General features: G+C 32.6%; 8 protein-coding genes, 1 non-coding gene and 3 pseudogenes across 10 annotated transcripts; 2 read left to right on the top strand and 10 right to left on the bottom strand.

The window, feature by feature from the left end:
• Positions 1-5070: 5070 nt before the first annotated feature.
• On the top strand, positions 5071-6286 carry LOC137824794 (cytosolic sulfotransferase 15). The gene has a single exon (XM_068630475.2). The coding sequence runs from the start codon at positions 5096-5098 to the stop codon at positions 6074-6076; it is 981 nt and encodes a 326-aa protein (XP_068486576.2). The 5' UTR covers positions 5071-5095; the 3' UTR covers positions 6077-6286.
• A 382-nt stretch (positions 6287-6668) lies between these two features.
• On the top strand, positions 6669-6740 carry TRNAQ-CUG (transfer RNA glutamine (anticodon CUG)). Its single transcript has one exon. It is a non-coding gene; the product is annotated as a tRNA-Gln (tRNA).
• A 7875-nt stretch (positions 6741-14615) lies between these two features.
• On the bottom strand, positions 14616-15790 carry LOC137823133 (cytosolic sulfotransferase 15). Its single transcript, XM_068628278.2, has one exon. The coding sequence runs from the start codon at positions 15707-15709 to the stop codon at positions 14729-14731; it is 981 nt and encodes a 326-aa protein (XP_068484379.1). The 5' UTR covers positions 15710-15790; the 3' UTR covers positions 14616-14728.
• A 9049-nt stretch (positions 15791-24839) lies between these two features.
• LOC137809788 (cytosolic sulfotransferase 15 pseudogene) lies at positions 24840-25797 on the bottom strand (annotated as a pseudogene).
• Positions 25798-33954: 8157 nt separating this feature from the next.
• Positions 33955-35082, bottom strand: LOC137822166 (cytosolic sulfotransferase 15). Its single transcript, XM_068627069.2, has one exon. It carries the CDS (start codon positions 35041-35043, stop codon positions 34060-34062), a length of 984 nt encoding a protein of 327 aa, XP_068483170.2. The 5' UTR covers positions 35044-35082; the 3' UTR covers positions 33955-34059.
• A 9691-nt stretch (positions 35083-44773) lies between these two features.
• LOC137809775 (cytosolic sulfotransferase 15) lies at positions 44774-50746 on the bottom strand. The gene is made up of 3 exons (XM_068610860.2): positions 50083-50746; position 49923; positions 44774-45228 (listed from the first exon to the last, which is right to left on the bottom strand). Exons 1-3 carry the CDS (start codon positions 50719-50721, stop codon positions 44897-44899), a joined length of 972 nt encoding a protein of 323 aa, XP_068466961.2. The 5' UTR covers positions 50722-50746; the 3' UTR covers positions 44774-44896.
• An 8753-nt stretch (positions 50747-59499) lies between these two features.
• On the bottom strand, positions 59500-66541 carry LOC137825144 (cytosolic sulfotransferase 15). The gene is given in 3 exon segments (XM_068630818.2): positions 59500-60148; positions 60151-60402; positions 66283-66541. Coding segments are annotated over 3 exon segments (1008 nt in total). The 5' UTR covers positions 66539-66541; the 3' UTR covers positions 59500-59648.
• A 2891-nt stretch (positions 66542-69432) lies between these two features.
• Positions 69433-70572, bottom strand: LOC137821447 (cytosolic sulfotransferase 15). The gene has a single exon (XM_068626044.2). The coding sequence runs from the start codon at positions 70542-70544 to the stop codon at positions 69525-69527; it is 1020 nt and encodes a 339-aa protein (XP_068482145.2). The 5' UTR covers positions 70545-70572; the 3' UTR covers positions 69433-69524.
• Positions 70573-79072: 8500 nt separating this feature from the next.
• On the bottom strand, positions 79073-80215 carry LOC137831274 (cytosolic sulfotransferase 15 pseudogene; annotated as a pseudogene). Its single transcript, XR_016517781.1, has one exon. The product of XR_016517781.1 is annotated as a cytosolic sulfotransferase 15 pseudogene (transcript).
• Positions 80216-80909: 694 nt separating this feature from the next.
• Positions 80910-88388, bottom strand: LOC137809743 (cytosolic sulfotransferase 15-like; annotated as a pseudogene).
• A 4119-nt stretch (positions 88389-92507) lies between these two features.
• LOC137823403 (cytosolic sulfotransferase 15) lies at positions 92508-93702 on the bottom strand. The gene is given in 2 exon segments (XM_068628521.2): positions 92508-92863; positions 92865-93702. Coding segments are annotated over 2 exon segments (978 nt in total). The 5' UTR covers positions 93599-93702; the 3' UTR covers positions 92508-92619.
• Positions 93703-105303: 11601 nt separating this feature from the next.
• LOC137831301 (cytosolic sulfotransferase 15) lies at positions 105304-106514 on the bottom strand. The gene has a single exon (XM_068638924.2). The coding sequence runs from the start codon at positions 106451-106453 to the stop codon at positions 105473-105475; it is 981 nt and encodes a 326-aa protein (XP_068495025.2). The 5' UTR covers positions 106454-106514; the 3' UTR covers positions 105304-105472.
• Positions 106515-126951: the final 20437 nt, after the last annotated feature.

The following is a 126951-nucleotide window of genomic DNA, read 5'->3' as shown; positions in this document are numbered from 1 at the left end:
AATCTCTAGTTGATATGGGATCTCCAACACGCTACCCTCACGTCGAGAGTGACAACTCGTGTGTGGGATAACATATTATGGGTGGTCCGATAGCGAGTGACCTAGGTTCGAAAATGGCTCCAATACCATATTACAAAATGGATTTTAAGTTTAACTTAACCCCATAAAACTAGCTCATGGGGTGAGGTTTGCACCCACTTATATACAAGTATGAAATGTTCTAATCTCTAGTCGATATGGGATCTCCAGCACACTGCCCTCACGCCGAGAGTGAGAGCTCGTGTGTGGGATAACATATTCTGGGTGGTCCGATAGCAGGTGACCTAGGTTCGAAAATGGCTCTAATACCATATTACAAAATAAACTTTAAGCCTAACTTAATCCCATAAAACCGGCTCATGAAGTGAGGTTTGCAATTACTTATATACAATGAAATATTCTAATATCTCTGGTCGACATGAGATCTCCAGAAAAATATTAAAGTTTGATTCAATTTTATTGTTTTTTCTTATATATTTATGGTTGAAAAATGGTATATAATATTAGTCGTATATTTTTAGTGGGTAGCCCGTCGACAAGTGGATTAGGGCAAAACGGGGTGTAGTGGCCCACCACTACTCTTTTATTATCTTTTTCCTTTTGTGATATGCATTATTGGATGTTTTAGTGTGTTTCTTCCTCGTGATTTTCTGACATGTAGGTTTTTCCAGATTCTTGTTTGTTCTGTTTAGTTTTGGCAGGAATGGAATATTTTTTGTGGTTTCTCTTTTTTTTATTAGTGTTGTCCGTGTCATGAATTAAAGTCTTCCTTTTCGTTATGATTGTCTAAAGTTGAAGGTTCTATACTTTATATTATTCTTTTCATTCCATGCATTTCATGCATTGAAAAAACTTTGTTCCTTCTATTGCTTTTGTTAAAAAGTTATTTACTTGTTGGATATTATTTACAGTGATACACAAAGAAATGCCATTTTATTTCATTTTAAAATAATATATAGCAACGCTTGTTAAATAGAATGTAAAAAAATTACATCAAGAAAAACATACTTTAGAGTCAACCAAGTAATGCAGTAGTGCTATCCTCACTAATTTAACAAAGATTTTGTCAACTATATACATATATTTATAAAAAATATAATAAGATAAACTAAGTTTTATTAAAGTTTTGAATATTGATTATAAAGTATTGTAATACTTATAAGAGTTATTATAATAACGTTTACTCTTCATCTAGATTTTCAAATTACAAAATTAAAGCAAACCTCAAAAAAAATATTTATAATGTGATAATTTTAAATTGTGAAGGTTAGAATACTAAAATATATCATATTTCACTATCAAATATCAAATATATCATATATCATATCGTTTTTTATTAACTTTTTTCTTCATTTTAGCAAGCTCCACTTCCAACATTTCAGCTTCAACCCACTCTTCCTTTTTAATTGTTGCCCAAAGGTTAATTTTTAAAATGGCAAAGTGTTATTTTGAGATGTTTCATTTTTAGTGGTTGGATTCAATTTTGTTTGTTTATGAATATTATTCTTTATTTTTTTTGTCGGCAAAAAGTTAAATAAATTAAAGAAGATAATTCAAGAGTATCCTATCTCTTATACAAAATCTCAAAAAAAATTAGCCTAATGAGCATGTAACAATAAAGTGAATATTCCTCTTTCTGATTGTTTGTGTATGGTTTGGTTTGGATTTAAAAAATTTACTATTTACAATTATTTCATTTTATTGTTTGGGAAATTTTGTCTGAATTTATGTGAGTTTTATGGGAGTGAAGTTTGGTTTGGGGAATTAAGTTTATGAATTAGCTTATGAATACAAATTTTGTAGTGTATCTTGGGTTGATAGAAAAAGGCAATTGCTTCCTGCACCCGATCAATTATGATTGGTACCCGACGAATTTTTAAAATTTCTATTGTGCCCTTCTCTTCTTTACTTTGAAAAATAGTGTATGGTGAGGTAGAGGAAGTTCATTGTTATGGTGAAACTTTGCTTTAAGCTGCAGAAGAGGAGGTTACATTCATTGCACGAACGTTCAGTGTAAGCTTCGTTTGCCAAGGTAATGAGTTAACAACAACATTTCAGAAAAAAAAAATATTCGCAAGTCAAATGCCTATTATGGATAAAAATATCCGGAACCACTAATACTGTGGATAAAAATATCCAAAAGTCATTCCTCAAATGCAGATAAAAATATCTAGAAGCTATTCCTGAACTGCAGATAAAAATATCCCGAATGCAATAGTGAACTACGGATAAAAATATGTGGAAATCAATAATGAACTACGGATAAAAATGTGCAGAAGTCAATAATGAATTACGGATAAAAATATCCGGTAGGCATGACAGAGTACCTTGACTTCTTCGATGATGGTTCCTTCTCCGACTTCAGAAGCTGACCGTGGCGGCTGCTGCTCTGCCTGCGATGATGAAGGTCACTAACTGTGAAGCAAACGAACGAAGACGACGGTGGTTGACAGTGGCTGCGGCTTGACCTTGGGTGCATGACATTGGGTGCAGATCACACTTTAAGGTATTTTCAAATTCATTAAAGGTAGTTTCGTCTTTTCCTATATGTAATTGGGTGTCAATTCAAATGATCGGGTGCAGGGAGAATCAGCTTAAAAAAATCATGGCCACTTGAATGTTTAGCTTGACAAAACATGGTGCTGAATGGGGCCAAGCTGGTGGGTGTATAAAATAAATAGGGGCTGCATAGAGAAAAACTCATGGACAACAGAATGGGTCAAAGCTGGTGGGGTGTATAAAATAAATAGGGACTGCATAGAGTAAAACTCATAGACAGCAAAATGAGTTCAAGCTGGTGGGGTGTATAAAATAAATAGGGACTGCATAGAGCAAAACTCATGGGCAGCAAAATGGACCCAAACTGGCTTTTATTTTATTTTTTATTTTTAGCCGATATAATTCTAACATAATTTTTCTTGCGTTGACTTGGTCAACACATTATACAGTTTTTGATACATCGGTCTAGCCAACGATATTTCGTCCCTTTTTACATCAATCAGACTGATGATATTTGTATCTGTCTCACAGCGACTTGATCGACACAATTTGAATTGTTCTGCTGTTCGACCCAATTAACTTTGCTTCTACATTTTTTCTTGTCAACTTCTTGACCGACATAGTCAACATGTTTTTGTTGGTTTTCTTTCATTTGCATCCCATTTTGGTTGACGAAAAATCATATTTATATTTATGTTGAAGTGTATTATTCGTTGGCCAATTAGTAAGTATATATTTAAACATGAAAACCTATAAACTATACAAAAGGTTTATAAGAATATACAGTATTGTGGTGAGTACAGATATGCTATTAAACATTCTGTACAATATTGTTCTGGGATGATTATATATTTCTGTAGAATATAAGGAGTGAATAATCTTCCCTTTTATGCTGGAATGAACAATATTATGAGTAAAAGAATAAAAAAAATAACAACTTAATTTATGCTTGAGGCCTCGATTTTGCAGTTCTGATTCATATTTTATTTATAAATTTTCATCTATGACACTTCTATATCATTCATATCACACAACAAAAAAAATTATTAAATAATAATTAAATTTATAAATCAGAAAAAATTAATTATTTATTTGATTAAAATTATATACTATTTTAGAAACTAAAAAATTATTAGTATTTAAAGTGATTTTTATTAATAATAAAAATTTATAAAACAGTTTCTAAATTGATATGTAAATTAGTTGTCAAAATTTTAGCTACTAATATTTAAATTCTAAATTATTTTATAAAAAATAATAGAAACTGACACTACAAGAAAAACTTGATTTAGCTTCCAAATTTTTGTGTGGGCCATTTGCGGATGCTATTCTCGTCGGTCAAAATGAGTAAAAGCCCACGCAAGATTTATTGGACGCAAAACGGACGCATATATTGATTTAATTTTTTTTTTTTTTTAAAAATTTTGCGTCGGCCGCGGCCCACGCATAGGCGTCGGTTTTGCGTCGACCGCGGCCCACGCATATGCGTCCGTTTTGCGTTGCCCACAGAACCCACACATATGCGTCCGCTATAGCCCACGCATGTTTAGAATTTTAAAATTTAAATATTTTTAATGCATAATAAATATTTTAATTTTGAATTCTTTATTATATTTATTTTAGAATTATTTCATAATAAATTATTTAATTTATCAATTTTGAATATAAATTAATTAAATTAGATTTATTAAATTAAATAAGCGTTTGATTTAAAATTAATTGAGTAAAATAAAATATATATTTAAATTATTTAAATGTTATATAAAATATTTTTTTATTTTAAATATTATTTATTTTAAATTTATTTTATTTATATATTGTCATAACTATTTTATTTTTGAAATTATGATATAAATTAGTTAAATTAAATTTATTAAATATTAATACTAATAATATGTATAATAATATTTATAATAATGTTAATTATAATGTTAATTATAATATTAATTATAATGTTAATTATAATATTAATTATAATGTTAATTATAATATTAATAATAATGTTAATAATAATATTAATAATAATGTTAATAATAATTTAATAAGTATAATTTATTTTATTATTATTAATAATAATTATATTAATATGTATAAATTATATTAATAATAAATATAATAAAAATGATTATATGACCAAAGAATTTCTCTGGTCTAGTGGTTAATGCTACCCTGAGTCACTTGAAGGATTAAAGTTTCAAATCCTGGCGGTTGCAGTTTCCTTTACTAATAAGAATTAATAATTCTTTTAATATCTAAAATAACCTTTAATTTAATCAAAGTAGTAACGTAAAATTAATTGTTTTTAATAATTTTAATTAAATACTCTTAATCCATTTTTGAATTTCAAAGGTATTTCTAACCTAAATAATGAAGTTGGTGCAATAGGCAACACATGTCTGCCACTTTTGCCATTTGCCAAAAAAAATTAATAATACTGTGAACATGCACTAAAATATTCAATGATTTTCTTCATCTCAAACCACACTGGTTGATGCTATAAAAAACTAGACCAAGGTGAGCAAAATTATCATACATACTACTGTGAAAAACTTCTTAAATGGCTTCAACAGATAGAAAAGTAGCAAATGGAGAAGACAATGCAGTTTTCTCCCTTCGCAGAGAGAGGGGTTTGGCATCCTCTTATCTCTATCTATTTCAAGAATTCTGGTGCCCAGGCATTGCTATAGAAGGTGTAAAAAGTTTTCAAAAATGCTTCCAAGCAAAACATGGTGATGTTGTTGTTGCCAGCTTTCCAAAAACAGGCACTACATGGTTGATAGCCCTAACTTTTGCCACTGTCAATCGCCAACACTTCTCTGCAGAGAACCATCCATTGCTCACTTCCAACCCTCACACACTTGTGTCTTGTCTTGAGTTCAAGATCTTCTGTGATGATATCCATGACCCAGTTCTTCACCTGTCCAACATGATTGAGCCAAGGCTTTTTAGTACTCACACTCCTTTCACTTCATTACCCAAATCCCTCACTGAGTCTAATGCTAAGATAATATACATTTGTAGGAACCCTTTTGACACTTTTGTTTCAGCATGGACTTACTTCAATAAAATTAGGTCAACAATGTCTCTACCTGCCTTAGAATTAGAGGAGGCTTTTGATATGTATTGCAATGGAGTAGTTTCCTTTGGTCCTTGGTGGAGTCATATGCTAGGGTTTTGGAAGGAGAGCTTAGTTAGACCAAAAAAGGTTATGTTCTTAAAGTATGAGGATCTTATGGAGAATGTCAACTTTCATGTGAAAAAAATTGCTGAGTTTTTGGGATGTCCTTTTACTGCTGAGGAAGAAAGTGATGGAGTGATTGAGAGTATAATCAAGCTGTGTAGCTTTGAGAAAATGAAAGATTTGGAAGTGAACATTTCAGGAAAGTTAGACAAAATTATTGACAATAAGTTGTTTTTTCGGAAGGGGAAAATAGGTGATTGGATAAATTACTTTTCTCCTTCTATGATACAAAAATTATCCAAAATTATTGAAGAAAAATTGGATGGATCAAGTCTTTCATTTAAAATGTATTCTTAAAACTTCCAAAGTGATATATGGCTATGTGTTTCTTTGGAATTTTTAGGTGACTAAAGTTAAGAATTGGAACAAGTCTTAAATGCTCCATATTTATGTAGATTGTATCTTTGGCACAAATGTTAAGTGGTAACTTTTTCTTTTGCTGAATAAAGATGTGTCATAATGTAATCTCAGTTGAATGGAAAATGTGTCTTAATGATTCATGTCAAAGTTTATCTCCATTGATTTAAATGATTTACTTTTTCTTTGTTAGGAAATCTTTTACCAATATCAATATACTTGAATCTATAAATAATCAATTCACACACTGGCTTTAGTTTGAAACTTGTTAGAAGATCCACTTCAGGGAAATTTTTTACCAATATCAGTAATATTTTTTGAGAATTTAATATAATAGATAAATTTAACAAAAATAAATTACTTGTGTTTAACTATAACTTAAAAATGAGAAAAAAAATACTTCTAAAGACGAGTTTATTTTTATTTTATGGAAGCCGTGATTCTCATTTACAACTTCCCCTTTTGCAGAATTTTTATTTGTTCTTTTACACTAATACTTTATTTAATTAAGTTTTTATTTATTTTTAAATGTGGTCCTATGGTCTAGTGGTTAGGACATTGGACTCTGAATCCAGTAACCCGAGTTCAAATCTCGGTAGGACCTTTTCTATTATTTTTAATGTTATTTTAGTTTTATTAGGTAAGTTTTACTTAATTGATATGGAAAATTTTCTATTCTTAATTCGATACTTTTACATAAGTTGGATATGTTACTTGTTCTAAGTGATTTTAACGTCTGAGGTGGAGTGAGAAGGTTGCAAAAGGAAGTTGAGTTGGATTTTTTTGAATAATGGTTACTGAGTTGAAAAATAATGAATGATTCATTTATAAAGAGTCTTCGATTTTCATGTTAGGAAGAGCTAGAGAAATTTTAAAAGTATTAATGTGAGTAAAGAAAGAAATAATTGTATTTCTTAGAGAGTCACTGACTATTGAATATGCTATATAGAAATCAATTTTTATGCTTAGAAGTTGGACGTACATTACTTTCAAATAATTAGCTAAATCAATTAAACAAATCATATTAATTGGAGTAATTTATAATTACAAAAAAATTTATAAAAAATTAAAGTTAAAGAATATTCTTGATTAAGTAAAATAATTATAATAGAGGAGAAACAAATATTATAAAATATGACTTTTTTTTATTATTTGTAAGGAAAATTTCCGGTTTATGATTTTCAATATAATAATAACAACACTTTAGTTTATTGTGAATTGATTATCCATTTTATTATGAATAATATTAGTACTTGATCATCCTGATTTGGGTTGAGAATGAAATTTGATCTTGTATAAGTAAACCAATAATCTTTATTTTAAATAAGATAAAGAGACAGTAAGTCATCTCTTATGTGGAGTGGAAGGAGAGACAGTAAGTCATTTCTTTTTTGAGTGTAGGTTTTCTTAGAGAATTTGGGAATTGTGTCTCGAGTGGTTGGGGATTTCTTCGGTATTACATTGTGATGCACAAATGCACTTTAAGATGTTTAAACCTATAGGTTTGAAACATGTTATTGTTAGGTGCTAGAGGGGGATTTGGGTATGTATTATAGGTGAAATTTGGAATCATAGGAATATGGTTGTTTTTAAGAATGGGCAAGTTGATCTATTTGAAGTTTTTACTGTGGTACAAAGGAAGACTTGGTCTTGGGTTACGGTAAAGGAAAGATTCGCTTATTTCTCTTACTTGGATTGGTGTTTGGAACCTTTATGTTTTATGAGATATTTGAGAGATTGATGTTTGATGATTCATGTTTAATGTTTTGCCTAGGTTTGGAAGTTGTGACGTGTTTTGTGCAGGTTTCTTGACTTCTGTTTCTTCCTCACAGGGCCAGTTTGATGGTTTTGGTCTTGGATTACGGTAAAGGAAAAATTGGCTGACTTCTCTTACTCGAATCGGTGTTTGGAACCTTTATGCTATATGAAATATTTGAGAGATTGGTGTTTGGTGATTCATGTTTAACGTTTGTTCTAGGTTTTGTCTAGGTTTGGAAGTTGTGGTGTGTTTTGTGCAGCTTTTTTGGCTTCTGTATCCTCCTCGCAGGGACGGTCTGATTTTTTGGCTCTTGGGTGTTTGACTTGCTTCTGTTTGCTGACAAAGATCCTGTTTAGTTTTTTGGACTTTTGTGTCTTGTTTTGAGAATGTGATTCCTTTGGAGGGTTGATGTAACTGTATTTTGTTGTGTTCTTGTATCTTGATCTGGTATGTTAATATGACTAATGTGTGGTAATGTCTGTTGGATCCCCAACTGCTTGGGTGTTAAGAAGCCTGTTTTAGGATTTTCTATATAAGGGTTGAGACACTCCTGAAGTGTTTCATTTCATTTTATTTATTCTTTGTTGATAAAAAACTAAGTAGGGTGGTAGTAAATTTATAAGAAACAAATTTAAATGTTTATATCAACAAATTATGACACAACTCACTATTATATAACAAAATTAAACAAATTAACTTAACAAATTTTAAGAATTGATAATAACAACACAAATTTAAATGTCACTTTACATTTGCAAACCAAAAGAGGAAGGTGGACTTGGTATTAGGCGCATTGGCAAAGTGGTTATGGAGAATAAGGTCCCTTGAGGTTGGCTTGTGGGAGGACGTCGTAGAGTTGAAGTGCGATTCTTGGAGAATGTTGAATACACCAGATTGAAATAAATACAAGTCTAGATGGTGGAAAGATTTATCCGAAATAAGTCTCTCAGATCAGGGTAGCAGCTGGTTCGATTCAAATGTGGTTTCACAGGTGGGTGATGGCTCAAAGTTTAAATTATTGGAAGATGTGTGGTTAGACAACACCCAGCTTAAAGAGAGATATCCTAGAATACACAAAAATTCAATGGAGGAAGATAAACCAATTATGAGTTTTGGAAGATGGACTACAGAGGTTTGGGAATGGGTATTTAACTGGAGAAGGGCTTGGTTTGAGTGGGAAAAACCTATGGTAGAAGACTACATGGAAAATATATCGTAGGTACCCCTTCATTCAGATAAGGTGGATTCATGGCTATGGAGTGAACCCCCTTCTTATAGTTTTTCGGTAAAATCCGCATACTCAAAGCTAGTATGTCATGGTTATGGGAGTATATCTGGCCCGTTTGTCTATCTCTGGAATCTAAAGGTAATGCCCTCAATCCAGTTTTATACGTGGAGGGTCTTGTTGGATAAGATATCAACCAAGCTGAACCTTCACAAAAGGGAAATTACTTTGAGTGATACACTATGCCCTCTATGTGGGAGGAAGGAAGAGTCAACCCCAAACATCCTCATTACGTGTGTCATTTCAAGTTCGGTATGGAATATGTGCAATAGCTGACTTGGGGTTAGTATGGTGAACCACAATGTCTTGGTGAATCATTTTGACCAGCTTTCATGTTTGTGTTTTAACAAAGAGGACAACAAATTATGGAAAAGTTTGTGGGTGTCTGTGATTTGGTGTATTTGGAAGCATAAGAACATGGTTATTTTTAATCAAGCGAAGAGAAAATCTTTACCTTGGCACAAGTACAATCTTGGACATGGATGAAACATAAAGTAAGGAAAGCCAACTTATCCTTCTCTGATTGAATTCTATCCCCCATTAACTTGTATTAATATGGTAACTAAATAATCTATTCGATTTAAAAGCTTAATTTATTTTGTCCTTTTCTGAATTAGTGGGTGGTATTGGTGGTTTTGGATTTTAGAGATTTGGTTTATGGGTTCCTTATAGCATAAAGGTGCATTGCATTGATGTTTCCTTGTGTGATGGCCACCGGGGAGGGAGGTATTGTTATAACTGTATAACAATATCAAATTTGAGGGACACTACCAATGGCCAAATGACACCATTAAGTGATCTTTAAAAATGTGTCAATTATTTATGTGTATTGTATTTTATATAACATTAAAGTTATAATTATTTATTTCAATTTTGTAATTATCACAACGTATTTATTTCATTTTAATGATATTACAAAATTTGTTAAATTTTCTTTCCTCATTCATTTTTATTTATTTTAAACTCCTTTTACCTACTATTTTCTTTACTCAATTATTATTCTTCTACCTTTTTTTCATTTCTTTCTTAACCTTTTCAAATATTTTTTTAAATAATTAATTTTAATAGTAACACTTCTTATTTAAATATATCAAATAACAACCGTACGTCAATTTACTTTTTTAACACCTTAATGTACTTAACAATTAAATTATTTTAATTAACATAATCATTTAAAAAATTAAATATTATCTCCTAAAACAATTATTCATAAATAAATTTTACATTTTATTTTACAATTTCAAAAATTAAATATTATCTCCTAAAACAATTGTTTACTTATGCCAATTTTCTTTTACATTATAATAAGAATGTGTCAGTCAAATCCACGAATTTGTAAAAATTAATAAACAAAATTGGATCCGACGTCGGCCATTTTCGATGTTATATTATCCAAAAATATAAAAAGTTATTATTTCTTACGTCGTACAAGCCATGTTATTTTTTAAAAAATCTATTTTACTCAATTTTTTACATATTGATATATATATTTTTAAAAATTGAAATATATATTTTATATACCAATAATTTTTTAATTTTTAAAATAATATCTATTTTATTTGATATAATGACTAATTATTAAAAAATTTAAAATTAGTTTTTATTTTATGATTTTTTTTAATTTTATATATATATATATATATATATATATATATATATATATATTCCTTCCAATTCGGAAAGCAAGCTATCCCAATTATTAAAAAAATATATGATTTACCAACTACGATCCATAGGAAATAAAGAAAAAAGCTGCATGCCTCTTAAGTCAATACAAACATTTTACTTGTGTTCAAATTTCCATGAATTTGTGGTGGTTGTTAACATGTGGTTTAAAAACTCATTTTCTAACTAATCCGAAATCAATTATATAAATTATGTTTTAAACATGTGGTAATGTGTGCTTACCTAATAATAGTGTGAGAAGTTTATTACATTTAAATGTGTTACATGCGTATGCATTTAGTCAGTTATATAAAATTTAAATCAATTATTGGATCCATTGTCGAACATCTCTTGTATGATTACTATTAAATATAATTAATTAATTAATTAATTTTAAATTTAAAAACATAAATACATATTAGGGGTAAAGATTATATGGATTAGGTAGTGATCCAAGAACACTTGATAATATTTTTCATTGGGAGATTCTCCTCAACCTACAACCTACATTTTCCAAGCTATTCATCAAATAATCTTGTGGAAATTCAAAGAAGCATATATATATGGGGAGAAATATAACTTTCTTATAAAGAACTATTTTCATTTTTTTTTATAAAAAAAAAATGAATGAATATGTATTTTAGAAATGCTACAATTCTATTACACAAAAAAAATTATGATTTTTATATAACTTTCAAAAAAACAAAACCAAAATCATACATCTTTTTAAACAAGCACATAACAATCAATAAGATGAATCGACAAACACCTAGATACTATGTATCACGATTCTATTTCACATTTTTTGCATTTCAAAATTTTCAATGTTGTTGCTCACATCAGCGTTGGTGAGATTTGGACACATAAGAATAAACTCATTTTTAAAGATGGAGTGAAGATCATTTTGAAATTTTTACCTTGGTTCAACTAGAGATATGATCTTGGGTTATCTCTAAATTTGTTTCTACTTGCTGTTCTTATTCATATTAGTGTCTTGTTCCTTTGACTTGTATGTATTTGATAAATATATTTTGATTTTATAGATTTTTTTAGAAGGCTAGATATTTGTTTGTTTCTGAGCTTGTTTGAGAGTGTCGATCTTTGGTGGCCTATATTTTTTGTTCTAGTTTTTGTACCAGGATTTATTAATTACTTAAGTAATTGCTATTTATAAGAGATTTCTATTTATTTATTTTTTATTATTGATAAAAAAATATAATTATATATAGAATTTTAAACCAAAGACATATAATTGTTCTGTGTTACAAAACAACTCAACACTCCTAGCAATAATTCCATATCAGATTCAAGAGCTAGGCTGAGGTTGTAGAATCAGCAAATTAATTTTCTCTCATAAATAATTAACTTCTAAAAGCTTGAAATATGTTATCCAAATGTAAACTGGAATCCGCTGAATAAATTAAATAATTGATAATCCACTGAATAAATTAAATAATTGATAATCCGCTGAATAAATTAAATAATTTTTTTACTTAATGATTTAAAAATAATTTGATATGACAAATTGCATAGTAATTTAATGAGCACAATAAAAGAAAGAAGAGTTTATTAATACAGGATTTAAGTAACGAATCAGAGAAAGAGAAAATAATTTTTTAATTTCTTATATTCTTATTTTCCACTCTCTCATAATTTTTTTTCTTTAAAATTTATTATTATTCCATATTTTTTAAATATTTTCCCGTTAAATTCTATAGAAAACATAAAAAAAATTATCATTTTATTTATTTTATAAATTTAGTCTCAACATCTTAAGAAAAATTTGTTCCATTTTGAATTTTATATATTTTAATTCAATTAAGCCTTACACCTAAAGTATTCATTTAAGGTTAAGAAATAATTTAATAATCAAAATATAGAAAAATAGACATATACAAAATTGACAATGGGAGTAAATTCTCTTAAATCTAAAAACTAAGAGATAAGATTTTTTTAAAATACCAAAAATACAATTTAATGTAAATAAAACAACATAATGGGGAACATAAATAATTAAAAATATGTAGATGGTAAGATACGATCGAAAGAAAATGTATTGAAATCTCCATTATTGAGTACTCAAATTAAAAAGGATGAAGCTACACACAAATAAGACAAATATAGATAAAAGCAAAAATGGATTCCAACATTTTGCCATGTATGATTGTCGAATAATCCAATATAAAAAGTGGTTTATATTTTTTTTAATCAGCACCTAAAAGTGGTTTATCATGAAGGCTCCACCAAATTTTGTTGTAAAAGTGTATAAATTGTTGTTGAATAAAATACAAAATTTAGTCTATCATACGAACGTTCAAAATTTAATGTATTAGAGAATGAAAAAGTTGTTATTATGGTAAGGTGATGTCCTAATTGTAACAATGTTAGGTAAAATGTGAGAGAGAATTAAACTATGTCATTTGGTTTTAATGGAAAGGGAAGAAATGGAGACAAGAAAAAACAGAGAAAGAAAAAAAAAAGCATGTGTATTAGAAATCACACAAGAAAGAAGAAAGAGTAATAAAAGAGTGTAGCTCTAAGTTTCACCTTTCACAAAGAAAAAAAAATATATTTTTTTCAACAATGAATAAAGAAGAAAATAGATATAACTAATATGAAGGAAGACAACTATATATGTTTGTGTATTTAAGTATTTAGAAACTTGTTCTCTTGTTCTTGTTTGTTGATTCTCATGATCTAATTTGTTAATTTTTATCCTAAATCTAGTTAGTTTTGTATATGGATTGGGATATTCTAAATACTCTTTTTATTTAATGATTCTTTGTTGAAAGAAGAGACTCATCATCAAGTTCATATAAGTTGGAAGTCAAGAAAAAAACATGAGAAAAAAATTATAAAAATTATCAATTTTTTCATTTATTGGATGTGTGAACTGCTACAAAAGTTAATATATTTTTTTTTAAACTACAAACGGTTATGTTATTAACATAAGTACATATATTTTTGTTATTCTTCTCTTAGTTATTTCTAATATGTTTTTCAATCATTCATTTCTTTATATATATATATATTTTTTTTTAATTAAATCACCTATATTTTTTACTTTTTTTTCTCCTTCTATTTGTTCCCTTTCTCCACAAAATGAAGCAGCACAAGAAAGAAAAGTTATAAATGAAAGAAACGGGTACAAATTTGAAGCTTAAATGACGACATCTATTTTATTGGTTCAAATAACAATAAAAGCAATATATACTATTATATTTTACATCAATTTAAATTAATTGTTGATATATACATTTTGTTACTATTATCTTATATGAAATTAGTTATTAATGAATTGATATAAAATATCTATAATTATTGCAATTACATGGTTTTTAACTCATCTAGGTTCTGTGAGGATGGACGGAGTTATGTGTTGATCAAAGCTATGTTGTAATTGTCATGTTTTTTTATAAGGTTATACTTAATTCTGGTTGAGGTTAATAACAGGTACGAGGATTGAGATACTCCTAAAGTTTTTCATTTTTATATTTATTATTATAAGAAAATTATTAAATAGAAATTAATTTTATAGATTAAAAATGATTAGTTACTATAGTGAATAAATTAGAGATCATTTTAAAGAATAAAAAAGTTATTAATTTCTAAATTGGTTTCTATTATTGATAATTAGTTTCTAAATTGGTATCTAATTATCTATTAAGGTTTTAACTACCAATTATTTAGATTTATTCTTAATGAAGCATTCGAGAGTCATGGTTAAAAGAATTGTAAGAGACAAGAAGCTATTAAAACATAGTTGTTCATTTTTCAAAAGTGTAAAAACACATCTTTATTTAGCAAAAGCAAAGATCAAATATCATTTGATCTGCAAGATACAACATGTTAGCTCTTATTTAGTTGCATATTGCATTGGAATTTAGGAATGTATTTTAAATGATAAGCCTGATCCACCTAATTTTTCTTCAACAATTTTGGATAACTTTTCTATCATAGAAGGAGAAAAGTAATTTATCCAATCTCCTATTTCACCCTTACGAAAGAGAGTTTTCTTCTCAAAAAAAGTGAATATACATCCTGATTTGTTCACTTCCAAATCTTTCATCTTCTCAAATCTACATAGATTGACTATGTTTTCAATCAGTGTGCTACTCTCTCCTCCTTGAATGATAGGAGAGTCCAAAAACTCTGCAATTCTTTTCACATGAAATTTTGTATCCTCTTTAAGATCTTCATACTTTAAGAACAAAACCTTGTTTGGTCTAGTTATGCTCTCCTTCCAGTAACCTAACATATGACTCCACCAAGGACCAAACCCAATTATCCCATTGCAATACTTTTCAAATGCTTCCTCGAAAGTGAATTTAGGTGAAGACACTGACTTCGCTTTAGTAATGAATTCCCATACTGAAACAAAAGTATCAAATGGATTTCTACATATATAAATGATCTTCCAACTGGATTTTGTGATGGATTCAGCTAAAGAAGAAAATGGTAAGTGAGTACCAAGAACTCTTGGCTCACTCATGTTGGAGAGGGAAAGAATTTGGTCATGCAAATCATGAGACAACATAAATTCAAGGATGGACACAAGTTCATGAGGATTGGAAGAGAGTAATGGATGATGGTTGAAAGAGGGAAAACTTTGATGGTTTACAATGGCAAAAGTAAGGGCTTTCAACCAGGTAGTTCCTGATTTTGGAAAGCTGGCAACAAGAACATCATTGTCTTTTGCATGAAAATGTTTTTGAAAGTTGTTCACTCCTTCAATACAATATGGTGGGCACCAGAAATCTTGAAAGAAATGGAGATAGGGAGCTGCACTCAAACCGATCTCCTTGGGAAGGGAAAGGATTAGCTCATTTTCTTCATTTGCTTGTTTGTGACTTGCCAAAGCCATTGGAGTAGCTTCAATATGAATGGAGAGGGAATAGTAGAATTGGATGATAACATAGCTTATCAAGAGATAGCTTTTATAGAACTTTTTCAACTAATCTCTAGATTTCCAGCTTTTTACTTGTGAACATTGTATTAATTTACAAATGCGAATGATATTATAAAATATTATGTATAAATATTTTAATTTAAAAGACGTAAAATAAAATAATAATTTAAATATCTTTAGAGAAAATACTTTTTTAAAAATCTTTTAAAATTAACTAACTTTAACTTGGACCCTGACCTAAAATAAGGCTATCCCTGGTTCGGGTTTTGTGCAGTGTGATATTAATAAAATTTTGTGTTCATACAACTGAGTCAGCACTGCAACAAAAACAAAATGCTAACCCTACTACACAAAAACTGACCATAAATGCAATGTTTATCTTAAAAACTAACATGTTTTGAAAATGCAAATTAAATCTGGTCCAAAAATTATAGTTAAAGAAAGGGGTGGCAGACATATTGATAGGTGGGTAAATGAGAAATAATGAACAACGTTGTGAGGCAAAAAGCTAATGCTCACACACTTTTTCTTTATCAATAAATAATAAATAAATTAAATTAAATATTTATAAGATACTCCAATAGCACTAGAGTATGTCTCTCAATAAGAAAAAACACCTCCAACTAACATGTATCCTTATAACAAATGAAAAAAACATGTAACAATTGTATATGATAAAAAGAGAAAACTGTTATGAAAAATATGTATAACAAAACAACTCACAGACTAACATTGAAATCATTTATCACAGTAATAGGAAATCCTCACTACTAATGATATAATCAAGTGAAATATTACTTTAAAATACTATTTATATGATTTTTTTTGGAATATTAGTTAAATTTTGGAGATAGATTATTATAATAAATATTATTATTAAAATAAGAGTTACAACACCTTCATTTATAAAAGTCATAATTATCTCGTTAGCATGTAAATCAAAGTTCTACCTGTTCTCGTACGAGGATTGAGACCTAGAGAACTATAGAGATAATTCTTCTATCTTTTTCTATAGATCGGACGTCTATCCTTTAACTCCCTTGCTTGCAAACTTCTCGTTCTTCCTTCCTAACCTTGGCTCTCAGTCTTCTCGTAATCTAGACTCGGAGGGTACCTACAGAAGGCACTCCGACGTTCAAGTCAGCAAAGTCGTTCGATAGTCGAATCTCAGAGCACTGTATTGATGGGAAAAAACGCACGCGAAAGCAACACCCATAATCACGAATCAACTGCAGAAAATAAACAACACAGGATTTAACGTGGTTTGGTCGCCAACTACAACCTACATCCACACGGGCAACTATTAGGTTTTCATTTTTGTCCTGTTTCACACCAATTACAAGTATAATGATCTCTTTAAATAGAAATTATAAAGGGGACACAATGGTTAAGCCCACTCACTAAACATGGTGTCTAGTCAGTCCAACCCAATTGGTCCTGGCTTCATACCCAACATGTATATGATGACGTACCTGGTTCTTGGAATATGTGGTATTTATATTACTGTAGTGGGCTTTCCTTATTGGATCAGGTTAAGGAGTTGGACCGCGTGCAGATTAGCTTCACTAACCGCGTAATTGGACTTGTGTTGTCCGCCGACCCCATGGACGTGGGCCTTTACCTCGTTCGACCCGGTGGTGGGGATCGAGACTTGATATCAGACGTACGACCCTCACTGGTACACTTGCCCCAGGCTCGAGGATGAGTAATCTGAAGAGTCTTTTGAGAGTGATGTGTCGATCGGGCTTTTGAGTTTGGTTTGACAATTGGGGTTCTCGATGGTTGATGTGACATCAGGTGGCGCTTGACTCATGACGTGACCCGCATTGATAAGGGGTTTTTTGGGTGCCAAACGACGAGGATCGTTGGATCGAATAGATCTAAAAGTTAAGATGGTTGCGACGCTTCATCTTCTGAGACCTTCGAGGGCTATAAATAGTGGTCCCAACAGTGTCGAGACACTGCGCTACTACTCTGATATTTGCTCTGAGACTCGAACACTCCTCGTCCTCCTAAGTCGCTGTATTTTGATTTTCACAAGGTTAGTCATGTCTTCTTTATCTCGTCCTACCTCTTCTTCTTCGGCCCCCCATTCTCCTTATCCCATGCGTCCTTCTTCCTCTTCGTCTTCATCTTCGTCTTTTGTTTCTGACTCCTCCACGACTGAACCTCTATCGGTCGGTGCGATCCAAGTGTTGCACCCTGTGGAGGAGGTGGCTAGAGGGGACGACCTGGGCGGTGTTGTCGACTAGTCGGACTTCCTTGAGCAGGTCATCTCCTCCCGGAGATTGACTGGATGGATCCTAAGGTAACTAGGACCACCTCTCTCTTTACGACTGGGTGGATACTATATAGAATATAGTATTTATACCTATATATAAAGGGTATTATTACAGTAAATGAAGATAAATATTCCTTGTCTGATGTGATGTTTTAATGTAGCGTACGTAATCGCACGTAATCGTAATGAAGAAAGATAGGTTTTGATGAGCCCTAATTGTAGAGAAAAATAAATATAAAAGAAATTTTTATTCACTTGTATATAAGAGAGTAAAATACATGGTGTATATATAAGAAAAAGATTAAGACCTAGCTGAAACAGAAAAGGAAAGTTGGGTCAAACAAACAAAGCCCAATAATTTAAAATAGAAAATTAAATATATTAACACCCCCTTCAAGCTTGGGAGTAGATATTTGTCAGGCCCAGCTTGGATTTGAGAGTAGAGAATTGTGCGGAAGCAAGGGGCTTGGTGAATATGTCAACAACTTGCATTGCAGAAGTAGTGGGTAGTAGTTTGAGGAGACCAGAGTTAAGTTTTTCACGAACTAGGTGGCAATCAATTTCGATATGCTTGGTTCGTTCATGAAAAACTTGATTGGAAGCTATTTGAAGGGCATATTTGTTGTCATAGTACAGAGTTGCAGGCTGGGAGAGAGGAAGATGTAAATCCTGAAGGAGGTAAGACAACCATTGTAACTCACATGTGGTGGTGGCAAGGGCTCTATACTCGGCTTCAAAGGAGCTGCGGGAGATAGTTGACTGCTTATTTGATTTCCATGATATTAGGGAGTCTCCTAAGTAGATGGAATATCCAGTGACAGATTTTCGTGTGGTAGGACATGTTGCCCAGTCAGAGTCACTAAAACCACAAAGGTGAAGTGAACTACTGTGAGAAAAATATAGTCCTTCACCAGGGGTGTCCTTGAGGTAACGCAAAAGACGTGAGACAGCTTGTTGATGATGAGTTGTGGGTGCAAATATGAATTGGCTTAAATTGTGGACAGCGAAGGCGATGTCTGGTCGCGTGTTGGTTAAGTAAATTAGACGTCCAAGGAGTCTTCTGTATTGAGAAGTGGCATCAGCATCGAGAGGTGAGCCTTGGTCGGGAGAGAGACGAGAGGTGTGAGTCATAGGAGTGGCCACAGGTGCAGAGTCAAGCATGCCAGTTTCTTGAAGGAGATCAAGAGTATACTTGCGTTGACTTAAATGAAGACCAGTACTGTTGCGAGCAATTTCCAGTCCCAAAAAGTAAGTGAGATTACCTAAATTTTTTATCTTGAAGTGATGGTGAAGGGATGCAGTAATTGTATTGATTTCCTCCGTGTCATCACCAGTTAAGAGCAAGTCATCAACATAAACAAGAATAATAGTGAGTTTATCATTATTATATTTAAGAAAAAGAGAGTGATCAGCAACAGAAATAAAGTAATTATTTGATAAAAGAAAAGTAGAAAGTTTGGCGTACCATTGGCGACCAGCTTGACAAAGGCCATACAAAGACCGTTAAAGTTTGCAAACATGCTGGGGAGAAGGAAGAGAAAGGCCAGGTGGGGGGGTCATGTATATCTCTTCATGGAGATCACCATGAAGAAATGCATTATTGACATCAAGTTGTTTTAAAATCCAATTTTTGGTAGTGGCAATAGCAAGTAGAAGGCGGAGGGTAGTGAGTTTAGCAACAGGTGCAAAAGTGTCTAAGAAATCAAGTCCTTCAAGTTGGGTAAACCTTTTGGCAACAACTCTAGCTTTGTGGCGCTCAACAGTGCCATCAGAATGGTATTTGATTTTATATACCCATTTACAATCAATAGTTTTCTTTCCTGGAGGGAGAGGGGTAAGTTGCCAAGTATTGTTAGCAGCAAAAGCTTGAAGCTCATCTTGCATGGCAGATTGCCAAGAAGCATGTTTGGAGGCTTCGTTATATGTCCGAGGTTCAGGATGAGAATTGATAGAGGAAATAACATTTCTAAAATTGGAAGATAAGGAATTGTAAGACAAGTAATTATGAATAGGATATCTACTACTTACAGTGTTGGTTGCAGTGTGGAAATCTGCAAGATAGGCAGGTTGTCGGTGAGGACGAGCTGATCTTCTTGGAAATTGGGGTGAGATGCTTCCTGGAGATGCAGGCGGTGATAATTCTGATGGAGGTGCAATGTTGGATGCAGGAGCAGATACACTATTTGTTGGAAGATCATAGGATAATGACGCTGGTGGAGGAACAGTATTGGGTGCAGGAGTAGAGGCACATGGCTCGACAGGAGGTGTAGTATCAGAAAAAAAAATCAAAAGCAGAATTATATGCATTAGAAATAGGGAGAGATAAAGTGTTAGTGTCCTTAGGCAAGCCATTGTCCAATTTATATGGAAAGTGGTTTTCATGAAAGATTACATGTCTTGATATCTCTATGCTATGAAACTTTAAATTTAAGATAATATAACCTTTTGTTTTTTGTGGGAAGCTAAGAAAAATACCTTTGATAGATTTATCATCTAATTTTTTCCTATGTGCAGTAACGGTACTACCATAACAGAGACAACCAAACACTTTTAGAAAGGAAATGTCATATGGTTTTCCAAACAACTTTTCATGAGGAGTGATGTTATCAAGTAATGGAGTAGGAATAGCATTTATTAAGAAAACAACATGATTTACAGCAAATTCCCAAAAAATAGGAGGAAGATTTGCTTGAAAAAGTAAAGTCCGGGTTACATTTAGTATGTATTGATGTTTACGTTCTACAATGCCATTTTGTTGTGGTGTTTCAACACAAGATTTTTGATGTATAATTCCCTTTGAAGCATAAAAATTTGACATAGCAAACTCAACACCATTGTCAGTACGAATCGTTTTGATATTAGTTTTGAAATGATTTTGAACGAAAATAGTGAAGTTAATGATGAGTTGACGCACTTCAGATTTGTTATGCAGCAGAATAACCCAGGTATAACGCGAGTAATCATCAACAATAGTCAAGAAATAACGAAAACCTTCCATAGAAATTATGGAACATGGTCCCCAAATATCAAAGTGTACAAGATCAAAAATAGCAGAGGTAACAGTATTACTTAAAGTGAAAGGAAGTTTTCTCTGTTTTGCACGACTACAAGTGTCACATACATGATGAGTATCAACAGTAATAAAAGAGTATTGTTTGCTTAAGACATGTAATCTTTCATGTGAAGGGTGTCCTAGTCTATAATGCCATAGTGTTTTGTCTGTGATATTACAATTAATAAAAGGAGCAAAACAATGCGGTCTAGAATGACTAGAAGCAGGCAAGGTAGTGACAAGGTACAAGCCAGCGGTGGCTTTAACTGTACCAATCCTCTCTTGAGTGAGATTGTCTTGTATAATGCAGTGGGTTGAAGTGAAAGTTAAAGTGCATTTAAGTTGGTGTGTGAGTTTAGAAACAGATATTAAGTTTAATTGAAAATGAGGCACGTATAACACATCAGACAAATAAAACTGATCAGAAAAACGTACTAAACCAGAATATGTGGCATAAACAGTTTGGCCATTTGGAAGACTAATTAAGACATGTTTAATTTTAGTATAAGTAGTAAAAACGTTCAAATTGTGACAAACATGATCAGTGGCACCAGAATCAATAATCCAAGATTCTTTTATAGAAGATAGTGAAGAGAGAAACTTACCTGTTGAAGAATGCTCAGTATTGAGGATTTCATCCGTAGAGATGGTGCCGACTTGATTAATTTGAGTGTGAGGGGCAGGATCCTCAAGGTTTTGCTGACGCAAAATGTTGGTAAGGAATTGACACTGTTGTGATGTAAGTTGAATCCCCTTTACATCATGTTCTTTAGGAAAAAGCTCAGAAAAAGTGTCAGTAGTAATCATATTATTGGCTTGGGATATCCAATTGGTGAATTTGTAGCCAGGAGGGAACCCATGTTTTTTATAACAGGTGTCAACAGTGGCCAAGACGATTACAAAAAGTGCAGACTTTTCTAGTAAAAGAAAACTTTGAGGTTTTAACATTACCAGAAGGAAAACCCACTTTGCGAAAACAAACAGGCTCAGTATGACCATATTTACCACAAAAATTGCATGTAATAGTGTGACTACTATTAAGACTATGAAGACTAGGGTTTTCATTAAACATTGTCGAAAAGATTTTTAAAACCAATCAAGATTTTGAAAGAGAGAGAAGCGCAACAGAACTCTTCATTTGAAGAGCTCTGATACCATATTATAGTAAATGAAGATGAATATTCTTTGTCTGATGTGATGCTTTAATGTAGCGTACTTAATCGCACATAATCGTAATGAAGAAAGATAGGTTTTGATGAACCCTAATTGTAGAGAAAAATAAATATAAAAGAAACTTTTATTCACTTGTATATAAGAGAGTAAAATACATGGTGTATATATAAGAAAAAGATTAAGACCTAGTTGAAACAGAAAAGGAAAGTTGGGTCAAACAAACAAAGCCCAATAATTTAAAATAGAAAATTAAATATATTAATAAGTATTTCCCATTATAACGGTCTTTGGTATACATAATTTTTGTTCTTATTTTATCCTTGTTAATATTTTATTTTATTGTTTTATTTTGGATATTTCAATCATTTTCTATTTTTTTAAGTATTTACTAAATAACTAATTATTCTTATAATTAATTGAGAACTGCTTTTATTTTTTATTAACACTAATAGTAGTAGTTATCAATTTTAAATTTTAAATATGAAGTAGGTTGTCTGGCTTTTCTTTTTACATAAATTATTTCTCCATTTTACCCTCATTTTAATAATTATTTTATTATTTTATTTTGGTATTTCAATTATTTTGTCATTTTTCTGAGCAGTTAATAAAAATATTTTATAATTTTTATGAGATTTGATTTTAAAAACTGTTTTTTTTTTCTTTTTAAAAGTAATATTTTTTTTATTTTTTAAAATTAATATCTGCTGCGTTTTGTTACATCACGGTTGGTTCTCTTTTATTATTTTATTTAGTTATTTTTTAACTACGTGAACCGTTACAACCATCTTAAAATGGTAAAATTAAAAAATATTACTTAAATTGAAAATTGAAAAAAAAAAATAAGTCTTAATATTAAATTTGGAAAAAACTGATTGAGAAACCAATGTTTGTTTGAAGAGAGTGGATTGAAAACATGTTCTTTTCTCTCTCTATACGTTTTTTTCTTATTTTCTCTACGTTCATGTTCCTCTTTTTTTTCTCTTTTGATTTTTCAAAATCTCATTTATTTGTTGTTTTATCATGACTCTATATCCCTGTTTTCGTTTAAACATGGCATAGAAATAAAAACATACCTTACACCTTTTTTCCAGTACCTCCACATCCCTTACACCTTGGAATCTCTCGAGGCATAAGCGTTTGTTTCTAGCGTCTAACCTTTTAGAGATAAAAACATCAAACACTCTATCTCACCTTTGAAAAACTTTCCAAAAATCCTTCTCCACATACTCATATGGAAAATTAGTGAAGAAAAACGAAGAATCCGTCATCATCTTTACTCGCTCTTCCTCGCCAGGAAACACTCTCTCCCTCTCCGGAAAACTGTCTCTCTCCTTACATGTGTTTGCTCTTCCCTACATACCCGACACGAAGTTGATCAACTTCTCACTTGTCTGATCTATTTGGTTCCAGTGAAACCAGTACACAACTTACATTCCAAAACCAAAAGACTAATACATGCTCTTTAATAATACCCTATATTAATCGATGTTAAATTTGGAAAACTATCTTCTTGTTTTCTCATGGTGTTAGTATAAAGTTTCTATTTATAACTAACTATTATTTTCATAATTATTATTAATTCTAAAGTAAGGATTCATAATCTCTTTCTATCTTTCTTGAATTGAGTTGATTTATAATATTGATTTTGTTATTTTAAAAGCACTAACGTGAAGGCTTGTCAATAAAAATAAAGAAAGATATCATGTTTACAATCCTAAATGCTATCCAATTATTCATGTCTTATTTTCCAATGTATTACCATACATACATAGCAGTTGGTGACCTAAATTAGTAGTTTAATATGTAAGCAAATATACTAATCAAATAATTAAATGGTGGAGTATTTGAAAGTATAAAAATAAGTCTATTTTTAATCGAACAAAGGTAGATGTAGAGAAAAAAAATTTCATGATTCAAATCCAATTTTAAACTTGGATGAAACATAAAGTAAAAAAGATTAATCTCTCTTTTTCTCACTAATTATTGTCCCCTCAATATACATTAACATGACAACTAAATAAATCTATTTATATAAAGTTTACTCGTTTATCTTTAGAGTCTTAATAATAATAATATATATTTATTGTGCTTATGATTTAACTCAGACATTAAATATGATACTCAAGCATAATTGTGCGTGTTTATAAACTTATTTTAGTTTAACTTTTTTTATATATAAGTGTTGATTCATTCTTCATATTTCATATGTTTTTTTTAATTTATTTAATTCTTTGTGAAAAAAACTAATTAAAAGGTTGACGAAACGACACAAATACTTTAAAAATGAGGATTGTTATTATCCGAACCACTACTATTCTTAAATTTTGTTCTGTCAAATCATATTTAATTATTTAAAAGAAAGTCTAATATAGAACAGTGAGCAATTGTTAATACAGAACTGGAAAAGTTCTTTATTTACCAAAAGCATAAAGACACATATCCTTATTTAGCAAAAAGCAAACATCACAATATCACTTACAATGTCATTTGTTCTGCACAATACAACATGAACATTTTGGCTTTTATGTAGTCACATATTGCATTGAAATCTAGGAATACGCTTTAAATGATTGATCCACTTAACTTTTCTTCAATGATTTTGATAACTTTTCAATTATAGAAGGAGAAAAGTAATTTATCCAATCTTCTATTTTACTTTTTCGAAAGAAATTTTTCTTCTCTACACCAAATATATATCCTGATTTGTTCACTTTCAAATCCTTTATCTTCTCAAATCCACATAATTTGATTATGTTTTCAATCAATGTGTTACTCTCTCGTCCTTGAGTGATGGGAGAGTCCAAAAAATCTGTAATTCTTTTCACATGAAATACCGTATCTTTTTTAAGATCTTCATACTTTAAAAACAAAACCTTGTTTGGTCTAGCTATACTCTCCTTCCAGTAACCTAACATATGACTCCACCATGGACCAAACCCCATTATCCCATTGCAATACTTTTCAAATGCTTCTTCGAAAGTTAATGCAAGTGAAGACACTTTGGTAAAGAATTCCCATGCCGAAACAAAAGTATCAAATGGATTTCTACATATATAAATGATCTTACAATTGGATTTTATGATGGATTGAGGCAACGATGGGAATGGTACATGAGTACCAAGAACTCTTGGCTCACTCATGTTGGAGAGGGAAAGAATTTGGTCATGCAAATCATGAGACAAGATAAATTCAGGAAAGGGCACGAGTTCATGAGGATTGGAAGAGAGTAATGGATGGTGGTCGAAAGAGGAAAAACGTTGATGGTTTACAATGGCAAAACCAAGGGCTTTCAACCAGGTAGTACCTGACTTTGGAAAGCTGGCAACAAAAACATCATTGTCTTTTGCATCAAAATGTTTTTGAAAGTTGTTCACTCCTTCAACATAAAATGATGGGCACCAAAAATCTTGAAATAGATGGAGATAGGGAGCTGCACTCAAACCCGTCTCCTTGGGAAGAGAGAGGGTTAGGTCATTTTCTTCATTTGCTTGTTTGTGACTTGCCAAAGCCATTGAAGTAGCTTGTATATGAATGGTGAGTGAAGAGTAGAATTGGATGATAACATAGCATAGCAAGAGATAGCTTTTATAGAACTTTTTAAACTAATTTCTAGATTTCCAGCTTTTTACTTGTATTAATTTTAGTATTTTAGTTTGTTCGGAGTTACTTTTTCTTCTTCTATCCAAGGTATATTCATAATCACAGCCAACTATTTATTAAATAATTCTTTCTATAAAAATAAAAAAATCAAATTAAAAGAAATAAAAAATTGTGAATAAATATTAATTTAAAAAATTGTGAATATAATATTATGTATAAATATTATAATTTAAAAAGACGTAAAATAAAATAATAATTTAAATATTTATAGAGAAAATATTTTAAAAATTAAATAACTTTAACTTTTTACTGCAAGTACTGACATTTTATCGTGATTACTGACCCTCACCTACACTAAGGCTGTCCCAGGTTGGGGTTTTGTGCAGTGTGATACTAATAAAATTTTGTGTTCATACAACATAGAGAGCACTGCAACAAAATGCTAACCCTACTACTCAAAAACTGACCATAAATGCAATGTTTATATTAATGTTTTGTTTTATTATTTTAAAAATATATAATAAGAAATTTTTTATTATTATTTTTTTATCTTGGACGTTTCTGTTATTTTCTTTTTTTATATTTACTCTTATTTTTCAGTTAATATGCGTTTTTAGGAAAAACGTTTTTATGATGTATTTTTCACAATTTATGTTATAAAATGATTTTCTAATGTTCTTTTCCATCCACCTTTGAGAGAAAGATATTGCTTGAAAATTGAAACTTAATTTGAGTATCATGAAACTAATATATAGCCAAGTCTTATAAAAAATTGAATCTGAACCAAGTAGAAAGAAAAATATAAAACATGCTGATAAATTCTATATAGAAGTACAGGCACAGTTAAAGCTACACCAATCAATATCTGTACCTGTCAGTAGTCTATATACAAGTACATGTATAGTCAAATAAAAAGCAAACACCAATATCTATTCCTGAATAAAATAAAAAGAAAAATAATACTTTAACGATACTGAGAGTTGTATATAATTTATTAGAGTTGTATATAATTTTTAATGTAACTAATTTAGATATTAATATATTTAATAAAAAATAAATTTGTAATTAAATAATATAAAAAAATTAAAATATTAATATTAAGAAGTATAATGTAACGTATAAAAAAGGTAAGGTTATGAAGTATGAAGTTCTGACACTTTTTCTAAATGGTTTGTCGTGTGGGATAGTGTATTGAACACCGACACTTGTATGACACTAGTAGAATACGTATCCGTGAAGTGTTCAATTCAAAAAATATTTATTGGATTTCTAACAATTATAGTATAATTCTAACACAATTTAAAAAAATATATTAATTGTATAAATTTTTATTATAATTATAAAAATAAAAAACTAATATATTTAAACTAATCATGAAAAACATCTTTATACATCTTTATGTTAAAAAAACAAATCTGGACACATAAATTTTTATTTTCAATTTATCCTGTATCTTATATTTTAAAAATTATACTATTATTGGAGGCAATAAGCTCTCACACACCTTTTTTTTGTTTTTATCTATAAAAATAATAAATTAAGATATTTGTGAGATGTTTCAACTTACGAAACATATTTTTCTTAAATAACAAAAAAATATCTTCAACTAATATATATCTCTATAACGGTAATAATTAAATAGAAAAAATGTCATAAAATCATTAAAAAAATATGTATAGAAAACAGCTCAGACTAACACTGTCATGATGAAATCATGTATCACAGTAAACAGGAAATCCTTACTATTAATGATATAATATAGTGAAATATTACTTTAAAATACTATTTATATGAGAAAATAATTGGAAAATTAGTTAAATTTTGGAGATAAATTATTACAATAAATATAATTATTAAAATAAAAGTTATAGCCTTCTTCACAGAAATGAAAGAGAAAATAAAACCAATAACTCTCTCCTTTGTTAAACAAATTTTATATTTTAAAGATATTTTTAAGAAAATAAAAGTTATAGTCCTCTTGTTAACACATCTAACCAATGAAGAAGATAGATTTTGTGCTTTCTCTTAGTCAAACCAATTCGTAGCTCCCAGAAAATAAACGTGTATTATTATAATTGTGTACAAATATTAAAAAATTACTAACAAAGAAAAAATTATCAAAATTATACACGTAACACCTGGTAAAAAAATATATTCACCAACAAATATTATAATTTTATATAGAATCATAGTAATAATAGAATAAATCAATATTTTTTTTCCAAAACTTGTGCTTAAAATAAAGGTTTTGCCAACTAAAATAAAGAAATATATCATATTTATAATCTTAAAATTCAAATCCGATGCTAGACTATGAGATACCTAATCTTATTTTTTTATCAGAAATAAATAAAAATAAAGAAATATAAATTATTTAAAGGATGAACCAACTTTGTTTTTTCAACAAAAACTACCAACAATTCTTAAAACTAACCAAAAAAAAAAAGTCCTACATTAACAACAAAGTATAATCTTACATAATACAGACATAACCAACTCTTTTTTATATTAAAATCTTTTTATTCTAATATAAAGATTGATATTCCTATTATATAATATCCCTTACTCCATTTAGATAAATAAACAGAAGATACAACTACTTCTTTCTTAAAACAAGATTTATCAATACGTAAATAAAACAAACCTATCTAATTTTTGTATTCATATTATTAGGGGTGGCGAGGGCCAGCCCGTCTCGCATTGGCCCGTCCCACGCTTGGTCTGCAAAAATGCAGGGTGGTTGGTCCGTCCCGCAAAGTTACATTTTGTTTTTAAAAAATTGTCAAATTAAACCTATATATTTGTTATTATCAAACCTAAATTTTTTTTTTCTTCATTTTCAAACATAGTCAAACATCAAAACATTAAACATTAAGATAAATATCAAATATCACTATTCCTCCACTTCCAAAACATTAAAAATACCTAATTCCAAAACATTAAACATAAACATAAACATTAATTCAAAAACATTAAACATAAACATTATTGACATTCTTCCATTTCAATAACATTGAATGCCGCCTTAGAAAAACTTTAATCCATTTTTTTTGCGAGTTAGCGGGGCAGCCCGCCCCACCCCACTGCTGGCTCGCACGGGTTGCGGGCTAATGCAGATTAGCGGGTTGAAAAGATTAACCCGTCCTATGTTTTTTACCAGCGGACCACGAATCGATCCGCTCGCCCCGCTTTACCATCCCTGCATATTAAAAATTTCAAATACCAGAATAAGTGAACTCTAAATTATGAAAAGGAAGTAAATTTGTCAATTTTCTAAAACCTTCATAAATGTCATGTTTATGAGTACACACGTGGTTACCTACTATATCATTTATTAATTGATAAAAAAATTAAATTAGCTGTACAAAGTGGATGTAAATCAGAGAAAATATTCACGAATTTCTGTATACATCACACTGGGTGTATATTAATTTAAACTTGTGAATAATATTATAGAATATTATGTACAATATTATAGTTTAAAAAAAACCGTAAAATAAAACAATAATATCTCTTTAGTAAAAATACTTTTTTTAAAAACTTTTAAAATTAAGTAACTATAACTTTTTAACCCATCACCCTCTTCTTTAGAGAAGAATATTGTCTACAAACTTTTAAAATATTACATAAAATAGAATTACAAATTAAAATTATCTTGTATATGATAACTAAAGTAGTTGTAAATCAGAGAAAAATATTTTTAATATTTTAATTTAAACGTAAAATAAAATAATAATTTAAATCTCTTTAGTATAAACATTTAAAAAAAAAAACTTATAATACTTTTATCACGTACAGGACCCTCACTTCCGTGTCCAGTGTGATATTAATGAACATGTCTGCAGAGGTCGGTCAAATCTAAAATTGAATTTCTATTTCTTTTTCAATCTTAGAATTAGATAAATAGTATACATTCAATGCGATTTAATTTTATAGAAATTGTCAATGTTATATGACTTTTCTAAATTTTACACAAATTGTATATTTCACATAAGGGTTTAGTATGAACTCTGAAACGTAAGAATATTATGAACAAATTCTATGCATAAAATATGAATTTAATTAAAAAATCGTAAATTCAGATTTTATAAAAGCAAATTATATAGCATCGTAATTTTTAAATACGATTTTAAATTGAAAATTGTACCTGCAATGTACGTTTTCTGAAATTTAATTAAAGAATATTATATACACAATTTTAAATTCAAATTCGTACATGCAATGTAAAATTTTTAAAATTAATTTCTTATAACTAAATTCTTTTTTCAAATTTGACTGTACTATCTCCGTCGTCTCATATTTTTCATCATTGGAAGGCTAAATCTCTTGGAGATGTTAAAACATTATTGTTGGTCCTGCAAACTCAGTTTTCCTCTTTTGATGGTTTTGAAACTACAAATGTTGTTTCAAAATTTTGGGCTGATCCTAAAAAGATGGAGGAGGATGTCAGTGATACTGGGGAGGTAATAGTTTGCACTAAAGAAAATCGGGAAGACCATCTAAGGGAACTGATATATCCAAAAAAATTGCTTAGGCAGTTCTCTTTACAAAGTCGCAATGAAGGTCTCTTCATTTTTCTGGAATGTTAGAGGACTGGGAAATCACAAAACTGTGGAGATGTTGATTAGTTTACTTAAACTACATAAAACCCTCCTGATTTTTCTTGCTGAACTTATGATGTTGTACACTGATGCTTCCGACGTCCTTTTCAAATCTATTAATATGCATTTGGTGGCTACGTCTCCTATTGTTAATAGTATTCTAGATGAGTCTGGTTGTTTCAATCTTAAATCGGCTAGGACTTTTTTCTTGGAACCAAGAGTTCAATGTGGTTGTGGTAAATTCATTTGGTGTTCATCTATTCTGCCTTCCAAAACTCTAGTAATCTCGAAAGTTTTTCATGGGCGGCTTCCTAGATCAACATATTAAGAATAAAGGTTTGCATATATGTTCTATGTGCACGCTTTGTGAAAAGCATGAAGAATTTATTCAACATTTATTTTTTGAATGTTCTAATGCTTTGCATATTTGGAGTTGGGTTCGACAGATATTCTTTCTTTTACTAAGAGTGATGATAGTCCTTTGGTTAAATTGATTAAGTTTATTGTGATAAATTTTTCTATTTGGATGATATGACGTAAGAGAAAATGCTAGATTTAAGGATAAAATTAAGGTTTCTAGGGCTATTTCGGTAATTAAAGACTTAACTTGTCTAGCGGGAAATTCTTCTAAAGCTTTAATGAAGAATGATATGTTGGATTTCAATGGGATTAAGTTTTTTGATATTAATACTTACAGTGGTAAAGTTCTTCATCCTCTTCCTGTTAGATGAGAGTTTCCTTCACCAGGCTATGTTAAAATTAACACTGACGGGGCTGCTAGTGGTATCCTAATCTTGCTACTTGTGGAGGTATTTTTCGTGGGACCATGAGAGAGTTTATTAGTGCTTTCTCTGTGTTTCTTGAAGTTCAGACTGTTATGATTGCTGAGTTTTATGGAGTTATACATGCTATGGAGGAAACTCAAAAGATGGGGCTTACTAATGCCTGACTTGAATGTGATTTTGCCGTGGTTTGTGTTGCATTTACTACTAGGACTAATGTTCCGTGGATGCTTCGTAATCGATGAAATACTTGTCTTAATTACTGTGGGAAAATCAGGTTTATGATTACTCATATTTTTCGTGCAGGAAATGTATGTGCTGATAAGTTGGCTAATTTAGGATTTATTCATTGAGAATTATTTCATTGGTATAATAGCCTTCTATCTAGTCTGTTCTTAGAATTCTTTATGAATAGGTATAGTCTACCTATGTATCGTTTTAAATATTTGCTAACTCTTTTCATGAATGATACAGGGGTCATTGACAGTTATTTGTCTTACTAACGGTTGATAAGACTGTTGTGTGGTTCTATTCCCTACACAAGAAGTCATCCACAAGTTTTAACTCCGTATGTTACTAATTAAGCATCTACTAACGCGGTTTTTGGTATTAATAAGTTCATGGCGTAGATATAACATCCTAAAAGGTCGATCCAGCTTAAATTTTCAAAATCTGAATTGGATAAAACTAAAAGATTGTAATTTTTTTCTTTCTCTTTTCATTGTTTATGAATATTAACTTTTACTTTTTATTGAATTATACTGTAATAAACAACCAGGAAGCTATGAGTGTGGCTATTACATTATGAAATGGATGGTTACCATTGTAAGACTAGACCTTAAAAGTGATTGGCATGAGGTAACATGATGGTAAATTATTTTTATAATTCTTTACCATATATGTATCTTAAAACTAATTTATGTCAACCATATTTTAAAATGCAGTTATTTACGGATGAGCAACCAATGTCTTCGGAAGCCATATCATATGTGAGACATTTTTGGTCCACATTTTTCCTAAATTTTTATAACTCTAGGTTAGTTGATGAATAGTATAGGAATTAGATAGATAAAGATATATTATTAGTGTTTGTAATACATTTTTATCAATAGATAAAAATTGATTCTCTGAATTTATGTATTTTTCTGGCTGGATTATAAATTAAAAGTAGCCGTCATCGTTAAACCTTTCTGCACCGGTGATTGTTTGCTTTTTTAGGTTTTGTGTTGGATTTTTTGGATTTTACTGCTTGTATTTGGATGTCTGCCAATTTTGTAGCAAATCTCTTAAGGATCTTCTTTGGTATTTATTATTTTGGTAGTTTTATACAGATTTTGTTGAGGGTTGTTTGGTTGACTCTCAGTGTATATTGGCTGGTGTGTACCAATTATTCATCTTTGGTGTTTGTGGGTTTTTCCCAACCAAATTTTAAATTTTGTCATCCGGAGATAATGATAGACTTTTTTTGGTTTAATTTTTTTTATATAAGTGTTGTGGATCATCCTATGAAGCTCGGATACGGCCAAAAAGACGTCGTCAGTGTTTTCGATACACCGCGGACACGGACACGTGGCAGAAGCGTGCACGACGCGATGTCAGACGCTTTTTATTGATCCGAAAACGACCCTCTTTCTGGACATGCCGGAGGAGACACGTTCCCCTCCTTGGACCCTCTTCCACACTAAATCTCAGATAAAATCTCAAATAAAATCTCAAACAAAATCTCAGACAAAATATTAAAATTTCTGAAGTAAAAGTTAAACATTATGTTTTTGTTGATTTTTTTTATATAACAAAATATATTACTACATTTTAATTTATATATACTCGTGTCCCGTGTCCTATAATTTTCAATTAGGTTGTATCTTCATGTCCGAGTCCATATCATCTTCGTGAGGTATCCGTGTCCTATAATTTTCAATTATGTTCTTTTTAATTTATTTTAATTATTTGTGAAAAAAAACTAATTAAAAAGTTGATAAAACGACACAAGTACTCTAAAATGAGGATTATTATTATCCGAAAAACCACTATTCTTAAATTTTGTATTGTCAAATCATATTTAAAGAGATGTATAAGATTTCTTTTCGATATGTCTTGTTGTGTTGTTTATATATTCTACATATTATAACCAATGATTAATACCAATCGGGATGAAACTGTTTTTCATTACTTATGTTACTAGGAAAGTGGGAAAGGTGTTTTCTTTTGGTGCAGGTAAACGGGAGGACAACAGCTAACATTTTTATATATTAGAGGATTATGGGAAGCAGAAGAGTGAAGAATGTTGATGGAAGTTGGGGGCATAGGGAGAAATTCTAGAACAATGATACTTTCAAGCTGTTATAAATTCTGAATTGATGAATCCTTTGAGTGGTGTCCTGCTAAAGGAGCTACCTTAGAAGATAAACCAAAACTGGATTGTGCAGTAAAGCGATGGTGTGAGGCACTGTAATGATAGGATGTAAAAGGGGCTTGAGGGTTAGCTTTTATACAGCTGTCTTGTTTTAAGGTTGTGTGGATGCATAGGTTTTGTTAGTTTTGCTGTCAGGATTTTATAAGTTGCTGTAAGAAGGTAAGTTTTCTTTTTCTTTCTTTTTCTTTGTTTGTTTTTTTTTTTCCTTTTTGCTAGCCCATTTTTAGTGGGTTTGTATAATGGTTGGGACACCCATAAAATATCCCATTAATTTATTTAATTCTTTGCTAAAAAAAAGTACTTTTTTAATTAAATAATGCTTTATTACATGGTTTATCCTTATTTAGCAAAAGCAAAAATCACAATATCATTTGTTCTACAAAATACAACATGTTGATTCTTATGTAGTCACATATTTAAATGATAGACCTGATCCACCTAATTTTTCTTCAATGATTTTGGATAACTTTTCTATCATAGAAGGAGAAAAGTAATTCATCCAATCTCCTATTTCACCCTTTCGGAAGAAAGTTTTATTCTCAACAACATCGAATATACGTCCTGATTTGTTCACTTCCAAATCCTTCATCTTCTCAAATCCACATAGTTTGATTATGTTTTCAATCACTGTGGTACTCTCTCCTCCTTGAGTGATAAGAGAGTCCAAGAAATCTGCAATTCTTTTCACATGAAATATTGTATCCTCTTTAAGATCTTCATACTTTAAAAATAAAACTTTGTCTGGTCTGGTTAGGCTCTCCTTCCAGTAACCTAACACATGACTCCACCATGGACCAAACCCCATTATCCCATTGCAATACTTTTCAAAGGCTTCCTCCAATGTTAAATCAGGTAAAGACTCTGACTTCATTTTGGTAAAGAATTCCCATGCTGAAACAAACGTATCAAATGGATTTCTACATATATAAATGATCTTGCAATTTGATTTTGTGATGGATTCAGGTAATGAAGGGAGTGGTATATGAGTACCAAGAACTCTTGGCTGACTCATGTTGGAGAGGGAAAGAATTTGGTCATGCAAATCATAAGAATACATAAATTCAGGGAAGGGCACAAGTTGATGAGGATTGGAAGAGAGTAATGGATGGTGGTCGAAAGAGGAAAACTGTTGATGGTTTACAATGACAAAAGTAAGGGCTTTCAACCAGGTAGTACCTGATTTTGGAAAGCTGGCAACAAAAACATCATTTTCTTTTGCATGAAAATGTTTTTGAAACTTGTTCACTCCTTCAACATAAACTGTTGGGCACCAAAAGTCTTGAAATAGATATATATAGGGAGCTGAACCCAAACCCGTCTCCTTGGGAAGCGAGAGAATAAACTCATTTTCTTCATTTGCTTGTTTGTGACTTGCCAAAGCCATTGGAGTAGCTTCAATATGAATGGTGAGTGAAGACTAGAATTGGATGATAACATAGCTTAGCAAGAGATACCTTTTATAGAACTTTTTAAATCAATTTCTAGATTTCCAGCTTTTTTACTTGTATTAATTGTAGTATTTAAATTTTAGTTTTTTCGGAGTTACTTTTTCTTCTTCTATCCTCGGTGTATTCATAATCACATCCAAAAAAACTAAACTGTTTCGAAAATGAAAATTAAATCTAACATTAATAATATAATAAAGTGAAATATTATTTTAAAATATCAGAAAAGAATTGGAAAAGTAGTTAAATTTTAGAGATAGATTATTTTAAGAAATATTATAATTAAAATAAGAGTTTAGTTGGGCAATTGCTTCCTGCACCATATCACTGCACCCAATCACAGAGGAAAAATCGAAAATACCCTTAAAAGATGGAATACATATAAAATTATATTCTGGACTCCTTTTCTGAAATACAATAATCTCTTCCAAATAAAATTTTTTGGAATGTATTATTTTCAGTTCCGGATTTTTTTTATCTGGAATAGGATTTTGATTTTTTTTTCTGGATTTTTATATCCGAAATACAAAAATCTCTTACGGTTTTATTTTTCCAAAATGTATTATTTTCAATTCCAGATTTTTATTTCCGGAATAAAGGATATTTTTGAAATTTTTTGAAATTATACTGAGTGCAGGTTAAGTGTTGAGTGCAGGTTAAGTGTTGGGTCCATTTGCCGTTTAGTTAGGTAAGTATTGATTATAGACATACGTACGGTTTTTGAAAAAATATTTATATGTCTTATTATAATTTTGTACAAATATAAATAAAATTACTAACAAAGAAAAGTTTTAAACTTACCAAAATTATACAGGTAACTCCTGGTAAAAAATATATTCAGCAACAACTATTATAATTTTATATAAAACATATAGTAATAATAAGAATAAATCAATATGTGTTTTTGCCAAAATTTGTGTTTAAAATAAAGGTTTTTCCAACTAAAATAAAGAAATATATCATATTTATAATCTTAAAATTCAAACCCCTGATGCTAGACCATGAGATACCTAATTTTCTAACATGCTAGAGAGAAAGTAAAATTGCCTATTTTCTAAAACCTTTATAAAGATGCCATGTGCATGACATCTCCATTAATTGGGTTAGGTACAAAGTGGTATTGATTAATAAAAAAAATTAAATTAGTTGTACAAACTGATTGACAATAACACGGGATCTGAATACATCACACAAGGTGTATATATTAATTTAAACTTGTAAATAATATTATAAAATATTATGTACAATATTCTAATTTAAAAAGAACGTAAAATAAAATAATAATTTAAATCTCTTTAGAAAAAATATTTTTTTTTTAAATGTATCGGTCGGAACTGGAAGAGCCATATCACTCGGTCTCGGTGATTGACCGATCGAAGACACATTAAAATAGTTACAATAAATAGTAGTTAAGGCAGTTGCAAAGACTTCTTGAGAATCAGGGACACGTCCCACCAAATTTGGCTAACTTCTCGAGAAATCAGAGAATCTCCCTAAAAATAAGCTAGCACTAATATATGATAGATCGACTCATATAAAAGAAGGCCCATAACCAAACACTATAAATAAACCCTCTACAGAGGTGTAAAGTACGCTTTGATTCAGTTCTATATACTCCTAATACTGAGTACTTACTTGATTGTTGGAGTATTTTGCAGGTCAACCCTGACCAAGCACCAACGAATTGAGGAAGGAGACAGTGTTAAAGAGTAAGGGAGTGACCGAAGGGCCAACACCTCAACAATTGTACAACCAATTATAGGTATTATCTAGGTGCACTTTTTCTATACAAGTACAATTGGCACCTACCGTGGGGCTGAGATAGAGACAAAACAAACAACAATTGTTTCAACAAGACACACAACAAACAATGATCGAATTCCTGAAGACGAGATTGCTATGTTTCAAGCTCTTCAAAAGCAGATGGAAGAGATACGTCAAAAAAGCATAAAAGATCGACAAAAGAATGAAGAAGAGGTGCGTATTCTCATAGAGCAAAATGAGGAGTTGAGATGACGACTAACCAGATTTGAGCGTAGAGAACAATCTTGTTCAAATGAGCATACCCAAAATCATGAAAAAACAAATATCGTTCAGGCTCACACTCAGCAAGCATCCAAACAACATACCGAACGAACTCAAATTATTGAGGAGGAGGATGATCCAAAGGGACATCCTTTCACTGACGAAATTATGGAGGTGCAACTCCCTCCTAAATGGAAGAGACTCAACATCAAGCTCTATGATGGTTTCATAGATCCAGACGAACACATAAACATCTACAAAACACAGATGAACCTTTACATTACAAAACAAGGCGGTGTGGTGCAAGGTTTTAAATACCTCTCTCAAAGAAGGGGCACTTAGTTGGTTCACTCAACTTCCATCCTATTCAGTGGATAGTTTCAAAACTCTATCAGCCAAATTTAGTACTCAATTTGCAACAATTCAACCGCACCACATATCATCTCTAGCTCTTATCAATGTTAGACAAGAGAAAGGAAAACCCCTATGGACACATGGAAATATTTAGAAAATTGTCTTTAAGCATCCGAAATCTTATGCCAAAGATAGTAATGTACCATTTGATCTTGGCTCTCCGACCCGAATATTTCATGGATAGTCTAATAAAAATACCGACAAAAAACTTAGATGAATTGAGAAACCGAACCACTAAATTCATGCAAATCGAGGAACTGCATGATTATCAAAAGAATGCTCGAACAAAAAATGGAGGAGACAAGGAAAAGGAAAAAGACCGAGGTAGCCAACATATACCCAATCGGTGTATGATAAATTCATAGATAACCGAGACCCTTGGTTTTATACTTATACCCCATTAAATGTTGATCGAGGAAAAGTCATGGATGAAGCCTTGCATGCCGACCTGATCTCGACATTCAAAAAGCTGTAGAGTCTAAGAGATGTTGGCATGTCTAAACAATGTCGGTATCACCGCAACTTTGGCCATACGATCGAAGAGTGTCAAGCATTGAAGGATAAGATTAAAGAACTCGTCGAAGTTGGCCACTTGCGTAAATTTTTTCAAACGACAAACTTAAGCTCATACTGATCTCCACAAAGAGAAAAGTATTCATTGAGAAATGAGCAAAGAGAACCATACCCTCGACGTGGTCGAGAAGAATGATCACGATGCTATGAGGATGACCAACGTCCTACAAAACAACAAAGAATGAGCGAGAGCCCCAAGCTGTGTGATCGTTCAAGAAGAAGCGAGAGCCTCAAGTGGGGTGATAGTTCAAGAAGAAGCGAGAGCCCCAAGCGGGGTGATCGTTCAAGAAGGAGCAAAAGTGGTAGAGAATCCCTCCAATTCTCTTTACAGATGTTGATTTTACTATGATTGATCCAACTCAATACGATCCCATGGTCATTATAGTGGAAATTGACAAATTCGCTATTACCAAGGTTTTGGTAGATCAAGGCAGTTCTCGACATCTTATAATGGAAAACTTTCAAAAAAAATGAAGATTATACAATCAGAAATCCAACCTTATGATGACTAGATAATAGGTTTTTATGGAGAACGAGTCAACACTCGAGGTTACATTGACTTGTACACAACATTCGCGAAGGTAGATACCTTGTAAAACCATCAAAATAAGGTATATTTTGGTTAATGCCAATACTTCATATAATATCTTGCTTGAATGGTCATTCATCAACCGTCTTCAAGCAATAGTGTCAACTCCACACATTGCCTTGAAAGTCGAGCCAACCAATCAACTACGTTATAGAGAATCACCACACGGTCGGTCAAGAGAACATAGAAGATGACGCTCACCAAGGTCCAGAGGACTGACTAGAGATCAGTCTCGACAAATAAAATCTACCAAAAGTGTATTAAGCAATCTTGGAAGTGTATAATGTCGATGGGAGTGTATATTGCTATGAGTGGTTCAAGAGTCGATGGGAGTGTATACTGCTATGAGTGGTGTGCTGTCTTGGATTTCAGTCGCTACATACTCACAGGTGCTCTGTTGTGAACAACATTTGTTAACCTGGTAGAGGTTCGGTGTGTTGGAGCTGGATTGATGGCCAGGGATCATCAGTAGGAGCTAAAGGCATAAGGCCACTAATAGGCTTACAAATGCAAAATCTGAAATACGTTTCCTGCTGGATTTGGTTGTTCTGGTTTTTTAGTTTTTGGTCCAAGAATAAAATGTTTATGTTGTTGCCTTGAGTTTGTTCAAGGCAATTTTGATCGTTCTCAATGTATGTATGACTTGGGCATTTGGATGTATAAGGGTTGGGACATCCTGAAATATCTCTCTTAATTCATTTATTTATTGTTGATAAAAAAAATAATTACATTAATCAACTTCTTAATTGAATGATGCTTGTATTGAGCTTGACGAGGATCTCCATATGTTATCCTTACGTAATGAAGAACATGCAACACATATAGGGAATTCTAAGTCGTTTGACTAGAAATTAGTAAATCAATCACTAATTGGCAATATATGCTCGGAATAAGTCCGACCATATGCATGATATCTTCATTACACACGTGGTTACCTACAATTGATTGATAAAAGAATTAAATTAGCTTAAAGTCGTTGAGAAAATATCACTACAAGAAAACAAGCTATTAGCTTCCAAATATTTGCGTGGGTCAGCAACGGACACTAATATCGTCGGCTAAAATGGCGCAAAACCCACGCAAAATAGCATTCGACACAAAACGGACACATTTGTGGATTTAATTTTTTTTTTTTAAAAATTCAGTTTGCGTCGGCCGCGGTCCACGCATGTTTCACGTTCCCCACATTAATAATAATAATAAGTATAATACAAATCATATTATGACAAAAGAATTTGTTTGGTGGAGTGGTTAAAGCTTCTTTCTCACCAAGAGGACCTGGGTTTGAGTTTTGCCCATCCCAGTTTGTGTCTAACATTAAATTTGCATTACATATGAATTTTTTTATTTTTCATCCTTAATGCGTCTATAGAGAAAATATTTTTAAAAATAACTAACTATAATTTTTTAACACATCACCCTCTTCTTTAGAGAAAAATATTGTCTACAACTTTTATAAAATACATAAAATGGAATTTCAAATTAATATTATTTTTCATACTATAATAATAATAATAATAACCCTTATAAATAAATCGATATCTTTGACAAATTTTACGAGTGGAACGCCGATCCAAGTTAGTGAAAGGAACCATATCTAAAGGATATAGATATCCAATTTGTATGTATTGTCATTTATTCTATAAATAATATTTAATTTATTTAATATAATAATTAATTTTTTTTAATTAGTTTTTATTTTATGATTTTGTAAGTATATAATAACACTATGATACAAAATAAGAAAGATAATTATAAATTTTAAGGATATCTTTTTTAAATTGATTATTTAACAGTATTGTATAATATATATATATATATATATTAATTTTTTTATTGATCAAAATATAAGTTAACTTTTAATCATCAATTAACCGTTATTATAAAACACACTAACACAAAATACCGACCAATATATTAATATTTTAATATATTATGTATATCTTTTAGTTATAGTATGGAAAATAACTTTTAATTTGTAATCCCATTAATCATGATAGAACAAATTATCCATTAATCATGATAGAAAAAAAATAACAATCTCATTTTTCTCTTTTAACCCAATAATTTTGCTACCATGTTATTCCAAAGGTACTCAAGTTCAATTAAATTTTAATTTTTGTAGGAGGCGTATCAAGAGGTACTTGTCCTTCCAAATCAACATCGTATTAGTTATATAGTTATATATAAATAAATAAATAAATAAATAAATAAATAAATAAATAAATAGATCAATTGTCTTTGGTTATGGCATTGATCCCCAAATACTCAGAATTATTGCATTGCATACCTGGGTACACCAAATGGCACAACAAAAAAACTACTATCTAAATATGTTGGAGATCCACATCGACTAAAGATGAGGACATTTCATTATATATAAGTGGGTGCAAACCTCACCTTATGAGCCGGTTTTATGAGGTTGAGTTAGGCTTAAAGCCCACTTCTTAACATGGTATCAGAGCCATTTTGAGCCTATCCTATCAAATATTTGTTAGGTTTATTAGGTCACCCGCTATCGGGCCGTTATCAGATCACTCATAACATATATCTCCACACACGAGAGTTGGTAACCACTAGATCAATTATTTTTAACATAAACACTAAAAAATTTTCAAAATTAAGCTACCTTTTGGAATACAATTCTGCTCTTCTTTCTGCGAATGTTGGATGTAGGCAAGAGAAACATGGCATATTTTTTTAGGTGGTGGAAGCTCAAAATCCACAACCTGCAAACAACTAACCTCTTATATCGTAATAATAATAGTCTTTGCTTTCATTAAAACCTCATTCATTTCGGTTAAACATCAATCACTTCCATCAATATTGTAACCAACATTATAAGCAACATTGTGTAGAATAACAAAACACAAGAAAAATAAAAAATAAACTTAAATAGGAGAGACGAATGAGGTGTGAAATGCATTGTGCTTCTTGAAACGAAAACGCACTGCAGTTCTAGAACGAAAACGCACCTGTGAGAATTAGCCACGAATAAAGCCTAAACTAAAGCCACTGAACGCGGGAAATGCACTGTACTTCTCTTCTCGAAACAAAAACGTAGTGTAGTTCTAGAACGAAAACACACCTGTGAGAATTAGCCACAAAACTCATCTAGAACATGAAAATGGGCAAAATTAAAACCAATTCTGAAAATGCAATAAGGGCAACAAGAAAATGAATACCAAATAAGACAGAAGCAGAATATTGGTTGAGAGATGAAGATAAGAAGAGTTGGAGAAGATTTATCTTTGAAACAATTTGCAGTACTTGTGAACACAATGTAAAGTGATTTGGCTCCGAAGCGAAATAGTTTTTGCCCTGAATTTTCTTGAGAGGAGTGAATTATGTAAAAAAAACTTTCACAAAATAAGTCCAGCACTGTAATTTCTTAAAAAGTAATAAAACTAAAATATTAAAACCTCTTTATTGCGATTTACTAAAAAAACGTTGGAATTTATTAGGGGTTTCAAAAACCTCTACTATATAGTGTTCTACTAGAGGTTATTATAACCTCTCCTAAAAAACCCCTCCTAAAATTACAATATTTTGTAGTGAGGGGCGGTGGGTTTAAGGGCGGGTGGTGCGGTTGGACGTGTAATGAAGGTGAAGGGAGAAGATAAGTGAGAATGAGGAAGGTGAAGGTGAAGGGAGTGAGAGGAAAAATATGAAGTGAGCCCGCTGATAAGTGTCTAATTTCAGTAATATTTCATATTAAAATATAGACACTTATGAGGATTTATTGTTAATTTACATATAAAATAATCCTTAATTTATGAATTTATACCTTTTATTTTTTATGATCTTTATTTGAATAAGAGTATTTTATTCCCAAATTTGGTGTTAATTGCAGATTTCTAAGGAAGATTGGAGATTTGGATTTAAGATGAATGATTTGAGCTAAAAAGATAAAGATAGAAGGTCCCAGAATGAAAAAAAATGCAAAGAAAGATTGAGTCTTTTTTTTATGTTTTATCATTTAGCCCATTAGTGCGACATAGGAAGCAACCTAGCCCTAGAAAACTAGGATAAATAGAGAGCTAGAGGCTCAATTATAGAGGCCAGATTGAAAGGAAAACACCATAGAGTGAATTGTAACACAATTGGAAGAATGGAAGGTGCTAGAAGTATGCGTGACTAGTTCTACCCTTTGGGATTGGGAGTAATCTACTCAAACTCTTATGTATTGAGGTGATATCTTATATATTAATATTCAGTTCTTGATTGATTATTGGTATTGTTGTTTTACTTTTAATTTTTCGTGACAAATTGAGAATCTTAAATCTGACCGGGAGGTATTTTTAGGGTTTGGACCTAAATAACAATACTTAACATATTTGAGTGCTAGGAATAGACTTGAAATGTTAATTATTATTATTAACGTCTGAGCTTCGTTCTAAGTTGTTCTTATAATTATGCGAGGGATCGATAGTTAGGGAACATTCTTAAGGATTTTATATGCGAGGAATCGATATAAATGATTTTTATACGGGCATCAATTTCAATCAAAGAACTGAATATTGACATGCTAATCAAAATATATGAGAGTGAGACAGATGAAACCTAATCCCTATTTTTCCAACTTGAAGCAACCAATTCTTTGTCTGTTTTCTTATTGATCATCGCCAACACAACCACTTTCAATACACTTTTAATTGTTTTGTTTTATATTTAGTGATTATTGTACTTGATAATTCACTGTTCCTTGTAGGATCAATATCCGTCCTTAGGGACAATTATTACTTCTGATAAAGCGGTACACTTGCCTAAAAAGTCATCACCCGCGCGAAAAAAAGCACTCCAAGAACCATATATAACGACGGCTCAGGCAGGAATCGTCGTTAAAAACACTGAAATTTTGCCGAAAACTACAAAAATTCCACCACCTCTTTTATTATGACTGTTCTTTACGAACCATCTTTATACAGAGTCATAGAATTCATATTTTGTACTAGTGACACTTCCACTCTTCAATCCAATCACAACCTTAAAGTGAGTTTAGCTCACGCTATTTATTTTATGTCGGTTTAACATTCGTTTGATCCATTTTATTTGTTCTCACGTTGAGCCACACTTACCTCTGACAATTAATGCTTTTTTTTTTGTAGTATATAGTTTCAAATATTTTTCCAAAATCACAATTCCTTCTTTCAAATATATTGTCTTTGAACCATTTAGAAACCTAACCAAACATTACACAATATCGTGCATGTTGCTCAACGATACATAACAGCTGGTGACTTATTTTAGGTGTTTACTATGTAAAATGTACTAATTAAAAAAGTAGACAAAAACAAAACCAGTACTATAAAATGAGAAATGATATTATACACTACAAGAAAATCATAAAATAGAAAGTAATTTTAGAAACAAAAAATAATTAGTTGCTATAGTTACTAAATTAGAGACCATTTTAGAGATTAAAAAAATTGGTTTTTAAATTAGTTTCTATTATGGTTAAATGATTTCTAAATTGGTATCTAATTAGCAACTAAGGTTTTTGCTACCAAATTTAAAAACTAAATAATTGGTAGTTAAAACCTTGGTAGCTAAGTACAAAAATAGAAACTAATCTAGAAATCAATTTTTGTTTTAGTTTCTAAAATGATCTATAATTTAGTTAGTATAACTAATTATTTTTTGTCTATAAAATTAAATTCTATTTTATGTTTTTCTTGTAGTGATATATTATCCGAATCTTGTACTTCCAAATCATATTTCGTGCTAGCACAAAATGGGGTATAAGATTTCTTTTTGATATTTCAGTTGCAGTGCTGTTTATATATTCTACATAAACCATATTACAACCAATGGTTGTCTACTATCATTATTTTTTATTATTAAATAATGTTTTATTACATGGTTTCTAATTAATATAAAAAGTTATGTGTAAAACTATTAATACTAAAGCATGCACTAATTAACGGAAAAGGTTTGTTCTTTTTTTTATATTGAGTCAATGTAAAAGAAAGTCTAATACACAATAGTGAGTAAATTCTTAATGCAAAATTGGAGTGTCATGGTTTAAAAGAACTGTAAGAGACAAGAAAACTCGAAGCTACATAAACATAGTTCTTTATTCATAAAAAGCATAAAACACATACATATTTTGAAAAAGCAAAGACCAAATATTATTTGATCTACACAATACAACATGTTGACTCTTATTTTGTTGCATGTTAGATTGGAATCTAAGAATGCACTTTAAACGATAAACCTGATCCACTTAATTTTTCTTCAATGATTTTAGATAACTTTTCTATCATAGAAGGAGAAAAGTAATTTATCCAATCTCCTACTTTACCTTTCCGAAAGAAGTTTTTCTTCTCTGTAATATTGTCTCTATATCCTGATTTATTCACTTCCAAATCCTTCATTTTCTCAAATTTACATAGATTGATTATGTTTTCAATCACTTCATTACTATCTCGTCCTTGAGTGATAAGAGAGTCCAAGAACTCTACAATTCTTTTCACATGAAATACTGTATCTTCTTTAAGATCTTCATACTTCAAGAACAATACTATTAAAGGATACGGATACCAGAGTTACAGAAGGATCCTAATATTAATTGGGAGTCTTTTCTAATTATCAGTTGCTTCTCCTTATAGAAAAGAATAATTGGGTGTCTTTTCTAATTATCAGTTATTTCTCTTTATAGAAGGGAATAACCTTTATTTTATTTTTGTGTTATGATTCTAGTATTTAATATTGATTATTTCCTTCTTTAGTTAAACCCTAGAATGAGTGTACTACTTGTATATATTCAGACCATTTGTTTTGATTTGAATAACAAGAAAGAAGAGATATTCATTCTCATATCCTTTGTCTTCAGTTTACTCTTTTGTTCATCTCTGTTCCCTTTTGTTCATCTCTATTCTATTTTGTAATATGGTATCAGAGCCATTTTTCGAGCCTATCCTAGCGAGTGTTTGTGTTGGGCCTATCGTGCCACCCGCTATCGGGCCGCTATCGGACCACCCATAATATATAGTCTCACGCACGAGTTGGTAGTCTCGGCGTGTGGGGGTGTGTTGGAGATCCCACATCGACTAGAGATTAGAGCCTTTCATAGTATATAAGTGGGTGCAAACCTCACCCCATTGAGCCGGTTTTATGGGGTTGAGTTAGGCTTAAAGTCCACTTCGTAATATGGTATCAGAGCTCTGATTAGAGCTTTGGTTGCTACATTTATCTATGGGTGAAATTGTTGATCCCTCACAAGATCTTTGTTCACCTTACCATGTTAGTTTATCAGGTAATTCATCCTTGAATAGAGTTTACTCTCTCATTACACAACAAGAGAGACAAGTTTTTGGTGATCAATCTAAGGAAATGATTGCTACTAGCAAAGGAGGTTATAATAACAATGCTATGATCTATGGCATGGATGGTGGATATGGAAGAGGAAGCCATGGAAGAGGATATACTTCCAAAATTTGCAGTTATTGTGGAAAGACAGGGCATACCATTGATACATGCTATAAAAAGCATGGTTTTCCACCTTATTTCAAATTTAAAAATCAGAACCATCATCAAAGTCATGCAGCCTTTCACAATACAAATTTTAACAATAATGAGCAGAATCATGAAGGTTCAAAGTCAGAAGTGGAGTCTCAACAAATTAGTTTTACTCCTGAGCAGTATCAAACATTGTTAGCTCTTTTACAACAGGTCAAATCTAGTGACAATGTTTCTAGTCAAGTCTCTGCTATTCCTTCCAACATGACAACGCAAACTGGTAATAATTCTATTTCTTCTTCTAGTTCTTGGATTATTGATAGTGGTGCTACTGATCACATTTGTTCATCCTTAACTTACTTCACTTCGTATCGTCAAATTGATCCTATTTATGTCAAATTACCAAATGGAAATCAAGTCATTGCCAATTATTTTGGAAGTGTTTTTCTTAATCAAAATCATGTCATAGACAATGTTTTGTATATTCCTTGCTTCACTTTTAATCTTCTTTCAGTAACAAAATTGGTTGATAGACTATCTTGTGTTCTTACCTTTGATTCTAATGGTTGTCACATTCAAGACAAAAACTCCTTGAAAATAATTGGTTCTGCTAAGATGCAAGATAGACTTTATATACTCAGGATCCCATCTTACCAGAAATTTCAAATTAAACCCCTTGAATCTACACACATCATCAATACTGTTAATGTCAGTGCTAGTGATCTAGAAACCCTTTGGCATTTTCGATTATGTCATATTTCAAATAAATGTATTGATGTTATCAAGAATAAATTTCCTTTTGTTAAATATAACAAATCTTTTGTTTGTGATGTTTGTCATTTTGCAAAGCAAAAAAGACTTTCTTTTCCTATTAGTACATCTAAATCGGAAAAATGTTTTGATTTGATTCATGTAGATATTTGGGGACCATACTCAATACCATCAATTCATGGTCATAAATATTTCTTGACCATAGTTGATGACTATTCGAGGTACACATGGATTTTTCTTTTGAAACAAAAATCTGAAGTTGTTAAGGTTTTGGAACATTTTGTTATTTTTGTTCAAACACAGTTTGAGACAACAATAAAAATAATAAGAAGTGATAATGGAACTGAGTTTGTCATGACTAATTTTTTTGTCAGTAAAGGAATAATACATCAAACATCATGTGTCAATACTCCACAACAAAATAGTATAGTTGAAAGGAAACATGGTCATTTATTAGATGTAGTAAGAGCTCTTATGATACAATCTCATTTACCCAAAATTTATTGGTCATATTCTCTGATACATGTTGCGCGTATTATAAACATGCTTCCCACACCTGTTTTAAACTATTCTTCCCCTCATGAAATGCTTTTCAAAACTGATGCAGATTTTAATGGATTAAAGGTGTTTGGTTCTTTATGTTATGCTAGCACTTAGTCAACAAATAGAAGAAAATTTGATCCAAGAGCATCAAAATGTGTTTTTATTGGTTGTCCAAGGTGGAGAAAAGGATATATTTTGTTGAATATTGAATCAAGAGAAATTTTTGTGTCTAGGGAGGGATGTTGTCTTTTATGAACATGTTTTTCCATACCAAAGGGTTCAAGATACTAGTAATGAAACTAACAGTCCTGATATTGATGATCAAATTTTGTTTGCTGAAGATCAATCTGTTTTAAGTCAGCCATCACAAGTCATTCTTGCACCTTGTGAAAATACACCTTGTGATAATGTTGAAAATTGCAGTGATAATAATTGTGAGTCACAAATTGAGGTTTCAGACGTAGATTGTTCCCATATAGACCAAAATCTCAATGAAAATCATGATATAGAACAAAGTTCTGAATCAGATTCATCTGTCCGAATGAGCACAAGAATAAAAAGATCACCTGAGTATTTAAAGGATTATCATTGTAATCTTAACGTTTCCAATACATCTTCAAGAGTTAAATATCCTTTGAATTCTATTTTGTCTTATAGCAATTTATCACCTTCTTACAAATCTTTTGTTATGTCTCTTTCTTCACATGTTGAGCCAAACACTTATTCTGAAGCTGTGAAACATGACTGTTGGAGGAAAGCTATACAATGTGAGATATCTGCTTTAGAGTCAAATCAAACTTGGGAGACTGCTCTTCTGCCTAAGAACAAAGCTGCCATAGGTTGCAAATGGGTATTCAAAATATAAATATAAGGATGATGGGACAATTGAAAGGTATAAAGCAAGGTTAGTGGCAAAGGGATATACACAAACAGAAGGCATTGACTACCTTGATACTTTCTCTCCAGTAGCAAAGATGACCACCATAAGGTTGCTTCTTTCTTTAGCTTCTATTTATAATTGGGAATTGAAACAATTAGACATAAACAATGCCTTTTTACATGGAGATTTGAAAGAAGATGTATACATGGTTGTTCCTCCTGGATTGACTTCTATTCCACCAGGAAAAGTTTGTAAACTAAAAAAGGCTTTATATGGTCTTAAGCAAGCTAGAAAAGAATGGTTTGCCAAACTGTCATCATTTTTGCTTTCTATGGGATATACTCAATCTATGAATGATCATTCCTTATTCATTAATTCTTTTGAAGGATCTTTTACAGCATTATTGGTATATGTGGATGATATAATATTGACAGGAAATGATAAAGAAGAGATTGCTCGAATCAAACAAGCTTTGAATCAGACATTCAAAATTAAAGATCTTGGGAATTTAAGATATTTTCTTGGTCTAGAAGTAGCAAGAAGTAAGACAAGAATAATGGTAAATCAATGGAAATATGCATTAGAATTATTAACAGATGCAGGTCTTTTAGCCTGCAAACCTGCACCCACTCCTATTGATAATCATGAGAAATTCTCTTCTACTGGAAGTGTTCCTTTCACAGACATTCAAGCCTACAGAAGATTGATTGGAAGACTTATGTATCTCACTAATACCCGACCTGACATAACATTTTTTGTGCAACAACTTTCTCAATTTCTTGCTAAGCTTACAATTGCTCACTATAATGCAGCGATTAGAATTCTCAGATATATCAAAGGGGCTCCAAGTCTTGGTCTATTTTTCTCTTCCACTACCTCTGTTCATCTGAAAGCCTTTTGTGATAGTGATTGGGGCACATGTAGTGATTCAAGACAATCAGTGACTGGTTTTAGTGTGTATCTTGGAAATTCTCTCATATCTTGGAAATCAAAGAAGCAAGGAACAATATCAAAGAGTTCTTGTGAAGCTGAATACAGGGCAATGGCTACTGTTACATGTGAAATTCAATGGCTAACTTATCTTCTTCAAGATTTCAAAGTTCCTTTTGAGCAACCATCTCTTTTATACTGTGACAATGACTCAACAAGATACATTGCAGCAAATCCAGTGTTTCACGAGCGTACAAAACATATAGAAATAGATTGTCACGTGGTCCGGGAAAAATTAAAGAAGGGTCTCATCCATTTGCTTCCCATTTCTACCACAGAGCAACTGACTGATATTTATACCAAAGCTTTAAGTCCTCAATCTTTTAAGAATATTTGTTCCAAGCTGGGTCTCATAAATATTTGCTCTCTAGCTTGTGGCGGGGTATTAAAGGATACGGATACCAGAGTTACAGAAGGATCCTAATATTAATTGGGAGTCTTTTCTAATTATCAGTTGCTTCTCCTTATAGAAAAGAATAATTGGGTGTCTTTTCTAATTATCAGTTATTTCTCTTTATAGAAATAAAGATAAATAAGTATTTAATATTGATTATTTCCTTCTTTAGTTAAACCCTAGAATGAGTGTACTACTTGTATATATTCAGACCATTTGTTTTGATTTGAATAACAAGAAAGAAGAGATATTCATTCTCATATCCTTTGTCTTCAGTTTACTCTTTTGTTCATCTCTGTTCTCTTTTGTTCATCTCTATTCTATTTTGTAATAAATACTTTGTTTGGTCTAGTTATGCTCTCCTCCCAGTAACCTAACATATGACTCCACCATGGACCAAACCCGATTATCCCATTACAATACTTTTCAAATGCTTCATCCAAAGTTAATCCAGGTGAAGATACTGACTTCATTTTCGTAAAGAATTCCCATGCTGAAACAAAAGTATCAAATGGATTTCTACATATATAAATGATCTTGATATTGGATTTTGTGATGGATTCGGGCAATGAAGAGAATGGTAAGTGAGTAGAAAGAAGTCTTGGCTCACTCATGTTGTTGAGGGAAAAAATTTTGTCATGCAAATCATGAGACAAGATTAATTCAGGGTAGCGCACAAGTTCATGAGGATTGGAAGAGAGTAATGGATGGTTGTCGAAAGAGGAAAAACGATGATGGTTTACAATGACAAAAGCAAGGGCTTTCAACCATGTAGTACCTGATCTTGGAAAGCTCTTAACAAAAACATCAGTGTCTTTTGCATCAAAATGATTTTGAAAGTTGTTCACTCCTTCAACATAAAATGATGGGCACCAAAAATGTTGAAATAGATGGAGATAGGGAGCTGCACCCAAACCACTCTCCTTGGGAAGGGAGAGGATTAGGTCATTTGCTTGTTTGTGACTTGCCAAAGCCATTGGAATAGCTTGAATATGAATGGTGAGTGAATAGTAGAATTGGATGATAACATAGCTTTGCACGAGATAGCTTTTATAGAATTTTAAAATCCAAACCCCTGATGCTAGACTATGAGATACCTAATTTTAATATTGTAAATAGAAAGTAAAATTGTCAATTTTCTAAAACCTTCATAAAGATGGCATGTGCATGATATCTCCATTGCACACGTGGTTACATCTGCATGATATCTCCATTGCACACGTGGTTACGTACAAAATGGTATTGATTAATAAGAAAACTTAAATTAGTAGTACAAATGGTTGACAATCATAGAAAATATTCACTTGGTATCACACGAGGTGTATATTAATTTAAACTTGTGAATAATATTATAAAATATTATGTACAATATTCTAATTTAAAAAGAACGTAAAATAAATAATAATTTAAATCTCTTTAGAAAAAAAAATTAAAATTTTTTAAAAAATAAAATAAAATTGGCTGACTATTAAAGGTTTGGTTCTAGTTAATCTTTAAAGTCTCTTCTACTTGTTTTTCTTTTTCTGACTAGTGTCTCGATCCCTGAGTTGTATGTATTTAATTAAAAATAAATTATTTATTTAGGTTGGTAAGACGGTATGTTCTAGTAAAAAGTTAGTGACAAGCTTATGGGAGGAATGATTATTCGTTTCTATGCGATTTTGTATATAAGTCGGATCACCCCTAAAGTGATTTTGATTGAATTAAATTTGTATGTAAATATTCATATGTAATGCTCACTTTATATCTGGATCTGGATCTGGATCTGTATGTAATAATCTATACGTAAATAAATAATTTCTTGTAGTGGGATGACACTCCATGACGAAAGTGAGCAATTAAGTCCATAGTTCCATATACTTAATCTCCATACTCTTTCATTCAACAACAAAAGTTGATCCTTAAGAACTCTGTGATTGTATGACCCTCAATCGTTGATGGTAGGTTTCCTATACAATTATTTAGAGTGGCAAATGTTATGAAATTATGTTAAAAATATAAAGAAAGTTAGAAAGACAACCAACAATTACTTACATAGGTCTCTTGAGAACGAGTATCTACTCAACCACCCCTCTTAAAAAACTACATACAAGTCAATCTGGTGATTTCAATTAAAATTTTATATTGCAACAGTCATTAAGTATATAAACATGGATAATGATTTTGTTCATAATATATTGAAATTACAATAGTAAATTTGCATATGAAATTAAAGAGTGACAGGGTAATTTAACTACAAAATTAAGTTAACAAGATTGGGATTGAACTTAAGTTATCTCACTTACTTGTATTTGGAATTGATAAAGATATATAATGCTCAAAACTATTCATATTGATGTGGAACATGTTAAATAATTCATACTAATTCCTCAAACATGAAATTCATACGAAATTTTGCTACACATTGATTCCTCATCTACCTAGCAAATTAACAAACATTAAAATTAAATGTTGTAATGTAATCAATATGTTCAAATCTATTACTAACAATAAAATCTATCGAATATTTTTGCTTAGGTCATATTCTTAGAAGTACTTTCCAGTTTAATCTAAGAATCAAACCTAGGAGTCGATTGATCAATTTAGCAGTACAGTTTAATCTAAGAATCAAACTTAGGAGTCTATTGATCAAAGATAATTTAGCAATAAGCACAAAACGAAAATACCAATAACAAGTAGAAATAGAGGACTATATATAAATATCACCAAAATACATCTCAGTTCAAAATGGATTATGTTTAATCCTAAGAAGGAAGTTAACTACTCATGGTAACCATTACAAACATCAAAATTGAATACAATGCAAAAACAAAAGATGACCAGAGCTTTATCTTGTCTTCCTTGCTCCAGAGTTGCTAAAAATGTCCATTTTTCCTCTTCTTCTTTGTCTTAAACCTTGTTCGTCCATTGGATTAATGACACTACAAGAAAAAAGGATTTTAACATACGTTATTTAGCGGAAGTTAATATAACCTTAGGAATTAATTTAATTAATGGAGATTTTTTTAACATTTGTTAAGTTCCAAAGGTTATTCTAAAACCTCAGCAAAATAACAAAGGTTTTTTGAACCTTAGTTAAATTTCAAAGTCTTATTTTAAAACCTCAGCAAAATAACGGAGGTTTGTTTAACCTTCGTTAAATTCCAAAGTTTTATTTTAAAACCTCAGCAAAATAACTGAAGTTTTTTTTAACCTTTGTTAAATTCCAAAAGTTTATTCTAAAACTTCAGCAAAATAACGAAGACTTTTTTAACCTCCATTAAATTCAAAAGGTTTATTCTAAAACTTCAGCAAAATAATTGAGTTTTTTTTTTAACTTTCAGTAAGTTCGAAAGGTTTATTCTACAACCTCTGCAAATTAAGAGAAATTTTCTTATCCTTTCTTAAGTTTCAAAGGTTTATTCTAAAATTTGAACAAAATAACAGAGGTTTTTTTAACCTTCGTTAAATTCCAAAGATTTATTGTAGAACCTCAATACAAACACTCTAGATTTTTCAAACTTGAAAAAAAAATTATAATTAAATCTATTTATAAATAAATAATTAAAAAATATATAGTTTTAATATATTTTATAACTAAATTCTATAAAATATTGAAAGTGTAAATTTACATTACAAATAAGTTTTCTAAAGTTTCAAAATTTTATTTTAAAAACTCAGCAAAGTAACTTTGGATAATAAAAATTTCAACAACTAATCTTAGATAATAAGTATTTCAACAATATTTGCATACTTCTTATGATTGATGATAGTTGGTTTATATAATTTCCTACGAACTCATACTTTAAAAAATTGATTTATTTTGTTTTAACTTTTGATGTACATGTATATTTATACAATTTTACTTTTAGTTATGATTATTAATATTTAATTCTCATTATTTTAAAATATTTTAAATTAAGGTTATTTTAAAATGCATCTAATAATTAATTCACTGTGAAAGTGAAAAATAATAAAGTTAATTTCTCCTCACAAGATAATGTAATTATTTAGGATATATAAAGTAGTGATAAACACCAGTTGATGACGAGTTAGGTAACAGTGGTTTGTGACCCAAGTTAGGGTAGTAAAGTGATGGAAGAAGCAATATTGGAGTAAAAAGAAGATAGCGCTTTATTTAGTGTTTCTTCTCCTTAGATATAATAAACAAAAGTGTGGCTGAATTGTGATTCCTCTCTAGGACTATCATCCGGGACCATTGAGCCTGTTATGGAGATCAGTGTGTCTACAATGGAAAAGAGAAGTCAGGAGGGTCATTAGAGATGGTGGAAAATGGGGTTTAAGGTTATTTCAAACGACAATTCATTTTACAAAAATTTTGAAACTCATGGTATTTTAGGAAGGTTCTTAAATCCATGGTATTTTACGGAGGTTCTTAAACCCATGGTATTTTACGGAGGTTTTGAAACACATGGTATTTAACGGAGTTTTGAAACCCATGGTATTTTATGAAGGTTTAGAAACCGTATTTTACGAAGGTTCTTAAACCTGTGGCATTTAATAGGGGTTCTAAAAGACTTTTCTTGAGGTTTAAAAAAACCCCAGGGAACATGTTCCCCAGGAATAATTTAGCGAGGGAAACTGCAACCCTGGTAAATGACTTAATAAAGGTTTAACCTTGGATACGGTAAAAATAATCCATTAAAACCATTTTTCCTTGTAGTGGGAATTCTCATGTCAGATAACTAGTCTTTGCTAAGGCTAAAAGACTACTTGGAAAAAAAGTTTTCCCCATCAAGCGAGCCATGCCTCGCTTGTGCTGAAAAATACTCTTTGAACGATTCTTGCTTCATGACTCAAAAACATATATTTGGATTCAATAATTCTCTTAGGGGTGATTGTTATCTTAAAAACAATTAAGACTAGAATTGACCAAATTTTCTCATAAATTTATTAAATATTGACATTTATTAGTAAGGTGTGAGTGAATTCTTGAAGTTTAAGTTCCCAAGGTTTTCTTCATTAAGTATTGAGAAAGATGCGTCGTTAGTTAGTTGTGGGTCTTGGAAAAACAATGGTTGGGAGTGGTCTTTGGCATGGAGAAAAAATCTTTATGACTGAGAGAAGGTCCAAGTTAAGAAGCTTCTTGAGGTAGTGCACAACTCGTGCCCTGTCTTGGAGAAAGTTGATAGGTGGGTTTGGAAGGAAGACATACTTCAAGAGTTTTCTGTTAATTCGGCTTATTGAATCTTAAGGGGTGGTCATGAGGGGGATGGTCGGGGATGTTTAAATTATTTTAGAGGATTAAGGCTTTGCCCTCCACTCAGGTTACTGCTTGGAGGGTGCTGGGAAATAGGATTGCTACTAAGGCTAATTTACTTAGACACAGGATTCCGGTTAGTAGCGTTTTGTGCTGCTTTTGTGGGGTAAAAGAGGAGGAGTATTCTCATTTGTTTTTTGATTGTAGAATAATCTGGTTGGTGTGGAATCTCTGTTATGAGTGGTTAAACATTTTGTTGGTTGCCCCCATTCATGCTTTCTCTCATTTGTTGCAATTCAGGTTGTGCAATACTTCCGAGGTGATAAATTTAGGGTTGGAAAATATTTGGATAGCGACGTCATAGGAATAAGGTTATTTTTAAAGAAGGAGTGCTGGATTATTTTGAGATCTTTTCTTTGACCCAATTGAGGGTTTGGTCTTGGATCACGTCTAAGTTCCCCTCAACTTGCTTTTCTTTCTCTGATTGGTGTCTCGATCCTATGGTATGTCTTTACTTGATTTAGATTGGTGATGGAGTTTTTTTTTGTCAGGTTTAGTATTTTTAGTATTTGTAATAGTTGTTTGGAAGGTGTTAGGTAGTCAGGTTGTTCTTGATTCGGTGTATAAGGGTTGAATCACCCATGAAGTAGTTCATATGTATATAATCTTTATTGTTGATAAAAAAATGTGACTGAATTTATAAATTATATATATGATTTTTTTTAAACAACTCACTATTATATTAAAGAAACAATTTAACTTATTTTTTTTAAGTTTATAACAATAAGAGAAATTAAAATTTCAATTTATAGTTTCATGGTTCAATTTAATTTTAATTATAACCTTCATATTAAATAACATTTGGAAAATAAAATTTTATAAGTCTTTATTTTTCATTATTTATTTTCATTATCTATACCTATATATAAAGGGGATTCTCCTCTTAACTGCTCTTAATTTTGTTTCCTATTTTATCCTTATATTAATATTTAATTTTATTATTGTATTATGGTCATTGTGTCATTTTTTATTCCCCTTTTAACTGCTCTTAATTTTTTTCCATTTTATCCTTATATTAATATTTAATTTTATTATTGTATTATGGTCATTGTGTCATTTCTTATTTTTTTTCTACAGTATTTGAGATACGTAGTGGAGGCGGTTTTGAATTGAAACAGATGTGGAGGAACAATTATGAATTGAAAGAGAGGTGGATGAGCAGTTATGAATTGAAAGAGAGGTGGAAGAGTGATTATGAATTGAAAAAGATGATTTATTTTGAAAATTAATTGCATAATGAGAGAGAAATAAATTTAATAAAATATTTGAAATAAATGGAGCAACCGTTTTGAATGGAAAGAGATAATTTATTTTAAAAATTAATTGCATAATGAGAGGGAGTGTCTGTTTTATGAGAGAGAAATAAATATTAGGAAACGTGAGTAGTGGCCAAACGTGAACAATTTTATTATTACTGAGCGGTTACCACTTTCTTCAGTAGTTTCCACCGTTTACATCCACTTTCTTACGAATGAGTAGTTTTCATCAATGACATCCACTCCCTTATAATGAGTAGTTGAGCGGTTATCACTTTTTTCTGTAGTTTTCACCGTTTACATCTACTTTCTTACGAAGGAATAGTTTTCACCAGTTATATCCACTACCTTATAAGTGTTGAAGATGGATGAAGCTTCTTCTCTACCTAGTTTTAGTGTGTGTTTGATGTAGAAAATAACTAGTTGCTTTGAAGGTTGTAATAGGTTTAGATGATCTTGTATTTAGGTTTGTGTATGTGTAAGGTTGCCTTTTGCTACATGATCTATCCTAGATACCTAACCAAGCCTAGAATAAGCACTTGAAGTGGTTAAAAGTTTTCCCAAAAGCTTTTTAGAGTTTTCTCCAAAAATCAGGATACTGCACAAAAATAAATTTGTTTTTCTGTAAAAGAACAGGTTTATTCTTTGGCTTGCTGAAAGGATTTTCGAAAGTTAGTTAGGGCACCAAAGGAACAACTCAGACAGTTATTTCAGTTAGCTGAGTTGGCAGTTTTCATAAAATAAATCTGTTTAGTTTAAAACTGAATATGTTATTTTCATAATAGCTTTTCAACTGTTTTGTGAAAAGAAGTTAGAAACTATTTTCTATAAAAAGAAAAGCCTCTCTCACATGAAAGGATGCTGAGCAATTACGTGTTTGACAGAGATTAAACACTTTCTGTGTGAGAAGAAGGTTTGGAAAGATTTTTGAAAGGTTTTCCAAAGAGATTTTCAAGTGTGCTTGTTCTAGGAAAACTTTGATCTTGGTGAAGGTGCTGGTGCAGTTCTGCAGCAAATTGAACTACTGATTTTGAGTTCTTGCATCTTCTTTTCAGGTGCTATCTTTTCTTTATTCTAGTTTGTAAAGGTGTAAGTGTTAGTCACTCCTTGATAGGGTTTCTTGGAGTGCAAGGTGTGCTGAAATAGGGTTTTTCAGCATTGGGTGTATTGTTCTTGTAGTGTTCAAGAACTGTTGTGTTTGTAAGTGATTGATACTGTTTTTAGTGGATTCCACATTGGAGTAAGGTGAAACTGGATGTAGCTCTGTATGAGTGAACCAGTATAAAAACTTGCCTGTCTTTTCCTCTCATTCCTGCACTCGTTTCTAGTTTTGCTTAATTCTGTCAAGAACTAAATCTGTTCTTTTGAAATTGAATCTGTTAATTCTGGGTTTAATAAAAACAGTTCTTCCTAATCTGTTAAAGTTCTCTAATCACGAACAAGGTAGTTGTATATGAAGCTTTAATTGGTCTATGAACAAATAGTCTATTCATTAAAACTTGAGAAAGATTCATTCTCTTTAAAACCTTGTGTTGGATGAACTTGGTTGATTTCATGGCATAGTTGTATTCTTCAAACTCGTAAAATCTAACCAATCAGATTCTGTTATACTTCTTTGTTGATTGCAATTTTAATATGAACAATTTTGAAGAATCAATTTGTTTCGTTTAAAAACAATCTGTTCATTTGTCTCTGATATACTGAAAATTGTTTGTATTTGTGAAAATTTTATAAGCTCAATTCACCCCTCCCCTCTTGAACTTAGACACTAATAGACCCAACAATAAGGAATAGTTTTCACCAGTTGCATCCAAATAAAAAAATGCTCATAAATTTTGACACATTTTGAACCCTCTTCCTTCACACTCCATGTTCTTCTCCTACTCTCACCCGTCTTAGTCCCTCTTCAATCACCACTGTACAACAACAACCACCATTGCTTCCTCCTTCTCACACTTCCCAAAGCGTTCGAAGCGGAGACGCGTCTCATTGTTATAGGATTTGAACATTTTTGTTTCTATTGCTTTCTTAATTTTTTTATATTTTTGTATGAATCCTAAATCCAGCTTTGCGGGCAAAGTTTTTATGTCTAGTGATGCTTTGATCTATTAGATATTACATAAGTTGGAAGTTTGGTAATTTGTATTTAGTTTATTATTTTATTTTTTTCAACTTCTTTGCCATGGAAGACATGGATTCAATTGATATGGTGATAGATTTTACAACTTCCCAACATACAACCCTTGCATAAGATGTTTGATAAACATGAAAGTTACTATTCTAAACTTGAAATGGGAAGATCTTGAATAACATTACCATTTGCATTATGTTTTGACATTATTTACTGCTCCATTTTTTTAAACCTTAATTTTAATCTTGATAACCTTACAAAGTTCAACATTACACTCAAGTTAAATCAAAATTTAATATTCAAAAACAATAAAATAAAAATATAAAAAATTAATGTAAAATCTTAATAAAACTATTATCAGTGGTGGATTGTCTTTTCATATAATTTAATGTTTATTAAAATTATAAGAATATATAAATAGTAAAAATGAAAAATGTGGATACACAGACACGTGAGTGCCTCTATTCCCGCTAGTTTTAATAATATCCCTTCTAAACTTCATCATTTTTTTGACAATTAATTTCAAATTTTGTTAGTAGTGTTTATTTTTTAATTTTTAAAATTATCAATTCAAATAAAATAATAGCTATGAAATTAGCGTCTCTAAAATTTGTATAAAAATCATTATTATTTATTTCAATTTTATGCTTATAAAAAAATATTATTTAATTTTTATGATATTACAAATTTGATAACATTTTCTTTCCTCACTCGTTTTTATTTATTTTTAAATACTCCTTTTATCCATTATTTTCTTTACATAACTATTTTTATCTCTTTTTTTATTTCTTTCTTAATATTTTCAAAAAAAATTAATAACTTTAAAATCAAAAGTTTTTTTAAATCATATAAAATATTAATCAAAATAATAATCCTTTAATTTACTTTTATACTTATAATCAGTTTAATAAATAAATCATTTCAATTACATTTATTTATCATACTATTCAATTAAAAAAATAGTTATGTTGGCTTAGCCAACTCAATATTTTTTAATTTTATTAAAAAAATATTATTTTTTATATTGGGTCGTTGTAAAAGAAAAACTAATACTAGTGAGTAAATTCTTAATGAAAAGTGGATATCATGGTTTAAAACAATTAAGAGATAAGAAAATTGGAAGCTAGATAAACTAGTTCATTATTAATCAGAAAAGCATAAAACACATACATATTTTGGAGAAACAAAGATCACAATATCATTTCCACACACAATACAACATGTTGGTTCTTACCTAGTCATATAATGCATTGGAATTTAGGAATGCACTTTAAATGATAGACCTGATCCACTTAATTTTTCTTCAATGATTTTGGATAGTTTTTCTATCATAGAAGGAGAAAAGTAATTTATCCAATCTCCTATTTTACCTTTCCGAAATAAGTTTTTCTTTTCTGTAATATTCTCTATATATCCTGATTTATTCACTTCCAAATTCTTCATCTTCTCAAATTCACATAAATTGACTATGTTTTCAATCACTTGGTTACTATCTCCTCCTTGAATGATAGGAGAGTCCAAGAACTCTACAATTCTTTTCACATGAAATACTGTATTTTCTTTAAGATCTTCATACTTCAAGAACAACACTTTGTTTGGTCTAGCTATGCTCTCCTTCCAGTAACCTAACATATGACTCCACCATGGACCAAATGCCATTATCCCATTGCAATACTTTTCAAATGTTTCTTCAAAAGTTAATGCAGGTAAAGACACTAACTTCAATTTGGGAAAGAATTCCCATGCCGAAACAAAATATCAAATGGATTTCTACATATATAAATGATCTTGCAATTGGATTTTGTGATGGATTCAGGCAATGAAGGGAATGGTAAGTGAGTACCAAGAACTCTTGGCTCACTCATGTTGGAGAGGGAAAGGATGTTGTCATGCAAATCATGAGACAAGATAAATTCAGGGAAGGGCACAAGTTCATGAGGATTGGAAGAGAGTAATGGATGGTGGTCGAAAGAGGAAAAACGATGATGGTTTACAATGACAAAAGCAAGGGCTTTCAACCAGGTAGTACCTGATTTTGGAAAGCTGGCAACAAAAACATCGTTGTCTTTTGCATCAAAATGCTTTTGAAAGTTGTTCACTCCTTGAACATGAACTGTTGGGCACCAAAAGTCTTGAAATAGATGGAGATAGGGAGCTCCACCCAAACCACTCTCCTTGGGAAGGGAGAGGCTTAGGTCATTTTCTTCATTTTCTTGTTTCTGAATTGGGAAAGCCATTGGAGTAGGTAGAATATGAATGGTGAGTGAAGAGTAGAATTGGATGATAACATAGGTTAGCATGAGATAGCTTTTATAGCAGTTATTAGTGGTCCAATTTCATTAAATGAATCAAATAACTATGTGTAGACGTGTGCAGCATGCATATTTTTGTTTAGAGAATATGTGTATACGTGTGCAACATGCATATTTTTGTTTAGAGAAATGCCGACAATGATAAACATGCACTGACACAGACTGTGGTTTTTTGATAACACAAACCTGTTTCAGTTTTAAAATAGAGTTATAGGAAGTTGTTGGTCTGGGTTTGGTTAACCTAAATGACTTTGTTGCCACCAACAGAATATGCATAATGGAAAAAAAATAATATTCAAATTAAAATTAATGTTCTTTAGTTACAAATAAGCTATTCTTTCAAACAATAAATGCATGAAAATTTGAATTTGTCAAATTGTGAACACAGTAGAAAAACCATTAGTAATATAAATGTTTCTGTGTCTTTCACTGGTGGAGTTTTTGAGGTATGATAATTTGTTCAAAAGGAGTTTAAATTTTTAAAGAAGAACTTTTTTAACTAATTTGTAGATGTCCTGCTTGTTACTTGTATTACAGTATTTAGTTTCTTCGGATTTACTTTTTCTTGTGTTTCTTTAAGAAATAAATAATATTTTAAGCCGAAGCTGTAGTGAATTTAATTGACACTTGGATTCAAACTTACTCACTCTAAGAAGAAACTGATTAAAATGCTTCTTCAATCTCTTATATTCACTAAAACCTATTTCCTCTTTTTTTTTTGGCAATTAACTAATAAAATAAAGTGAGACACTTTAGGGATGTCTCAACCCTTTATACATAAGTCATACCTGGTTAAAACTTTCAACATACGAAGACAAAGAAAATAGATGCTCCACTTACACAAAGAGCATAAGCTTTGAAGTCGCCCCTACCCATAACAACACTCTTACACAAAGAACCTTGTCTTTCAAAAAACAGCCCCTGCCCATAACAGAATTGGTTCTACAAAAAACCAGCTGAACACAAAACTTAAAAGTTACAAACATAATGACTAAGTGAGACTCTATCCCTGATGTCCTTTTACATCCTTGGTCTCTTAACACTTTGGCCTGCTTCCAAAATAACCTGCAACATTTAAAGCTTAACAAAAATATTCCTAGCATATGATGTAAGGTTAGCTGTTAGAAATTTAGCAAGCTAACAACAAAGTGTTTAAATGCTTCCTCCCTTCTTTCAACTATGAGTGATGCTTGCTTCCAATAACTCCATTCCACTCCCTCGTAAAACTTTGTTGGCGGGCAGGCTACAATAAAGCATAGTCCTTCCATTCTGATTTTAGTCTTGATTACCTGCACCAAAAGACCATACCTTTCACGACTCGCAGCCATCACAAGGACTAAAATATGACTGTACCACTAAGTGATCAAAACACAAGAGGGAAAAAAACAAGGCAAACAAGATCGTGCAAGGTAAATCATGCTTTCAGACCGAAAAAGTTACCTAGTTGCCATATTAATGCAAGTTTGTAAGGATAAAACCCAATCAGAAAAAGAGAAGTTTACATTCCTTATTTTATGTTTCATCCATGCCCAGGATTGTACCTGTGCCAGGGTGAAGATTTCATCTGCATCACTCTTTGCTTGGTTAAAAATAACTCTATTCCTATGCTTCCAAATACACCATATCACGGAAATCCACAGACTTCTCCACAACTTATTACCCTCTTTGTTAAAGCACGAACAAAAGAATTGGTCAAAGTGGTTTTCCAGGACATTGTGGTTCACCGTACTAATCCCAAGCCAATTACTGCACATGTTCCATACTGAATTTGATACCTTACACGTAATGAGGATGTGTGAGGTTGACTCTTCCTCCCTCCCGCATAGGGGACAATATGTATCACTCATTACTATCCCTTTTTTGTGAAGATTCTGCTTCGTAGCTATCCTATCCAACATGGCCCTCCAAACGTAGAACTGAGATGAGGGCATTACTTTTAGATTCCAGAGATCAGCGAAACGACCATTTGTATTCCTATTCCCATTATATGCTAACTTTGAGTATGCTGATTTTACCGAGAAGTTGTCGGAGGATAAATCATTCCATAGCCATGAGTCCACCTTGTCTGAATGAAGGGATACTTGTGCTATACTTGTCATGAAATCTTCTACCATAGGTTTTTCCCACTCAAACCACGCTCTTCTCCAGCTGAAATCCCACTCCCAAACCTCTGAAGACCATTTTCCGAAACTGACAATTGGTTTATCATTTAACAAGGAGTTTTTGTAGATTCTAGGATATCTCTCTTTGAGTTGAGTATTGTCTAACCACTTATCTTCCCAGAATTTAAACTTTGATCCATATCCCACCTGCCAAATCATATTTGATTCGAACCAACTATTGTTCTGATCGAAGAGGCTTACTTTGGATAAATCCGTCCACCATCTAGATCTGTGCTTATTTCGAGCCGGTATATTTAAGTTTAACGTCCTCCAAGATCCATACTTTGATTCTAAAACATCCTTCCACAAGCCAACCTCTGGGGACCTCAGTTTCCATAGCCATTTTTCCAGGAGGGCCTTGTTAAAAAGGTCAATGCGTTTAATACCAAGGTCATCTTCCTCTTTTGGTTTACATATGTTCTCCCAACTACACCAAGCAATTTTCCTCCCTTCTGCTCCCCAGCCCCACAAGAAATTCCTTTGTAGCTTAATAATTTCCTTGCACACCCCAACCGGTGCTTTAAAGAATGACAAGAAGAATAATGGTATGGCATTGATAACGGATTTTATGAGACAAACTCTTCCCGCGAAGGATAAGTTTTTGCCTTTCCAAGCCGACAATCTCTTTCTTATCTTTGATAACACTGGTTCCCAAAAGGAGCATTTAGATGGATTGCCTCCTACAGGTAGACCTAGATAGGTGAAGGGTAGTTCCATTATGCTACAATGGAGGATTTCAAAGTACATTTTGACCAAGTTCCTATCCACTCCAACTGCGCCTATTTTACTCTTGTGGAAATTAACTTTAAGGCCAGAACCTAACTCAAAACATCTTAGCATAGCCTTAATAGTCAAAATGTTTTGCATACTTGATTCACAGACGAATAAGGTATCATCAGCAAATTGGAGCAGATTCACCTCGACATTTTTGTCTCCAACTTTAATTCCCGAGAATAAATTTCTTCTGGTTGCTTGATTTACTAATCCGGATAGGCCTTGGGCCACAATTAGGAACAAGAAAGGTGCCATAGGATCCCCCTATCTTAAACCTCTCGAGGGTTTGAATTCTTTTGTTGGACTACCATTTACCAGTACTGAGATAGTAGCAGATTCAAGACATTCCCTGATCCACTGAATCCATTTCTCACAGAATCCTAATTTGCCCATCATATAGAACAGAAACTCCCAGTTGACCGAGTCATAAGCTTTTTCGAAATCCAGCTTCATAATTACCCCACTCCTCCTTTTTCTCTTTAATTCATCCACAACCTCATTGGCGACAAGGACACTGTCTAAAAGCCCTCTATTTGATAAAAAAGCCGATTGTGACACATCTATGATCTTCTCAATGATTTTCTTAATCCTTATTGATAACACTTTTGTCAATATTTTGTATAAGCATCCGACTAAAGAAATGGGTCTGTACTCCTCTAAGGATTGAGGGTTCTCGGATTTTGGAATCAACGTTATGAATGAGGCATTACATCCTTTCGGTATTTTCCCTTCTTTATGGAAATATTGTACTGCACCAATAACGTCATTTTCTAATAATTCCCAGTACTTCTTTATAAAGCTGAAAGATACACCGTCTGGACCAGGGCTTTTACTGCTATCACAGTTCCATATGGCTTCCTTAATTTCTTCCTCCTTAAAAGGTTCAATCAGCAATTGATTATCTGCTTCCGTTAGAGCTTTGAATTCAACATTATCCAATCTGACTCCGATGTCCTCTTGTGCTGACATCTTTGTTTTGTAAAAATCCTTGACTATTTCCTTTACCTTAATCGGGTCTTCCTCCCAGGATCCCGAGATCAAACTATGTGCACCTTTAATCTCATTTCTCATCCTCCTCCATTTAATAGACCCATGAAAATATTTGGAGTTTGAATCACCCTGTTTGAACCATGTTGCCCTTGATTTTTGTTGTAAAAGGGATTCATTTCTCATGTTAATAACCTGTAATTGGCTCAAAAGTTCCCTTCTTTCCATAATTTTATTATCATCCAAGTTATCTACGTCATCCAAAGAATCTAACTCTTGTATTCTATTAGTGAGCTCAAGCTTAAGCTTGTCTGTATAACCAAACACCTCTTTGTTCCACCATTTTAGATCACTCTTTAGCATTCTCAACTTGTCCATTATCATTTGGATATTATTTCCATGAACTCTGTAGTTTTCCCACTTCTTTTTTACAAAGCTATCAAAATCCTTATCTTCTTGCCACATATCTAAAAATCTGAATGGTTTTAGCCCCCAATCTAATACCTTAGATTTTAAAATTAAAGCATAGTGATAAGAAATATTTCTATCCATAACATATTGTTTGTAGCCCGGCCAATGTTGTAGCCAATCAAAAGAGGTTAAAAACCTATCAAGCCTACTCTTTGCCTTTCCATTAGATCTATACCATGTGTATTTTCTACTAATACTAGGAATGTCAACCAGCTCCATACTATCAATAAAGTTATTAAAAGCTTGCATTTCTTTCTTATTACTTCTGCCACAGTTAATCCCCTTCCTTTCATCAACCTTCCTTATTGAATTAAAATCCCCCAATATGCACCATGAGTTGCAGGCTTCCCTTAGTCTTATAACTTTCAATTCATCCCACATTTGAATTTTCTCTTGTAGATTACATGATGAGTACACATTTACAATAACAACAGGTATATTATTCTCCTTAAAGATCCCTATAAATATTATGAACCATTTGTTAATGATGTGGTTTATGCACTGGAAAAAATTATTATGCCATACAGTTAGAATCCGTCCAGCCCCATTACTTGGTTCACTATAGAGAAAACCAATGTCGTTATCCCCCCACAATTGACAACATTTTTCTTTACTAAAAGATTGCAATTTAACTTCTTGTAAGCGAAGCATTTTAATAGCTTCGACCCTAATGAGGTCCTTAATGTACCTCCACTTTACAGGACTCCCAAAACCTCTAACATTCATAGATATAATTTTCATTAAAAACCCATAACATCCCCTCCTTCCCTAGCTGACTTTACCATCTTATCCTTGATTTCTAAGTCTTCTAAACTAACGAGAAGCTTTCCTTCGAGAAGCTAACGAGAAGCTGACTTTACCATCTTATACAAAAACCTCCACTAAACTAACGAGAAGCTTTTCTAAGTCTTCGTTGATTTGCGTTTTAAGAATTTATTTTTAGCCCTTTAAAATTCTGGCATATTTTGTTGACAAAAACCCAGGTAGAGATGAAAGTGTCAAATAGGTTCCTACAAATTTAAATGATCTTACTATTACTCTCTTTAATTGATTTGGCCAATGAAGTAAATGGAACATGAGTACCAAAAAGTCTTGTGGCATTTTGGGTAGCTCATGAACTTTCCAATTAGTTTCATCATAGATGACAAATTCAAATGGAGGCACAAGTTCATGGGGATTGGAAACAAGTAATGGCAAAGGTTAGGGCTTTCAACCAAGTGGTGCCTGATTTTGGAACACTAGCAACAACAATATCATTGTCTTTAGCTTGGAAGTGATTTTGAAAAGTGCTTATGGCTTGGATTTCAGTTGATGAATGCCAAAAGCCTTGGAATAAATAGAGATAAGGTGTTATCCAACCCTTCTCTCTAGGAAGGGAGATAATTAACTCCTTACAATCTTGGCTTAATTTGTTTTCTTCATTTACTTCTTGCTCATACATTGATTGGTTTTTTTGTGAAATCTTAGAGATTTGTTGGAGCAATAGGAAGTGTTAATGGTAGCTAGCTTTTATAGTAGTGACAAATGCTTTAATATCAATTAGTTCAAGTAGGAAAGAATCTCACTAATTGTTTAATATTGGTTTCTATACGTTTTCTTTAAGCAAATGGTTAGTAATTTTAAAAGATATTTTTTTATTCAAATGGTCATTTAGTTTATTAAATTTTAAATAATTTTTTTAGGGCAATAGATATTAAAAGAAATGTTTAATAAATTTGTGATATTTGCCAAATATGAGCAGTGACAATGACACGATGAAAACAAGCAACGGGCTCAAAGATTGTTTGCATTTTCTCGGTAGGATTTTTATGTTTGATTTACTTCAAAGATATAATTTTTTTGACTTTTTATAATAATTATTTAAAAAACATATTTTTATAATATATACATTTTTTATGAATAAAAGAAACACATAAATTATATTGTAAAATTGAATTGAAACAGTACGAAAATCTGAAAAATGTTTAAATGTAAAGTATTTCTATGAAAGCTTTATAAAAATACAAGAGAGTAGAAAGAAAATATAATTTTGAGAGACCACTTCAAATGATACAATATGAAAAATTACTTATAATTTTTTTATCAGCAAGAAAAATAATTAATAAATAGAACCACTTCAGGACACCTCCCTTAGCAATCCACCCCAACAGAAGAAAAAAAAACCACCACCTAACAAAAGAAACCAAAGCACTAATACAATCTGTCACAACTTAAACCAACAGGTTCAACACTCCAAACAAACAAAACAAAGATCACCAAAACGTAAAACTCATCCCAACTTCACATACAGTCAACACACCACCCAACCAAACCGCTAAAAAAAGATAAAGTCTTGTCTACCTAAAACAAAAGCATATAACTTAAATCGAATTAAGACAAATCAAGGGAGAAAAATGTCAATTAGAGAATGAGAAGCAAACAGAGGGAACTTTGGAAGTAACCCAAGACCAAACATTCAATTGGACCAAAGAGAAGATTTTAGAATGATTCACCATTGCGCCATTGAAGATGACCTTATTCCTATGACTCCGAATCACCCTAACCACCGAGATTCACACACTCCCCAAAACTAAGTTGATAGACTCAGGTGCATTACAAATAGAAAACTGAATCAAATGTGAAAAGGGATCAATAAGAGCAACCAACAACAACCCTAACCACGAGAAGCACTGATTCCAAACTAACCATGCTATTCTACAACCAAAAAACAGATGGTTAGTAGAGTCCTCTTTTAATTACACAAACAACAAAGAACACCTTCGACCACCACCCCACGTCTAGCCAAAATAACTTTAGTAGCAATTTTTTTTCTAGCACCCTCCAAGCCATAACCTGGACCGCAGGCAAAACTTTAATGTTCCAAAAAAAATTAGAATAACTTGAGAGCACCCCATCAATTTCTCCCCTTAATAAACCGTAAGCAAAATTAACCAAGAACTCAATAGACGCGCCACATTTCCAAGACCACTTGTCATCAATACCCGAGACAAGACTCATTCCATGTACCTTCTCAAGAAGTTGGCAAATCTGAGTCTTCTCCCACTCAAACAGACTTCTTCGCCACACCAAATTCCACCTCCAAACACCATTTTCCAACAAAATATCTTTATCAACACACAAGGAAATCAACCTCGGGAATTTACATTTCAAGAGAACGTTCCCCACCCATCTGTCTTCCCAAAACTTAATACCCTTCCCATTACCATGTAGTACAAGTAAATTTTACTATCAGTATGCTCCAGAGCCTAATCACTAGCCCCTTACTTGAAGTGCATCCTACACCGTAAGTTTAATTATTTCACAATTCTATCATATATTAAATATTTTAGTTATTCACATTGTTTGTATTTTTTTCAGCTTTTATGGATTACATCAGTGGTATTTCTACTAGACGCATTTCATATTTTTATTTGTAGTACTTTTTATATAATTGTATTATGGTACATTTTAAGTTTTAGAACTTTTGATTAATTTTTAATTTACAATTTTATTTTATGCTTTATTTTATAGCAGCATTATACATTTCAATTGCTAAGTTCTCTTTATGCATTAGTACTCATATTGACTTGAAATTATTTAGATATTTGAAAGATTTTAATGCTTTTAATAAGTCAAATGATATAGATAATTATCTAGATGTTTGAATGATTTGGATGGTTTTTTTAATAAATATGAAAACTTTTTACAAGTGAAAACGGGTAGAAAAATAAAAATAATTTGCATTTTTTTTCTAGTTTTTATGCGTCAGTCAAGACCACACAAATCATTATTAATCTTTAATTTGTTTTCTAACTTCCATTTTTGTGTGGGTCAGACCCACGCTAGTTTTTATTTTTATTTTTAGTTATTTCCAATTTTGCATTGACTAGACTTACACAAATTTTGATTTATTTTTTTTTATTTTTTTTGCGTTTTGCTTGGTCAACACATTCTGGCGTTTTCGATACATCTATGTCAGTCTGGCCAACGATATTTCATCTTCGTTTTTGTCGATCAGGCCGATGATATTTTTGTTTGTCTCACGTCGGCTTGACCCACACAAATTAACTATGCTTCCACGCTTTTCCGCTTCTTGGCCGACGCATAACATATATTTATTTGTGAGTTTTCTTTGATTTTTGACCATCTTTGGCCGTCAAAATGATGTTTCTGTTTTAGCTATTTCACCCTTTCAAACGAAGTGTTTTTTATCTGCCATATCCCCTAATATACAACAATAAGCAGTTCTTAATACATAACTCAACAGTCATGGTTGAAAAAATTGTAAGAGACAAGAAGTTCGAAGCTAGATAAGTTATTTTTATTGGCCGGAAGCTATAAAGACATATTTCTTCATTTATAAAAGTGTAAAAACACATCTTTATTTATCAAAAGTAAAGATCACAATATCATTTGTTCTACGCAATACAACACGAACATGTTGGCTCTTATGAAGTCGCATGTTGCAATGAAATCTCGGAATGGACTTTAAATGATAGACCTGAGTCACTTAATTTTTCTTCAATGATTTTGGATAACTTTTCTATCATAGAAGGAGAAAAGTAATTTATCCAATCTCCTATTTCACCCTTCCGAAAGAAGTGCTTCTTCTCTATAATATTGTTTATATATCCTGATTTGTTCACTTCCAAATCTTTCATAGTCTCAAATCTACATAGTTTGATTATGTTTTCAATCACTGTGTTACTCACTCCTTCTTGAGTGTTACTCACTCCTTCTTGAGTGATAGGAGAGTCCAAGAATTCTGCAATTCTTTTCACATGAAAAACTGTATCTTCTTTAAGATCTTCATACTTTAAGAACAAAACCTTGTTTGGTCTATCTATGCTTTCCTTCCAGTAACCTAACATATGACTCCACCATGGACCAAACACTGTTATCCCATTGCAATACTTTTCAAATGCTTCCTCGAAAGTTAATGCACGTGAAGACACTTTGGTAAAGAATTCCCATGTCGAAACAAAAGTATCAAATGGATTTCTACATATATAAATGATTTTGCAATTAGATTTTGTGATGGATTCAGGTAATGAAGGGAGTGGTACGTGAGTAGCAAGAACTCTTGGCTCACTCATGTTGGAGAGGGAAAGAATTTGGTCAGGCAAATCATGAGACAAGAAAAATTCAAGGCCGGACACAAGTTCATGAGGATTGGAAGAGAGTAATGGATGGTGGTCGAAAGAGGAAAAACGTTGATGGTTTACAATGACAAAAGCAAGGGCTTTCAACCATGTAGTACCTGATTTTGGAAAGCTGGCAACAAAAACATCATTGTCTTTTGCATCAAAATGTTTTTGAAAGTTGATCACTCCTTGAACATATAACGATGGGCACCAAAAGTCTTGAAATAGATTGAGATAGGGAGCTGCAAACAAACCCATCTCCTTCGGAAGGGAGAGGATAAGCTCATTTTCTTCATTTGCTTCTTTGTCACTTACGAAAGCCATTGGAGTAGGTAGAATAAGAATGGTGAGTGAAGAGTAGATGATGACATAGGTTAACAAGAGATAGCTTTTATAGAACTTTTTAAACTAATTTCTAAGATTTCCAGCTTTTTACTTGTATTAATTGTATTATTTTAGTTTTTCTGGGAGTTACTTTTTCTTCTTCTATCCTCGGTATATTCATAATCACAACCAAATATTTATTAAAAAAAATCTATAAAAAAAAATCAAATTAAAAGAAATAAAATTTTATTATATAAAATTGTGAATATATATAAATTTAATAATGCGAATAATATTATAAAATATTATGTATAATATTTTAATTTAAAAAAAAAACGTAAAATAGAATAATAATTTAAATATCTATAGAGAACATAATTTTTAAAAATTAACTAACTTTAACTTTTTATTGCAAGTACTGATATTTTATCGTAATTAATGGACCCTCACGTACACATAAGGCTATCCCTGGTTCGTACAACATAGTCCGCAAAATGCTAACGCTAAAAAAAAACTGACCACACAGGCAATATCTTAAAATCTCAAACAACCATTAACTAAACTTTTTGAAAATGTAAATTATATTTGGTCAAAAAATTAGTTAAAGAAAGTGGTGGCAGACATATAAATGATAGGTGGGGTAATTGAGAAAGAATGAACAACCCTTGACACTACTTAAAAAAAAATCAGCTATTTCCCATACTATTTTTATAAATTTTTGTGTTGTATATAAAATGTAACTATGGTAAATAGTCGTTGTATATGGTTATTTTTTTAAGTAGATTTTGTTAAATGTTAATTAATTCTCATCTAAATTGACCTATTCAATTATAATCCAGTAAGACAAATACATAAATTTAGAAAATTAAATTATATATATTGATAAAAATGTATTATAAACACTAATAGTTTATCTTTACCTATATTCCTATCTATCTATCTAATTCCTACACTATTCACTAGCTATCCTAGAGTTATAAAAATTTAGGAAATATGTGGATCAAGAATGTCTCACATATACTATGGCTTCTGAAGACATTGGTCGCTCATCCGTGAAGAATTGTATTACAAAATAAAGTTCACATAAATTAATGTTAAGATACATTTATGTTAAATAATTATAAAAATAATTTACCATTATGTTACCTGATCGCAATCACTTTTAAGGCCAAGTCTTACAATGGTAACCCTAAACGTAATAACCACATGATGAATTTTTACGTCAAGTGCTCCGCATTGTCAAAAGTAATAATTTGTCCTTAAGGACGGATATCGATCCCACAAGGAACAATTGACTATTCAAGTACAATATTCACTAAATATAAAACATAACAATAAAAAGTTGGTTTGAAGATTGTTATAATGGAAATAATTAACAAGAAAACAAATCAAAGATTAATTACTTCAATTGATGCCCGTATAAAAGTCATTTATATCGATTCCTTGCATATAAAATTCTTAAGAATGTTCCATACATATAGATCCCTCGCATATTTATATGAACAACTTAGGATCAAGCTCAGACGTTAATAGCAATTGACATTTCAAGTCTATTTCTAGTACTCAAATATGTTAAGTATTGTTATTTAGGTATGATCCGATCGGTCATCGGTCGTAGATGACGTCAGCAGCAGAGAACCACGTGGACCGCTCGCAGGGTGACACGTAGACCAGGTGGCAGAGAGGTCAGAGAGACGATCGCCGAGAGCTGTGATCGGTGGTCAGTCAACGAGTGACCACCGACAGATTAGGCGGCAGAGAGGTCAGGGGACAGATCATCCAGGACGGTGATCAGTGGTCAGTACCCCAGAGACCACCAGCAGACCAGTTCTCAGACTAACGCCTGGGAGCAGAATACGAGAGGTAGGTAGAGCACTGATCAGTCATCGGGTGCATAGTCATCGGGGTCTCGTGTTACACGCAGTTAAACTGGGACTAAGGTTCCCAGCGAGAGCGTTACGCATGGACCTCGCATGAGCACATCCCAGGGAATCATGCACGAGAGTGGCCTGAGGGAACTAGTAAACCAGTCAGTGATTGGTGATTCCCTTAACCCATTACGTGCGTGACACCGAGAAGGGTGAGCTGTATGTGCAGGGAGCAGCGTTTGGTGAGTGTGCCTAGACCAGCCACACCAGACGTTCTCCTAAGAGCATACGCTTACCCAGATAAGAGAAATATCCTAAGTTACTCCGCAAGGGCGTAACTTAGGCACACAAAGAGAAGCGCTAGAACCCTTATAGGAAGTGACGCGTGTGTGGTTAGATGTGAGTTGCAGGCCTCCACGTGTCATCCTCTGAGAGGGGCGCGGTCCAGACAAAAGAGCCCTCCGTACCACTAAAGGTACAGACAGGCGCAACCAAGCGCAGAGACGCGCAGACATGCACAGACTCTCACGCCCCCACTACTGATTCTGAAGGTACACTGTCTCTGAAAAGCACAACAGGGTTCTGACACATGCCAGAAAAGCATAACAGAATTCTGTTGTGCCCAGAAACAGAGAGAGATAAAAGAGAGAATCAGGGTGAGAGTGAAAGGGGGGAAAAAATAGAGAGCAAGAGTCTTACACACACACTGCTAAGTTTTCTCATCTTTGGTGGTTCTGTGGACTAACTTGATCGTCGGAGTGCAAACGGCCGCTAGAGGCGCCGTCTGTGTGTTTTGCAGGTCACGGTTGGAGATCCAAGAGAAGGTTCTGAGGGTGATTCTGTAGGAAACGCAGTCGCGAAGACGGGACAGAGTGTGCTACAGAGCGATTCCTCCACGATTCGAGTTACCGGCAGGATCAAGGTAGAACCCTAAAAATACTTCCTAGTCAGATTTAAGATCCTCAAACATGTCACAAATATTTAAAAGCAAAACAACAATATCAATAACCAATCAAGAACAAAATATTATATCATACTTAAATATCACCTCAATACATAAGAGTTTGAACAGATTACTCCCAATCCAAAGGGTAGAATTCACTACAAGAAAAACGCGAATTATCCGTATGTAAAATCAACATTACATACGGATCAAAATCCGTATGTAAATATTAGCACCATAAAATAAAATTACCAGTGAATGGATTCGAAGCCAGGTTCCTTCAGCAACCAAGTAAAATTTAACCACTACACTAAACAAATTCTTTAGTTTTATTATGATTTTTATTATACTTATTATTATTAATAATACTAACAATACTAACAATATTAATAATATTAATAATACTAAGAATATTAATAATACTAAGAATATTAATAATACTAACAATACTAATAATATTAATAATACTAACAATATTAATAATACTAACAATACTAACAATATTAATAATACTAACAATATTAATAATACTAACAATACTAACAATATTAATAATACTAACAATATTAATAATACTAACAATATTAATAATACTAAAAATATTAATAATACTAATAATAATAATAATACTAACAATATTAATGATACTAACAATATTAACATCACATTTAATTTATCTATAATCTACTTGAATCTAAACATAATTTATTATATTATCTATTACTATGAATCAAATTTAATATATGTCATACTCATAGTCATCATATTCCCTATTACATTAAAATCAACTATCATATTAATTATTATTTTACGATCATATTGACTTAATTAAGTTCATTATAGGTAGTTGGTTTTACTTGTGTGTTATATATAGTAAAGAATATTGTCAACAAACAATATTATCTTTTAACATAAAATGATGACTTTTACATTAACTATTAATTAAATCTCTAATACGGATTACTAGTTAGCATATCATTATAGTTTAAACTATATTAATTATTTCATAAATCTATGTAAAAAGTTGTTACTAAATAACCCTTTCTACTAATATATAAATCATAATGACAAAGTGATTAAATAATTTATAATTTAAAATATTTTAAAAATTATACATTATATCAATTTTAATCTATGTAAGTAAATATTTGAAAATAAGATTTTTTTTATCGACAAAGAATAAAAAAAATTAAACAAAACATTTTAAGGATATTTCAATCCTTATACAAGAATCTCAAATCAGAAAAGAAGTGTAAGATACAAGCACCTATATAGCCATCTAACAAAAACTTCACAACTACCTATAATAACCTATATTTGAAAATAAGATATCAAATAATTTTATATTAATATATATATATATATATATATATATATAATATGAAAGTAAATTTAAATTTAACCATGAGTTTTAAAAAATTAATGATTAAATAAAGAAATATATTAATCAATATATATATATATATATGTATTTATAGTATTAAAGTTATATTAATATTATATAATTTCTTCCTTTTTCTCTCTATCTATCTATATCTGGATAAAAGTAATATTACTCAAGTCAAATAAAACTACTATACACATACAATAAATATCTAAATGTATATTTATATCAAAATTAATATTAATAATATGAATATAATATTGATAATATGAATATAATATTAATAATATGAATATTAATACTAATAATATTAATAATAATATTAATAAATATTAATAATAATATGAATATTAATACTAATAATAATAATATTAATAATAATATTAATATGTATAAATTATATTAATATGTATAAGTATAATAAAAATGATAATATGACCAAAGAACTTGTCTGGTCTAGTGGTCAATGCTTCCCCGGGTCATTAGAAAGACTTGTGTTTGAATCCTGGCTGCTGCAGTTTGCTTGTAACATTATTATGGGGCTTTGTTTTGAGTCCTATGCTGCAGTTTGCTTGTAACATTATATGGGGCTCGGGTTCGAGTCCCGTGCAAAATGCCTTTAGGATTAATAATAGTGATCATAAATAATAATTTGTAATAATGAAATTTTTTTTTTTTTTTTTTACATTACATACGGATAAATCCGTATGTAATATCCGTATGTAAACCTGTTTTATATACGGATTTTGGGTCTTACATACGGATTTTGGGTCTTACATACGGATTTTGACTGTATGTAATTCTAATTTTTCTTGTAGTGATTAGCCACACATATTTCTAGCACCTTCCATTCTCCCAATTGGTTACAATTCACTCAATGGTGTTTTCCTCCCAATCTGACACACTAGGATTGTGCCTATAGCCCCTTATTTAACCAAATTTTCTAGGGTTAGGTGACTTCCTGTGTTGCGCTTTGGGCTTGTTCATAAAAACACAAAAGTAGCCCAATTAATCTTATGCATTCTTGCTGTTGAGTTGGACTCTTTTCTCTCTTTTGTGCGTTATGGACCTTCCAACTTTCTCCTTTTAGCATATATCATTATTCTTTAGTCAAATCTCCATTTCAGCTTAAGGAACTTTGGAGGTTACCCAAGACCAGACCTTCAATTGAGCCATGAAAAAGATTTCGGAATGATCAATCACTCCTCCCTTAAAAATGTGCTTATTCCGATGTCGCCAAATCTCACTTACCAAAGCAATCCAGACATTTCTAGAAACTAAATTAGTAGATGTTGGAGCACCATACAAATTAAAATACAAATGTGAGGTAGAAACAAGATGGTCAACCGAGTTCAACCCTAACCAAGCATAGCAAAGATTCTAAACAAGCCAAATAATTATGCATTCAAAAACCAAATGGCTTGTTGTCTCCTCTTTCACCCTGCAAAGGCAACATATAATGCTATCAACCACGACCCCACGTCTTGCCAAGTTAACCTCGGTAACAATCTTATTTTCCAGAACCCTCCAAGCAGTGATATGGGCTAATGGCAAAACCTTAATCTTCCAAAAAGAGTTATACAAACTCGTGGGATCCCCATCTAAGGAGATTATTGTTAGTGAAGAATATGAGTGTGGATGGGTGTGAATGGAGGAAATTTGTGAGAAAAGGGTGGGTGCAGGATATGAGTGTGGATGAAGGAGATGAGTGAGAAGAAATTTATATAAAAAGTAAGAGAAAAAAATTTATGAATGAGAAGATTTGTCATCTTTAGATCTGAACCTTTAGATTAAAAATAATTTACTATTCATATTCATTGTTACACATGTGCACAAATTTATAAAATAAAGTTGATGGTAAAACAAATAAATTAAAGATGACCTTAAATATAACATTGTCCTCTTAATGAACCCTAAAATAAATATTTTTTTAAATTAAAAATTAAACCATATTTAATATTATTATATTATTATAGACTCAGCTAACTAACTTTAATATCTTTTTAAAAAAATATAATTATTATTAAAACATATTTAATATTATCAAAATCAACCAAATCCTTCTCTAATATCACTACAAGAAAATCATGAAATAGAAACCAATTTTTAGAAACCAAAATAATTAGTTGCAATAGTAACTAAATTAGACACCATTTTAGAAACTAAAAAGAAATTTGGTTTCTAAATTAGTTTCTATTATTTTCTATTATTGTTAAATAGTTTTTAAATTGGTATCTAATTAGCAACCAATGTTTTTGTTACCAAATTTAGAAACTAAATAATTGGTAGTTAAAACCTTAGTTGCTAATTAGATACCAATTTAGAAACTATTTAACAATAATAGAAAATAATAGAAACTAATTTAGAAACCAATTTTTTTTTTAGTTTCTAAAATAGTCTCTATTTTAGTTCCTATTGTAACTAATTATTTTGGTCTCTAAAAATTGGTTTCTATTTCATGATTTTCTTGTAGTGTATCTTATTTTTAAAATATATTTAATATTATTAGAACGATAAGAATTCTAATATTTTTTTAAAATATTTATATTATTAAAAGATATTTAATATTATTAGACTTAGTTAGAGGCTAACTCTAATTTTTTAATATTAAAATATACTTAATATTATTAGAATTGGTTATTTTTTAAAAATATTTTTATATATCGTTAAAATTTATAATAATTTTATGCATATATATTACTTAAAAAAATATAAATATTTGGCGATACATTATAATCAATTTAGTCAACTCTAATCATATCTTATATTGATTCAACTCTAATCATATCTTATATTGATTGATGTTAAATTTGAAAAACTATTTTCGTGTTTTATTATGATAGAGTGTTTTCTTATGATAGAGTTAATCTAGTCGACTCTAATAATATTTTATATTAATCAAAACTAAATTTAAAGGGTTAGCTTTTTAATAGTAGTGTCGATTTAGTCAACTTTAATAATATCCTATATTGATTGATGTTAAATTTTGGAAAACTATATTTTTGTTTGGTGTTAGTATAAAGTTCCTATTTATAATTAACTATTATTTTCATAATTGTTATTAATTCTAAAGTAAGGATCCTTAATCTCTTAGTATCTTTGTTGAATTGACTTGATGTATAATGTGATTTTGTTATTTTAAAAGCACTAACGTGAAGGCTTGCCAAAATTAAAATAAAGAAAAATATCATGTTTACAATCCTCAGCCATTGCTATCCAATTATTCATGTCTTATTTTCCAATAAATGTATTAATCATACATAGCAGTTGGTGACTTATATTAGTGGTTTACTAAGCAAATGTACTTATTAATCATTCATAGCAGTTGGTGACTTATATTAGTTGTTTACTATTTAAGCAAATATACTAATTAAAGAAGTTGACAAGTCACCACTACTATAAAATGACAATTATTATTATTACCCGAACAACCACTATTCTTAAATTTTGTACTGTTAAATCATATGTAAAAAAAGTGTATAAGATTTATTTTCAATATGTGATGCAGGGTTGTATAAGAAAATGATGAAAAATTGATAAGAAGAAGAGATGTTTTTTATTCTCTTAGGTGTACATCATTCCATGTATAGGAAATACATAGGAGTTTCTCTCTTCAAGTTATAATTAGATAGGAATACTAATAATGAGATTCTATCATTATTAAATTAATTGTATATAATTAGATATAATATCGTATAATATTGTATACAATAATTACATATAATTTAATAATTATTATTTTCTTAATAGGTTGTTTATATATTTTTTTATTAGAAAATAATTAAATAATAGGAGTAATTCTTATATAACTCAATTCTTATAAGTTAAAATTCATCATCTCGCATAAAAACGCTTGCACATCTAACCTTTGTTAATTTTAAAATAAATCTCATAAAGACAAGTGGTTTGAGACACTAATTAAAAAAAAAAAAGATATTAATTTTATATTTGTAATTACTTACCATCCAAACTTTCAGTTCTACTATCGAGAAAATTTCATGATGTTATTATTCCATTTTTAAAAATGTTCTTATTCATTTGTTTTCTACATTTCTTCTTCTACATAAACCATATTACAACCAATAGCTTTCTACTATCGGTAATTTTTTTAATTAAATAATGCTTTATTTCATAAACCATATTGCAACCAATGGCTTTCTACTATCAGTAGTTTTTTTAATTAAATAATGCTTTATTACATGGTTTCTGATTAATATAAAAAAGATGTCTGTAAAACTATTTATACTGTTCTAAACCCAGGTTAAAGCATGTACTGAATTAACGGAAAAGGTTTGTTTTTTTTCTATGGGTGGATGTAAAAGAAACTGTAATATACAACGCTGAGCAATCCTTAACACATAATATCATTTGTTCTACACAATATAACATGAACTGACTCTTATGAAATCTCATATTGAATTGGAATCTAGGAATATACTTTAAATGATAGACCCGAGTCACCTAATTTTTCTTCAACGATTTTAGATAACTTCTCTATCATAGAAGGAGAAAAGTAATTTATCCAATCTCCTATTTCACCCTTCCGAAAGAAGTGTTTCTTCTCTGCAATATTGTATATATATCCTGATTTGTTCACTTCCAAATTCTTCATCGTCTCAAATCTACATAGTTTGATTATGTTTTCAATCACTGTGGTACTCTCTCTTCCTTGAGTGATGGGAGAGTCCAAGAACTCTGCAATTTTTTTCACATGAAATATTGTATCCTCTTTAAGATCTTCATACTTCAAGAACAAAACTTTGTCTGGTCTATTTTTGCTCTCCTTCCAGTAACCTAACATATGACTCCACCATGGACCAAACAGCGTTATCCCATTACAATACTTTTCAAATGCTTCTTCCAATGTTAATTCAGATGAAGACAATTTCAAATTAGTAAAGAACTCCCATGCCGAGACAAAAACATCAAATGGATTTCTACATATATAAATGATCTTGAAATTGGATTTTGTGATGGATTGAGGTAATGAAGGGAATGGTAAGTGAGTAGAAAGAAGTCTTGGCACACTCATGTTGGAGAGGGAAAGAATTTGGTCATGCAAATCATAAGAATACATAAATTCAGGGGAGTGTACAAGTTCATGAGGATTGGAAGAGAGTAATGGATGGTTGTCGAAAGAAGAAAAACGTTGATGGTTTGCAATGGCAAAAGTAAGAGCTTTCAACCAGGTAGTACCTGACTTTGGAATGCTGGCAACAAAAACATCATTGTCTTTTGCATCAAAATGCTTTTGAAACTTGTTCACTCCTTCAACATAATATGTTGGGCACCAAAAATCTTGAAATAGATGGAGATAGGGAGCTGCACCCAAACCACTTTCCTTGGGAAGGGAGAGAATGAACTCATTTTCTTCATTTGCTTGTTTGTGACTTTCCAAAGCCATTGGAGTAGCTTCAATATGAATGGTGAGTGAAGACTACAATTGGATGATAGCTTTTATAGAATTGTTTAACTAATTTCTAGATTTCCTGGTTTTTACTTGTATTTCAGTATTTAGTTTGTTCAGAGTTACTTTTTCTTCTTCCATCCTCGGTATATTCATAATCATAATGTAAAATAAAATAATAATTTGAGAAAACATTTATAAAATGGGAGACATAATAATGAATAACACTATTTGATAAGTGGGAGACATAATCGATAAGTGGGGTAAATGATAAGTGGTTGGGAGACATATAATCGATAAATGGGGTAAATGAGAAATAATAATGAAGAACACAATCTAGTGCTGTGGGGGCAACATAACAGACTAACAAAATGTCATGAAATCATTTATCACATTAATCATGAAATCCTCACTGTTAATAATATAAATAAAGTGAAATATTATTTTAAAATACTATTTATGTGAGAAAAGAATTGGAAAATTAGTTAAAATTTTGGAGATAGTTTATTATAATAAATATTATTAATAAAATAAGAGTTATAGCCTTCTCCAAAGGAAAGAGAAAATAAAACCTATAATTCTCTCCATTGTCAAAACCACCATTTTATTTTTTAAAGAAAACGAAAGTCATAGTCCCCTTGTTAACCCATCTAGCCAATGAAGATATCATTTTTGTGCTTTCAATTCATCAAACCAATTTCATAAGTCCGAGAAAATAAACTTGTAGCTCATTTATGTTCAATACTAGAAATTTAATAGGAATTTACAAAAGAAAAGCCACGTAGCCCACCCCAACATATGGAGAAAAGTCACCACCTAATAAAAGAAACTAAAGCACTAATACAATCTGCCACAACTTAAACCAACAGGTTCAACACCCCAAACAAATAAAATAATAATCACTAAAACGTAAAACCTATCCCAACTTTACATACCGTCAACACACCACCCAACCAAACCACTAAAAAAAGAAGATAAAGTCCTATCTACCTAAAACAAAAACATACAACTTAAAATGAATTAAGACAAATCAAGGGAGCAAGACATAGTCAGAGAATGAGAAGCAAGTAGAGAGAACTTTAGAAGTAACCCAACATCAAACTTTCAACTAGACCAAAGAGAAGATTTTAGAATGATTCACCACTGCACCATTGAAGATGACCTTATTCCTATGACTCTGAATCTCCCTAACCATCGAGATCCACACACTCCCCAAAACTAAGTTGATAGACTCAGGTGCATTACAAATAGAAAATTGAATGAAATGTGAAAGGGGATCAATAAGAGCAACCAACAACAACCCTAACCAAGAGAAGCACTGTGTCTAGTCAAATTAACTTTAGTAGCAATCTTTTTTTCTAGCACCCTCTAAGCCATAACCTGGGTCGTAGGCAAAGCCTTAATGTTCCAAAATAAATTGTAATAACTCAATAGCACCCCATCAATTTCTCCCCTTAATAAACCAAGAAAAATTAACCAAGAACTCAATAGATGCACCACCTTTCCAAGACCAGTTGTCATCAATACTCGAGACAAGACTCATCCCATGTACCTCCTGACTCAAATCCAAGTCCCTTTGGTTACCAAAGAAGCTTCAACCACTACACCAAACAAATCTTTTTGTCATATTATGATTTTTATTATACTTATTATTATTAATATCATTTATATTACTAAAATTATTAACTATTGTTAATATTGTTAATAATATAAATATTAATAATATTAATATTATTAAAATTATTAATACTATTAAATATTATTAATATTATAAACATTATAAATTTATTATTATTAAAAATATTATTAAATATTATTAAGTATTGTTAATATTATTAAATATTATTAATATTTTAAATATTATTAATATTTTAAATATTATTAATATTTTAAATATTATTAATATTTTAAATATTATTAATATTATAAATATTAATAATATTATTAAATTATTAATATTAATATTAATATTACACTACAAGAAAATCATGAAATATAAACCAATTTGTAGAAACCAAAATAATTAGTTGCAATAGTAACTAAATTAGAGACCATTTTAGAAACTAAAAAGAAATTTGGTTTCTAAATTAGTTTCTATTAGTTTATATTATTGTTAAATAGTTTCTAAATTGGTATCTAATTAGCAACCAAGGTTTTTGCTACCAAATTTAGAAACTAAATAATTGGTAGCTAAAACCTTAGTTGCTAATTAGATACCAATTTAGAAACTATTTAACAATAATAGAAAATAATAGAAACTAATTTAGAAACCATTATTTTTTTTAGTTTCTAGAATGGTCTCTATTTTAGTTCCTATTGTAACTAATTATTTTGGTCTCTAAAAATTGGTTTCTATTTCATGATTTTCTTGTAGTGTTATCACTAATATCAATATTATTATTATAATTATTAAAAATATTTAATCCAAATCCGTATATAAAAATCCGTATGTAATGCTAACTTTACATACGGATTCAGATCCGTATATAAAAATCCATATGTAATGCTGACTTTACATACGAATCCAAATCCATATAGAATGTTAACTTTACATACAGATCCAGATCCGTATCTAATGCTGACTTTACATACGGATCCAAATCCGTATGTAAAAATCCGTATGTAACGTCAATTTACATACAGATTCAAATCCGTATGTAAAATCCGTATGTAATGTTAAATTTACATACGAATTTAAATCCATATGCAATAATTGGTATGTAAATAACAATTTTCTTGTAGTGAATACTTTGTTTAGTCTAGTTATGCTCTCTTCCCAGTAACCTAACATATGACTCCACCATGCACCAAACGCGGTTATTCCATTGCAATACTTTTCAAATGCTTCCTCGAATGTAAAAGTAGATGAAGACACTAACTTCATTTTGGTAAAGAATTCTCATGCCGAAACAAAAGTATCAAATAGATTTCTACATATATAAATGATCTTGCAATTGGATTTTGTGATGGATTCAGACAATGAAGGGAATGGTAAGTGAGTACCAAGTACTCTTGGCTCACTCATGTTGGAGAGGGAAATAATTTTGTCATGCAAATCATGAGACAAGATAAATTCAGGGAATGACACAAGTTGATGAGGATTGGAAAAGAGTAATGGATGGTGGTCGAAAGAGGGAAAACGTTGATGGTTTACAATGGCAAAAGCAAGGGCTTTCAACCATGTAGTACCTGATTTTGGAAAGCTGGCAACGAAAACATCATTGTTTTTTGCATCAAATTGATTTTGAAAGTTGTTCACTCCTTCAACATAAATTGTTGGGCACCAAAAATGTTGAAATAGATGAAGATAGGGAGCTACACCCAAACCACTCTCCTTGGGAAGGGAGATGATTAGGTCATTTTCTTCATTTGCTTGTTTGTGACTTGCCAAAGCCTAGAGTAGCTTGAATATGAATGGTGAGTGAAGAGTAGAATGGTGGTTAGCACGAGATAGCTTTTATAGAAGTTTTTTTAGCAAATTTCTAGATTCCAGACTCTTTACTTGTACTGCAGTATTTAGTTTGTTCGGATTCCAAAAACTAAACTGTTTTGAAAATGAAAATTGAATATTGTCCAATTAGTTAAAAAAAAAGGGGTGGGGACATATAATTGACAGGTGTGTAAATGACAAATAATGAAGAAGACAAGCTAATTCAACAAGCTAATGTTTACGGATACTAAATAAAATTATTAAATAAAAAATAAATTTAGAAATAAAAAATAATTATTAGTTACTATATGATTAAATTAGAGACTATTTTAGATACTAAATTTTTTTTTTAAATTAGTACTATTGTTAAATAGTTTTCAAATTGATATCTAATTCGCTACTAAGGATTTAACTACCAATCATTTAAATTCTAAATTTGATAGCAAAAACTTTGATAGTTAATTAGATATAAATTTAGAAATTATTAAAAAATAATAAAAACTAATTTAGAAATCGACTTTTTTTTAATTTCTAAAATAATATAACAACTAATTATTATTTTTTTTAAAATTAATTTCTATACAATGATTTTAGTAGGTGGTGAAACTAACATGTCCGAAATCATTTATGAAAGTAATAAGAAAATCTCACTATTAATAATATAATAAAGTAAAATATTATTTTAAAATACTATTTAGGTGTGAAATCAATCTGGATGTGTTCGATGCTAAGCATTGAAAAAATTAATTTAATATCATTATCTTCTGGTGGATGCTTAGTCAATGTAAAAAATAATAATAATTTGTTTTGTTTAGGTGGGTGTGGCCAAAGCATAAATATTGTATGAAAAAAATTATATTTGTAAGATACATGTGCTCTCTTGGTTGTATTGTGCAATTATATTTGTAAGATACAGGTGCTTTTTTTTTTATTGTGTAATTATATTTGTAATACATGTACTCTCTTTTTGGTATTGTGTGATTATATTTGTAATACATGTGCTCTCTTCTTTGTATTGTGTAATTATGTTTGTAAGATATGTAAATGTTAATAAATAAAATTTTGTGTTTAATAGATATGATGGGAGAAATTAGAAGATTTGTTGTTATATTTTGAAAAAAAAATGTAAAATATTTAAGAAACAAGTTTCTTTAATTTCATATTTAATTGAAATTTGGGTTCAAAGGTGGGAAAACATATTTTAAAACTTAAAAAAGGTACATCATTAATGTTGTTTTGAAATATAGATCCTAATTCTAGATTGGGTAATGGGACAAGATTACTATGTCATGACTTCTACATGAACATGTTTGATGTGAGTTGATTTTAGATTGTACATTTTAAAAGTTTCACTTTTGCTTAGAATATTTGAGATTATAATTTATGGTGAGAACCCAAAAAAGATTTCCACTAGACACAAACTTAACAAAGTGATTAAGTAAGTGTGAAGGTTCACTTCAGAAGGGCAAAGAGAAAAACACAATGATAAGGTGGATATGATGCAAGGAGCGGAATTAAGACAATGGAACCAACAAAGAAAACACACAAAGCAAGGAGCACAATAAAAGAGAAGATGATAAAGATGGAGAGCTAAATGGATGGCGCAACTTAAAAAGAAAATAAAAGGAGGAAAGGGATGCAAAGAGCTCATGGAGTAGAAGGGAATTCACGCGACTTGGAGCAGAGGGACTCCAAGGTAAGTGATGCAAGAGCTGCCACTTGAGATATCACCCACCCAAGATAAGACCCAGATAAAAACTAGAGTACTCAGACTGACAATTTCACTCAACCAGAGTTTTCTTACTTCAAATTTCAATTTGTCTAATACATGAGGCAAGACACTCTATTTATAAGATAGAGTGTCTTGGAGAACAAGAAAGAGGGGTAGGGGTGTCATTTGTGAGAAGCCTTCTAGAAGGTAGGTCAAAGAAGCCCTAAACCTAGAAGGACTTGTCATGAAAGGTGGGCTTGGCACAAACCCAAATTACTAAGCACACTTTACTCTAGTTTATTCTTCTATTTACACCCCAAAGTGAGTCCAATTTATTTACATGACTTCTCTTATGAAAAGACAAGAATGAAGAACTTTGTATATTCTGGTTTATAGCTTATTCTTCTTCTGCTGATGCTTTCTCGAGGTTTGGTGGAGCCTGACTTTGTATACTAAGATGATTGACCTTTTGGTGAAGTGCTTGATGTGTCCTTAGCCATCTGCTGGTTGTTGTGGTTTGTATATATCATGCCTCCCCAGATTGGAAAGAATTCGTCTTCAAATTTAGAACTCCTGCAAATAACATAGTTAGTTTTTTCACTCGATTTATATATGTGAGTGGTGAAGCAAACTTATGTTCATTGATTTTTTGGAGTTTCTGTGGAATGGTTCTACTTACATGTAATGTTTGTACAGAATGTGTAGGATCAAAGGAAATTTGGTGTGAAAAACTTCTTATAAGGTGTAAACCTTTAGAAGGACTATTAATGGTAATAATTATTTGTCATAATTATTATTTTCATGAAATCATTTATCATAATAATTATTAATGATATAATAAAATGAAATATTATTTTTTAATCAATAACAAATAAATTATAAAAAAGATATATCTCAACCCATATACAACACTCATCTCTAAGTTACAAACCAAAAAGTACAATAAACACATATAGGTCTAGGCTTATTTAACACTCCCTATCTTATTTTAACATAACAATAATAAAGTGAAATATTACTTTAAAGTACTATTTATATGAAAAAAGAATTGGAAAATTAATTAAGTTTTGGAGATAAATTATTACAATAAATATTATTATTAAAATACGAGTTATAGTCTTCTTCACACAAATGAGAGAAAATAAAACCTATAACTCTCTCCATTGTCAAACCAATTTTACTTTTAACAAAAATAAAAGTCATGGTTCCCTTGTTAACACATCTAGCCAATTGTTTTAGACTTAGGACATGGAAGGGAAGATGTTTCTCGTTAGCAGGTAGAGTATGTTTAATTAAATCAGTCCACTAGTACAAAAGTTTAAAACGACAACCCATTATTTAATGCTGTTTTAGGATTAGACACTGTCTTTCAAAACGTGGTGACATTTTTGAAATTAACTTGATTTAAGAATACGACTATTACCCGCCTTCTTAAATCATATTTTACCCTAATTCTGAAGTGCGCCACTTACGCTTTCATAGTTTCTTTCTTCTTGGAGCTTCGCGTTTTCTCTCTATTTTTGCTCTGGTGTTCCTATTTTCTTATGCGGGTTTCATTGCGTTCTCGTGCCATTGTAAGTTCGTTTCAATCAACTCTCTTTCTTCTTCACCAATGGTTTATAATTTTTTTTTCATTTCATTTATTTGTTTGTTTTCTTGCATTGGCAAAAAGTTCTCTAACGCTTCGTTTTCTCTTATGTTTTTGCTCTCGTGCTTCCTCTCGTCTTCTGCGACCCTTCACTCTCTTCTTCGTGCCATTGTAATTACGTTTCGAGCTCTCTTTCTTTTAAACCATTGGTTTATATATTTGTTTCGTTTCTCTTATTTGTTTGTTATCTTGTATTGGCGAAGGTCACCACTGCTTCGTTGCTGTTGCCTTCGCTGTTGCTGCCTTAGGGTTTAAAGTTTTACTTTTAAAAAAAAAAATAAATAAGAATGCGGCTATTTACCATAGTTGCATTTATAAATGGTATTTAAGAATGCGGCTAAATAGTTGCCTTCTTATCTCTTGTATTTACGACTACGTGTACAACAAATGCGGCTATAAAGTCACATTCTTAAATAAAAAATAGTCATTGTCTTTTAATATTTCTGCACCAGTGGTCTTTACTATCATACCCCTCTTTTACCTGTTGTTCTTTAAAGCTCTGCATCAGTATGTAACAAAATCACTAGTATACAAAGGAGATTCCTCTGGGCCTGGGGAAGTGACCACAAATGTATTTATTGGGTTAAATGGGAGAATGTATGTAAGCCCATGGAGGAAGGAGAATTGGGGATCAAAGATGTTAGAAAGTTTAATAATGCTCTTTTGGAGAAATGGAAATGGAGGTTGTTGAGCGAGAAAAAAGGGAAATGGAAAGACATTCTTGAATCTAAATATTACACTGGAATAGGAAGAAATCAAGCCTATACAAAATACCAATCCTAGTGGTGGGGAGATTTATCTAAGGTATATGGTGAGGGAGAAGGAGATGGATGGTTCCAAGAATCTATAGCTTGGAAAATTGGTTTTGGGGACAAAGTCAGATTTTGGGAGGATGCATGGGTTGAGCCCCATAAAATTAGTCTCTTGTATCCTAGGTTGTATTCCTTGTCTCTGGATCAAAGGGAAACGATGGATGAGGTTGGTACATGTAGTATTTCAATTCAACCACATTTACTAGATCTCTAAGAAAGTGAAATCTCACTGCAATGTGCTTACTGCGCCCATGAAAGAAAATATTTTTGGACAACTGAATAGTGGAGTTGTTATCACATAGAATTGTGATTGCTTCCTTTCTTTCAATCCCAAAATGTTCTAAAATTCTGTGAAGCCAAATGCATTGACAGGCACATGTCGCTGTAGCTATGTACTCTTCCTCTGTAGTTGATAAGCTAACCACTGATTGCTTTTTTGAAGCCCATGATACAACCCCTGGTCCTATTATGAATACTGCTTTAGAAGTTGTTCGTCTGTCATCCAAGTCCCCAACATAGTTATTGTCACTATAGGATGTGATTTCGACCCTTTTGATATAAAATATTGTATTCAATGTACCTTTTAAGTACTTCAGAATACGTTTTATAGCATCCCAATGTGATGCCTTTGAAGTAGCCATGTATATGCTGATTAGGCTCACTCCGAACATTAGGTATTGCCGGGTGACTGTTAGGTACATGACACTACCAACAACTTGTTTAAATTTTGTGGCATCAACTGATATGTTCCTTCATCATCTTTAGATAGTGCAGTGGCTGACGCAATTGGATTGCGAAGAAAGTTACATTATGTCACGTTGAACTGAGCTAACATCTCACGAGCATAACGTCTTTGGTAGATGAAAATTCCCACATCACTTTGTATAACTTCAATTCCCAAGAAGTACCTCATTCTTCCCAAATTTGTCATGTCAAATTCTAGTTGCATCGACTTCTTGAAGTCCTCACACATTTGACGACTATTTATAGTGAAAATTATGTCATCAACATATAGGCTGACGATTACAATATTACCACAAATTCTTTTAATGAATAGGGTGTGTTCACTAAGGCATCGATCAAAGTGTTCTTTGGAAAAATATGCTTCAATCTTGCTATACCAAGCTCGTGAAACTTGTTTAATCCCATAAAGAGCTTTTTTGAGCCGATACACTTGATTTTCTTTGCCTTTTTTGATAAATCTTTCAGGTTGTTGGAAAAACAATTCTTCTTAAAGTTCACCATGTAAGAAAGCATTTTTTACGTCAAGCTGGAAGACTTCCTGTGTGCTTTAAGCTGCCAAGGCTAGTAAGATTCGCACCGTATCAAGTCAAGCAATTGGGGCAAAGACCTCTGTATAGTCGATTCTGAACCTCTGAGCGTAACCTATGGCCACCAATTTGGCCTTATATTTCTCGATCTGACCACTTTCATTGAGTTTGGTCTTAAATATCCACTTCACTCCAATAGGCGTAATTCCTTTTGGAAGATCCATGACTTCCCAGGTGTGGTTTTTTTCTATTGTGTTGATTTCACCGTACATTGCATCTCTCCATTTTGGATTTGTGTGGGCTTCTTCAAATGAGGGAGTATCTTCATATTCATCATGGCTAGTAAACTCTCTTCCTCTTCTACTATTGAGAGTTTAGTTTCATAGTCGGTCATCCATGCAGGTGGTCGCCTGTGTCTTGTTGCCCTCCTTTCAGCTAAAGGATGATGAGATTCTGAGTCTGAATCAAAATTGATCAGTGGTTTTGAACTAGTGTGATGACTTACTGGAACATGTGGGGTAGAGTCTACTGATGTATCTTCTAGAACTGGGGGTTCACCTTCTCGAGTATTAAGTGTATCATCCATGCACTCCTTTATATTGGCATGCCAGTTCTAGCTTTTGTCCTCCTCAAACACTACATCCCTGCTTATGATGACTTTATTGTTAATAGGATTGTATAGTTTTTAAGCTTTTAATTCTTCACTTAACCCTATAAGTATACACGATTGAATTTTATCATCTAATTTGCTCCTCTTCTGATCTGGAATATGAATGTGACCAATGCAACCTAATATTCGAAAGTAGCTCACATTGGCTTGACACCACTCCAAAGTTCTTCTAGAGTTTGGTGATCTATTGCAAATGATGGGTTTCAATTCTGGACATGAACACACCACCATACAGCATCAGGCCAGTACAATTTTGGAAAACATTTCTAATGTAAAACTGCCATGACTGCATTCAGAATAGTGTGATTCTTTCTCTCTGCAACCCCGTTTTGTTGTGGAGTGTAAGCTGTGATCTTTTGTCTTGAAATCCCTTGATCATTGTAGTAATTTTCAAACTCCTCAGATGTAAATTCACCACCTCTATCAGTTCTTAGACAGATAATGGAAAAGTTGGCTTCTTTTTCTACACGAGCTTTGAAACTTTTGAATGCATTAAATGTTTCAGATTTTGAATGTAGAAAGTAAACCCATGTCTTAAAAGAATAATCATCAATAAAACTCAAAATGTACCTTTTGTTGCTGTGAGACGAGGGCGAAATGAGACCACACACATCAGCATGAATTAGTTGGAGTTTCCTCAAGGCTCTCCAAGAACTTTGTCTCGATATAGTGTCCCTATGTTTTTTTCCAGTGATACACGAGGTACATATTTCGTTGGGAGACTTTAGAGGAGGTAGACCGATTATCAAATGCTTGTTGACAAGTGTGCAAAGTCCTCATATGACCAAACCTTTTATGCCAAAGTTGCGCTTTTTGTTCTAAAACTTCACTTACAAGAAGGCATTGTTGTTTGCATTACACATAGATATAATCCGTATGTAACACTCTTTGTTATTTTTTAATTAAATTTAAAATAAGTTACATACAAATTTAATCCGCTTGTAACAATTTTTTTTAATTAAATTTTTAATATATTATATACAGATATATTCCGTAGGTAACATTTTTTGTTATATTTTAATTAAATTTGAAATAAGTTACATACAGATTTAATTCGTATGTAATAGTTTTTTTAAAATTAAATTTTTAATACATTACATATGAATATAATCCGTATGTAAGATTTTTTATTTATTTTTTAATTAAAGTTAAAATAAATTACATATGAATTATATCTGTATGTAACAGTTTTTTTAATTAAATTTTTAAATACCTTACATACGGATTATATCTGTATGTAATAATTTCTATTTTTTGAATTAAATTTTAAATATCTTTCATATGGATTAAAATCTGTATGTAAATATTCATATGTAACATTCACTTTAGATACGGATTTTTATCCATATGTAATAATTGGTATGTAATTTTAGATTTTTTTTTTTTGTGAATTGAATTTTTAAGGGTGACATTTTAGAATTCATAAACAAAGCTGAACCAATTAAATTATAGAACATAGATAAACAGATAGGATAACATGTGGCGGAGATGAGGATGAGATAATAAGTTAAATTAGTTAATACCAAAAACTGACCATAAATTTAATGTTTATCATAAAAACTCAAACAGCCAAAAACTAAACTTTTTGAAAATGCAAACTAAATCTGGTCCAAAAACTAAACTTTTTATTATTATTATTATTATTATTATTATTATTATTATTATTATTACTATTATTATTATTAATTGAATGAGACAAAAATGCAAACAGACATATAATTGATAGGTGGGGTAAATGAGAAATAATGAACAACACCTGCAATGGGGACACCAAGCTAATGCTCACACACTCTTTTTTTTTTCTTTTTATTGATAAAAAATGAATAAATTAAATAAAATATTTATAAGATGTTATGTTAACATTAGATATATATGTTTCTTTCAAATAAAAAAATACATCTTCTTCAACTAACATATATTTTTATAATATAATTAAAGAAACATGTAACAGCTATATTTGATGAGAACAGTTCAGAGAATAACATGGTCATGAAATCATTCATCACAGAAAAGTCTAACTATTAATAATATAATAAAGGAAAATATTACCTTAAAATACTATTTATATGAGAAAAGAATTGGAAAATTAGTTAAATTTTGGAGATAGATTATTACAATAATGATTATTATTAAAATAAGAGTTATAGTCTTTTTTACATAAATGAAAGAGAAAATAAAACCTATAAGTCCATTGTAAAACAATTTTTTTTAAAGAAAATAAAAGTCATGGTCCACTTGTTAACACGTCTAGCCAACGAAGAAGATAGATTTTGTGCTTTCTCTTCATCAAACCAATTCATAGCTCCAAGAAAATAAACGTGTATTATTATAATTGCATACAAATATCACTACAAAAGTAAAAGGGTTTAACGAAACTTATTGTGAATTTTAATATAATCTAGAAATTGATTTAATTAATGGGGGACTTTTGTTAAAATGGGTCCATACACAAGCTCAAGACCCAAGAAGTAACCCAATTGAATGAAAATTTTTCTAATAGGATAGATCCATGAAGCTTTTTGCGTTCAGCATAATCGACGTATTCTAGTCTTTTTGATACATTTACATCGGTCTAACTAATGATATTTCATCCTCGTTTACATCGATTAGGCTGACAATATTTGTGTTTGTCTCACTTCGGTTTAATCCATGTTATTTGTGTCACTCTCAATGATCGACACAAATTAACTTTACTTCCACACTTTTCTCGTCGACTTCTTGATCGACGCATAACCAACGTTTATTTGTCGTTTTAGAAGTTCGAAGGTAGATCATTATTTTTTATTGGTCGAAAGCTATAAAAAACATAGTTCTTTATTTATCCAAAGTGTAAAAACACATCTTTATTTAAGAAAAGTAAGTATCTCAATATCATTTGTTCTACACAATACAACATGTTGGCTCTTGTGGACTCGCATATTACATTGGAATCTAAGAAAGCACTTTAAATGATAGACCTGATCCACCTAATTTTTCTTCAATGATTTTGGATAACTTTTCTATCATAGAAGGAGAAAAGTAATTCATCCAATCTCCTATTTCACCCTTCCGGAAGAAAGTTTTCTTCTCAACAACATCGAATATACATCCTGATTTGTTCACTTCCAAATCTTTCATTTTCTCAAATCCACATAGTTTGATTATGTTTTCAATCACTGTGGAACTCTCCTCTTTGAATGATAGGAGAGTCCAAGAACTCTGCAATTCTTTTCACATGAAAAATTGTATCCTCTTTAAGATCTTCATACCTTAAGAACAAAACTTTGTTTGGTCTAGTTTTGCTCTCATTCCAGTAATCTAACATATGACTCCACCATGGACCAAACATGGTTATCCCGTTGCAATACTTTTCAAATGCTTCCTCCAAAGTGAATTCAGGTAAAGACACTGACTTTATTTTAGTAAAGAATTCCCATGCTGAAACAAAAGTATCAAATGGATTTCTACATATATAAATGATCTTGCAATTGGATTTTGTGATGGATTCAGGTAATGAAGGGAATGGTAGGTGAGTAGAAAGAAGTCTTGGCTCACTCATGTTGGAGAGGGAAAGAATTTGGTCATGCAAATCATAAGAATACATAAATTCAGGGAAGGGCACAAGTTCATGAGGATTGGAAGAGAGTAATGGATGGTTGTCGAAAGAGGAAAAACGTTGATGGTTTGCAATTACAAAAGTAAGAGCTTTCAACCAGGTAGTACCTGACTTTGGAAAGCTAGCAACAAAAACATCATTGTCTTTTGCATCAAAATGTTTTTGAAACTTGTTCACTCCATGAACATAATCTGTTGGGCACCAAAAATCTTGAAATAGATGGAGATAGGGAGTGAAATTCAAACCCGTCTCCTTGGGAAGGGAGAGGATGAACTCATTTTCTTCATTTGCTTCTTTCTCACTTGCCAAAGACATTGGAGCAGCTTGAATATGAATGATGAGTGAATAGTAGAATTGGATGCTAACATAGCTTAGCACGAGATAGCATTTATAGAACTTTTTAAATTAATTTCTAGATTTCCAGCTTTTTACTTGTATTAATTGTGGTATTTAGTTTTTTTGGATTTACTTTTTATTCTTCCATATGATAGAAAAATAGTTTTTATTCATAATCACAACCAAATATTTATTAAATATATTTTTTTTCTATAAAAATATCAAATAAATAAAATATTATAAAAAAATAATATATATTAATTTAAAAATGCAACTAATATTATAAAATATTATGTATAAATATTTTAATTTAAAAGAACGCAAAATAAAATAATAATTTAAATATTTTTTATAAAATATACTTTTTTTTTTAAAACTAAATAAACCTTAAATCTTAAATCCTAAATTAACTAACTTTAACTTTTTATTCCCATATACAACCTAATAAAATTAATTAAATCTGGTCCAAAAATTAGTTAAAGAAAGGGGTGGTAAATGAACAATAATGAACAACACTTGCTAATACTGTGGGGGCTCACACACTTTTCTTTTTTGCTATGTCGGAGGCAACAACCTAATGCTAGCAGATTTTATTTATTTTTTATTAGTAAAAAATGAATAAATTAAATAAAATATTTATAAAATATTTCAATGCATATAGAAAATTATTATATATATATATATATTTTTTTTTCAAATAAAAAAAAATCTTTAATTAATATATATTTCCATAACATATAGAAAAAAATATAACAAAAATTATTAAAACATTTGTATAAGAAGAAACGAGTATTATTATAATTGCGTACAATAAAAAATGGTTTTAACGGAAATTATTTAGCGGAAATTAATATAATTTTAGAAATTAATTTAATTAATGAAGGTTTTTTTTAACATTCGTTAATTTTCAAAAATTATTTTAAAAACTCAATAAAATATAGCGAATTTTTTTTAAACCTTCGTTAAATTTCAAAAATTCATTTTAAAATCAAAATAAAGTAACATTTTTTTTAACTTTAGATAAAAAAAAAATAAAAAACCAAACTATTAGAGCAATACTGAATGCGAGAAGCAGTGAGAACAAGAACCCTAATCATAGTGAATGAGAGAGAACATAGAAAAGAAATAATTTTTTTTTTATCAGCAAAGAATGAAATTAAATTAAGAGGGATACAATAGGAGTATCCCAATCCTTTTACACAACCCAAAGACCAGCTTAAGAGGTCTCCGAATACACCCCAAAAGCATTAGAAAAGTGATATTTGCTGCATAAACTAAGAAACACCTGCACCAGAAAGCACCTTCCTCGCAAGGTCTGCTTCAAGAGTTGCAATCTGCAACTTCTAAACCACCCAAACTCACCAAAAGAAAAGAAACCTCCATCTAGTCATTGATATTCCTTTAGCTTCAAATCACTTCAGGAAAGAACAATGCACTCACCTTTTTTCTCCAGACCAGAATACGCCAAAATGAGCATAAGTTTCACCTTGTTTCTAACATTAGACTCTCTAGATAGCAAGCTGATTAGGCCTTTAAATCCAACATGGAATTCAGCTTGTCTTAAAAACCTACCAGCATGTTTAGCAGCCAGGCCAACAACCCATCTCGTTCTTAGAATGATTGGATGTTGATTCTTTAACTTGGATCCCACATAATTTCCCAGCTTAGATCCCTCTATCCTGAGATGACTATATCAGAAGTTAAAGTCTCCTAAATATTCTTCAAGTCACTTCCAAGCCTTTTCCTCCTAAACCTCCTTACTTAGTATTAAACCCCTATAGCTCCATCTGCTCCCTGTTATGCACAACAGCTCCATCAAGCCCCTCCTTTGACTAACATAACTGTGACTCGTGTTTGCAACCATGAAATCAAGTTAGTACACCACACCACACCCTCAACTTCTGGACATTGCAGTTAACTCCTCCAACTATTCTCCTTCTTCCATTACAAAGCAAACCAACTAGGTGAGAATGTGATAGCAACCTGGGAGCCCTCCAAGTCACACTGCGTGCAAAAACAGAGATATAACAGCCTTGACATGACCTTCTAGAACTGCTTCCACAGACCCTGTGCACACCTACATACCCATTGCAACATCGACAACCATATATGGCTTCATAGATAACTAATCATAAGGTTCCCATACAATGCAAAAACCTTAACCCAGATAAACCAAAAGAACATCATAGCATCACAGCAACAGGGTAAATTGGGATAATTCCCACTTCCATCTAACACTAGCTCCAGTACCTCAACCCAGGTATGCATACCAGCACAGGCCATAGAATTAAACACTAGTACCCCTACATCTACGACTTAAAAACCACAAAACAATAGTGCAACCCTCTTCCCAAACCAGCTACTGCACCATAAGCTTAACTATTCTTGGCACCCGAGATCCTAATTATAGCTTTTAATGCATAACATTGGGTTGAGAACCCAGTCTACGAAAGAATGGATAAAGGAATGCACCTTAGGCTTCATCCAGAGCAAGGATTTGAGTTGAGCCTTTTGAAACACCTCCTCCGCATCTACTAGCCCTTGTTTGAATACAATCAGGTTCCTTTGATCCCAGATACATCTAATAATTGATGCCCAAACACCTTTCCATACCAGATTTTGCTTCTTACTAGCTTTGCTCAGATAAAAACTCAGGAAGTGCGAGTTTAAGTCATTTTGTTGAACAAAAGAAATACCTATCCATTTGAAGCACAAGGACCAAACCCTTTGAGCATATTTATACTCCAGAAAGAGATGTTGGCATGACTCCTCCTTGGCCTGACACATTGCACAAAGCGTCGTATCTATCATCAACCATTTCCTGCTCAAGCACACCCTTGTTGGAATTCTATCCAGCAGTACTCTCCAAGTTATTGTTACCACATTTGGAAATGCCTTTGCCTTCCAAACGAGAAAAAACACTTCAGATTGGGTACCTCTAGTTTGTTTAGCTAGGCGCTCATAAGCGGAGTTCAGTGTAAATATCCCTGGTACTTCCTTCCCCCACAACAACACATCCATGACATTCTTTTTCATGGGTGCCCCAGATAACAACGTAGCAAGATCAGCTTCCATTGTGGATTCCCACTCAAATCTGGCACGCCTCCACCCCAGACTTCATCTCCATTCCGAATTAATCCACACACCAACTTCACGCACTGTTTGGCCCTGATTTAGGACAGTGAATACAATCTGGGGAACATGGATTTAAGATCATTACTACCAACCCACACCTCCTCCCAGAACTTTACTTTGTCTCCATAGCCTAGTTCCCAACTTAATTCTTCTTGGAACCATCCTTTTCCTCCTCCCTCCTTGCACACTTTGGAAAGATCTCTCCACCACCAAGATTGAAGTTTGACAGGTGTTTGGGCATTTCCAGGCTCTAGCCCATACTTTGAAACCAGAATCTCTTTCCACCTCCCTTCCTCTTGAGAGATACAACGCCATCTCCATTTAGCTAGGAGGGCATAATTAAACTTACATATTTCTCTTAAACCCAGTCCTCCCTCCTCTCTAGGTCTGCATACGTCTTTCCAACTTACCCAATAGATTGGCTTGCTCACTTTCCCCCAACCCCATAAGAATCTTCTCTGGATACTAGTAATCCTCTTTCAGACTGGGCTCGGTGCTTTGAAAAGAGAGAGATAATACAGAGGAATAGCGGTTATAATAGAGTTAATAAGGCAAATTCTCCCCGCCATGGTTAAAAATCTCCCTTTCCACACACTGAGCCTTGTTTTTAACTTATTAATGACCGGTTTCCAAAACTGCTTCTTCCTGGGGTTACCTCCCACTTCAAGGCCCAAGTATTTAAACGGTAACCCCATCTGGGTACAGTTCAAGGTCTTTGTGTAATAAGCTACAACATTACTTTGAACATTAAAGCCCGTTAGCTTTGACTTGTGGAAGTTAATCTTCAATCCTGAGACTAATTCATAACCCACTAGGATGGCCTTCAAGGTTACCATGTTATTAAGGGAGTCTTCACATAGGAAGAGAGTATCATCCGCAAATTGGAGGATACACACCTCTATCTCCTTCCTTCCAATCTTGAGGCCCGTTAGCAAGTCGATTTTGCTAGCTCTTCGAACTAACCCAACAAGGACTTTAGCTACAACTAAGAACATAAAGGGTGCAAGGAGGTTTCCCTTGCTCAACCCTCTTGTTGGCTTGAATTCCTCTGTAGGGCTCTCGTTGACTAGTAGAGACACAGAGGTGGATTCCAGGCATCCTTTAATCCAAACAATCCATAGGTTGTGGATTCCAGGCATCCTTTAATCCAAACAATCCATAGGTTGTGGAACCCCATCCTGGATAGCATATCATATAAGAATTCCCATCTAACCGAGTCATATGCTTTTTCGAAGTCCACCTTTAGGTATAACCCTGTTCTCCGATTTCCCCTTAGGTATTCTACAACTTCATTTGTCATAAGCACACTATCTAAGATCCCTCTTCCTTTTACAAAAGCTGATTGACATTCATCTATCAGAGCAGGCAACACCTTCTTCATGCTAAAAGCTAACACCTTAGAAATAATTTTGTAAAGTGCTCCAACTAATGAGAGGGGTCTATATTGCTCGAGCTTAGAGGGATCCCTGACTTTAGGAACCAAAGCTATGAAGGAAGCATTACAACCCTTCGGTATACTCCCCGTTTCATGAAACAGGGTCAGCGCTGCCATGATATCATCTTTTAAGAAATCCCAACTCTTCTTAATGAAGTTAAAGTTGAAGCCGTCTGGTCCAGGGCTCTTTGATCCTTCACACTGTCACATTGCATCCCTAATCTCTTTCCCAGAGAACACAACTAGGAGACCCTCGTTATCAATCAGAGATAGTGACTTAAACTCAACTTCATCCAACCTTACCCCAAATCTTTCGTTGCTCTAAATCTATCTTCGAAAAGCTTCTTAGCTTCTAAACGGACAGTGCTTGCTTCCTCACACCATTGGTCCCCCACCTGGACACCATTCACTTTGTTTATGAGCCTTCTCCACCTCACAGATGAGTGGAAGAATCTGGTACAGGAATCCCCATTCTTAAACCAACTTTCTCTCGCCTTTTGACAACTGAGGGATTCAATTTTCTTATCATTCTCTTTCAGACGGCTTACCAACTCTAATCTTTTCAACCTGTCATTTTCCACTAGACCCCCAAAGCAATCTTGGCAGTCTAAAGCCTCCAGATCCTGTAGAATCCTCCTCTTTTCGGTGTCAAGGTTGCCAAAGACATCCATATTCCAAGACTTCAGATCTGATTTGAGAAGTTTCAACTTTTCTTTAACCTTCGTCATGCCATACCCCTGCACCTAGTAGGACTGCCATTTATCATGCACCATCCTATTGAATCCTCTCTTCAAGAACCAAGCATCAATGGTTCTAAAAGGTTTAGGACCCCAGTCCTTCTCCACAGACTTAACCACCAGAGCACAGTGGTTTGACACTTCCCTTCGTAGGACATATTGTTTACTCATGGGTCAAAGCTGTAACCAATCTTAATCTACAAGCACTCTATCTATTCTACTCTTTGTTGTTCCATTCGGTTTAAACCACGTAAACTTCTTACCTACTAGAGGTAACTCTGATAAAAAGATGGAGTCAATGAAACTATTAAAGCCAATTACTTCACTTGACTGCTCTCCCCTACCACTGATGCCTTTCTTTTCACTTCTACTTCTTACCGCGTTGAAATCACCACAAAAGCACCAAGCTGATACGTTAGATGCCAATTTTGCTTTAACAAGATCCTCCCATAAAGTCTTCTTTCCATTCAACAAGCATGGAAAGTAGACATTTACAACCGCACACCTATAGGAAGTTTTGATGTATTGGCCGTAGATGATAATAAAGCATGTTCCCATCAGATGACTTTAATAATCAAATACTTCTTTATGCCACATAGACAGTAAGCTTCCACTTCCATCGTCTACTTTGTTGTGAATCCACCCAATTTTGTTATCCCCCCAAAGAGAAAAACATCTGCAAGATAACTCTGCAATTTTTTGAATTTAACATGTAATAGATTTTTTCTGCAAGATAACTCTACAAGAAAATAGCTAAACAAAAATTAATTTAGATATAAAAAATAATCAATTTCTATATTAATTAAATTATATATTATTTTTTCTCAGATTAAGTTGGTAACAAGAAATTTTTTTCTGTCCTCTCTCTCCTAACAATTGCAATGCCAAGAGTGTTCTATGAGAACATTCGCATTCGCAGACCTCAACAATCATCACATAACTTCACAACCTTCTTCTTCTCTAACTTTCCGAATGGATTCGGGAAATACGATATGTTAAAAAGAAAAATTAGAGATGGGCTACAGTAAAGGAAGTCTTCATCTCTCAGAGATTAAAGAAATGAAGAAAAAGGTTTGATTTGGGTGTTAATGGAGGAAATTATATTTAAATTGTCCTTGGCATCTACTACTAAGCGATGTGGGACTATTGGAGTACGCGTAGTAAGTCTCAGACCGAGAGTGAACAAAACTGGTTTTCCGAAAACAAAACTTCCTAGCCTTTCTTCCACATATCTTCTTTTTGTGATTTGTTTATGGACGTGTCTCCTTACCTGGCTGCAAACAACATATGAAAATACTTGTGTGAATTTTTTCAACGCAATACGGACGCAGAATAAAAACTGCAGAAAGTAGGGGGAAATTTTCACAAGTTTTGGTAGAGGATAGCCTTGGTTTACACGAAAATTTCTGAAAATTTCTCATGAAATAGGTTTTCCCTAAAATTTCACGTAAGATTCTACACTAAATTTGGGACAAAATGTGACAAATTTCATGTCAAAGAGATAAGTATTCACATACGAAAAGAATCAAACAGTTTCATAATGTTATTGCGAATCTTGTGGGAGGAATCTAGACCCTAAATCTCAGCCAAAACTCAATAGACATAATGGCGAATGTCTAGTAAAATTTTCATACCAAAATATCCAAGGAATAACGCGTAGTAAGTTCCAAATTGAGAGTGAAAAAAACTGGTTTTCCGAAAACAAAACGTCCTCGCTTTTTTACCCCGTATCTTTTTTTTGTGATTTATTTATGGACGTGCCTCCTTACCTGAGTGCAAACATCATATGAAAATACTTGTGTGAATTCTTTTCAGCGCAATACGAACCATTTTATTTTGCACAAAATAGGGCGAAATTTCAAAAGTTTTGGTACTAGATCATCTTGGTTTGCACAAAATTTCTGAAAAATTCTCCCAAAATAGACTTTTCCTGAAATTCCACATAAGAATCTCGACTAAATTTAAGACAAAATGCGCAAATTTAATGATAAACGGATTAGTCTTCACTTAGGAAAAAAATCAGACAGTTTCAAACACAAAAGAACCTTCCTTTCAGCCCTGGCAGTGATGAATAAAAATTTTATTGCCAATATTGTGGGACTAATCTGGGGTTCAAATCTTAGCCAAAGCCCAATAGACACAATGACGAATATCTGGTAAAAATTTCATACCAAAATACTTAAGGAGTAAGGCGTAGTACGTCTTAGACAGAGAGTGAACAAAACTGGTTTTGCGAAAACAAAACGTCTTGTCTTTTTTACTCCGTATCTTCTTTTTGTGATTTATTTATGGACGTGCCTCCTTACCTGGGTGCAAAGAACATATGAAAGTACTTGTGTGGATTTTTTCAGCGCAATACGGACCCAATTTTTTTTTGCAGAAAGTAGGGTGAAATTTCAAAAGGTTTGGTAGATGAGAGCCTTGGTTTGCACAAAATTTCTGAAAAATTCTCCCGAAATATTTTTTTCTTAAAATTCCACCTAAGAATCTCGACTCAATTTAGGACAAAATGCGACAAATTTCAGGTCAACCGCATGAGTATTCACCTAGGAAAAAAATCAAACAGTTTCACACACAAACGAACCTTATTTTCAGCCATGATAGTGATGAATAAAAAATTTATTGCGAATCTTGTGTGACGAATCGGTGACTCAAATCTTAATCAAAACTCAATAGACACAATGATGAATGTCTGGAAAATTTTTAGACAAAAATACCTAAGTAGTAAGTCGTAGTAAGTCCCAGATCGAGAGTGAACAAAATTGGTTTGACAAAAACAAAACGTCTTCACATTTCTATCATGTATCTTCTTTTTGTGATTTATTTATTGTTGTGCCTCCTTAGGTGCAAACAAAATATGAAAGTACTTGTGTGAATTTTTTCAGCGCAATACGGATCTAGAAAAAAATTACAAAAACTAGGTAGGAATTTCACAAGTTTTGGTAGAGGATAGCTTTGGGTTGCACAAAATTTCTGAAAAACTAACTCGAAATAGTTTTTTCCTAAAATTCCATGTAAGAATATTGACTGAATTTGAGAAAAAATGCGACAAGTTTAAGGTCAAACAGATGAGTATTCACCTAGGGAAAAAATCAAACAGTTTCGCACACAAACTAACCTTTCTTTCAACGGTGGTAGTGATGATTTAAAAATTAATTGTGAATATTGTGGGAGGAATCTGGGGCTCAACTCTCAGCCAAAACTCAATAGACACATTGACGAATGTCTGGTAAAATTTTTAGAACAAAATGCCCAAGGACTAAGGCGTAGTAAGTCCTAGACCGAGAGTGAAGAAAACTAGTTTTCCAAAAAGAAAAAGTCATTTCTTTTCTACCCCATATCTTCCTTTTGTGATTTATTTATGAACGTTCCTTCTTAGGTGCAAACAACATATGAAAATACTTGTGTGAATTTTTTCAACGTAATGCGGACCCAGAAAAAAATTGCAAAAAGTAGGGCGAAATTTCACAAGTTTTCGTAGAGCATAGCCTTGATTTGCACAAAATTTCTGAAAATCTCACCGGAAATAGTTTTTTCCTGAAATTACACGTAAGAATGTCGACTGAATTTAGGAAAAAATGCGACAAATTTCAGGTCAAACGGATTAGTATTCAGCTAGGGAAAAAATCAAACAGTTTCACACATAAACGAAGCTTCTTTTCAACCCTAGTAGTGAGGAGTAAAAAATTTATTGTGAATATTGTGGGATGAATCTGGGACTCAAATCTTTACCAAAACTAAATAGACACAATGAGGAATGTATGGTGAAAGTTTTAGACCAAAATACCTAAGGAGTAAGGCGTAGTAAGTCCTAGATCGAGAGTGAACAAAACTGTTTTTCCAAAATCAAAACATCCTGGATTTTCTACCCTGTATCTTCTTTTTGTGATTTATTTATGGTTGTGCCTCCTTAGGTGGAAACAACATAGGAAAATACTTGTGTGAATTTTTTCAGCGCAGTACGAACCAAGAAAAAAGTTACAAAAAGTTTTGGTAGAGGATAGTCTTGGTTTGCACAAAATATTTGAAAAACTAACTCGAAATAGTTTTTTCCTGAAATTCCACGTAAGAATCTCAAATGAATTTGAGACAAAATGTGACAAATTTCAGGTCAAACGGATGAGTATTCGCCTAGGGAAAAAATCAAACAGTTTCACACACAAACTAACCTTCCTTTCAGTCGTGGTAATGATGAATTAAAAATTAATTATGAATCTTGTGGGACGAATTTAGGGCTCAATTCTCAGCCAAAACTCAAAAGACACAATGATGAATGTCTGGTAAAATTTTTAGACCAAAATACCCAAGGAGTAAGGCGTAGTAAGTCCCAGACCGATACTGAACAAAACTGGTTTTCCAAAAAGAAAACGTCCTGGCTTTTCTATAACCCGTATCTTCTTTTTGTGATTTATTTATGGACGTGCCTTCTCAGGTGCAAACTGTTAGAATATATGGCCTTAAACGAAAGGGGGGTGAATTGTTTAAGAAAGGTTTTGGAAAACTTTTTGAGGTTTAATGAAATTCTTTGTGTGAATCCAGAACATAAATCAAGTTAGCCCAGAATATAAGCAATAAAACAGCAAAGCAACAGAAAAACAATCGGTTGTTTCTTCGAAACAATCGATTGTTTATACCAATAAAGCTTAAAACAAAATTTAAATGAGTTTAGAGTAAGAGAGAGATACACCAATAGTTTATACTGGTTCACTCTTAAGCCAAGAGCTACATCCAGTCCTCAGAAAACCACTGGGTAATCGACTAAGTAATTAAACCAGATTACAACACACAAACCACCAAAGTACTAACTTGAACCCTTCAAGAAACGCACTCGCTTTGGCAAAACACACCAAGAGTATTGATCTTGACCACCTCAAGAGCACACAACACTCCTTGGCAACATAACACCAGAAATACAGTAGATTGAGAAGGGATTACACTTGTTCATAGTACAAAATGAACTCAATACAATTGCAGAAATTCTTAATATCTTCCACCATCTAGATTCCTTCCTAACGTGACAGTCCACTATGTTCCACCAACCCCCGTATACACAATAAATGTAAGGGCATTTATGTGACAAGCTAAGGTGGTTAAGATACACCTCCGAAGAATAAGGAATATGCGTTTAGAGAAGATATGTTCCCCGGGTATTCCGGAGCACGACTGACAAGACATATCCATAACCACCCTGAGCCCAAGGGATAGAAAGCCCATTAGGCAATCCTATAAATACTGTGCTCAAGCCAGAGAAAGGTACGTTTTCATTCACTTACAACTTGAGCCACTAGATGACGCTATAAAACATATCCCTTACTATGGCAAATTATCATCAACCTGTTACTGCTGAGTTATCATTCACATTCTATAGCTATAGCTTCCAATGGCTTCGACTGAAGGCCCGCAAGCATATGAAGAAGAGAAGCATCTTCTGTTTTGTCCCTGTACTGGTAGGCACCGGACGAACGCACGTGGCCGACCGGCCGTGTACACAATAAATGTAAGGGCATTTATGTGACAAGCTAAGGTGGTTAAGATACACCTCCGAAGAATAAGGAATATGCGTTTAGAGAAGATATGTTCCCCGGGTATTCCGGAGCACGACTGACAAGACATATCCATAACCACCCTGAGCCCAAGGGATAGAAAGCCCATTAGGCAATCCTATAAATACTGTGCTCAAGCCAGAGAAAGGTACGTTTTCATTCACTTACGAAACTGCGCTTAGAATCTCATACTTACTTGAGCGTCGGAGTGCCTTCGCAGGTACCCTCCCCCGCCCGACCGAAGTTGATAGCACGAAGGGACGACCGACCAAAGGAGACAGCAAGAAAGGACAATCGACCAGAGGAGAAGAAGATCAACACGTCAGCAATTGCACCACGTCAACCGACCGTGCCTGGGCCCCATCTCTCCACTCAGGTACAGTCCCTTCCAAAAGAAAGGACGATATTTCTTTTTCTTTTACGTGTCACACCAATAATATTCATCTGTCTTATTCGGCTTGACCTACATAATTTGCATAGATATTCACACTATTCACACGTGTTTCATGTCCGCTTGACCTACATAATTTGTGTCACTTTTGTTGATTGATACAAATTAACTTTGCTTCCATGTTTTTCTCGTCGATTTTTTTGACAACGCATTACCGACATTTATTCATCACTTTTATTTGATTTACATCCGTCTTTTGTCGACAAAAATGATGTTTTTGTTGTAGTTATTTCACCCTTCCGAAAGAAGTGTTTCTTCTCTATCACATTGCCTAATATACAACACTGAGCAATTCTTAATATAGAATTCGAGAGTCATGGATAAAGAATTGTAAGAGAGAAGAACTTCGAAGCTAGATAATTTTTTTTTTATTGGCTGGAAGCTATATAAACATAGTTCTTTATTTATCAAAAGCGCAAAAACAATACATCTTTATTTATCAAAAGCGTAAAAACAGTACATCTTTATTTATCAAAAGCAAAGATCACAATATCAGTTGTTCTACACAATACAACATGTTGGCTCGTATAGACCCGCATATTACATTGGAATCTAGGAATGCATTTTAAATGATAGACCTGATCCACCTAATTTTTCTTCAATAATTTTGGATAACTTTTCTATCATTGAAGGAGAAAAGTAATTTATCCAATCTCCTATTTCACCCTTCCGAAAGAAGTGTTTATTCTCTGTAATATTGTATATATGTCCTGATTTGTTCACTTCCAAATTCTTCATCGTCTCAAATCTACATAGTTTGATTATGTTTTCAATCACTGCGGTACTCTCTCCTCCTTGAGTGATAGGAGAGTCCAAGAACTCTGCAATTCTTTTCACATGAAAAACTGTATCCTCTTTAAGATCTTCATACTTTAAGAACAAAACTTTGTTTGGTCTAGTTATGCTCTCCTTCCAGTAACCTAACATATGACTCCACCATGGACCAAACACCGTTATCCCATTGCAATACTTTTCAAATGCTTCCTCCAAAGTGAATTCAGGTAAAGATACTGACTTTATTTTAGTAAAGAATTCCCATGCTGAAACAAAAGTATCAAATGGATTTCTAGATATATAAATGATCTTGCAATTGGATTTTGTGATGGATTCAGGTAATGAAGGGAATGGTAAGTGAGTAGAAAGAACTCTTGGCTCACTCATGTTGGAGAGGGAAATAATTTGGTCATGCAAATCATAAGAATACATAAATTCAGGGAAGGGCACAAGTTCATGAGGATTGGAAGAGAGTAATGGATGATTGTCGAAAGAGGAAAAACGTTGATGGTTTGCAATGGCAAAAGTAAGAGCTTTCAACCAGGTAGTACCTGACTTTGGAATGCTGGCAACAAAAACATCATTGTCTTTTGCATCAAAATGTTTTTGAAACTTGTTCACTCCTTTAACATAAACTGGTGGGCACCAAAAATCTTGAAATAGATTGAGATAGGGAGCTGCACCTAAACCACTCTCCTTGGGAAGGGAAAGGGTTAGGTCATTTTCTTCATTTGCTGGTTTGTCACTTGCGAAAGCCATTGTAGTAGCTTGAATATGAATGGTGAGTGAAGACTAGAATTGGATGAAAACATAGCTTACCACAAGATAGCTTTTATAGAACTTTTTAAATTAATGTCTAGATTTCCGGTTTTTTACTTGTAATTATTGTAGTATTTAGTTTGCACAATAATTGTGCAAATTAAATCTGGTCCATAAATGAGTTAAAGAAAGTAAATGAGAAATAATGAACAACACGTACTACTACTGTGGGAACACCATGCTCACACACTCTATTTTTTTTGTTTTTATTGATAAAAAATGAATAAAATAAATAAAATATTTATAAAATGCTAACATTATAGATATATGTTTCTTTCAAATAACAAAATAATCTTCATGTACAAATCTGTCTGGTTAACACAGGCCATGGAACCTAGGCACTGGTGGTGTTTTTTTTTGCTGCAGCCACATGCGGGTTCTTAAAGTACCTGTGCTGGTTTTTTTTGTGTTTTTTTGCTGCATAGATGCTGCTGTTTTGTTGCAGTTTTGGCTCTTTTTGATGCTTTTTTATGGAGCCTAGGCACTTGTGTTTTCAGGTCTTGCAGCACTTTGTTAAGCATAGGTAGTTTTAGTTTGTGGCCTTGTTCTTTGGTGCTGTTTTAAGCCATAGGGTAGGTGTTTTCTCTAGTTTAAGGTTCTTTCATGTTATGTTAAAACAAGTGGCATAGGAGCCTAAGCCTTTGCGTTTATTGTTATTATAAGCTAAGATCTGTTTAATGGTGGAGACACTGTTTTTTAATTTATTTATATTGCAGACAAAAAAAATTTCCGAAAAAGTTATTTCCTGAAATTTCACATAAGAATCTCCACAGAATTTTAGACAAAACGTGACAAATGTCAGGTCAAACGGATGAGTTTTCACCCACGAAAAAAATCAAACAGTTTCACACACAAACAAACCTTCCTTTCAGCCCTGACAGTGATCAATAAAATAATTATTGCCAATCTTGTGGGACGAATCTAGGGCTCAAATCTTAGCCAAAACTCAATAGACACAGTGAGGAACGTCTGGTAAAAATTTCAGAGCAAAACATCAAAGAAGTAAGGCGTAGTAAGTCCCAGATCGAGAGTGAAGAAAACTGGTTATCCGAAAACAAAATGTCCTGGCTTTTCTTCCCCGTATCTTCTTTTTCTGATTCGTTTATGGACGTGCCTCCTTACCTGGGAGCAAACAACATATGAAAGTACTTGCGTGAGATTTTTCAGCGCAATACGGACGCAGAATAAAAATTGCAGAGAGTAGGTCGAAATTTCAAAAGTTTTGGTAAAGGATAGCCTTGGTTTGCACGAAAATTTCAGAAAAGATCTCCTGAAATAGTTTTTTCCTGAAATTCCATGTAAGAATCTCCATTGAATTTGGGACAAAACGTGACAAATGTCAGGTCAAACAGATGAGTATTCACCCACGAAAAAAATCAAACAGTTTCACACACAAACAAACCTTCTTTTCAGCCCTGACAATCATAAATAAAATATTTATTGTCAATCTTGTGGGACGAATCTGGGATTCAAATTATATCCAAAACTCAATAGACACAGTGACGAACGTCTGGTAAAAATTTCAGACCAAAACACCCAAGGAGTAAGGCGTAGAAAGTCCCAAGTGAACAAAACTGGTTTTCCAAAAACAAAACGTCCTGGCTTTTCTTCACCGTATCTTCTTTTTGTGATACGTTTTTGGACGTGCCTCCTTACCTAGGTGCAAACACCCAATGAAAGTATTTGTGTGAGATTTTTCAGTGCCATACGGACGCAAAATAAAAATTGCAGAAAGTATGGCGAAATTTTACAAGTTTTGGTAGATGATAGTCTTGGTTTGCACAAAAATTTCTCAAAAATTCTCCCGAAATAGATTTTCCTGAAATCCCACGTAAGAATCTCCACTGAATATGGGACAAAACGCGAAAAATTTCATGTCAAACGAATGAGTATTCACCCACGAAAAAAATAAAACAGTTTCACACACAGACAAAGCTTCCTTTCAGCCCTGGCAGTGATCAATAAAATATTTATTGCCAATCTTGTGGGACGAATATTGGGCTCAAATTTCAGCCAAAAATCAAAAGACACAGTAAAAAACGTCTGCAAACAATTTCAGACCAAAATACGAAAGGAGTAAGGCGTAGTAAGTCCCAGACCGAGAGTGAACAAAACTGGTTTTCCGAAAACAAAACGTCCTGGCTTTTCTTCTCCGTATGTTCATTTTGTGATTCGTTTATGGACGTGCCTCCTTACCTGGGTGAAAACACCATATGAAAGTATTTGCATGAGATTTTTCAGCACAATACGGACGCATAAGAAAAATTGCAGAAAGTAAGGCGAAATTTCACAAGCTTTGGTAGAGAGCCTTGGTTTGCACGAAAATTTCTGAAAAATTCTCCCGAAATAGTTATTTCCTAAAATTCCATGTACGAATCTCCACAGAATTTGGGACAAAACGTGACAAATGTAAGCTCAAACGGATGAGTATCACCCACACAAAAAATCAAACAGTTTCACACACAAATGAACCTTCCTTTCATCCCTGCCAGTCATCAATAAAATATTTATTGCCAATCTTGTGGGACGAATCTGGGGCTCAAATCTCACCCAAAACTCAACAGACACAGTGACGAACGTCTGGTAAAAATTTCACACCAAAACACCCAAGGAGTAAGGCGTAGTAAGAACTAGACCGAGAGTTCACAAAAATTGTTTTCCGAAAACAAGACGAGCTGGCTTTTTTTCCCCCTATCTTTTTTTTGTCATTCTTTTATGAACGTGCCTCCTTACCTGGGTGCAAGGTACATATGAAAGTACTTACGTGAATGTTTTCAACGCAATAGGTACGCAAAATAAAAATTGCAGAAAGTAGGGTAGAATTTCACACAAATTTTGGTAGAGGATAACCTTGGTTTGCACGAAAAATTTTGAAAAATTCTCCCGAACTAGTTATTTCCTGAAATAACAGGTAAGAATCTCCACTGAATTTTCTGTAAAACGCGACAAATTTCTGGTCAAACGAATGAGTATTCACCCACGAAAAAAATCAAACAGTTTCACACACAAACGAACCTTCCTTTCAGCTTTGCCAGTGATCAATAAAATATTTATTGTCAATCTTGTGGGACGAATCTGAGCTCAAATCTCAGCCAAAACTCAATAGACACAGTGACGAACGTCTGGTAAAAATTTCAGAGCAAAACACCCAAGGAGTAAGGTGTAGTAAGTCCCAGACCGAGAGTGAACAAAACTGGTTTTCCGAAAACAAAACGTCCTGGCTTTTCTTCCTCGTATCTTCTTTTTCTGATACGTTTATGGACGTGCCTCCTTACCTGGGTGCAAAAAACATATGGAAGTACTTGCGTGAGATTTTTCAACATAATACAGACGCTTTTAGAATAAAAATTGTAGAAAATAGGGCGAATTGTCACACAAGTTTTGGTAGAGAATAGACTTAGTTTGCACAAAAATTTCTGAAAAATTCTACCGAAATATTTTTTTCCTAAAATTCCAGGTAAGAATCTCCATTTAATTTTGGACAAAACACGACAAATTTCAGGTCAAACGGATGAGTATTCACCCACGAAAAAAATCATACAGTTTCACACACAAACGAAGCTTCCTTTCAACCATAGTAGTGATCCATAAAATATTTATTGCCAATCTCGTGGGACGAATCTGGGGCTGAAATCTCAGCCAAAACTTAACAGACACAGTGACAAACTTCTGGTAAAATTTCAGAACAAAACACCCAAGGAGTAAGTCGTAGTAAGTCCCAGACCGAGAGTGAACAAAACTGGTTTTCCGAAAACAAAACGTCCTGGCTTTTCTTCCTCGTATCTTCTTTTTCTGATACGTTTATGGACGTGCCTCCTTACCTGGGTGCAAAAAACATATGGAAGTACTTGCGTGAGATTTTTCAACATAATACAGACGCTTTTAGAATAAAAATTGTAGAAAATAGGGCGAATTGTCACACAAGTTTTGGTAGAGAATAGACTTAGTTTGCACAAAAATTTCTGAAAAATTCTACCGAAATATTTTTTTCCTAAAATTCCAGGTAAGAATCTCCATTTAATTTTGGACAAAACACGACAAATTTCAGGTCAAACGGATGAGTATTCACCCACGAAAAAAATCATACAGTTTCACACACAAACGAAGCTTCCTTTCAACCATAGTAGTGATCCATAAAATATTTATTGCCAATCTCGTGGGACGAATCTGGGGCTGAAATCTCAGCCAAAACTTAACAGACACAGTGACAAACTTCTGGTAAAATTTCAGAACAAAACACCCAAGGAGTAAGTCGTAGTAAGTCCCATACCGAGAGTGAACAAAACTGGTCTTCCGAAAACAAAACGTGTTTGCTTTTCTTCACCGTATCTTCTTTTAGTGATTCGTTTATGGACGTGCCTTCTTACCTGGGTGCAAGCAACATATGAAACTACTTGCGTGAATGTTTTCAACTCAATACGGATGCAGAATAAAAATTACAAAAAGTTTTAATAGAGGATAGCCTTGGTTTGCACAAAAATTTCTAAAAAATTCTACCGTATTTGTTTTTCCAGAAATTCTAGGTAAGAATCTTCATTGAATTTCAGACAAAACGCGACAAACTTCAGTTTAAATGGATGAGTATTCAACCAAGAAAAAAATCAAATAGTTTCACTCACAAACGAACCTTCCTTTTAGCCCTGACAGTGATCAATAAATTATTTATTGCAAATCTTGTGGGACGAATCTGGGTCTCAAATTTCAGCCAAAACTCAATAGACACAGTAACGAACGTTTGGTATAAATTTCAGACCAAAACACCAAAGGAGTACGACGTAGTAAGTCCCAGACCGAAATTGAACAAAATTGGTTTTTCGTAAAAAAAACGTGTATGCTTTTCTTCTCCATATCCTGTTTGAGTGATTTGTTTATGGACGTGCCTCCTTACCTGGGCGCAAACAACATATGAAAGTACTTGCGTGCATGTTTTCAATGCAATACAGACGCAGAATAACAATTGCGGAAAGTAAGGCAAAATTTCAAACAAGTTTTGATAGATGATAGCCTTGGTTTGCACGAAAAATTCTGAAAAATTGTACCGAAGTAGTTTTTTCCTAAAATTCCACGTAAGAATCTCCAATGATTTTGGGATAAAACCCGACAAATTTCAAGTCAAACAAATGAGTATTCACCCATGAAAAAATATCAAACAGTTTCACACACAAACGACTTTCCTTCCAGCTCTGGCAGTGATTAATAAAATATTTATTGCCAATCTTGTGGGACGAACGTCTGGTAAAGATTTTAGAGCAAAACACCCAAGGAGTAAGGTGTAGTAAGTTCTTGACCGAGAGTGAACAAAACTGGTTTTCCGAAAACAAGACGTGCTGGCTTTTCATCCACTTATCTTCTTTTTGTGATTCGTTCATGGACGTGCCTCCTTACCTGGGTGCAAGCAACATATGAAACTACTTGCGTGAATGTTTTCAATGTAATACGGACACAGAATAAAAATTGCAGAAAGTAAGGCGAAATTTCACACAATTTTTGGTAGAGGATAATAGCCTTGGTTTGACCGAATATTTCTGAAAAATTCTATCGAAATGGTTTTCTCCTAAAATTACACGTAAGAATATCCACTGAATTTGGGACAAAACGCGACAAATTACAGGTCAAACGAATGAGTATTCACCTACGAAAAAAAATCAAACAGTTTCACACACAAACGAAGATTCCTTTCAGCTTGCAATGATCAATAAAATATTTATTGCCAATCTTGTGGGACAAATCTGGGGTTCAAATCTAGCCCAAAACTCAATAGACACAGTGAAAAACGTCTGTTAAAAGTTTATGACCAAAACACCCAAGGAGTTAGGTGTAGTAAGTCCCAGACAAGAGAGAATAAAACTGGTTTTCCGAAAAAAAAAAACGTGTTGGCCTTTCTTAGTGCTTCGTTTACGTACGTTCCTCCTTGTTGGGTCTATTAGTGTCTAAGTTCAAGAGGGGAGGGGTGAATTGAGCTTATAAAATTTTCGCAAGAACACACAATTTATAGTATATCAGAGACAAAAAGAACAGATTGTTTTTGCATGAAACAGATTGATTCTTCAGAGCATTCTAGCACAATTTGAATTTGTTCAATATGAAATTGTGATCAACAGAGGATTATAGCAAAGACAGATCAGCTGAAAATTATGAGGATGAAGGATACAACTATGCTTAGAAATCAAACAAATTTACTCAACACAAGGTTTTAATGAGAATGATTCTTCCTCAGATTTTAATGATTAGACTGTTTGTTCACAGATCACTTAAGCCATCATATTCAACTGCCTTGTTTGTGATTAGAAAGCTTTAACAAATCAGGAAGAACAGTTCTTACTTAAACCCAGAATTAACAGATTCAATTTCAAAAGAACAGATTTAGTTCTTGACAGAATTAAGCAAAACCAGAAATGAGTGCAGGGATGAGAAGACAAGGCACACAAGTTTTTATACTGGTTCACTCATACAGAGCTACATCCAGTCTCACCTTACCCCAAGGTGGAATTCACTAAAAACAATACCAATTACTTACAAACACAACAGTTCTTGAACACTACAAGAACAACACACACAATGCTGAAAAACCCTATTTCAGCACACCTTGCACTCCAAGAAACCCTATCAAGGAGTGACTAACACTTACACCTTTACAAAACAGAATAAAGGAAAGATTACACTTGAAAAGAAGATGCAAGAACTCATAAACCAGTAGTTCAATTTGCTGCAGAACTGCACCAGCACCTTCACCAAGATCAAAGGTTTCCTAGAACAAGCACACTTGAAAATCTCTTTGGAAAACCTTTCAAAAAACTTTCAATCCTTCTTCTCACATGGAAATTGTTTGATCTCTTTCAAAAACGTAATTGCTCAGCACACTTTCATGTGAGAGACACTTTTCTTTATATAGAAAAACAGTTTCTAACTTGTTTTCAAAAAACAGTTGAAAAACAGTTATGAAAACAACAGATTCATTTTTGAACTTAACAGATTTATTTTTGTGAAAACCGCATACTCAGCTAACTGAAATAACTGTCTGAGTTGTACCTTTGGTGCCCTAACTAACTTGTGAAAAACCTTTTAACTGACCAGAAGGGCAAACCGATTCTTTCACAGTGAAACAGATTAAATGAGAGCAAATAGGCCAGCTCAGCTTTAACTGAAATAACGACCTAAGCTTTGCCTGTGGTGCCCTAACAAAATTTTAGAAAAGCCTTTTAACAGAGAAGAAATAAACAGATTCTTTCTCCATAAAACAGATTTATTTGTGTACTGATTTAAAACTTTTAAAACCATTTTAAAAAGCTTTTCAAAAACCATTTAACCACATCATGTGCTTGATCTAGACTTGGTTAGGCATCTAGGATAGGTTATACAGCAAAAGACAATCATACACAATTACAAGCCTAATTACAAATGAATCTAAAAACCTATTACAATCTTCAAAGCACTCAAGCCATTTTCTTCATCAAACACACATCAAGCCTTGGTAGGGAAGAAGCTTTCTCCAGCTTCAACACTCCTTTCCTGGGTGAAAGCAACATATGAAAGTACTTGCGTCCATGTGTTCAACGCAATACGGACGCAGAATAAAAATTGCAAAAGTAGGGCAAAATTTCACGCAAAATGTCTGGTAAAAATTCCAAAGCAAAACACTCAAGGAGTAAGACGTAGTAAGTCCCAGACCAAGAGTGAACAAAATTGGTTTTCCGAAAACAAGACGTGCTGGCTTTTCTACCCCGTATCTTCTTTTCGTGATTCGTTTATGGACGTCCCTCCTTACCTGGGTGCAAGCAACATATGAAAGTACTTGCGTGAATGTTTTCAAGGCAATACGGACGCAGAATTTTTTTTGTAGAAAGTAGGGCGAAATTTCAAACAAGTTTTGCTAGAGGATAACCTTGGTTTCCACGAATTTTTTTGAAAAATTCTCCCGAAATAGTATTTTCCTGAAATTCCAGGTAAGAAGCTCCATTGAATTTGGGACAAAACGCAACAAATTGCAGTTCAAAAGGATGAGTATTCACCCACGAAAAAAATCAAACAATTTCACACACAAACGAATCTTCCTTTTAGCCCTGGCAGTGATCAATAAAATATTTACTTGCAATCTTGTGGGACAAATCTGGAACTCAAATCTCAACAAAAACTCAATAGAATCAATGACCAATGTCTGGTAAAATATTCAGACCAAACCACCCAAGGAGTAAGGCATAGCAAACTAGATTTTTGAGAGTGAAGAAAACTGGTTTTCTGAACACTAGACATGCAGTCTTTTCTTCCCCGTATCTTCTTTTTGTGATTCATTTATGGACGTGCCTCCTTACCTGCGTGCAAGCAACATATGAAAGTACTTGAGTGAATGTTTTCAACGCAATACGGACGCAGAATAAAATTGAAGAAAGTAGGGCGAAATTTCACACAAGTTTTGGTAGAGGGTAGCCTTGGTTTGCACGAAAATTTCTGCAAATTTCAAACGAAATGGTATTTTCCTAAAATTCAACGTAAGAATCTCCAGTGAGTTTGGGACAAAACACGACAAATTTTAGGCCAAACAGATGATTATTCACACTCGAAAAAAAATCGAACAGTTTAAAACAAACGAACCTTCTTTTAAGCCCTGGTTGTGATCAATAAAATATTTATTCCCATCCTGTGGGACAAATTTAGGGCTCAAATCTCAGCCAAAACTAAATAGACACAGTGACGAACGTCTGGTAATAATTTTAAACCAAAACACCCAAGGAGTAAGGCGTAGTAAGTCCCAGACCGAGAGTGAAAAAAACTGGTTTTCTGAAAACAAGACGTTGTGGCTTTTCTTCCCCGTATAGTCTTTTTGTGATTCGTTTATGGGCGTGCCTCCTTACCTTGGTGCAAGCAACATATGAAAGTACTTGCGTGAATGTTTTCAACGCAATAAGGACGCAAAATAAAAGCTACAGAAATTAGGGCGCAATTTCACAAGTGTTGGTAGAGGATTGCCTTAATTTGCACGAAAATTTCTGAAAAATTCTCTCGAAATAGTTTTTTTCTGAAATTCCAGGTAAGAATCTCCATTGAGTTTGGGACAAAACGCGACAAATTTCAGTTCAAACGAATGAGTATTCACCCACGAAAAAAATCAAACAGTTTCACACACAAACGAAGCTTCCTTTCAGCACTGGCAGTGATCAATAAAAATATTTATTGCAAATCTTGTGGGACTAATCTGGGCTCAAATCTCAGCAAAAACTCAATAGACACAGTTTTGAACGTCTGGTAAAAATTTCAGACAAAAACACCTAAAGAGTAAGGTGTAGTAAGTCCCAGACCTAGCGTCAACAAAACTGGTTTTCCGAAAACAAGACCTGATGGGTTTTCTTCCCCGTATCTTCTTTTTGTGATTCGTTTATGGACGTGCCTCCTTTCCTTGGTGCAAGCAACATATGAAAGTATTGGCGTGAATTTTTTCTGCGAAATACGGACACAGAATAAAAATTGCAGAATGTAGGGCGAAATTTCACAAGTTTTGGAAGAGGAAAGCCATGGTTTGATAGAAAATATCTGAAAAATTCTACCGAAATATTTTTTCCTAAAATTCCACATATGAATCTCCAGTGATTTTGGGACAAAACGCGACAAATTTAAGGTCAAACGGATGAATATTCACCCACGAAAAAAAATCAAACAGTGTCACACACAAACGAATATTCCTTTCAGCCTGGCAGTGATCAATAAAATATTTATTGCCAATTTTGTAAGACTACTCTGGGGCTAAATTCACAGCCAAAACGTAATAGACACAGTGACAAATGTCTGGTAAAAATTTCAGACCAAAACACCAAACGAGTGAAGATGTAGTAACTCCCAGATCGAGAGTGAAAAAAACTGGTTTTCCGAAAACAAAATGTGATGGCTTTTCTATCCCGTATCTTCTTTTTGTGATTCGTTTATGGGCGTGCCTCCTTACCTCGGTGCAAGCAACATATGAATGTACTTGCATGAATGTTTTCAACGCAATACCGACGCTGAATAAAAAATGCAGAAATTTGGGCGAAATTTCACAACTGTTGGTAGTGAATTGCCTTAATTTGCATGAAAATTTCTGAAAAATTCTCTCGAAATAGTTTTTTCCTGAAATCCAGGTAAGATTCTCCATTGAATTTGGGATAATACACAACAAATTTCAGGTCAAAAAGATGAGTATTCACCCACAAAAAAAAAATCAAACAGTGTAACACACAAACGAAACTTCCTTTCATCCCTAGCAGTGATTAATAAAATATTTATTGCCAATTTTGTGAGACTACTCTGGGGCTAAAATCTAAGCCAAAACTTAATAGACACAATGACGAATGTCTGGTTAAAATTTCAGACCAAAACACCCAACGAGTAAGATGTAGTAAGTCCAAGACCCAGCGTCAACAAAACTGGTTTTCCGAAAACAAGACGTGTTGGGTTTTCTTCCCCGTATCTTCTTTTTGTGATTCGTTTATGGACGTGCCTCCTTTCCTGGGTGCAAGCAACATATGAAAGTACTGGTGTGAATTTTTTCTGCGCAATCCGGACACAGAATAAAAATTGTAGAATGTAGGGCGAAATTTCACAAGTGTTGGAAGAGGAAAGCCTTGGTTTGCAAGAAAATTTATGAAAAATTCTACCAAAATATTTTTTCCTAAAATTCCACATATGAATCTCCAGTGATTTTGGGACAAAACGCGACAAATTTCAGGTCAAACGGATGAATATTTATCCAAGAAAAAAAATTAAACAGTTTCACACACAAAGGAACCTTCCTTTTAGCCTGGTAGTGATCAATAAAATATTTATTGTCAATTTTTTGGAACGAATCAGGGGCTCAAATCCCACCCAAAACTCAATAGACACGGTGATGAACGTCTGGTAAAAATTTCAAACCAAAACACCCAAGGAGTAAGGCTTAGTAAGTCCCAGACCGAGAGTGAAAAAAACTTGTTTTCCGAAAACAAGACGTGCTTTCTTTTCTTCCCTGTATCGTCTTTTTGTGATTCGTTTATGGACTTGCATCCTTACCTGGGTGCAAGAAGCATATGAAAGTACATCCGTGAATGTTTTCAACGCAATACGGACGCAGAATAAAAACTGCAAAAATTAGGGGGAAATTTAATAAGTGTTGGTAGAGGATTGCTTTAATTTGCACGAAAATTTCTGAAAAATTCTACTGAAATAAGGTTTCCTGCAATTTCAGGTAAGAATATTTATTGAATTTGGGATAATACGCAACAAATTTTAGGTCAAAAGGATGAGTATTCACCCACGAAAAAAAATCAAAAAGTGTCACACCCAAACCCTGCTTCCTTTCAGCCCTGGCAGTGATCAATAAAATATTTATTGCCAATCTTGTGAGACTACTCTAGGGCTAAAATCACAGCCAAAACGTAATAGACACAGTTACGAATGTCTGGTAAAAATTTCAGACCAAAACACCCAACGAGTAAGATGTAGTAACTCCCAGACCGAGAGTGAAAAAAACTGGTTTTCCGAAAACAATACGTGATGGCTTTTCTACCCCGTATCTTCTTTTTGTGATTCGTTTATGGGCATCCCTCCTTACCTGGGTGCAAGCAACATATGAAAGTACTTGCGTGAATGTTTTCAATGCAATACGGGCACAGAATAAAAACTGCAGAAATTAGGGCGAAATTTTAGAAGTATTGGTAGAGGATTGCCTTAATTTGCACGAAAATTTCTGAAAAATTCTCCCGAAATAGTTTTTTCCTGAAATTCCAGGTAAGAATCTCCATTGAATTTGGGATAATACGCAACAAATTTCAGGTCAAAAGGATGAGTATTCACCCACGAAAAAAAATCAAATAGTGTAACACACAAACGAATCTTCCTTTTAGCCCTAGCAGTGATCTATAAAATATTTATTGCCAATCTTATGAGAATACTCTGGGGCTAAAATCTAAGCCAAAACATAATAGACACAGTGACGAATGTCTGGTAAAAATTTCAGACCAAAACACCCAACGAGTAAGATGTAGTAACTCCAAGACCGAGAGTGAAAAAAACTGGTTTTCCGAAAACAAGACGTGATGGCTTTTCTACCCCGTATCTTCTTTTTGTGATTCGTTTATGGGCGTGCCTCCTTACCTGGGTGCAAGCAACATATGAAAGTTTTTGCGTGAATGTTTTCAACGCAATACGGACGCAGAATAAAAACTGCAGAAATAAGGGCGAAATTTCACAAGTGTTGGTAAAGGATTGCCTTAATTTGCACGAAAATTTCTGAAAAATTCTCCCGAAAGAGTTTTTTCCTGAAATTCCATGTAAGAATCTCCATTGAATTTGGGATAATACGCAACAAATTTTAGGTCAGAAGGATGAGTATTTACCCACGAAAAAAATCAAACAGTGTAACACACAAACGAAGCTTCCTTTTAGCCCTAGCAGGGATCAATAAAATATTTATTGCCAATCTTGTGAGACTACTCTGGGGCTAAAATCTAAGCCAAAACGTAATAGACATAGTGACGAATGTCTGGTAAAAATTCCAGACCAAAACATCCATCGAGTAAGATGTAGTAAGTCTCAGACTAAGAGTGAAAAAAACTGGTTTTTCGAAAACAAGACGTGATGACTTTTCTACCCCGTATCTTCTTTTTGGGATTCGTGTATGGGCGTGCCTCCTTACCTAGGTGCAAGTAACATATGATAGTACTTGCGTGAATTTTTTTTACCCAATACGGACGCAGAATAAAAACTGCAGAAATTAAGGCGAAATTTCACAACTGTTGGTAGAGGATTGCCTTAATTTGCACGGAAATTTCTAAAAAATTCTTCTGAAATTCCATATAATCAAGCAGTTTCACACACAAAATAAGCTTCATTTCAGCCCTGGCAGTGGTCAATAAAAATATTTATTGCCAATCTTGTGGGACTAATCTGGGGCTCAAATCACAGCAAAAACTCAATAGACACAGTTTCGAACGTCTGGTAAAAATTTCAGACCAAAACACTGTTGATTTTTCTTGGCAAGTGTACGGAATCAACTGTAATATAGTAATCTTTAAAGTACGAATGTCGAACCCACAGGGAACAATTCTAATTAAGATGTTTTGTTTTAAAACTCATCAAGTATAGACAATAATTTTGAGACTTTGTTCATAACCAAATTAAAGATTTCACATAAACTCAAAGTTTTAGGGTTTGATTCTGGATGTAACAAAACCAACTTATCAAATATAGAGAAAAATACTTGGGATTGAATTGTGTTTATCTCAATCATCTGTATTTTGAATAATACAATATATAATACTCAAAACTACTTATTCTTGATGCTTAATTTAAAGTCATTCATCTTGATTTCTCACAGATGAAATTCATAAGATAATTTCTCAAACACTGATTCCTCAGATATGTAACAAATCATCCAGCTTTAGGAACAAAATTATAATGCAATCAATAACCTGGAATCTATTCCTAGGATTACAAGTTATCAAGTATTTTCGTTTATTTCAGATCCTTAAAGGTACTTTCCGGTTAAATTTAAGGATCAAAATCGAGACTCTATTGATCAGACAGAATCAAACAATAAGCATAAAACGAAAATACCAAGAACAAGTAGAAAAGAGAATTTTATATATATATATATATATATATATATATATATCACCAAGAATACATTTGATCAAGATAAATTACATTCAATCCCAAGTTAGAAAGACTTAGCCACTCATGACAGCTCCTCCCATCTTCATTCTTGATCTGGATTGCATAAGAAGGGCTGGTTTGAGCAAGTTCTTCTCCTAAGAACAGAGGTTTCTTCTCTTTCTCTCACTAGTCTCTCTCTAAAAAACCCAATCTGTTTTCCACCGCTGGTTTTGAGTTATGTTTCAGAATTTATATAATCAACTTTAGCTCAAGCTAGCCCGTTTTAGCTTGAGCTAGATCTTTCGGTGAATTTTTAGCTTGAGCCAGCGATTCTAGCCTGAGCTAGATCAGTACTGCACCTTTAATCAACTCTGGACAGTTTTAGCTTGAGCTAAATCCTCTAGCTTCAGCTAAATCTTCTTGCGATCCAATTAAGTTTTTACTTTTTTTTCTTTCAATGCCAGCTTGAATACATTCTTTCAATGCTTCATATTCATCTGCAATTTACACAAAAATTGAGATTAAATTTCTTCATTTGTTTCTTGGTTCAAAAAATATATAATCAGATTCAATAATTCTCAGATTAGGGAAATTTTCTTACATTAAGCAACAATTAAGTTCCAAAGTCTTCAATTTTCTTAATCATAAAAAATACACATTGACACTTATCAAACACCTAAAGAGCAAGGTGTAGTAAGTCCCACACCCAGCGTCAACAAAACTGGTTTTCCGAAAACAAGACCTGCTGGCTTTTCTTCGCTGTATCTTCTTTCTGTGATTGGTTTATGGACGTGCCTCCTTTCCTGGGTGCAAGCAACATATGAAAGTACTGACGCGAATTTTTTCTACGCAATACGGACACAAAATAAAAATTGCAGAATGTAGGGCGAAATTTCACATGTTTTGGAAGAGGAAAGCCTTGGTTTGCAAGAAAATTTCTGAAAAATTCTACTGAAATAGTTTTTTCCTAAAATTCCACGTATGAATCTCCAATGATTTTGCGACAAAACGCGACAAATCTCAACCAAAACTCAATAGAATCAATAACGAATGTCAGGTAAAAAATTCATACCAAACCACCCAAGGAGTAAGGCGTTGTAAATCCTAGACCGAGAGTGAACAAAATTGGTTTTCTGAAAACAAGACGTGCTGTCTTTTCTTCTTCGTATCGTCTTTTTTCTTATTCTTTTATGGACTTGCCTCCTTACCTGGGTGCAAGCAACATATGAAAGTACTTGCGTGAATGTTTTCAACGCAATACGGACGCAGAATAAAAACTGTAGAAATTAGGGCGAAATTTCACAAGTGTTGGTAGAGGATTGCCTTAATTTGCACGAAAATTTCTGAAAAATTCATCCGAAATAGTTTTTTCCTGAAATTCCATGCAAGAATCTTCATTGAGTTTGGGACAAAACTCGACAAATTTCAGGTCAAACGAATGAGTATTCACCCACGAAAAAAATCAAACAGTTTCACACACAAACGAAGCTTCCTTTCAGCCCTGGTAGTGATCAATAAAAATATTTATTGCCAATCTTGTGGGACTAATCTGGGGCTCAAATCTCAGCAAAAACTCAAAATACACAGTTTCGAACGTCTGGTAAAAATTTCAGACCAAAATACCTAAAGAGTAAGGTGTAGTAAGTCCTAGACCCAGCGGCAACAAAACTAGTATTCCGAAAACAAGACGTGCTGGCTTTTCTTCCCCGTATCTTCTTTTTGTGATTCGTTTATGGACGTGCCTCCTTTCCTGGGGGCAAGCAACATATGAAAGAAATGGCGTGAATTTTTTTGGGCAATACGAACACAGAATAAAAATTGAAGAATGTAGGGCGAAATTTCACAAGTTTTGGATTAGGAAAGCCTTGGTTTGCAAGTAAATTTCTGAAAAATTCTACTAAAATAGTTTTTTCCTAAATTTCCATGTCTGAATCTCCAGTGATTTTGGGACAAAACGCGACAAATTTCAGGTCAAACGGATGAGCATTCACCCACGAAAAGAAATCAAACAGTTTCACACACAAACGAACCTTCCTTTTAGCCTGGCAGTGATCAATAAAATATTTATTACGAATCTTGTGGGACTAATCTGGGGCTCAAATATCAGCAAAAATTCAATAGACACAGTTTCAAACGTCTGGTAAAAATTTCAGACCAAAAGACCTAAAGAGTGAGGTGTAGTAAGTCCCAGACCAATCTTCAACAAAACTAGTTTTCTGAAAACAAGACGTGCTGTCTTTTCTTCTTCGTATCGTCTTTTTTCTTATTCGTTTATGGACTTGCCTCCTTACCTGGGTGCAAGCAACGTATGAAAGTACTTGCGTGAATGTTTTCAACGCAATACGGACGCATAATAAAAAATTCATACCAAACCACCCAAGGAGTAAGCCGTTGTAAATCCTAGACCGAGAGTGAACAAAACTGGTTTTCTGAAAAGAAGACGTGCTGTCTTTTCTTCTTCGTATCGTCTTTTTTCTTATTCGTTTATGGACTTGCCTCCTTACCTGGGTGCAAGCAACATAAGAAAGTACTTGCGTGAATGTTTTCAACGCAATACGGACGCAGAATAAAAACTGTAGAAATTAGGGCGAAATTTCACAAGTGTTGGTAGAGGATTGCCTTAATTTGCACGAAAATTTCTGAAAAATTCATCCGAAATAGTTTTTTCCTGAAATTCCATGCAAGAATCTTCATTGAGTTTGGGACAAAACTCGACAAATTTCAGGTCAAACGAATGAGTATTCACCCACGAAAAAAATCAAACAGTTTCACACACAAACGAAGCTTCCTTTCAGCCCTGGTAGTGATCAATAAAAATATTTATTGCCAAGCTTGTGGGACTAATCTGGGGCTCAAATCTCAGCAAAAACTCAAAATACACAGTTTCGAACGTCTGGTAAAAATTTCAGACCAAAATACCTAAAGAGTAAGGTGTAGTAAGTCCTAGACCCAGCGGCAACAAAACTAGTATTCCGAAAACAAGACGTGCTGGCTTTTCTTCCCCGTATCTTCTTTTTGTGATTCGTTTATGGACGTGCCTCCTTTCCTGGGGGCAAGCAACATATGAAAGAAATGGCGTGAATTTTTTTGGGCAATACGAACACAGAATAAAAATTGAAGAATGTAGGGCGAAATTTCACAAGTTTTGGATTAGGAAAGCCTTGGTTTGCAAGTAAATTTCTGAAAAATTCTACTAAAATAGTTTTTTCCTAAATTTCCATGTCTGAATCTCCAGTGATTTTGGGACAAAACGCGACAAATTTCAGGTCAAACGGATGAGCATTCACCCACGAAAAGAAATCAAACAGTTTCACACACAAACGAACCTTCCTTTTAGCCTGGCAGTGATCAATAAAATATTTATTACGAATCTTGTGGGACTAATCTGGGGCTCAAATATCAGCAAAAATTCAATAGACACAGTTTCAAACGTCTGGTAAAAATTTCAGACCAAAAGACCTAAAGAGTGAGGTGTAGTAAGTCCCAGACCAATCTTCAACAAAACTAGTTTTCTGAAAACAAGACGTGCTGTCTTTTCTTCTTCGTATCGTCTTTTTTCTTATTCGTTTATGGACTTGCCTCCTTACCTGGGTGCAAGCAACGTATGAAAGTACTTGCGTGAATGTTTTCAACGCAATACGGACGCATAATAAAAAATTCATACCAAACCACCCAAGGAGTAAGCCGTTGTAAATCCTAGACCGAGAGTGAACAAAACTGGTTTTCTGAAAAGAAGACGTGCTGTCTTTTCTTCTTCGTATCGTCTTTTTTCTTATTCGTTTATGGACTTGCCTCCTTACCTGGGTGCAAGCAACATAAGAAAGTACTTGCGTGAATGTTTTCAACGCAATACGGACGCAGAATAAAAACTGTAGAAATTAGGGCGAAATTTCACAAGTGTTGGTAGAGGATTGCCTTAATTTGCACGAAAATTTCTGAAAAATTCATCCGAAATAGTTTTTTCCTGAAATTCCATGCAAGAATCTTCATTGAGTTTGGGACAAAACTCGACAAATTTCAGGTCAAACGAATGAGTATTCACCCACGAAAAAAATCAAACAGTTTCACACACAAACGAAGCTTCCTTTCAGCCCTGGTAGTGATCAATAAAAATATTTATTGCCAAGCTTGTGGGACTAATCTGGGGCTCAAATCTCAGCAAAAACTCAAAATACACAGTTTCGAACGTCTGGTAAAAATTTCAGACCAAAATACCTAAAGAGTAAGGTGTAGTAAGTCCTAGACCCAGCGGCAACAAAACTAGTATTCCGAAAACAAGACGTGCTGGCTTTTCTTCCCCGTATCTTCTTTTTGTGATTCGTTTATGGACGTGCCTCCTTTCCTGGGTGCAAGCAACATATGAAAGAAATGGCGTGAATTTTTTTGGGCAATACGAACACAGAATAAAAATTGAAGAATGTAGGGCGAAATTTCACAAGTTTTGGATTAGGAAAGCCTTGGTTTGCAAGTAAATTTCTGAAAAATTCTACTAAAATAGTTTTTTCCTAAATTTCCATGTCTGAATCTCCAGTGATTTTGGGACAAAACGCGACAAATTTCAGGTCAAACGGATGAGCATTCACCCACGAAAAGAAATCAAACAGTTTCACACACAAACGAACCTTCCTTTTAGCCTGGCAGTGATCAATAAAATATTTATTACGAATCTTGTGGGACTAATCTGGGGCTCAAATATCAGCAAAAATTCAATAGACACAGTTTCAAACGTCTGGTAAAAATTTCAGACCAAAAGACCTAAAGAGTGAGGTGTAGTAAGTCCCAGACCAATCTTCAACAAAACTAGTTTTCTGAAAACAAGACGTGCTGTCTTTTCTTCTTCGTATCGTCTTTTTTCTTATTCGTTTATGGACTTGCCTCCTTACCTGGGTGCAAGCAACGTATGAAAGTACTTGCGTGAATGTTTTCAACGCAATACGGACGCATAATAAAAAATTCATACCAAACCACCCAAGGAGTAAGCCGTTGTAAATCCTAGACCGAGAGTGAACAAAACTGGTTTTCTGAAAAGAAGACGTGCTGTCTTTTCTTCTTCGTATCGTCTTTTTTCTTATTCGTTTATGGACTTGCCTCCTTACCTGGGTGCAAGCAACATAAGAAAGTACTTGCGTGAATGTTTTCAACGCAATACGGACGCAGAATAAAAACTGTAGAAATTAGGGCGAAATTTCACAAGTGTTGGTAGAGGATTGCCTTAATTTGCACGAAAATTTCTGAAAAATTCATCCGAAATAGTTTTTTCCTGAAATTCCATGCAAGAATCTTCATTGAGTTTGGGACAAAACTCGACAAATTTCAGGTCAAACGAATGAGTATTCACCCACGAAAAAAATCAAACAGTTTCACACACAAACGAAGCTTCCTTTCAGCCCTGGTAGTGATCAATAAAAATATTTATTGCCAATCTTGTGGGACTAATCTGGGGCTCAAATCTCAGCAAAAACTCAAAATACACAGTTTCGAACGTCTGGTAAAAATTTCAGACCAAAATACCTAAAGAGTAAGGTGTAGTAAGTCCTAGACCCAGCGGCAACAAAACTAGTATTCCGAAAACAAGACGTGCTGGCTTTTCTTCCCCGTATCTTCTTTTTGTGATTCGTTTATGGACGTGCCTCCTTTCCTGGGGGCAAGCAACATATGAAAGAAATGGCGTGAATTTTTTTGGGCAATACGAACACAGAATAAAAATTGAAGAATGTAGGGCGAAATTTCACAAGTTTTGGATTAGGAAAGCCTTGGTTTGCAAGTAAATTTCTGAAAAATTCTACTAAAATAGTTTTTTCCTAAATTTCCATGTCTGAATCTCCAGTGATTTTGGGACAAAACGCGACAAATTTCAGGTCAAACGGATGAGCATTCACCCACGAAAAGAAATCAAACAGTTTCACACACAAACGAACCTTCCTTTTAGCCTGGCAGTGATCAATAAAATATTTATTACGAATCTTGTGGGACTAATCTGGGGCTCAAATATCAGCAAAAATTCAATAGACACAGTTTCAAACGTCTGGTAAAAATTTCAGACCAAAAGACCTAAAGAGTGAGGTGTAGTAAGTCCCAGACCAATCTTCAACAAAACTAGTTTTCTGAAAACAAGACGTGCTGTCTTTTCTTCTTCGTATCGTCTTTTTTCTTATTCGTTTATGGACTTGCCTCCTTACCTGGGTGCAAGCAACGTATGAAAGTACTTGCGTGAATGTTTTCAACGCAATACGGACGCATAATAAAAAATTCATACCAAACCACCCAAGGAGTAAGCCGTTGTAAATCCTAGACCGAGAGTGAACAAAACTGGTTTTCTGAAAAGAAGACGTGCTGTCTTTTCTTCTTCGTATCGTCTTTTTTCTTATTCGTTTATGGACTTGCCTCCTTACCTGGGTGCAAGCAACATAAGAAAGTACTTGCGTGAATGTTTTCAACGCAATACGGACGCAGAATAAAAACTGTAGAAATTAGGGCGAAATTTCACAAGTGTTGGTAGAGGATTGCCTTAATTTGCACGAAAATTTCTGAAAAATTCATCCGAAATAGTTTTTTCCTGAAATTCCATGCAAGAATCTTCATTGAGTTTGGGACAAAACTCGACAAATTTCAGGTCAAACGAATGAGTATTCACCCACGAAAAAAATCAAACAGTTTCACACACAAACGAAGCTTCCTTTCAGCCCTGGTAGTGATCAATAAAAATATTTATTGCCAATCTTGTGGGACTAATCTGGGGCTCAAATCTCAGCAAAAACTCAAAATACACAGTTTCGAACGTCTGGTAAAAATTTCAGACCAAAATACCTAAAGAGTAAGGTGTAGTAAGTCCTAGACCCAGC

Source organism: Phaseolus vulgaris, chromosome 11 (assembly GCF_051622355.1).
Source record: "Phaseolus vulgaris cultivar YP4 chromosome 11, ASM5162235v1, whole genome shotgun sequence".
In the NCBI taxonomy this organism is placed as follows: domain Eukaryota; kingdom Viridiplantae; phylum Streptophyta; class Magnoliopsida; order Fabales; family Fabaceae; genus Phaseolus; species Phaseolus vulgaris.
Note: the sequence above shows the minus strand (reverse complement) of the source record. Positions and strands in the feature narration are given on the sequence as shown.

Bases quoted from the DNA above. Each gene is read 5' to 3' on its own strand.
- LOC137824794 (XM_068630475.2), top strand. From the start codon at position 5,096: ATGGCTTCAACAGATAGAAAAGTAGCAAATGGAGAAGACAATGCAGTT.
- LOC137823133 (XM_068628278.2), bottom strand. From the start codon at position 15,709: ATGGCTTTGGCAAGTCACAAACAAGCAAATGAAGAAAATGAGCTAATC.
- LOC137822166 (XM_068627069.2), bottom strand. From the start codon at position 35,043: ATGGCTTTGGCAAGTCACAAACAAGCAAATGAAGAAAATGAGTTTATT.
- LOC137809775 (XM_068610860.2), bottom strand. From the start codon at position 50,721: ATGGCTTTGGCAAGTCACAAACAAGCAAATGACCTAATCCTCTCCCTT.
- LOC137821447 (XM_068626044.2), bottom strand. From the start codon at position 70,544: ATGGCTTTCGTAAGTGACAAAGAAGCAAATGAAGAAAATGAGCTTATC.
- LOC137831301 (XM_068638924.2), bottom strand. From the start codon at position 106,453: ATGGCTTTCGCAAGTGACAAACCAGCAAATGAAGAAAATGACCTAACC.